General features: G+C 40.9%; 1 protein-coding gene across 1 annotated transcript; it reads right to left on the reverse strand.

Annotated features, from left to right (window-relative positions):
- Positions 1 to 23,753: 23,753 nt before the first annotated feature.
- LOC126161877 (ER membrane protein complex subunit 2-like) lies at positions 23,754 to 95,957 on the reverse strand. Its single transcript, XM_049918010.1, has 8 exons — positions 95,801 to 95,957; positions 85,203 to 85,316; positions 60,835 to 60,985; positions 40,459 to 40,602; positions 40,168 to 40,324; positions 31,670 to 31,765; positions 25,909 to 26,006; positions 23,754 to 24,332 (listed from the first exon to the last, which is right to left on the reverse strand). Exons 1-8 carry the CDS (start codon positions 95,832 to 95,834, stop codon positions 24,248 to 24,250), a joined length of 879 nt encoding a protein of 292 aa, XP_049773967.1. The 5' UTR covers positions 95,835 to 95,957; the 3' UTR covers positions 23,754 to 24,247.
- Between the last annotated feature and the right edge of the window lie 48,222 nt (positions 95,958 to 144,179).

The raw sequence follows: 144,179 nt of genomic DNA on the forward strand, positions 1-144,179 counted from the left end.
GTGTGGAAAAGCATGCAAATGGTCACTACTTGCGCGCCGACATAAATCACGCTGCCAGCGGGCTGAAATGGTTGCTGCAGACTCCTCCACTAACGAAGTCATTAGTGGGTGTGGAACAAATAGGGAACATCCAGCTGCCTGCACCGCTACTGAAGTCACTAGCAGGTGCAGACCGAATAGGGAATGCCTGGCTCCCCAACAAGCTGTGGTAGACATTCACGGGAATGAACCAGAGAGGAAACGCCCGCGAAATGTAAATGCCTCCACAAATGAGGACACTGGTGCAAACTACAAAGACTTAAGAGATGAGCTCTGCTCTCTCATTAAAACAGTCAGAGTGTTGCTCCAGACTCTTCCCACTGTCACTGTGATGGCAGTGCAGACGGCCCTTGCGGCCAGCCACCAACAGACAACACAGGTACACCATGCCTAATACAGTTTATGGCCTTACCATATGCACATGGAATGCATGCAGCGTATGTCCCCAGGTAGGAGAGTTCCGGCAGTTCCTTTGTGACAAGGCAGTTGACATCTGCCTCATCCATGAAACCTTACAACCTGGCATTCATGCACATCGGATGGCAAATTTAATTTGTTGCTGCACTGATGGTTCTACAGTGGGAGGTGGCACTGCCATCTACATTAAGACCTCGCTGAGACACCAAGTTGTACAGTTCCCACAACTAGCAACACTTGAGGTCACTGCTGTTGTGGTAGAGAAAATGTCAAGTCAGATTACATATATCTCAGTTTATCTGCCACTAGAAACCAGAGATGTTGAAGCATTACTGTCTCTCCGAAGTAAACTTTTTATTGTGGGGGACTTTAATGCAAAACACACTGAGCAGCATTCCTGAGTATCAAATAATGATGGTCACTGTCTACTGTGCATAGTTCGGCAGCACAATGTGGTAGTCTTAGGGCCATATGGCCTGACACACTACCCAAACAATGCACACGGCTGCCCTGATGTTCTCCACATTGTGGTGAGGGGTGTCTGACACCTCACTACTACCACAAGTTGAGTGGCTCCCAAGTCGGACAATCTGGTGGTCACTTCTGACGGACACTGACGGCATGGAGCCACCGCAACGACTTTGGCAGCTAGGGAGGGTAAATTGGGAACAGTTTATAGAGGAGCTACAAGACATTCTGCATCTTGTTTTTTGTTAATAAAACACCCTTATCCACATATTACGACTTATTCAAAATTGATCCATGGAACATGAAAACTAACTAACTTATTTATTTGTTCAAAATACTGTCATCTAAAGCTTGCTCCTGTTTCTTCCAGACCTCCTTAGCTGTAGTTGCACTATTCACACAGGGCCATAGTTTGCGACATTCAGCATATTTTTGTATTGAGAACTCCCTAATTGCATAATTAGTATCAAGAATGTCCAAATTGCATAATTATTATATCTGATGATTTTCTCAATGTGGAATTGATTTTGATTGGAATGCGACATCATTTAGTGTTAAAAATACAGAAACAAAATGGAGAATAACATTAAATATACACAATACCTGAAGTTAACGTTGTTTGCACAAACTCAAAATACAACACATCATAGACTTTTCAGTGACTTTTTAATCAATTGTGCACTGGTAACCGCAAAGACATGAGCAAGCACTCATCTGCTACCATGAAGAAAATTTCATGCAGTTACATGCAACAATAGAAAAACCTCCTTTAACTGTTAATTACAAAAACAGAAAAATTTAACTTTACTAACACCAAAGCTTATATATAACACAGGGTGTTACCTCACAGATACCCTTATTTTGTAAGACTCCAAGAGTGTATGATGATCTGCGTTCTAATGCTCGACATAACATTCCAAAGATTTTTCACTTGACCTCATGATAAACTTTTAGCACCAGGTCACATTTGCTTTGAAGAGGGTTTGCAGAGATAATGTATAAAGAAATGTAATTTGTGTCAATAAAATCATCACCCATTTCACCTCTGCCTGTCACTTACTTTGTGAAGAACACATTATGAACAAATATTTCACTTACAACATGTACATAAATGATGGTAGGCCCTATTTGCAATGTCCTCATTAATCCAAAATTTCTACTAAATCAATATCTGACACAGTAGTTAATCCAGTCTTACATTTGCCCAATGTTTATTGTCATGCTTCTTGATTCTCAACAAGAATGTCATTCATCAATAGCAGTTTTCTTTCCATACCTATATTATTTGAATCAATCACAAAAACATTTGCTTCTCCCAGTTTCTATGATTTACATTTAAACCAGATTATCAGATTTTGAAATTAAATATGGGAGGGGATGGGAGGGGGACGGTGTTACCCTGTTGTACTACAATACAAGTCTTTAAAATTTTTATGTTACATTTGTCCCACATTCACATCTCCTTCAGCTTAGTACCTTTAACACAATACGGTACTTCATCGCATGTTCACTTGCACCTCACCAACAAGGAGGTAATCAGAGATGTGGTTCTTGGTTGTTTGTGAAGCCATGTTACACCTCATATAAGGGGAATTAACATCTAGCAGCATGTATTGGATTCAACATGGCAGGCTGGAGACCTATCACGACTGTGGTTCATCATTTCACAAAATTGCTGCTCATGATGGTGGGGATATTACGACTGTCATGCAAATATGAAATTGGCTGATTCTGGAGGGTCATACTCAACATGATGCAGGCTCTCAATGTCCCCACGTGACTAGCACTCGTGGATCAATATACTGCTTGCTTGCGCATGTCTCATACCTAAAGTTCATGAACAGGCTTGTTTGCAGTAAGACGAGTATCTACAGACAGTACTATGACGTTTGTTGTACCATGAAAAAATGTCAACATGGGAAACATTACTGCATCTACCCTTGATGCTGCAGCAGAGAAAAGTGTGCCAACAGTGGGCACAGGAGTTGTATCATGTCATCTCAGTTTGGTGTTCAGTATCACAATGCACATATCCATGATACTAAGTTCCAAGGGGAACTAACATTGTCAGATTGTATTTATCATGGCCATATAGACCTAGCTGTAGATATAAGGATATGACGTGCCACTGAGAACACACCACCATCACCTCTGGTTCATATAGCCTGTAGTTTGGACAGCACCCATTATATTTCTGACATGTTAAGCCCCACACATGTGTCACCTCTCACCCAATTAAAATATATGGACACAGGTTTCCGAGACACTGGCAAACCACCACTCGCCAACCACTATGACTGATGAACTCTGCCTCACAGCTGAAGCAGCATATGATGAATGTACTCATATCTGTCATCAAATCTCACTTTGACTTGGATCCCAGTCAGGTTAGTGTCCTGGTTGCTACAAGAGGTGGCAGCCCATATAGTAAATTTTGCATCATGTGGAGCTCCAAAGCCCCAATAAATTATACAAGGGTAGAGCTGAAAGTATCATTTTATTATCAACAAATTTAATAGGTAACAAAAGAAAACAAAAATGAACTTACATCTTCAACCCACTTTTCTAGGCGGTCACCAACATTCTCAACACATTTCTCCCATCGTGGTATCAGTTTCAATATGCCCTGTTCGTCTAAGCCTGTTTAGTTGGAGTACAGCCACCTATAAGACTGCTGACTTCACTTCCAAATTTGTCGAAAAATGTTGGCCAGCCAGGAATTTGTTCATGGCACCAAACAGATGAAAGTCCAACAATGCAAGGTCAGGATTGGTTGGATTTAAAGAGGGGGGGAAAGGGGCCAAATTATGAGGTCATTAGTCCCTTCTTCTGAATAAAACAATGCCACAAGCGTGAGAATAAAACAAACGAGACTGACTACTCAGAACAGAATGAAAGGAAAAATCACAAGAATTATGAAGGGCAACAAACATGTAAATGGACAAAAGGGGACAAGAAAACCACATAAATGCATGAAACTGTATGAAGAGATTAAAACAACAAAGCGGATTACCATGGCTGGCTGACCATGAGAATAAACAAGGAGAATCCAGCCACTCTGCAAAACATTGAAACCTCCACCCTAGAAGCACTAGGGTGGAGGATACAGAGAGGCAAAGGACATGCAGTAAAACTTAGATCAAATGAAAAAACCCACCCTCATGAATAAAACTAAATCAGCTGATGAGGCATTGTAGATAAAATTAGTGGCAACAACTCCGGTAACCCAAGACTTCATCGCTGGGCAGTCAAAGTGGGACAGTGCACCAGAATATGGGCCACTGTCAATCGGGCACCACATATGGGTCTTCACGGCGCAGGAGGTAACTGTGGGTCGGCCAAGCATGGCCAATGTGGAGCTGCCAGAGGACAACTGATTCCCTGCGAGAGGCTCGCATGGAAGAGTTCCACACATTCGTAGTCTCCTTAATAACATGCAGTTTGTTGTGTGTACCGTTATGCCATTCCATCTCCCAAAGCCGAAAAACCCTACGGCGTAAGTCAGAATGCAGGTCGGGTTCAGAGATGCCCATCTCCAGAAGCAGTTTCCGCGTAGCCTGTTTGGCCAACCTGTTGGCAAGTTCATTACCTGGGATTCCGATGTGTACTGGGGTCCACACAAACACCACTGAACGATGGGACCGGTACAGGGCATAGATGGACTCCTGGATGGACACTACCAAAAGATGGCAAGGGTAGCAATGGTCCATAGCTTGTAGGCTGCTCAAGGAGTCAGTACACAGAAGAAACGATTCCCTGGGGCATCAACGGATATACTGAAGGGCACGAGAGATGGCCACCAGCTCTGCAGTGAATCCACTGCAGCCATCGGGCAAGGAATGCTGTTCAAAATGGCCTCTGTGGACGTAGGCGAAGCCAAAATGGTCATCAGCCATCAAGCCATGGTGTAAACCACTTCAGAGCCCCAGAACACGTCAAGAATCGAGAGGAAGTGACAACGGAGAGCGACAGAAGTAACTGAGTCCTTAGGGACATGTGAAAGCTCCAGACAAATCTGCAGCCTAGATATACACCATGGAGGTGTATGCGGATGGACCTGGATGGGGGGTGGTAAAGGGAAGGACTCCAGTTCAGACAGAAGGGATTGCACACGAACTGCAATCGTTAGCCCTGACCTAGGCTGCTGATGCGGGTGATAAACTGCCATGGGAGGAAAAATGAGATGGTAATTTGGATGCTCAGGAGAGCTACAAATGTGTGCAACGTAAATGGTGAGCAGTTGTGCACATCCGATCTGCAATGGAGAGAATCTGGCCTCCACCAGGACACTGGTCACCGGACTTGTTTTAAAAGCTCCCGTCAGTAGGAAAACTCCACAGTGGTGCACTGGGTCAAGTAAACGCAATGCTGAGGGCACTCCTGAACCATAAATCAGACTCCCATAGTCAAGGCGGGATTGAACAATGGCTTTGTAGAGCTGCAGCAGACTAGAGCGATCCTGTTGGTGTTGCTCAGGCAGTGGAGGGCATTGAGGTGCTGCCAGCACTTCCGCTTAAGCTGATGAAGGTGAGGTAGCCAAGTCAATTGGGCATTGAAAACCAGTTGTAAGAATTGATATGTCTCCACTACAGTGAATGGATTGTCATGAAGGTAATGTTCTGGTTTCGGATGAACGGTACAATGCCGACAGAAGTGCACAACACACGACTTAGCGGCCGAAAACTGGAAGCTGTGGGGGAGAACCCATGACTGCACCTTGTGGATGGCTCCCTGTAGGCGCCACACAGCAACACCAGTGCTGGTCAAGCAGTACAAAATGCAGAAGTCGTCTGCATACAGAGAGGGTGAGACGGACAGCCCCACAGCTGCTGCTAGACTGTTAATGGCCACTAAAAATGGAGATACACTCAATGCAGAGCCCTGCGGGACCCCATTCTCCTGGATATGGGAGTACTATGGCAGGCGCCAACTTGGACATGGAAAGTATGGAGCTTCTGGATAAAAAATGGGAGCAGGCCTCAGAGACCCCACCCGTATAATGTGGCAAGGATATGATGTCACCAGGTGGGGTCATATGCTTTGCATAGAGCAAAAAAGACGGCAACAAGGTGTTGGCGTCTGGAAAAGGCTGTTCGGATGGCAGACTCAAGGCACACAAGATCTACATGTACATGGTTACTCTGCAATTCACACTTAAGTGCCTGGCAGAGGGTGCATCGAACCATTTTCATACTACTTATTTACCATGCCACTCTCGAATGGCGCATGGGAAAAAGGAACATCTAAATCTTTCCGATCGAGCTCAGATATCTATTATTTTATTATGATGATCATCTCTCCCTACGTAGGTGGGTGTCAACAAAATATTTATGCATGCGGAAGAGAAACTTTGTGACTGAAATTTCATAAATAGATCTCGCAGTAAAGAAAACTGCCTTTGTTTCAGTGACTGCCACCCCAACTCACGTATCATATCAGTGACACACTCACCCCTATTGCGCGATAACACAAAACAAGCTGCCCTTCTTTGCACTTTTTCAATGTCCTTCATCAATCCTGCAGGGTAAGGATCCCTTACCACGCAGCAATATTCCAGCAGAGGACAGACAAGTGTAATGTAGGCTGTCTCTTTAGTGGGTTTGTCACATCTTCTAAGTGTTCTGCCAACAAAGCACAGTATTTGTTTTGTCTTCCCCACAATATTATCTATGTGGTCTTTCCAACTTAAGTAGCTCGTAATTGTAATTCGTAGGTATTTAGTCAAATTGACAGCCCTTAGATTTGTGCGATTTCTCATATACCAAAAATTTATCAGATTTCTTTTAGTAGCCATGTGGATGACCTCACACTTTTCTTTGTTTAGTGCCAACTGCCACTTTTCGCACCATACAGAAGATTATCAGTGGTAGAGTGGCCCTGGCAGAAGCCACCCTGACATGGAGCCAATAGGCCATGTGACTCCAGGACCCAACCCAACTGCCGACACACCATACATTCCAGCAGCTTACAAACATTGTTGGTGAGGCCGATAGGCCAATAGCTGTCCACATCAAGCGGGTTTTTGCCAGGTTAGAGCACTGGAACGATGGTGCTCTCCCACCATTGCGATGGAAAGACACCATCACACCAGATCTGGTTGAGGATGACGAGGAGATGGCGCTTGTAGTCAGACGAGAGATGTTTAATCATCTGACTGTGGATCCAATCCAGGCCAGGAGCTGTGTCGGGGCAATGTGCAAGTGCGCTGAGGAGCTCCCACTCCATAAATGGGGTGTTTTAGGGTTCACTGTGATGGGTAGTGAACGAGAGGACTTTCCTTTCCATTTGCCGCTTGTGGGTGTGAAAGGCTGGGGGGGGGGGGGGGGGGGGGAGGGGGTAGTTCTCCAAAACAGAGGCTCGAGCATAGTGCTCGGCAAAGTGCTCGGCAATTGCATTTGCGTCAGTACATAGCATGCTGTTGATGGTAATGCCGGGGACACCTGTTGGGGTCTAGTACCCAAAAAGATGTCTGACCTTGGTCCAGACTTGGGAAGGTGATGCATGGCACCCAATGGTCGACACATACCTCTCCCAACACTCCTGTTTCCATCATTTTACAAGCTGGCATACACGGGCACGGAGACGCTTAAAGACTCTAGGGATGAGTGTTACTTATGTTGCTGTAGAGCTCCCCGACGCTCTGTAATTGCCTCAGCAATTTCCGGCAACCACAAAGGGACTGTCTTTTGCTGGGGGCACCCTAAAGAGCGAGGGATTGCGTTTTCTATGCAGAAACGACTGTGGTAGTCATCTGCTCAACCATCACATTGATGTTACCATGTGGAGCAGAGTCAACCGTGACCTCAGAGGTGAAAGTTTCCCAGTCCGCCTTGTTTAAAGCCCGTCTGGGCAGGCGTCCATGGGCCTGACGCTGGGGCAGTGACAGGAAGATGGGGAAGTGGTCACTACCACACAGGTTGTCATGTGCTCTCCAGTGGATAGATGGGAGAAGTCCTGGGCTGCAAATTGATAAATCAATGACCGAGTAACTACCTTGAGCCACACTGAAATGTGTGGCGGCCCCAGTATTTAAGAGGCAGAGGTCGATCTCATACAGTAAAGTTTCGACATCTTTGGCTTGGCCAGTAAGCACAGTGTCTCCCCACACTTCTGTGCAGATGCACAAATGGTGCCCGAACTCTTACAGGAATCGGCAAAAAGCCGCAAGTAATGAGTGTAATGTGCAGGGGCACTACGAATATAGTGCAGGACAATAAGTTGGGAATGTGGGTCTCACGGGAGGTGAGCCAGAGATAAGTCCCTACCCGCACTATCCTGTGTGTCCTCGGTGGCTCAGATGGATAGTGTGTCTGCCATGTAAGCAGGAGATCCCGGGTTCGACTCCCGGTTGGGGCACAAATTTTCAACTGTCCCTGTTGACTTATATCAACACCTGTAAGCAGCTAGGGGTATTCATTTCATTGTAAGGTTTAGGGAGTTGATCAGTCAGTGCAACTAATACATTCAGGGCTACTGCATCATCTGGAGGAAGATATACACTGCAGACAGTTATTTCCTGTGTTGTCCGTATTCTGACAGCCACAGCTTCAAGAGGGGTTTGAAGGGGCACAGGTTCACTACAGACTGAGTTTAGGACATAAATGCAAACTCCACCTGACACTCGATCATAGTCGCTAGGGTGCCTGTAATATCCCTTATAGCCATGGAGGGCAGCTCTCATCATTGCCGGGAAGAAGGTTTCCTGGAGGGCAAGGCAGAAAGCAGGTGTAAAGCTTAACAGCTGCCGTAGCTCAGCCAGACAGTGGAAAAAAGTGCTGCAATTTCACTGGAGGATGACATCATTGTGAGACTGGGAAGGCACGGAACATTCAATGAGGCAGTTTACACCTTACGGTCACCTGCTGCCACCGATTTTTTGCCTGAGCAGTCTATATCCATTGTGTCTGAGGATATGGCAAGATCAAGGTCCTCAGCAGACGCCAGAATCTCCACCCCATCCTCAGCCGCAGAGCTTGTAGGTAGCATTGGTGTTGGTGCCACAGCAAGTTCCTTGTTCCTAGGGGTCTTCTTTTTCGTGTTCTTGTGCTGTTCCTTGGGTTTCCCTGGCTGGGAGGACTTCATTGAATCAGTCTCCGGGACTGAGAACGTGGGTGAAGCCCTATGACCATCTGCTTTTGGGCTCTTCAGCCACGGACAGGTGTCATCTTTCGCACTAGCAGAATCCTGGGAATGGAGTGACTCAAGGGACCACTTCTTAGCGAGAGGAGCCGAAGAAGCACTACACTTCTCTGGCTCAGCAGTGGGAACTGAAATCCCCCGATGATTGGAGAAGGCGGGGGGGGGGGGGGGGGGGGGGGCAGGTGTAGTCTCCCAGTTCTGAGAGGTGACAGGAATTCAACGAACTGATGAGGTGAGAACTGTTCTTGTAGCGGCGGCGTATGAGGAGGTCATAGCCACAGAATGTAGGGTCTCAAATTTCCTCTTAGCCTCAGTGTAGGTCAGTCGGTCCAGGGTCTTATATTCCATGATCATTCTGTAAAATCCTGCAGTTTGGCGAGCAAGGTGAATGATGCTCTCCGCAGTTGACACAGATGGGAGGCGGGGGCATGGAGTATTGAGATACGATGGATGTCCTTAATCTCGACAGGTGGAGCTGGAATTACAGTGGGAAGACATATGGCCGAACTTACAGCACTTAAAACACTGCATTGGGGGAGTGATATATGGCTTGACATCACAGTGGTAGATCATCACCTTGACCTTCTTGGGCAATGTGTCACCCCCGAAGGCCAAGATGAAGGCACCGGTGGCAACGTGGTTATCCCTCGGACCATGATGGACACGCCAGGCGAAATGAACACCTCGCTGCTCTAAATTGGCGTGCAGCTCATTGTCAAGACAGCAAAAGAAGGTCCCTGTGGAATATAATACCCTGGACCATATTTACGCTCTTATGAGGCTTGATGGTAACAGAAACATCCCCCACCTTGCCACAAAGGAGTAACGCCCATGACTGGGCAGATGATGCTGTTTTTATCTAAACTGACCCAGAACGCATTTTGGACAAGCATTCCACCTCCTCCAAACTTGTCCTCCAAATGCTTCACAAAAAACTACGCTTCATGAACATGAAAGATTACCCATCAAATCTTGTACACATGAGGTACCGAGGTGAATAAGCTTCACTGCCATCCTTAGTCCGGCGTTCCTCCCATGATGTGGCCAGGGAGGAGAATGATTTGGGGTCATATTTCTTAGCATTTAAGTTGGACTTTGCCTGCTTAGAAACTGCTGGTGGCAGACCACCAGCAACAGATGACGTACTACGCTTCATGGCGTGTCATCTGTCCTGATGCCACCCACTCCGACCAGGGACCTCCTCACAGGCGCCACCCAGCCGCAGCAAAGACCACCTGGCACGATGGCCATTGCCGAAGTCCTGATGCCCCAGGGTGACAGGCATCTATTCCTTGGCATACATGGGGAGTTAATGGCACAAACATCAGCAGAGCGATCTCTGTGTTGTCAGGGGGCTACAGCCAACAGGGTACATGGCAGCCCCACCACAACGGACTGGCTCCTGTCCTGGATATGAGGTACAAAGAAGTCCATGGTCATTGTTGGCACCGAAAGTGACATTGCATAGTGCATGGCGGAAAACACACCCAGGAAGGTGTCCTCACCCAAAAGATGGAGAATGGGCAGGATTGCAATGCGACGAGGAGAAATTTGACTAAAGATCTCAATGCACGATGGACACTATGCACCACGTAAGGCACGCTTCCCCAGTTGGCTCGCTCTTCAGGAAAATTTTGAAAAATGGGGGTAAAACCCAACAGGGGACCATCACATAAAGACCAAAACGTGTGCAAGTCCTTTTAGTCGCCTCTTACGACAGGCAGGAATACCTTGGGCCTGTTCTTACCCCTGGACCTGCACGGGGGCTGCAAGGTCAGGTTGTGTGTTGGATGCTGGAGCACCTCTCACCTATATTTGGTGATTTTCTAATGAACAGGAGTAGCAACTTGCGGGCGAGCATTTCATGAAGAAATTTCACACTCTCAGCATTAACAGTGTGGCATTTGACACAAAGGACACAGTGCAACTTAACATTCAAAGTGGTCCACTGTTCAACGAGGTCCACCAATAACACACCATGCATGTCCCAGAACACTGTCACAAGCAGTTTCCTAGCAGATTGATCCACTTTGAATTTCTTTTTGCAGTGAGAACTGCCAAGTTTCTACTCCATATAGATCTGCTCAGTTTTGGGCATGTGATGGTACAGCCTCAACTCATTACGAGTGACAATTACTTTCAGAAAGTCACATTGTGTGGCGTGATCCAAGCTTATCACCATTTGCTGAGCCTTGGGGATATTTGTCAGGTTCTTAGGCACCCAGCAAGCATTAACTCTACACAATTTCAACATGTCATCAACAATAACGTGCACTACATCAAAAGAATCATTGCACTGTGGCAATAAGGTTTGTAGTTCCACACACTGGTCATTCAAAATTGGTGCCTCAATGGATCCGACATTCTGCGGGGTTGCAGCTGTTACCGGCCACCTGAAACATTCTGTGGGGTTGCAGCTGTTACTGGCCACCCGAAGTGTGGCGAATTACTAAGGTTCACACAGCCCTCTTGGAAGAATTCACATCACCTGGAGACATTGCTACAGTCCATACAGTCATCCCTGTCAATGCCATGCAAATCCCTGTGAATTTCACTCAGTTTATGCCCTTTGGTCCACAAGTAATTAACACCACTTCACTTCTCTTCACAAGTTGATGACAGTAACATGCACATCATGTTTATTTCGTAGTTCAGACTTCTCTCAATAGAGCTGCAAAGGAAAACAAAATACCCTCTGTAGTGCAAACTTCAAACTACATAATCATGAAATTTCAACATTTCAGCTGCAAATCATTGCAGGTTACCTTCGGAGCTTCCCTCGTACATGTAGTTTTCCTACTCACTGTAAGCATAATTTTGTTATTTGCTACCTTTCCTGGCCAGGAGTGCATATTATTCTCTTATGCTATGCAAATGCTGTTTTATCTAAAACTTCCAACAACGCAATTATCTAACTTCATGCACACCATTATCAGCTGTCAAGATTCACATAAAGTCAGAGTTGTGTGGACTTTACATGCCGAGTACAAATATTCTGATAAATTGTAACAGGAGTGGCTAATGAGTCATTCTTTTACATAGTTTTCGAATAACTCTGTACCTTCAATTTCCTGTCTGTCATCTACCAGTAACCTGCAATACAAGTTTTCAGAAGATTAAAGATCAATTTCATAACTGTGAATCACTTTTAAGTCTGTTCCATTATTCTACGGGCTTTGTCTGGTATGTTTGCACTTTTTATAGGCCTGTCTCATCATCAGCAAATGTTGCAATTTCCAATCTCACAGTTATATCATCTTTCAAATGAAATTTTCACTCTGCAGCAGAGTGTGCACTGATATGAAACTTCCCGGCAGATTAAAACTGTGTGCGAGATGGAGACTCTAACTCGGGACTTTGCCTTTCACGGGCTAGTACTCTGCCAACTGAGCTACCCAAGTGCGGCTCATGACCTGTCCTCACAGCTTTACTTCCACCAGTACCTCGTCTTATACCTCCAAACGTCACAGAAGATCTCCTATGAAACTTGCAGAACTAACACTCTTGGAAGAAAGGATATTGCAGTGGAATGGCTTTGCCACAGCCAGGAAGTTTCATATCAGCACATGCTCCACTACAGTTTTACTACAAAACAAAGATTACAATCAAGATAAAAGTTATTAATAAGAGTACTAGGGTGACAGATTGCTCATGAAGTTGTTGGTTTAGCTTCATTATCTGAAGCCTTTTTAAATAATTCATTTGGTGTAGTCCTGAGAGAGGATTTGTTTCAACAGTTCACTCAATTAGCCAACAGAGCAAGGGGACCTACAGTTTCTGTTGACTCCTCACGTTGTTGAGAGTTGAAGACTAGGTTAAAATGAAGACTAAAAAATCCCTGGTCCAATATATATACACACGCACGCTCATGCTCACAAATTAAGTATAACTGCAGAATGTGGTGCCACACAACGTGGCACTACATGAAACTGGTGCTAATAGCATAGGCACATAGGGAACACACACGACACAGATTGTAAGTCCATGGTATTGGAGATAAGTTGAGAAAACCATCCCGAAACACATGTGCTACAAAACGCTACTGTTTCCTACGCATATACCCCGACATCAGTACGGGATATGATGACCATGCACACATACACAGGCCACACATGTTGGCATACTCTGGATCAGGTGGTCGAGCAGCTGCTGGGGTATAGCCTCCCATTCTTGCACCACTGCCTGTCGGAGCACCTTAAGTGTCCTAGGGGTTTGAAGACTTGCAGTGATACGTCGACTGAGAGCATCCCAGACGTGCTTGATGGGGTTTAGGTCTGGAGAACAGGCAGGCCACTCCATTTGCCTAATATCTTCTGTTTCAAGGTACTACTCCACAATGGCAGCTCCGTGAGGCCGTGCATTATCATCCATTAGGAGGAAGGTGGGACCCACTGCACCCCTGAAAAGATGGACATACTGGTGCAAAATGATGTCCCGATACAATTGACCTGTTACAGTTCCTCTGTCAAAGACATGCAGGAGTGTACATGCACCAATCATAATCCCATACCACTCCATCAAACCACGACCCCCATACAGGTCCCTTTCATGGACATTAATAGGTTGGTATCTGGTTCGTGGTTCACTCCAGATGAAAACCCGGTGAGAATCACTGTTCAGACTATACCTGGACTCGTCCGTGATTATAACCTGGGACCACTTTTCCAATGACCATGTCCTGTGTTCTCGATGCCAGGCTTTACGGGCTCTCCTGTGACCAGGGGTCAGTGAAATGCACCTTGCAGGTCTCCGGGCGAATAAACCATGTCTGTTCAGTCGTCTGTAGACTGTGTGTCTGGATACAACTGTTCCAGTGGCTGTGGTAAGGTTCCGAGAAAGGCTACCTGCAGTACTCCGTGGCTGTCTGCGGGCACTGATTGTGAGATATTGGTCTTCTTGTGGTGTTATACACTGTGGATGTCCCGTACTATAGTGCCTGGACACGTTTCCTGTCTGCTGGAATCCTTGCCATAATCTTGAGATCACACTTTATGACACACAGAGGGCCCGTGCTACGACCTGCTGTGTTTGACGAGCCCTCTTAGTATACTACCCCTCATAACGTTATCAATGTGTGTTCTTTGAGCCATTTTCAACACATAATCACCATTAGCACATCTGAAAACATCTGTACTGTACTCTGACATGCACCAACACACCTCTGCATATCTGGACTGCTGCCAGAGCCACCGCGCGACAACTGCGGGTCAAATGCACCGCATGGTCGTACCCCGAGGTGATTTAAACCCGCAAACTGCCCACCAGAGTGTTGTTTCACTATTTATCAGCATTATCCTTAATTTATGAGCATGAGTGTATTTTGCCAAGGGACCGTAGACCATAGTATATGACATGAGTTTGAACTTGATGCCTCACGTTCTAACAGTCACAGTCCCACAACTATTTGCAAGTTAAACATTCATTAGTTTCAGTGGTCTTCTTAGAAAGAAGTGCTCGCCAAAGTATTCCATACAGAGCAAGAAATATGCCACGCTGAATTGTTACTACGACCAGAAAGTTCACAACTCATAACACTTTAACTGTTTAATTTAGAAACAATGAACTTTCATTAAAATATTTGTAACTCCAGTTGCTTCAGTCACAAGGTATTTGAACCACAGTTAACTCACTATTTCTTCATTTTTCACAGTATTTTTACAGAGCTATCTAACATGGTGTTATCTGTAGGCCGGTTAGCAAGGGACTATCTCGCACTACTCTACTCACTGCCCACTCTACTATATTTGTGCAGGAACAGCTTAATTCTGATTTGCTTTTTATCTAAACGACCAATTAGAATGTTCCTTCCAAATCAACCTCTCAGCAAAACTTGCCTTATCCAATCAATAATCTGATAGTAATTAACATCATTAAAACTTCAGTTTCTAGTATATTGTTTAATCAAAATAAGCGCAGTACGAATTATTCTCCAAATTCATAAATAAATTTATTCTGCCTCTAACTTTCATTCTGGCTACTTTTATACAAAAGCAAGCACACACTGACATATGTCACCTGAATCGTGGTTGCACCATAACTTTCTCACAGTCTATTTGTAAAAGTTTTTATGAAAAATGACATTACGTGTTAATGTATGTCCCACATACACTCTCTCAATCATTTTCACGCACTCACACAACAAAATATAATATAATAATAATTTTGACCGATTTTTGTATTACGTAATGCACAGTGACTACAGTGTTAAAAAAGAAAATCCTAATTTATTAATTTTTATTCAATGGTAATTTTGTAATGGCTTCAAATGATAATGAATCTGTATTTGTTCCTAACATGGTTTTAAAAAACAAGCGTTGGTTTTAGGCCTATTAGGTAATTTTCTTTATCTCCGGTACTATAATAAATAAAAATCTGAAATTTTGACAGCATCATTCCATTAATAACAAAAGGCTGTGTACCAATTTTGAACAATATTGGATAATAACTAATATGGATTATTTAGATTCGTAGAGGGTATGAATCTTCATACTGACTGACTGTTTGCTATGCAGTTCTTATGGCAGGCAGTGGCAGCTGCGCTGTGAGTAAAGAGACAAAAAGCTTAGCCATCCTGTAGCTACTGTAACAAACGGCTGTGTGCCTTACTGCAATGAATGTCATCTAGTAATAACTTGCTATGTTACAACCTGCTTAGCAAGGTGATCTACCTTTGGAATGCAATACAGCAGCAGTTCTGCGTGGTATAGATTCGACATGTCCTTGGAAGGTTTCTGGAGGAATGTGGCACCAGACATCCATGCTCAGGTCAAACAATTTCTGTAAATTGTGGTCCAGTGATTTGTGAGCATGGAACCTGTGCTGGATAGGGCCAAGACATCAACATGTGTTCACTATCATGCTCCTCAAACCACTGTAGCACAATTCTAGCCTTGTGATAGATAGTTATTCTGGTGGAAGACACCTTGGCCATTAGCAAAGACATCAAACTTGAAACGATGTACAGTTCACAACAATGTTTCACAGCTGTCATGGAGCTTTCGATTACTACCAAAATCTCGTGGAAGCCCAGGTGAATGTCCACCATAGCATAATACTGCCCCCATTGTCCTGTGCCAATAGCCTGATGCACGTTTCGAGCAGCTATCCATTTGAGCAGCCATTCGCCTGGATGATGGCGTATCCAAATATGGTTACCGACCTAATGTATTAAGAGATGTAATTCATCTGACCTGGTGACACCAATTTATTCACTGTCAAATCTTGATGATCCTGTGCCTTTGTAATCATAATATTGGGTCAACATGGGAAGCCCTATTTTAAACAATGTGTGCTGAACAGTATGCTCTGAAACACTTGTGGCTGCACCAGCAATGCACTCGGTTGTCAGATCTGCCACAAATCACTGCCTGTCCTGCTTTGCTTCCATGTTTTGTGATGAACTGTGTACATCCAACACTTTGCTGCCTACTCATAGTGTTACCAGCCTTCAACCACATTCTAAACATGCTCACAACAGCAGCACACAAACAGCTGACCAGCTTTGTCATTTCCAAGATACTTGCACTCAAGTCCACTTCTAAATCATACAAGCTTACTGGCAGATGACACCTGGAATAATAGACAATGATTCCTTGAACTACTGTTATGGACTTCAAGTTTTTACCTGGGTTGCCTTTCAGCCATAAGCAATGAGCAAATAAATTAGGATTACAATTTTCTTGATATTTTTTCATTTACTGCTTTTACATAGCACAGGTAAATTGTTTATGATACGAATGGTTGTGATGAGCTACTTGCCACATACTGGAAATCTATAGTTTTTCTTGGTCTTCTAAATGGTCAATAAAGATAATTTATTTCAAAATAAAATTTATTCTCTTGTGTACAATAATTAAAATTACTTACTGACTGGCAGTTCCCAGTGGCCAGTAGTACTGTTGCCAGAGTGCAGCCAATCACACTTCACAAGATGCTGCGCATACCAACAAAACGGCCAACACAGAGATCTTATGGCACTCAAGATAGAACTGCAATTGCTTGCCAGTTGGTCCCTACCACTTGACTTGATGAAGCATCAATTACAAAGTAATTTTAATTGGAGTATAGACTGTTTTTGAAAGCAAATTAATATTCCTAGACAAAATGTCAAGCAATAGCCACACAATAAATAAAAGGTGGATAAATTTTTCTTAATAAAATCTTACAAAAATGTTTACTTTCTTGGCATTGATTAAATCTTCTCCCATAGCCAACTAAGTAACCAAGCACTGAAGCAACATTTCAGGAAGTTTAACAACAATAATGGATAGAATATATTTGTTCTCAGAAAGTAGGGATATACTTGGTGTGACTTGCTGATCTTTCAAAGTACCGCTGCGCAGTTACGTGTGTCCTCTACATGTGGCGCTGTCTGCCAGCCATGCAGCAGCAGCAGCAGCAGCAGCAGCAGCAGCAGCAGCGCCACCTAAGCGGCCAGCCAGCCAGCGGCCGCTAGACTCGGACTCAGTTCTGATTCGACTGTTAAAGTGTACACATGTCTTACTTTGTTTACTTGATCTGTGACTTACATGTATTATGTCGTCCTTGAAATATATTTGTTCGACTTTAAGTTATAACAAGTGGTGATGAGGTAGTGAATTTTTCTTTTTCATCATTGACCCACAGGTTTCCATGGCTACTTTACAGCAACTATTGCAAGGTCTCATACAACAGCAAACGCTTCTCACAAATGCGATTCGTGATTTCGTCGCGGCATCCAATGCAGGGCGTCTCTCGTCGTTCTCTCTCCCTCCTTACGACGAGACAGTGGAAGACTGGTCAGATTACGAAAAACATCTTCGACAGCACTTCTTGGCATTTCATGTCACGGACGACCAAACATGCAAGTCTCTGTTCCTTTCATGGATTTCACCTCAAATGTATCGGTTGTTGTCGTAATTGGCTCCTTTGAAAGATCCTGCTTCTTTGTCCTTTGCTGATATGTGCTCACTTCTGTCCGTATATTTTCAAAAGCACAAGCATGTGGTAGCCTCTCGTGTTGCCTTTTATCATTGTCGAAAACAACCGAATCAATCCTATTGCGCTTGGGCTGCTGAACTTCACGGCCTCAGTCGGAACTGTCAATTTTTTACTGACGTTCACAAAGAATCCTACGCCGATTCCATGGTACGGGATGCTATTATCCGGTCAGCGCCCGACAAAGAAGTTAGGCAACGTGCCCTTCAGTTGGCAAATCCGACTCTAGATGAAGTCTTATCCATCGCTCAGTCTTTTGAAACTTCTTGCGCTGCTGGAGGGCAAATAGAGGCATGGGTGACATTGTGGACGTAGAACCTCTGTGCGCTGTTGACGAAATGTGCGGCGTGTCCCCGCCGGCCGACGCGGCCACAGTACGCTCCCAACCGCAGCCTCAGCCTAACTGTACACAGACCTCTAAGAAACTGCAGCAAACCCCACGGCAACTTCCTTCATGTGCGCGGTGTTTTACGAAAACATTCACGAGAGTATTGTCCCCAACATTGGGCCGTGTGTCACAAATGCAAAAAGAAGGGTCCATTTGCAAATCCGACCGCGTACCTGATGTTCATGAACATGACGCTGATTCTGTGTTGTCTGTCAATTGTCCTTCTTCCCTTTCAGGGAAGTTATTCCTCACTGTCCAAATACCTGGTCGGGATGTTTGCATGCAGGTGGATACTGGTTCTGCTGCCACTATCATCAATCCTCAGACGTATCTACAGTTGGGTTCTCCAATCCTGTCACCTGTCACTAGGCAATTACGGACTTATAATAAACAGAAGATTTCTCTCTTGGGACAATTTGATGATGAGGTATCTTACAAATATGTCGTTCGCACTGTTTCCATATTTGTGGTTGACCATAGTAACGCGGAGAATCTATTTGGTTTTGATGCCTTTTGCATTTTTGGGTTCTTCATAGATGACTCTGTCAATATCGCCTCTGATGCTATTTCTTATGCTCAATTGGATTCCTTGTTGATGACATTTTGTCCCTTTTTTCTTCTGGGTTACGCCGTGCAAATGACTTTGAAGCTCATATCACACTCAAACCCACTGCTCGGCCTAAGTTTTTACGGGCTCGGCTCATTCCTGTGGCCCTTTGTGATCGAGTCAAACGGAAGCTGGATCGTCTCACTGCTTCATGGGTATTGCTTCCTGTCACTTCCAATGAGTGGTCCTCTCCTGTCATTGTCGTTGCTAAGCCCAATGGTGATATTCATCTCTGTGGCGATTTCAAAGCCACTGTAAATGCTCAATGCCTCATCGACACTTACCCTATGCCTCGACCTGAAGAATTGTTCACTAAACTTGCTGGAGGCCAGTATTTTTCTAAACTTGGCTGTGAAAAGCTTATCAACAACTTCCTCTCGACACTGCTTCCCGGCAGTTTCTGGTCCTTAACACGCCTTTCGGCCTCTATCAATACCAACGATTGCCATTCGGGGTTGCCAGCGCCCCTGCTCTCTTTCAGCGATTCTTGGAACAATTATTGCTCACTGTCCCTGTGTGTATAAATTACATGGACGACATTGTTGTCACTGGCTCCACCACTGAAGAACATCTTCAGAATCTCCGCACACCTTTTCATGTCTTACGACTGCCGGTCTTAAGTGTAATCTTCAGAAATCAAAATTTTTTCAGGCATCTATCACGTACTTGGGGGTTTCAACTCTCTCGGGATGGTATTCGTCCGCTTCAGCAAACTGTCGCTGCGATTGATGCCCTTCCTCGCCCTACATCTGTTAAGGAACTGCAGGCCTTCTTGGGGAAAATAGCATACTATCACAGGTTTTTTACCGTCGGCTGCTTCTGTGGCTCAGCCGTTGCATCGCCTGTTGCACAAAAACGTGCCTTTTCACTGGTCCGCGTCATGCGATACAGCTTTCCGGAAATTGAAGACTATGCTAAAACAGGGCCCGTGCCTGGCTCCTTATCAACCTAGCCAACATCTTGTTCTTGTCACGGACGCCTCTCAATACGGGATCGGCGCAGTCCTTGCGCACCGTTTTTCTGATGGTTCTGAACAACCCATTGCTTATGCCTCAAAAACGCTCACAGATGCCCAACGAAAGTATTCTCAAATTGAAAAACAAACTTTGGCCATTATTTATGCTCTTCATAAGTTTGGTGTATTTCTCTATAGATCCAAATTTCATCTTGTTACGGATCACAAACCACTTGTTTCCTTGTTTCATCCATCAACGTCACTTCCCGACAAGGCTGCACACCGCCTCCAGTGTTGGGCTCTTTACTTGTCTCGTTTCAATTATGAGATTCATTTCTGGCCGATGGCTCAACATGTGAATGCTGATGCACTGTCTCGCTTTCCCATGGGTCCTGATCTGGCATTCGATAGGGACAAACTTTTGTGTTTTCCACCTGCATGTTTGCCGAGCAGCGGGTTGTGGACGGGTCCCCCATCACCGGGGACCGGCTGGCGGCTGCTACGGGTTCTGATCCTACCCTCTCCCGGGTTTTAGACTGTATTCAGAAGGATTGGCCAGATCGTCCATCAGATAAGACTTCTGATCCATTGCAGAACTACTACGCTTTGTGTTACCGCCTCACCGCTAGGGATGGTGTTATCCTCCTTTCCACCAAAAATGCTTCGCCGCGTTTTGTGATACCTGCGTTTTTGCGTGCTTCGGTCTTGCGCCTCCTTCACAAAGGGCACTGGGGTCTCTCTCGCACAAAATCTCTGGCGAGCCGTCATGTGTACTGCCCCGGCATCGACTCTGAAATCGCACACATGGTCGCTGCCTGCAGCCCTTGTGCGTCACAGGCCACCGCCCCAAAGTCATCTTTGTCATCGTGGCCTTCGCCTGAGAAGCCCTGGGAGCGTATTCATGCTGACTTCGCGCGACCTTTTTTAGGCACTTATTGGCTTCTCGTTATTGATGCCTACTCTAACTTTCCTTTCATTGTCCGTTGCATGTCGCCTACCACCGCGGCAACCACAAATGCTCTAGCTCCCATTTTCCCTTTCGAAGGCCTTCCCTCTACTCTTGTTACTGATAATGGTCCGCAATTTGCCTCTTTCAATTTTGCAGATTTTTGTGCCCGTCACGGCGTCATGTACGTCATGGCCCCTCCATTCCATGCACAGTCAAAATGCCGGCACGGTAGCTCAGCGTGTTCGGTTGGAGGGGTAGCTGCCCTCTGTAATAAAAAAACTGAGAGGCTGAACGTCTGGTCCTCACATTTAAGGATCAGATGAGAAAACTCCTGACTTCTTCTGCTGCTGATGATGCGTTTCTCCAATTTCTAGCTTCTTACCGTTTCACCCCCATGGGCGACCACAGCCCAGCTGAGCTCTTACATGGCCGACAGCCCCACACGCTACTTCATCATCTGTGGCCTGCCACCTAACAGCCACAGGTGCCTTCACTTGGCCGGTTCACTGATGGCGACCTTGTATGGGTACGGGGACATGGCAGGCGACCAAAATGGAGTCCTGGCTGCATCTTACGACACTGTGGCCGACGCCTGTATGAAATCAGATGGACATGGGTGTTGCAGTGCGTCATTCGAACCAGCTTCGGCCTAGTGTGCTGGCAACACCTGTTCCAGATGCCGCTACACCACCTTCGGCTCTACCTGACACTCAGGATCCCGGAATCTCTCATTACTCACAACGCAGTCCTCTCACCATCATCTCGGTGCCAGCACAAGAACTGATGCCAACAGGACACGTGCCCATGAAGGAACCAGATGACCACCATCTGTCGGAACAACTCTACTCGCCTCCTCCTCCTACGGACGCTGACACATCGCCCATGTCTCCTGTTATAAGAACCGGACTTGCCACAACGGGCAGATTGATGCACGGGGCCCCAGCAGATACGACCCCCACGTCTCCTATCATTTCGACCTGTTATCATCGGGGACACTTCCGTCCATACGGGAAGCCTCCACCTCGAGACTTTACGGCCAGTCAAACTACACCTACGGATGTTAGGAATCTACAGGCCACCTCCATCAAGACATGTGCAAAAAATTCAAAGCGGGGAAAAGTGTTGTGACTCGCCAGTCTTTCAAAGTGCCACCGCGCAGTTACGCGCATCCTCTACATGCGGTGCTGTCTGCCAGCCATGCAGTAGCAGCGCCACCTAAGCGGCCAGCCAGCCAGAGGCCGCTAGACTCGGACTCAGTTCTGATTTGACTGTTAAAGTGAACACACATCTTACTTTGTTTACTTGATCTGTGACTTTCATGTATTGTGTCGTCCTTGAAATATATTTGTTCAACTTGAAGTTATAACAATACTCTTTCCATTATGGCTGTTATTCCATCCTGGACTTTCTGCTGTGTGATTTCAAAAAGTTTCCTACTCATTATCTTCAGCTGAAGATGTATCAATACTGCACTTGAAAATTATGAGTAGGTAACATGTGGGAACAATACTTGAAGATGACACTCACTAGATTGACAATGTAAGAGTCGTCAATCAAATATTCACTGTATTAACAGGTAAGCATATGCCTGAGGCAGTACTGACCCTATCACTTATGGGATAGACTGAAGAACAGCAAACGAAGATTTCCAGCATTTATACATTTAGAGAAAGCTTTTGACAATGGTGACTGGAATATACTCTTTGAAATTCTGAACATAGCAGAAATAAATTACTGGCAGCTAAACACTGTTATTATGACTTGACAGACATGAAAGGGAAGCAATAGTTGAGAAGGAAGTGAGATGGTGTTTTAGGCTATTGCCAATGTTATACAATCTATACACTGAACGAACTATGCAGAAAACCAATGAAAAATTTGGAAAGTGAATTTAAGTTAAGGAGAATATGAAGTCTGAGGTTTGCAAATGATGTAATTCTGTCAGACAGAGCAAGTGACTTGGAAGTACAGCTGAATGGAATAGAAGGTGTACTGAAAAGAAGTTATAATATAGAAACTACAACAGTAGTAAAACATGGGTAATGGAATGTAATCTAATTACATCAGACAATGCTGAGCCAACTGGAGTAGGAAATGAGACACTAAAAGTGGTACAAGAGTTTTGTTGTTTGGTCAGGAAAATAACTGATGATTGCCAAGGTAAAGAGGACGTAAAATGCACATTGGCAATAACAAGAAAATCATTTCTAAAAAAGGGAAATTTGTAAACATCGCATATAAATTTAAATGGGAACAAGTCTTCCTAAATGTATTTGTCTAGATTATGCTCTTGCACAGAAGTGAAATGTGGACAATAAGTCATTTAGACATAAAGAGAAGACCAGTTGATAGGGCACATCCTGAAGCACCCTGGGATTGTCAATATGATAATGGGAGAGAGAGACATATATATATATATATATATATATATATATATAGAGAGAGAGAGAGAGAGAGCATGTGAGTGTGTGTGTGTGTGTGTGTGTGTGTGTGTGTGTGTGGAGAGAGACCAAGATTTGACTATTGTAAGCAAGTTTACATGGATGTAGGTTGCAGTAGTTATGCAGACATAAACAGGCTGGCTTCCTCAAGGTAGACTAGCATGGAGAGCTGCATCAAAGTGTTCTTTAGAATGAAGCCCCCCCCCCCCCCCCCCCCCACACACACACACACACGCGTGCACACCAAAACTGATATGTTAGGAGCATGAAAAATTATATATACTTTAAAGAGGCAATTAGCAAAAGAACACAAATGTAATAAGACAAGTTCAAAACACTGTAGAGTGTGGCAATAATCTCTGGAAAACTTCAAATAAGAGAAAGTCAAAGAACTGTATATTTACTAAATTATACATTTGAGACTACCAATGATTCCTTCAGTCAATTACAATAGAAAAACTGCATTTGTGATGGTAGGGCATTTCCACAAACTACAATTAAACAGTGTAAACTAATTGAATAGTCAAAGATACTCACATAAATAATAAGAACTATGGAAACTATTACTCAAATGACAAATGGTAGTAGCTCAGTATATAGCTTCCGAGATTACAAGAGCAATGCAGCACATAATAATAGAAAATGATTTTAATTTTGCAAAAGATCAAGATTCCACAACTGCAACATTGTTTATAGTTTCCATCACTGCATATACAATGAATCATTCACTATTAACTTAAAAAATTATACACATTTATTAACAATTTCAAAGTTCACAAATAACAGTGTGTAAAGACATCATTTTTAAACTACTATAGACCTTACAACAATAAACTTAAGTAAAAGTAAAGCACTGAACTTTCAAATTTTATGATGTTCCAGAAATTTGCAATGAACTAACAAGGGATTCCAGGGATGCTACCTGTTTTTTATTCCTACTCTGCCTCTCATACCTGTAACATAAAAAAGTGCTAAAGATTAGAGAGGGATATATCCCAACATGTACAATACATTCTGACATAAAATCAGCTGTTCTTTCACTTAACAAAGTGTCTTGAAGAGTAATTAAAATGAATCTAGAATTGAAGTTTTAACTGGTAATACTGTTAATTTGTACAACAAAGATGATTTTTAGTGGCAATGCAGAATCCCAGGGGGGGGGGGGGGGGGGGGGGGGAATCACAGCACAGTGCAAAGAATTTAAATGCTATGGAAGTGAAGTATCAGAGGCATGGTCATTGTCAGCTGGATTTATTAACACTGTGAGTCTAATGTTTACAATAAAAATTATGAATTTAATTGCTAGTTATTACTTAAGGTTCTTGCCAAAGTATGGTCAAAGTCAGTACTTAATGTTCCATCAAAATCAGAGTCTTTAAACGCAGAGCGCCAGCACAGACAAGAAATTAGAATGCAATCAGACATGGCTTTGTGTAACAAATGTAATTGGCATTCACCTACTGTGATTTAGAAAAATTTAAATCAAGAATGATCATTGGGGTTTGTACCCTGTACTAGAACACAAGAATTTTTACTGAGAATGAATGTAACAATTGGATGATGTTTATTAACATTCAACAATGGTTGTAAGACAGAAAGAAAAACCTATTCATAGAGAGTTTTCAGTACATGAACTGTTTGTTAGAAACATGGTTCTACTAATGGAAATATTTATTCAAAATGATTAATGGAAAATCTCATATAAAGATGTGAAACAAATACTAACAAAGAGAGAGAGGGGCTGGCCAGTACTTACCTCAGCTCAGTACAGCTGATAGATAACACAAAACAACAGAAAATTTACATTCCTACCTTTCGGAACTTTGTTCCTTCATCAGGGAGGAGAGAGGGGAAAAAAGGGAACCCATGGGTTGTGAGTAACTAAATCCACTTTCTCTTCTTCCCTTTTTCCCCTCTCTCCTCCCTGATGAAGGAACAAAGTTCCGAAAGCTAGGAATGTAAATTTTCTGTTCTGTTTTGTGTTATCTATTGGCTGTACTCAGCTGAGGTAAGTACTGGCCAGCCCCTCTATCTCTTTGTTAGTATTTGAAATATTTATTCACCCATTTTCAGCCTAAATATTAATTTCAATGGCTGTCTTGAATAAAATTTAAAATTAATCACAATATTTTTTTCAAAGTTGAAGAATGTTACAGCTAGTACTTTAGAAAGTTTGAGGATATAGGGGCTAAGAGGGCAGGGGTTCTTATTAGCTGATTAATCACTTCTAAGAACTGTTCAACAGCCAAGTAGTTGTATAAATTTTGGACTTGTATAATTGTTAAATGGAATGCAATTCTCTTGCATCATATGATTTGATTGAATACTACAATATGTGGAGAGACTCAGCACATTGCTTTGCACATACAATCATTTCTTTGTAGCATTATAACTTATACACTGACTCAATTTCATTCCTTTGGTAATCGCCTCATGGTGTTTAATTTGAGTAAACAATACAGTAACTCTAATAATATTTAAGGTCAATGTGACATATTTTTCATTCACCACTTATTAAAATGACCATACCTGAGAGCAATTTCATGGAGAGCCCACTTTGCTAATTTCTGTGCTTCCTTCTTCTTTGTTGATGTGCATTTAGGTGACAAACCGATGTTGGTTGCTGCCTAAAAGAAAAAATTTCTTTTTAATAGTAAATGGAAACTCAGTTATTACTTAAAACCGATAGTATTTCATAAATCAAACAATGGAAAATCCAGGATGGAATGTAACAATACCAGAGAAGGAAAGTTGCTACTCACCATATAGCGGAGATGCTGAGTCGTGATAGGCACAACAAAAAGATTCACACAATTATAGCTTTCGGCCATTAAGGCCTTTGTCAACAGTAGACACACACACACACACACACACACACACACACACACACACACACACACGTGTGTGTGTGTGTGTGTGTGTGTGTGTGTGTGTGTCTACTGTTGACAAAGGCCTTAATGGCCGAAAGCTATAATTGTGTGAATCTTTGGTAATCGCCTCATGGCGCGCCCACACACACACACACACACACACACACACACACACACATCTGCAGTCTCAGAGAGCTGCAACCACACTGCAGTAGTGTACACACACACACATCTGCAGTCTCAGAGAGCTGCAACCACACTGCAGTAGTGTATGTGTGTCTATTGTTGACAAAGGCCTTAATGGCCGAAAGCTATAATTGTGAATTTTGTTGGTGTGCCTATCGTGACTCAGCATCTCCACTATATGATGAGTAGCAACTTTCCTTCTCTGGTATCAGTATTTCATAAAGTCATTTCAAATGTAGGTTTCTCAGAAGGTGCTAGAATGACTTACTTTGGTTACTTAAAGTCTCTCATTGCTTATGGCCTAGTTTTATGGGGCAAAACTAATAGAAAAGGGCTACTCGAATATTGTCATATAGCTCCACAGGGACTCACTGTAAAATCCCTATTTAATAAGTTATGCACACTCACAGTGCCATTGTTGCATCTATTCAAACGTGTGTTGATGAAAAATTGTTGGAGACCTGCAAACTAATAGCAATTACCATTGTTATAACACACGTAACTGTGGATCCTTCCATGTCAAGTGATCGAGAACAACTCGTACTCGGATACGTAAGCTATTTTGATATCATTCTTTATAGCGCACTGCCAACATACATAAAAAGATTGAAGGAGGAAGCAGCTTTTAGAGCAGAGTTAGAAACATTTCTTGTTGATAAGTGTCTCTACAGTGTAAGTAAATATGTTAGCTTACAGACATATTAGTCCCTAACTTGTTGAATACTTTTAACAGCTACCTATGATGTGTGTGTGTGTGTGTCTGCGTCAGAATGTTTGACATGCTAGTATTCTCTATTCTTTACTTCAGATTAAGTGCGGTTCACCTCTTCCGAGAATGAAATCAGTTGCATGAACAGCTGTGATACTTGAAGTGTTGGCAGGTGTTCATGTGTTTACATTTTCCTGAAGTGCAAATATGCAAATATATGAGTTTATAGCTTTCAGAAGTTTAATATAAAATAGTTCAATGTATTAGTTGTACCACAGATTGTATTGCTTGTGCCTGATACGAGGGCTATCCACAATGTACATTATGTTTTGGAATTAAAAATAAATAAAGTATTGGAAATTTTTTTTATTATATACAGATGAAAGCCACACTTAAATACTACTTTTCTACATAGTTGCCATTTAAATTAAGGCACTTATTGTAGCGATGGACGAGCTTGGAAATTCCTTTGTTGTAAAATTCGGCCGCCTGCGCCTTCAACCACGTGGTTACCTCTTCTTGAAGCCGTGCGTCGTCATCAAAACACTGCATAGCCAACCACTTCTTCATTGCTGGGAATAAGTGGAAGTCGCTCGGTGCCAGGTTGGGACTGTACGGCGGATGAGGAAACAACTCCAACTTAAAAGATTCGAGAACTTCACGAGTGGCATTTGCCGTGTGGGCCCGGGCATTGTCTTGAATCAGCAAGATCTTTGAGCCCAACTTTCCCCTGCGCTTGTTTTGTATTGCTCTTCTGAGGTTGTGCAGAGTTTGGCAATACCTTTAAGAGTTTATTGTAGTGCCTCTTTCCAGGAAATCCACAAAAATCACACCTTTTCTGTCCCTCAAGACAGTCGCCACGTGGTTGAAGGCGCAGGCGGCCGAATTTTACGACGAAGGAATTTCCAAGCTCGTCCATCGCTACAGTAAGTGCCTTAATTTAAATGGCAACTATGTAGAAAAGTAGTATTTAAGTGTGGCTTTCATCTGTATATAATAAAAAAATTCAAATACTTTATTTATTTTTAATTCCAAAATGTAATGTACTTTGTGGATAGCCCTCGTATATTCTCCTTGTACACCAGGTACATGTGGTTTAATTTCCAAATCATATACAGAACCAGGAACCTAAGGCTGTGTTAATGGAATGGACTCACATTCAAGGGGAGTGTTTCCAATCTGGCTGCCCTGACTTATGTTTTCCATGGTTTCCCAAGTTGCTAAGGTGAATGCCAAGGTGGTTCCCCTGTAAGACACCAGGTGATTTCCTGCCCTATCCTTGCCTAATCCTATCCTACTCTGTGTGCATATTTTTTCTGTAATGCATCTGATATGTCCTATACTGTTCTGTTAAACGGTCAAAAGGACAAATAAATAAATATATTTAGCTTCATTAAGAAAATATAACATTTGACAATGTGTAGTTGCCACAAATGGGTATTAAGTAAAATGTGTGAAGTTTCATGATGTACAGGTGCCTCTACTGTGAGCAATACTAAATTTCCAGTAAAGAATGCACAGGTATTAAAAAGCCATCAACTTTTTAATCATTCTGCTAAACAAAAAAGCTGTGCTGTTGTCTTAATGGTGGGGATATTATGAAGATATCTTTTGTTCTGATGTAAAAAGAAACTATACAAGAATTATGTCTCACCACTGTTTTGTTCTAATGTCCCTTCTTTTTTGAACCTATTAGTAGTTTACCAGACCAAAAGTAGTCCAATTTATTAAAAATTAAACATGTACTTGATATTTCCTCAAGAAACACATGATTAAAAATTTGTGTTTTACCTTCTATAACATTTCAGTCAACTTTGTTGTTTTAATATAATACCAGACACGTCTGTACCCTCCTTGTCCCAACAATGTGTGGGCACTTAACTTATGAAGTAGGAAATGGAATAATTTATACTGACAATAGTGTGATATCACTGGCAGCTTGGCTATCTGATGTGATTATTTTTTACTCCTGTCCACCCTCCTATCCACCAGTACACTCACTCACTCACTCACTCACTGACTCACTCATTCATTCACACATCTGTTCAGTACATCCCACTTTAAGACAGCTTTTAGAATTTGGGAAGAAGCAAAGTTCTACATTATGATAGAGACCTCATGGACTGGACTTCTTCATTTTTCTTCATATTTATAGGATCTGAAGGTTGTAGCCAGGCATCATGTGGGCATTTGCTACACGTTACAGTTTTCACCAGTGGGACACAATGTAGTGCTTTTATTCAAAGAGGCTTACAGCTGGTAAAAATGGAAAATAATGTAGACTGTTTTTTAATCTCCCATGGACAACAGATGATGATCATTTTTTGTTTAATGGAAATGGATCACAATTGTGAACTGTACCACATCATCTTGGAAACTACTGACTCATAGGGAAGCTAACAAGAAAAAAATTATAGTATTCTGATAAATAACATTTTTTGTAATGAAGTACAGTCCTCTATCTTTCCATGCAAGTTATATCATGCACTTGGCAATAGTTTTTGAGTTATTGATCTTTCAAGTGTTGTTTTACTTTTGGATCATCTGGCATTTTTTTGTTTATGAAAGGCAGGTATTGTGTGACAGATCCATTATATGAAGTGCATTATGAAAGCACATGTAGTTATAAAAGAGAGCACTGACAATGAAACAACAGAGCTGTCACTGATGTAAACACTCTTCTAAGAAGATTTTTGTGAAATGAACAGGCTTCCCACACGAAATACTACTACTACTACTACTACTACTAATAATAATAATAATAATAATAATAACAATAATAATAGCAACTACTATGTGCAGCAGTTACAGGAACATAACAAAAGAATCATGAATAACTAAAGCCTAATTTAATTTATGAGCAACTACTGGCTAAATAATAATAACAATAATAATAATAATACCTGGTGAAGTAGTTACAGGAACATAAAAAAAAAAAAATCATGAATAATTAAAGCCTAATTTAATCTACAAATAGCTACTGGTCCTGAAAAACAAACCACGTACACACTAAAATTAAATTGAGCTTTACACACACACACACACACACACACACACACACACACACACACACACACACACACACACACCTGTGCTAGGCCAAGAGTTACAGAAGAACAACCTGTAATATAAGATTGACTGGCACCCACCAGAACTATACCATGTTTCCCACCTCTAGGCAGACTAAATATATTCAGGTCATCCTGTCTGCTGGACACATACAGCAGTGTAGGGGATGTATCACATACAGTAATTTCATGCTGCAATGAAAATGTAGTTACTTTATAACTGACAAGACTATAGTGATAAAGACTGTCTTCTCCATTAGACAAATTTGCAAATTATTAGTGGATGTGTCAGTCTTAATTGAAGCAACCTTTGGGGTACGAGGTAGTCATGCTAATTAATAAGCAGAGATGGGTGCTAACCATATAATGTGCTGGGTTTCACAGCTGACACAGTCCATCAATTCTTTTTTTTTAACTACTTAAAAACTGAAGGTTGCCAAATGAGCAATAGAAGATGAACATAACCAGAAGAGATAGAAAAACAAACAGGTTGATAAGAGAAAAGGCAGGAGTGGGAGACATGTTAGTGATTTATGAAACTGAAATGGGCTGCTCATATAGTAAGATGAAGTGTTGGGAGATGGAGAATCTATGTTGGATTCCCCGTGATAAAGAAAATGTATCATGAACAACCTATTGGAAGATGGACTGAGGACAAACAAGAAGGGTGGATTTAGGTGTCAAAAGATGATGGATGGAGAAACCTGTGTGAGGTCAGGTCTATACCCAGTAATCGATGATAAATGGTTGATCAAGAAAAAGATGAAGAAGAAGATGTGATGATAACTCTGAATTGATTTTTAAGCCTTAGTTTACAGCTGTTATTCTAGTGCAAAACATGCTGTAAGGATGACACTATCCATACAACTGACAGATGCATGCAAGAAATCTGACGGGGTTAATAAATAAAAACAAAAAGCGAGTAAGATTCTTGTCAAATTATTTACTGATGGATTTTCCAGACATTCTGAGTTTTGCAGTAACAAAAGGAAAATTTTAGACCACGAATGAACATGTGCAACAACAAATAAACATCTTTTTACCTACACTTTTTTTTTTTTTTTTTTTTTTTTTTTTTTTTTTTTTTTTTTTTTACGCATCATACCTGAGACCTCAGATTGTTTCAACTTTTGATCATTCAGAAACTGGTTTTATCCCTTTCCTTTAATGTAACCATTTTTAATCAAATGTTTCTTTTCCCAGAGAGATAAGATGTATTGCAGCATACAATAACTTATTTGCAGTTTGTAATCTATACAGATACTGACAGCATATGCAAAGGAGGCAGAACTCACTGTCTAAATCAGAAATTAGAGTAGCAATCAATACTTTGTTATAAATTGTGTAAGCAAACTGTTAACTACAATTAATTCTAACTTTTACTGTTTCCAACTGCTCGAAGAGCACACAAAGAAGAGAAAGTAAGACATAAATATAGATAAAACAGTTTAACTTACCAAAAATAATCCATACAAAGCTCTCATGTTATTTGGATTCAACTTGATGGCTTCACAGTAATGTGCACGAGCAAGTTCCATGTTTTCAAATCCTCCCTGAAAGAACAATAGAAATAACCTGTTTCTAGCAATTCTCAAAACAGCACTTCATAACTGTTTGCAACAAATCTCAAAACAGGTGTTGGCTATGACAAAATAATTATAATACAATGGATTATTTGCAGCAGTTGGCTTGTTTGGGGGAAGAGACCAGACAGCATGGTCATTGGTCTCATTGGTTTTAGGGAAAGATGCGGAAGGAAGTCGGCCGTGCGCTTTTATAGGAACCATCCATTTGCAGCAGTCCTTGCATAATTTATGAAGCGGACAATATATACAGGGTGATTCACAATGCTACGCAAATATTTTAATATGTTATTCTACAAGTAAAACTAAAGAAAAGAAGTTCATATAAACATAGGTCCTCAAATGTATAGTTACGGAGTTACAGCTAATGAAAGATTTTGCCTGAAGTTCAGCAACTTAATTAACATGAAGCCATCACAAAACTGTAAGAGGTTAAAATAAAGCACGATTTCCATTTATTTTGTTGTTATTGGTCTGATGACTCTAATAAAACATGTCCCAGATGTGTATCTGCAGTAGCTTTCCAGAACTTCCAGAGAAGCAAAGATTATTATATAAGTAGATTTGTTTACTTTCCATTAAGAATGTAGGAACATTTATGTCATTGTTGGCAACAGTTAGTGAGTTGTTTCAGTCATTTTCCAACCCTGAAAGGAGTCCGTTTACTGTATTGTTCAGTGAAAGAACATAATACCAACAGCGTATTTAAGTGAAACCACATAGTAACTATTGTAGTTTGTAGATTGTTATTAGATTCACCAGATATAACACCAAAATAAATGGAAATCGTGCTTTACTTTAACATTGTACAGTTTTATGATGTTTATATGAACTTTTTTCTTTAGTTTTACATGTAGAATAACATATTACAGTTTATGCATATCTTTGTGAATCACCCTGTATTTCTACACGGTAACTGGCTTGGGTTTAATCAAACTTCTGCCTGGTGTCAAAACACTGTAGAAGCGCTGGGAGGTTTACAAGCACCCCCCAAGGTAATAAGATTGGGAAGTCATTCAAATAATGGTGGGAGGCTATTATCGAGCTTCTTGTATGAAACTTTAGTGCAGCCTATTACATTTAAATTTACAAATATTGTGAAAATATATCCTTATTGGGAGAACTTTAGTGATGTGTAGATCATGTATAAAGGAGACCGTGAATAGGATGCTAGTGCAATCCATTCTTGAGTACTGCTTGAGCATTTGGGATACCCACCAGGTCACATTAATGGAAGATATTGAAAATTCAGAAGTGTGCTGCTACATTTGTTACAGGTAGGCTATTCTACTGCCACCAATGTACATTTCGTGTAAGGACCATGAACATAAGATGAGAGATATTGGGTTGCATAAGGAGGCTTATGAATGGCTGTTTTTCTATCACTATTTGTGAATGGAACAGGAAAGGAAATATCAGTAGCGGTATGTCGTACCCTCCGCCATGCACAGAACGGTGGCTTGCAGATTATGTACACAGATTTAGATATAATATACATTAACAATAAAATGCAAGACCTTGATTGTAAGTGACAAGTGAAAAACTTCATGTTGGGCTGGCATTTGTGTCTCTCCATATAATATATACAAATAATATACAAATTCAACAATAATCTATTAGAAGAATTACTACAGATTTGAAATAAATCAAAGTAAGTAAGTTTGTTTCAGAAATAAGTTATTACACGGACAATTAGTCCAGCTTTATTGCCAGTAAGCAAAAGGAAGGTTCCACATTCTGGACACAGACGAGTTAATCATGGTTGACCGACTGCCATGTCATCCTCTGCCAATGGTGCCATCGGATGTTGTACAGAGGGGTGTGTGGTCAGCACAACACACTCCTGGTCATTGCTGGGTTTTTTGACTACAGAACTGCTACTATTCAGTTGAGTAGCTTCTCAGTTACCCTCACAAGGCCGAGGGCTTGCCATACCAATCCTCCCACTGATGAAAAATCCCTTGAGTTCTGGGAGTCAAAGCCAGGTCCTCTGCATGGCAGTCAGCAGTGCTGACCACTCAGCTATGCCATTATATGAAATTAAATGCTGGGTGCAGAGACTGTCTGTTGTTGATGATAGTTTCTACTAGTTGCTACTAGACAATATAATGTAAAATTAAAGTAGTTTAGCTACAGACATTACTACATTTATTACTGTATTACAGCAAGAACACAGCCAAGTTAAATGTCTTTGCCAAAGTCAACAAAAGAAAAGTACAAAATAAAAGTGGTATGGATTATATACGGGTGCTGACAGAGTTGTAGACAGCAACAATGGAAATTCCTGGATGGATAATACATAAAACAAAAGAAAGGCAACTGTTTACATACAGCTGACTGATGCATGACACAAAGACACACACAGCAGAAACAGTATTTTACTTGACTGTGAGCTCTTGTTTTTTCTCTAGCAGAAGTAAGCACACGCACATACGCACACACACACAGATGCACAAGCCTGTGACTACAGACAGAAAGACTGATCCTTGGGGCCATGGGCATGTGCGTTTCGGTATCTTTGTGGTTGTGTGTGTGAATGTGCATACTTTAAATAGTTAACTAGAGAAAGATAAAGAGCTCACTAGCTACTAAAATGCTGTTTCTGTTGCATGTTTCTATGCACCGCACATCAGTGAGACGTAGGTGAAGAGTTTTAGATAGTATATACAAAAGGGATCAAACTGTATAATATGAGGAAAAAGAGATTTGTTCTAACACAATTATCTAGTTTTTTCTTACAAGACCATGTCAAATCAAACACACCTATTTTACTTCACAATTTTAGATTTTGCTAAAATTTAGTATAATTATAGTGGGTGCTGAGACTAAGAAAAAGTCTACATTTCAATTTTTTATCTCAAACCATTCCTGAAATATCGCTATGTAAACTTTTCAAAAACCAGCCAAAGATGAGTGAACAGACTTTTTTTAAATTGCCCTAGGAGCTGCTCTAATTGAGATATAGAACTGGGAAAGGTGTCATTTTGCATGCTTTTTCCAGGGATATACAACAAAACATAGCTTCTAATTAATAATCTTTTTCAAAATACTAATTAATATTTTGATTTAATTTTTTTTACAAAAAGTACATAATTGAAAACTTTCAAAATATTTCCACAGCTACTTCATACTGTTATAAATCACATGGCAAGATATAAATGTGGGATGATGATGGGTTCATTGTTAAAAAAAATTATTCCGGACTCTTGTTTTTCACTAACAGCCGTAGTCTGACCAAACTGACCTCTAACAAACAGGAATTTCATTAAAATATACTGAAAGGTAAGTAAATAAAAAAACTATTGGAAATATCAAAACATCACCTTATTAAAACAAAACTAATCAGCATATTTTATAATTGATTGCATATTTTAATTTCACACAACTTAACTAACAATATATTAACTGATGAAACAAAAAAGTTTGAGCATTTAACTACAAACTGAAATGAAAAAGTACAAGTATTTACATTATAGTTCTGGTCCATGATGTTTGAATGAAACTATTAAAAACATTAAATACATAATGCTTGTTTTTGAGTAATAGCTAAATTTAACACAAAAGGTAGTAACAGTAATTTTGAAAAAAACTTTCTATAAAATATAAATTACCAGTAACAATAACCTGAGACAAAAATTAAGTTCTGAGTTGAAAGCAGTTTCCCAATAAATTGTCTTGGAACTTCACAGATTACATTTTAATAAAGCCGAATGGGTTTGGTTTACACCACTTTCATTAAGAATGTATGTTCTCCCTGTCAGAGTAAACGGATTTACTTTTGTGAGAACATCCACAACTGACACCAATAGGACATCTGCATGTGCAGGGTAGGAGAATAACTTAGTTGGTCCACATGAATGAAGGAAAGTTATTTTCACTTCATCAAGTTCTTTGTATTTTTCTAAAATGTACCCAAGACACCAGTTTCTGCCACATACAGTGGTGAAATAGCCTGATACATCTTGTAACTTCAGTTTGTCTGGTGATGTAGTTACTTCCCTCTCCCAATCTGCATATCGCCTGAAAAGTATTTGAGTATTAACTTTGATGTAGTGTTGGGAATTAAAGCATGAAATTGCTGTGTTCCTTTGATTGTCAATGCCCCTTCAAGCCGACTTTTTAATAATATTTCTGAAGCAGCATAGTCTTCTTGAGTGGAATACGCAAAATCAACATTTGTGATATCATCTACTGCCAACTCAAATAGATCTCGTGGAGTTTGGATCTGATTTTGGTACGGCCTTTGCAGACTTGCACGAGCTGCCAGTCTCTTACCTGAATCCCCTACTCCATCACAAGGCCCTTTCCCATGTGCTGTGGCTGAAAAGTGCCATTCAGCTTTTATGTTGAAGCCTTCTTAATGAAGGCAAAGGTTCAGGAAGTTGTTCTTATTTTTGTACTGAGCAGCAGAACTGTCAGAATAATAGTATATCCTTTTTGGAAGCTTTTGGAATTTATTTGATAGATAGGAAATAAGCTGCTTTTGAAAGGTGTAAACCTCAACTGTATTGTGCTCCAGGCACTCAGAAACAATGACAAAGCTCAATGTCCAATTTTGTCTTCCTGTTTGTAATATATAACAAAAGGATGAATGGTAATCTGTTGTCTTGTCCAGCGGTAACTCTGAGCTTCATCCTGCAGAACTATACAAAAATTTTCTGAAAAATCACATATGACAACAAATTCAGATTCCGTAAGGTTTTCTCTTGTGGAGTTAAGGAATGTTCATTGTTGCTTGGCAATGAAGTCATGCCGAATCAAAGTAGGCATCTTACTACAAAATAAATCTATGAATTCTTCTGAAGTTTTCTGAACACTTTCAGATTACAGTGGTCAATCCACTGTCAGAAAAGAACTCGTTCAATTAAGTTTTAATCAAAAGAATCTTGTAAAATTTTATGTATGACAGTTTCTCCTGGGCAGTAGTCACAGTTTCCCAAGTTGCAATCAACTTATGATGGGTTGTGTGTTTGCAATGCACTGCTTATAATTGTTTAAGCTGCTGCTGTTTGTTACTATATTTAGTTTGGAATTTTCTATCATTAATTTTATGTTTTGGCGAGTTGTGCACACACAGACAGTGTGTGTGCGCCACTCCAGCCAGCAAATACACAATGTTTCGGTCTCAACTCAGCAAATTTAGAGAAACTTGTCTTTAAAATGTTTGTAAGCTTATCTAAGGTTACACTAAATAAGTCATTTTGATATTTTTGTTTAACTTCCACTTGTTTCTGTAACAAAGAACTTTATGAAGTTTCTTTAATACCTGGCATTGCCCAGCTAACTTCACCATTTTCATAAAATGAATGTACAGTTTTGACAGTTTCTGTTGGTAAATACTTTCCTGGTTTTGGGTTTGGACCTTCCATGAATCCTTTTTCTTTCAAAAAGTTTCTGGATTTCTGAACAATGTAATTAGGAGCATTAAATTCCCTCATTATTTACCTGACACTCCACTTTTCAGGTAAAATTGTAAGAATCATTAGTTTTTTTGCTCTACTTATGGAATTATTAAAGTTTGTTTTGAGATTTTCAAGAACGGATTAATCAGTATCAGTATCTGAGGATGACGTTTCAGCAGCAACAAAAAGTTTACATGTCACTGATGAGGAGATTTTTTTCACTTTTGATTTGGCGTAACACATAGATGTTACTTTTTTCTTATCAACTGGGGACTCACCTAGTTCTCGAAGTGATGTGTTAAGTGTTTGAACAACCACTGAAGTTGCAGTGAAGTCAGGATCTTGGTCTGAGATGATTATCTCTGATCCAGAAGAATCTTCTTCAACACTTTTATCACTGATGGGCTCTGGTGTATTTTTCAATGTGGTTACATCTTTCCTACATTTATCACAAATCCTGCCACCACCAGGTAATTGTGGAAATAATTTGGGCATCCATGCTGTGACATTTCTCAGTTTTTTTCCTGTCTCTAGTAAAATGATTTGACTTCTTCAGTGGATTACAACACTGCACTCTTACAACACTGCACTCCTGCACTCTTACAACACCGCACTTTTTACTTGGTTCCATATTGATACAAAAACCACTTATAAACTCTCCTTCAATTTATAGATTTACTTGTAAATGAACTATTAAATATACTAGATACAAATTGGTCAACACAGAGGTAACAATTGATTTGCACTAAAACCACAGTGCACAATAATGCTGTAGGCACATTAAGCCTTAGAAGGTAACAGCCTTATATCCTCTCAACAATGGCTCCAGTCTCTGAATGATTGTACAGATATCAAGCACGGTGCTTGTTTCAACTTGTTCACAGCCTGCTGCATACATGGACAGAAACACAAGTATGCTCAGCCTTCATACAGTGGCTAAAGTCTGTGCTAATGAAATGTGTATTTTTGGACCAGAAGTATTACATCAATAGTCTACTCACAAGTTTTTCACACCTTATTTAAACCTTAGCTATAGGTCCCACACTCAACATTTTGTTTTGCCAGTTAATAGACTATTAGTTTAAACTGTAAGAAACTAAAAATATTAGCAACCAATGATAGAAAATGTTGTATAGTTTTGTTTCAAGAAGGTGATATTCTGATATTTCTAGTACTTTTTTACTTACCTTTCAGTATATTTTAATGAAATTCCTGTTTGTTAAAGGTCAGTTTGGTCAAACTACGGCTGTTAGTGAAAAACAAGAGTCCGGAATAATTTTTTTAACAATGAACGCATCATTGTATTGTATGTTAAGTGGGGACCTATAAACATCAAAGAGGCTCTATCCCCGCAGCAGACGCAGTGGTCCACAACCCCACGACGACTACCGCAGTCCACTTCACCCCTCCGCCGCCCCACGCCGAACCCAGGGTCATTGTGCGGTTCGGACCCCAGTGGACCCCCCAGGGAACGTCTCACACCAGACATGTGTAACCCCTATGTTTGCATGGTAGAGTAAGGGTGGTGTACGCGTACGTCAAGAACTTGTTTGCGCAGCAATCGCCGACATAGTGTAACTGAGGCGGAATAAGGGGAACCAGCCCGCATTCGCCGGGGCAGATGGAAAACCACCTAAAAACCATCCACAGACTGGCCCTGGTTCACCGGCCCTCGACACAAATCCGCCGGGCGGATTCGTGCTGGGGACCATGCGCTCCTTCCCGCCCGGAAGGCCGTGCGTTAGACCGCATGGCCAACCAGGCGGGCAAGAACCCATCATTATCCCACATTTATATTTCACCATGTAATTTACAACAGTATGAAGTAGTCATGGAAATAATTTGAAAATGTTCAATTATGTACTTTTTGTAAAAAAATTAAATCAAAATATTAATTAGTATTTTGAAAAAGGTTATTAATAAGAAGCTATGTTTTGTTGCATATCACTGGAAAGAGCATGAAAAATGCTGCAAAATGACACCTTTCCCAGCTCTTTAGCTCAATTAGGGCAGCTCCTAGGGCAATTTTAAAAAAGTCCGTTCACACATTTTTAGCAAGTTTTTGAAAAGTTTACATGACCATATTTCAGGAATGGTTTGAGGTAAAAAACTGAAATTTGGTGTTTTTCTTAGTTTCAGCACCCACTATAATTATACCAACTTTCAGCAAAATCTAAGAGGGTGAGGTCAAATTTTTATTTAAAGTGTTCTGATTTGACTTTGAATGACCCACATGCTAAAGTAAGAAAAAATTTCACTCAGACAGTGAGGCTAATGTAGACCGGTGACCCGTCAGTGATGCCAGCATCATCAATTGTGAGACTGCCAGAAAGAGAACTGGTAATGTCTCTGACACTATATTTCATCCTTTAAATTACAGACAAACGCAAGCCATTTACTGACTTTAAATTGTTCAGTTGTAGAACGTCCTCAATAAGATTTTGATTATTATGAATATTTATTGCAAAAAAAAGCCCAAATTTTATACACTTACACTTTTTATATACTCATGCATTTTATATCACAATATTGTGAAAAGGAAATTTGCTACTCACCATATAGCGGAGATGCTGAGTGTAGTTTCAGTTGCCTGAAACTGCAGTCGTGTGTGCGAGTTGCATTTGAGAGAGAGAGAGAGAGAGAGAGAGAGAGAGTACTGTTGACAAAGGCCAACGGCAGAAAGCTTTAATTGTGAGAGTCTTTTTGTTGTGCCTATCTGCGACTCAGCATCTCTGCTCTATGGTGAGTAGCAACTTTCCTTTTCATAATATTGTTACATTCCATCCTGGATTTTCCATTGTTTGGTACACATTTTACATACTTGTTCATCTCAAACACAGTATCACTGTGTAAGTAAATAAAATGAGGCAACAGAATATTAATGAATATATATTCCCTGCTTCAAAAATATTGCTTGGGTCAATGTAATTATTTAATGGTGTATGTGACAAAAATAGACAAAACACTAACCTGTGTATACTTTATTTCAGCATAACGCTGATGTATTAAATGAGAATGTGGATTGTGCAGTAACAATTCTTCCATACAGAAAGCCGCACGAGCTAAATCTTGTTCCATTAGGTAGAGCTCACAAAGCTCTTGCCAGCCTTCTTGGTCACTCATAAACCTGTACAAATTTTTGAAATTGTGTCTTTCACCAGAACAGTAATGAAAATCATCTTCATATGAAATTGCATCTCTTTTCTAAGCATATTTTAACACTGAAAAGTAGATCCACAAGTGTGAACACCAAGAACTCACTTTTTCAGGTAGTCTGTCAACTCTTTAATAGCTTCGGGAATTTTGCCCCTTGCTTTAAAAATTGCTACACGCCTTTTTCGAGGTGCTGCATTAGTTTCATCTCTTTTGATTATTGAATCCAACAACTCTAGTGCTTCATCATACCTGAAAAATAATACTATTTTATATCTACATACATGAAGTCTTAACTTATTAAATGGCTGGTAATAACAACACATTCTGAAACATATCACACATTGACTACCTTGGCCAAATGATTGAACTGCTTCCAGACAGCACGTTAAACGTTTGAAATATTATCTCATTTTTGGTCCACCTAAATAAAAAAAAATTGCAAGGAGTCTCGTGTGATTGCTTAACAACTCACAAAATTTCTGGAAGTTTTGGTAGGAAACGCTTACACCATTTTGAAGAATCATCACTGCTGGTGAATCTTGTGTCTATTGTTATGATACTAAAACGGAACGACAGAGTACAGCACGAGTCCAAAAGGGTCAGTTTTGCCCAAAAGAAGCATGCGTCTAGAAATCAGTCACTAATGCTTTCAAGATCACACTGTTTGATTATCGTTGCATGGTATACGCACAAGTTCCCTGTGGTTGGACAGTAACTGCACAGTACTAGAAGAATGTCATTCAACAACTGATGAAAGATCATATCCTAAAGAAATGGACGGAACCCCACAGAAAGTGGAATTTGCATCAAGACAACATATGGCCTCGTTTTGCAGCAGCTGTTATGACTATTAGGTAAGAAGAGCACTTGTACAGCCCCTCCCCCTCCTCCTGCCCCCAGCGCACCCATCCTTATAACCCTGAAGTTGCTATATGTGATTTTTCTGTATCCTACTGCAAAAAATGACCTCACGGGATGTCAACTAGACTCCAAAAATCAGACAGTGAAGACTTTACAGGCAATTTTGAAGTGATTATGAAGAAATTGATTTGAGGATGTCTTCCAAACATGGCTGAGAACACAGGACAAGTAATTTGCTCTTACTGGTAACTATATTTAAGGGGAAAATTTTGATTTTGATTGATTATTTGGTAAAAAAGTTTTTTTCAGTTTCAGTCTCAATCTTTGCTGAATGACCTTAGTAATATATTACCAAGCCAAACTATCAGGAACAACAGTACTGATCTGCCAGCAGAATAATATATACGGGAATCAACTCTTGGCCTTTTGAGTCCTATTTCAAGCAGATTTGATTGTTGGCTAGCTTACTTTGAATCATACACACTCTTATGTAAGAAATGTATCTGGACACTTTCTGAGTACATCTCTGGTGGTGACATACATTTCAGTGTTAATACCCCCTAAAAAAAGATATGTACTGCATCCATCATATCCACATCTAGGTTGTACTTAGCATCCGAAGCCAAACAGGTAATGAACTGAAGAGTACCTTAAAAGTGGTGAGTAGACTTCCTCATAATCAGCAGCTTTTCTTTGAACACATCCTTCGACCACTAATCTTGCCTTATGTAAAATTATTTCTCCTTCCTCATTTGTCCTCGTTTCAAATGTCCACTTAAAAAGTAAAATACTTTTTCCTTCAGGAAGGAGTCATATTCTTCATACATCACTATCTTCCACTGATCATCCTTAGCAGATGATAAAACTTCAACAGTTTGAAGTTTAATTCAAACATGGAACTGAACAAAATAAACTGATGTCATCCTCCTGTTTCTCTCTGTATTGAATAATCTCTTTCCATGGGTGCAAGCCGTAATCTTGTGTCAGTTATCCATTGATCTTCTCCCATAAAGTATGTAGGCATCAGCATCATTGTCATAGTCATCATCATCATCATCATCTGATCGACATTCATCGTCATTGCTCCTACTTGTGACGAATCACCTTTAGAATCACACATATCCTCTTAGGATTTCTGCTGTTTAATTTGTTCAGATGGTACAATGCTTCTCTCAAATACACAACGCAAGTACATTTTATCGCAGTTTACGGCATTTTCTAAAAATTCCACATTTCTACTCTTAATGAAAATGTTAAGTATCAAGATAAACTAGCAGACAAAATCCTTTGGTAGACTCACAATGGCCAACAAATACAAACTTTCTGGACCTTAAATCCCTTTTTTGACATTTTTGCTTTGGAATTATCTCCTAACTTCTCAGCCAAAAATTCGTATATGTGACAAATCATATTTCCTGCCTGCTCATACCTCCAAAGGTGTCTTTCCATTAATCACTCTGGCAGATGATCTTTAATAATCTAAGAAGCTGTCACTGCTGCTGCCGCCCACAATTGCATAGATAAACCTTCATCAATTAATATAAACTCTGATCTTTGCAGTAGTGTACTGTTCACGCACTCTGCAAGCCCATTCTATTGAGGAGTGTATGGTGTAGTCACATGATACTTAGTACAATTTTTGTTCATGAATTTTTTGAAATTGTTGTTACAGTACTCCTTACCATTATCTGTGTGAATTTTTTTTATTTTCTTCTCAAGTTCATTCTCCACTAGGTGTTTGTAAGCCTTGAAAGCTTCTAGAAAATGCACATATATAATTCGGGAATAATCATCTGTGAGAGTAATGAAATATTTCATGCCTCCCAATGATGCAGTTTCCATGGAACCAAATAAGTCAGTGTGAATTAACTATAATGGCTTGGAAGCTCTTGAACCATCATTATTGAATGGCAGTCTGACTTCCTCCATTTCGAGATGTCATTCATGTGACAAGTTCTTTACTACCGGCTGGAGACATACTTACACCCTTGGTACAATCTGGTACTTTATTTACATCTGTAAATGTCCAATGTGCCGATGCCATAGGATAACAGCATTTAAATTTTGAGAAGTCAGGTTAGCAATCACTTCTCTGAGTGTGTTTAGTAAATAAAAATTATCTGTCAATGTCATGGAGAACACAAATATTCCCTCCCTGTTGTGTATATTACTTGGGTCTATTTTTTGACCCCTACACAAACTGATAGCAGATTAGCAGCAAGTTTTGCTAAATATACTATAGGGTGGCTACAATGAAACTTCCTTAACTTGAGCCAGTGTAAATGGAAAACTATTTACCATATGGGTATCCAATTTTATAATAATGATGTGTAGACTGCGCTGCAGTATTTGCTTTGCTAGTAATGTGTCATGACTTGCCATTAGGCACCAGTACTGGTATGGCAATGTAAGTTGAAACCCAAGCATCAGTGTGCATTAAAGTTGGCGACAGTCAACATGAGTCTGAACAATGTGAGCAGGGCTTTATGCGTAAAGCTGTATTATGAAAACAGCTGTAACAGCACTGCGGCTCTTCATGAGTATCAACGCTTTAAAGGAATATGGACAGGTTCTCTTTCTGCATTGGGGTTGAAAAACACGATTTGGAAGTTCGAATTAACTAGCTACTTGGGAATTGCTACTGGGAGAGGCTAACAGCCAATTGCACCACAAATTGTTGAATTTACTGTTGCCATAGCTGAGAATGCTGGATGCAATGCACGATCTTCATGCAGTGATATGACACCTGAACATTCCATGGTCCTCCATTTAATACGTGCAGCAAACAATTGTGAAATGGTTTCTGTACAAACTTTCACACTATCATGGATACAAATGGTCATCACACTGAGCAAGATTTGTAAACTGGAACATAAAGACAGTACACAATTAACAAATGTTACTATCTCATGTGGAAATTAAAACTTATTTCTTTTATGGTTTCATTATTTCTCTTCCACATGTCTTACAAATGTTCCACAAGATCCTTAGCCCTACAATCACTCATTTCACATCGGGGTTGTCTCAAGTAGCAGAAGTTAGCTGTAACCACCCGGTAAATCACTTACCCAAATTCTTCCACGATTTAGCATCAAACTGACAGTTCTCAAATTTTCTACATAAAGCAGTGTCTTGCTGGCAAAAGTTATGATAGGTATCAGTGGGCTTTGTACATTATACACTCAGTCACATTGATCTGTCATATGCATTGAAGCACCTGAGTCCACATACCGTATGTCTGGACCCATTGAATATGAAGAAGCTGTAAAACCTGTGAAAAATTTTATCTTCTTCAGATTTACTTATTTTTTCCTTCTAAGTTACACAATTCTGTCCATCAATGTACCCATAAATGTTGCAATGAGAGCACAGTAACTGCCTGCTGCCTTTCACTGCATTTTGCTTGTGTGCCTGTTTTGCTTATACATGCCTTTTCCTGTGCAGAAGGATAATCTCCCTGGACTGATTATTTTTTTTTATAAAAGCTTTGTTTTTATAAGGTAATTTTGTTCAAGCCTATTTATCTCTGAACTATTGCAACTTACATCCTTCTGAACCTGCTTACTGAATTAATCTCTCAATGCCCTCTACAATTTTTGCCCCACCAACACTTCCCTCCACTACTAAATTGATGATCCCTGCATGTCTCAGAATGTGTCAGATTGAGCCACAAATTTCTTTTCACTCCAATTCCATTCAGTATCTTCTCATTAGGTACACACACACCTAATCTCCAGCATTCTTCTGAAGCATCACAATTTCAAAGTTTCAATTCTCTTCTTGTCTAAACTATTTATCATCCTTGTTTCACTTCCATATATGACTTCACTCCATACAAATACATTCAGAAAAAGATTTCCTAACACTTAAACCTACATTTGACATTAACAAGTTTCTTTTCTTCAGAAAAGCTTTTCTTGCCATTGCCAGTCTACATTTTACATCCTCTCTGCTTCAGCCATCATTTTCAGTTATTTTGCTGCCGCAATAACAAAATTCACCTACTACTTTAAATGCCTCATTTCCTAATCTAATTCCTTATGAATCACCTGATTTAATTAAACTACGTTCCATAACCCTTGTTTAGCTTTTTTTGGTGTTCATTTTATATCCTCCTCTCAAGACAACGTCCATTCCATTCAACTGCTCTTCCGAGTCACACCCATACACTATCGGAATATCAACAGTAAACCTCCCCAGGATGCACAAAACTTCTCTCGTAGCATCTGAAACTCGAATTTGTGCAATATTTTCAAAATTTTCTCACACGAACAAAACAGTCCTGCGATGAAATGCACCACCTTTTGCTGAATCTTCTTTCTTTCTCTCTTTTATTTATCTAGCTTGGTATGGTCCCAAACTGATGAGCAATACAAACTGGTCGAAAAAATATTTGATAAGCTACTTTCACCATGGATGTATTACATTCATTACGATGCTCCCAATGAATTTTAACTTGGTACATATTTTCCCACAGTTTGTTTTAAGTGGTCATTTCACTTTAGGTCAACCTGGACGGTTACTCCTACGTATTTCACAGTAATTCCTGTTTCCAGTTATTTATTGCCATTAGTGTAACTAAACAGCAGTTGACCTCTTCGTCCATTCTGCTACTTTGTTATGTTTATCAAATGACTTCTTTTTATATAAACAATACTCCTGCCAATTTTTGGTGCTTTAGCAGAATTGGTCAGACACTTTAAAACCCCTTTTCAATGAATCTCTGGAAACTGTATTATTTTTTCCTTAAATATCGAGTTAGCTCCAATATGGTAATGAAGTGCCACATAATAGAAATTTCGAAGTTTTGAAGCAACATAGTTAGGTCTATTTGACCGTAAACATACACAACTTGACACTAGCAAATCCTAATCTACACTTAAGTACCAAAATAATGGTTATACACATGTGTATTCAAATACAGAGATATGTAAACAGGCAGAATGTGGCACTGCAGTTAGCAACGCCTATGTAAGACAAGTGTCTGGTACAATTGTTATATCAGTTACTGCTGCTACAATTGCAGATTATCAAGATTTAAGTGAGTTTGAATGTGGTGTTATAGTTGGTGGACGAGCAATGGGACACAGCATTTCCGAGGCAGTGAGGAAGTGGAGATTTTCCCATATGACCATTTCACGAATGTACTGTGAATATCAGGAATCTGGTAAAACATCAACTCTCCAACACTGCTGCGGTTGGAAAAAGATCCTCCAAGAACAGGACCAATGACTGGATAGAATCCTTCAACATGACAGAAGTGGAACCCTTCCACAAATTGCTGCAGATTTCAATGATGGGCCATCAGCAAGTTTCAGCGTGCAGACCATTCAACAAAACATCATCAATATGGACTTTTGAAGATGTAGGCCCACTCGTGTACCCATGATGACTGCACAACACAAAGCTTTATGCTTCACCTGGGCCGTCAATGCTGACATCGGACTGCTGATGACTGGAAACATGTTGCCTGGTTGGACGAGTCTCGTTTCAAACTGTATCGAGCAGATGGACGTGTACGGGTGTGGAAACAATCTTATGAATCCATGGACCCTGCATGTCAGCAGGGGACTGGTCAATCTGGTGGAGGCTCTGTAATGGTGTGGAGCATGTGCAGTAGGTTGATATGGGACCCCTCATACTTCTACATAAGACTCTGACATGTACATAAGCATCCTGTCTGATCACCTGCCTCCATTGTGCATTCTGACAGACTTGGGCAATTCCAACAGGACAATGCAACATCCCACACATCCAGAATTGCTACAGAGTGGCTCCAGGAACACTCTTCTGAGTCTGAACACTTCTGCTGGCCACCAAACTCCCCAACATCAATGTTATTGAGCATATCTGGGATATCTTGCAATGTGTTGTTCAGAAGAGATCTCCATCTAGATTTACGGACAGCCCTGCAGGATACATGGTGTCAATTCCCTCCAGCACTACTTCAGACATTAGTTAAGTCTATGCACTTCTGCATGTATGCGAGGACCCTACACGATATTAGGCAGGGGTACCAGTTTCTTTGGATCTTCAGTGTGTATACACGGGCATGCTGAAAAGTAATGCCTCTGACTTTATTTTACTAACATTCTACATCTTTATTCTTCATGTTTACATATTTATATCTCAGTATAAGGTAATTGGATGAAAAAAAAATCTACTCACCAAGCAGCAGCAAGAAAATGCACATATATATAAAAAAAGATTTTACTTACGCAAGCTTTTGGAGCCAGTGGCTCCTCCTTCCAGCAGAAGGGTGAAGGGGAAGGAAGATGGGTGAAGGGAAAGGAACTGGTGAGCTTTAGGAAAAATGATAGTTTGGAAAAGTCACCCAGAACCCCACGTCAGTGGAGACTTACTGGATGGGATGAGAAGCTCTCCAGTTCTTCTTTCTTCACCCTCTTCCTACCTCTCCACCTTTCTGCCAGAAGTGAGCTACTGGCTCCAGTAGCTTGCATAAGTAAAAGCATTTTTAAATGTGTGTTCTCCTGCTGCTATATGGTGAGTAGATTTTTTTATCTAACCAGTTACATTACATTTTGACTAGTTTCATTGTTATATTTATATCTCAACATAGTCACAATGGTGATGAAAACATTTATCTCGACAAAGTTTGTTGATACCGTCAATATAGAATGTTTGACTTTGTTAACAGAGCCACAATCTCATCCCTGTTTGCAACACTTCATGATTATCAAAGTGAAGTCCTCGATGACATTCTTTAAGTTTTGGAAATCATATGGAGCAAAGTCGGGACTATGTAGGATGATCGATGATAGTGAACCCAATGCTTTCGTCTGTTGCAGATGTTGCAGTGCTCTGTGTGGTCTGGCATTGTCACTGTACACACCTTTCATTCTTCATTCTCTGCAGTTAAAAACTCTAGTACAGCCTGCTGTTTCTCACCACCAGACAGAGGTACATTACACACAGGCACATTACATGCTACAATTCAGAGTGTTCTAACAGCAGAAGGTCACAATTTGCATCAACAAAATGGGAAAACTCGACTGAGTAGTGTGCATGACATGTAATACTACAAACAATATTGAGAACAGAGTAAAAAATTTGGAGGCATTACTTTTCAGTATTCCTTCATATTAACTGACGATCCAACCTGGTTTCGCACTGGTAGCTCTAAGTATTATGGCTATATGATCAGTCTGGAATAGTGATAATTAGACAACGGATTTTAGGTAAAAACCTATTTTGTTCCTCATTAAATAAAGGCAATAAAAGTTGTACATACACCAATTATGCCAATTTATGATCAAAAACGCTAGTTTTATAGCACCTAAAAACACCTAATTTCAGGTTAGTACCTTATTGTACCTAAACTTTAAAAATCCAATTAAATAAAATCTTTTATGACTAACATTCTCTCATTGTCTTCCCAGCTAAGAATGACACAAATATTTTATCGAAAATTGTAATCTTACAGTACCTAAAATAGCTAATTTCATGTTAGAACCTGACAGTACCTAATTTTTAAAAATCCAGTCAAATAAAATTTGTAGGACTAAAGTTACTCTGCTGGTAAACCGGCTACTTCGAAAACAGTAATTGAATGACAACTGGTTTGTTTGCATGCGTGAATGCCAATTGTGAGTCAGATGACTGCATACGCCAGGCTGTAACAGCCCACCCTGCTCTGCACAGCATTGTTGCTCACTGTACACCTTCAAATGGGCCAGCAGTGCACTGAGGATCTTTCTGATATGCCTCCAGTGCCTTCCTGCACTGTCAGAACAGCCTATTGAAAACACCTGCACCATTCAGTCGGTCAGCGTGCTGCTTGTGTGTGGTGTAATATTTCACAGCTACTGGATTTTTAAAAATCAGATAGTCAGGTTCTAACATGAAATTAGGTATTTTTAGGATTTTTAAAAATAAGGTAGTCAGGTTCTAACATGAAATTAGTTATTTTAGGTACTGTAAAATTACAATTTTCGGTAAAATATTTGAGAGTCAAGCATGCCGAAAATAGCCAGCTCCAAATCATCTCTGATTCGTCATTGGTTACAAGAATTTCCTGATTTCTCTACAGATGAAAGAGTTACTCGCTGCAATGTGTGCAACAAAGATGTAAGTAAAATGTTAATCTTTTATCTGCTATGTCCACTCAGAGAACAGTGCTGCCACTGTTTTTCCTGAGTTAACTTTGACCAGACACATGCAAATGCAGAAATATTGTTTCTAAACCTTGATGTACATTAGTTCTGCTAAGTAGATCTTGTATGTAAATTCTTCCACAAAGTATTTCTCATTTCTTTTTGTTTTTCTGCACGTTCTGAACAGAGGTCGCATTTGAGTCAGCATGTTGCGGGGATTAAACACCGGGTAAATTTAAAAAATAAATCAAACTTGACACAAAGTTTGTAACTAAACTAAATGCAACAAAAACAAATTTCACATTGATCTTTGTTGAGCCATTGTTGGAGCAAACATATCATTCAATGCAGATGAAAATAGCCCAATTCAAAAGCTTTCTAGAGAAATACTGTCACTGCAGCATTCCATCAGAATCCCCACTGAGAAGTAACTATTTAGATACTTTATATGAAAATACATTGAGCAGGAAAAGGGAAGATATATGCAATTCATACATGTGGATCTCTGTCAATGACACAATTGACAGACAATGTCAATAGGTGGCTAATTTGGTTGTTGGAAAGTCAGGTCCAGACACTTGCTCTGTATCTCATCTGATCTGCAGCAAGGGGCTATAAATGATTAACCAGGAAGCAAATGCTCACTTTGTTAATGAAGTTCTGAAATTACTTTTCCATGACATTCTAGATGAAAATAAAGTACTTGATAAAGTACTTGCAAACTACACTGATGCACCCACACATGACTGCTGCTGTTAAATTGTTGAAAGTATTTTACCCAGCCTTGCTCCATATTACATGTCTTGCCCATGCCATGAATTCTGTAGATGAGATGATACATCTTGAATTTCCACATTTAAATAAGCTAGTTTCAACCATCAAAAAGTTTTTTATTAAATCACCTACAAGACTCCAGTTATTTTGAGAGGAACTTCCCAACGTACCACTTTCACCAGAACCCACACTTACTCGCTGGGGAATGTGGCTACATGTCATTGAATATTACAGTGAGCATTTGGAAGACATTAAAAACATTGTTCTTAAATTGCAGGAGGAGGCAGTGAACATTACTTCAGCTAAAGATCTTCTAAAGGACCCAACAATTTCCAACGCCACCGCATACCTAAAATCTCATTATGCATTTTTGGTCCCTGTTATTAAAGCTCTAGAGTGTTAAGGAAAACCAGTTCCCACACAACTGAGACTGATAGAAGAGGTGACAGAAAAAAATCAACTTGGTCCCAGGTTCTATTGGTATGAAAGTTAGTAAAAAACTACAGACAGTGCTACAAAAAAACCCAGGACTGACTACCCTCTGCACAATGGCTGACATCCTATCAGGTAAATCAACAGAACATGAGTGTGCAGTCCCGTTTTGCCTAATACCCTCATTTAAATATGCCCCGGTAACATCTGTTGTTGTTGAATGCTGATTCTCAGCATATAAGATGCTATTAACAGACAAGAGATACAGCTTCTCTACAGAAAATCTGGAGAAAGTGTTAGTAATTCAATGTGACTGTAATTATGGACATGGACAATAATATAATGTGGATTTTTGTCAATCTATTTATCTTTCTACACAATACAATGTCAGATTTTGGTCATTTATTTTCTGATTTTTATAACCCATTTTTGTAAGTGATAGAACCTATTTTAGTACCTAATTTAAGATTTTTAGAACCTAAAAGTCCAAGGTCTAGTGATAATGTTACATACAAAAACCTCCCCCCCCCCCAATGAACCATAGACCTTGCCGTTGGTGGGGAGGCTTGCGTGCCTCAGCGATACAGATAGCTGTACCGTAGGTGCAACCACAACGGAGGGGTATCTGTTAGGAGGCCAGACAAATGTATGGTTCCTGAAGAGGGACAGCAGCCTTTTCAGTATTTGCAGGTGCAACAGTCTGGATGATTAACTGATCTGGCCTTGTAACACTAACCAAAACGGCCTTGCTGTGCTGGTACTGCGAAAGGCTGAAAGCAAGGGGAAACTGCAGCCGTAATTTTTCCCGAGGGCATGCAGCTTTACTGTATGGATAAATGATGATGGCGTCCTCTTGGGTAAAATATTCCGGATGTAAAATAGCCCCCCATTCGGATCTCCAGGCGGGGACTACTCAGGAGGACATTGTTATCAGGAGAAAGAAAACTGGTGTTCTACGGATCGGAGCGTGGAATGTCGGATCCCTTAATCAGGCAGGTAGGTTAGAAAATTTAAAAAGGGAAATGGATAGGTTAAAGCAGGATATAGTGAAGTTTGGTGGCAGGAGGAACAAGACTTTTGGTCAGGTGAATACAGGGTTATAAATACAAAATCAAATAAGGGTAATGCAGGAGTAGGTTTAATAATGAATAGGAAAATAGGAATGCGGGTAAGCTACTACAAACAGCACAGCGAATGCATTGTTGTGGCCAAGATAGACACGAAGCCCACGCCTACGACAGTAGTACAAGTCTATATGCCAACTAGCTCTGCAGATGACGAAGAAATTGAAGAAATGTATGATGAGATAAAAGAAATTATTCAGATACTGAAGGGAGACAAAAATTTAATAGTCATGGGTGACTGGAATTCGATAGTAGGAAAAGGAAGAGAAGGAAACGTAGTAGGTGAATATGGACTGGGGGTAAGAAATGAAAGAGGAAGCCGCCTGGTGGAATTTTGCACACAGCACAACTTAATCATAGCTAACACTTGGTTCAAGAATCATAAAAGAAGGTTGTATGTATGGAAGAAGCCTGGAGATACTGACAGGTTTCAGATACATTATATAATGGTAAGACAGATTTAGGAACCAGGTTTTAAATTGTAAGACATTTCCAGGGGCAGATGTGGACTCTGACCACAATCTATTGGTTATGAACTGTAGATTAAAACTGAAGAAACTGCAAAAAGGTGGGAATTTAAGGAGATGGGACCTGGATAAACTGAAAGAACCAGAGGTTGTACAGAGTTTCAGGGAGAGCATAAGGGAACATTTAACAGGAATGGGGGAAAGAAATACAGTAGAAGAAGAATGGGTAGCTTTGAGGTATGAAATAGTGAAGGCAGGAGAGGATCAAGTAGGTAAAAAGACGAGGGGGAGTAGAAATCCTTGGGTAACAGAATAGATACTGAATTTAATTGACGAAAGAGGAAAACACAAAAATACAGTAAATTAAGCAGGCAAAAAGGAATACAAACGTCTCAAAAATGAGATTGATGGGAAGTGCAAAATGGCTAAGCAGGGATGGCTAGAGGACAAATGTAAGGGTGTAGAGGCTTATCTCACGAGGTGTAAGATAGATACTGCATACAGGAAAATTAAAGAGACCTTTGGAGAAAAGAGAACCACTTGCATGAATATCAAGAGCTCAGATGGAAACCCAGTTCTAAGCAAAGAAGGGAAAGCAGAAAGGTGGAAGGAATATATAGAGGGTCTATACAGGGGCGATGTTCTTGTAGACAATATTATGGAAATGGAAGAGGATGTAGATGAAGATGAAATGGGAGATATGACACTGCGTGAAGGGTTTGACAGAACACTGAAAGACCTAAGTCAAAATAAGGCCCCTGGAGTAGAAAACACTCCATTAGAACTACTGACAGCCTTGGGAGAGCCAGTCCTGACAAAACTCTACCTTCTGGTGATCAAAATGTATGAGACAGGCGAAATACCCTCAGACTTCAAGAAGAATATAATAATTCCATTCCCAAAGAAAGCAGGCGTTGACAGATGTGAAAACTGCCGAACTGTCAGTTTAATAAGTCACGGCTGCAAAATACTGACGCAAATTCTTTACAGACAAATGGAAAAACTGGTAGAAGCCGACCTCGGCGAAGATCAGTTTGGATTCCGCAGAAATGTTGAAACACGTGAGGCAATACTGACCCTACGACTTATCTTAGAAGCTAGATTAAGAAAAGGCAAACCTATGTTTCTAGCATTTGTAGACTTAGAGAAAGCTTTTGACAATGTTGACTGGAATACTCCTCTTTCAAACTCTGAAGGTGGCAGGAGTAAAATACAGGGAGAGAAAGGCTATTTACAATTTGTACAGAAACCAGATGGCAGGTATAAGAGTCGAGGGACATGAAAGGGAAGCAGTGGTTGGGAAGGGAGTGAGACAGGGTTGTAGCCTCTCCCCAATATTATTCAATCTGTATATTGAGCAAGCAGTGAAGGAAACAAAAGAAAAATTCGGAGTAGGTTTTAAAATCCGTGGAGAAGAAATAAAAACTTTACGGTTCGCCGATGACATTGTAATTATGTCAGAGATAGCAAAGGACTTGGAAGAGCAGTTGAACGGAATGGACAGTGTCTCGAAAGGAGGATATACGATGAACATCAACAAAAGCAAAATGAGGATAATGGAATGTAGTCGAATTAAATCAGGTGATGCTGAGGGAGTTAGATCAGGAAATGAGATGCTTAAAGTAGTAAAGGAGTTTTGCTATTTGGGGAGCAAAATAACTGATGATGGTCGAAGTAGAGAGGATATAAAATGTAGACTGGCAATGGTAAGGAAAGAGTTTCTGAAGAAGAGAAATTTGTTAACATCGAGTATAGATTTAAGTGTCAGGAAGTCGTTTCTGAAAGTATTTGTATGGAGTACAGCCATGTATGGAAGCAAAACATGGACGATAAATAGTTTGGACAAAAAGAGAATAGAAGCTTTCGAAATGTGGTGCTACAGACGAATGCTGAAGATTAGATGGGTAAATCATATAACTAATGAGGAGGTACTGAATAGAATTGGGGAGAAGAGGAGTTTGTGGGACAACTTGACGAGAAGAAGGGACCAGTTGCTAGGACATGTTCTGAGGCATCAAGGGATCACCAATTTAGTACTGGAGGGCAGCGTGGAGTGTAAAAATCGTAGAGGGAGACCAAGAGATGAATACACTAAGCAGATTCAGAAGGATGTAGGCTGCAGTACGTACTGGGAGATGATGAAGCTTGCACAGGATAGAGTAGCATGGAGAGCTGCATCAAACCAGTCTGAGGACTGAAGACCAACCACCACCACCACCACCACCACCACCACCAACAACAACAACAACAAAAACCTTCCTCATGCATTAGTTTATCTATTAGTGAAAATTGTATCACAATCTCCACAGTAGTTCCTGAGATTGGCCTACAGATACAAACAGAAAAATACAGCAGGAGTTCAGTTTATAATTTGTATACATGCCACAAACTTTCATTAACTTAATACTTTTTTATTTCAAAGCCTCAGGCAAAAACACCAATTGGCATCTCAGTTGAAAGACAGCATCAAGAATAAAAAAGAAATTGCTGTATTCAAAAGCTGTTTTATTCAGCTACTGGTACAGAAACACAATTACATAAATAGGGAAATCCTTAAATATTATCCTTTATTTCTTAAATAAAAAGAAAACAAGTGTACTTTACTTTTTGCTGCCAGCATAACATATTGAGAAAAGTTATTACTGACACTGGGTAGAACCAGCTTGTCCACACTAAATGAGGGAACACCGTTTCTCAGCTGCAGAAACTTAATCCAGCTGAATCATCATCCATCAACAGGGTCTTCCCTCCTCCCTCCCACAACTCTGCTTGGTTCTTTATTTAATCACATTTAACTGATGTGGAAAAGACAGGCTATTATCATCACAACAAAGTCCTGATATGTCACACGTGCTGCAATATTTACGGCAGCATTCAGAGAAATCATCATTTCCTTCTACAGAAACTGATACTGACCCACAGTCTGCAGGGTTCAACACAGTCCATTTGGTTACAGCATTTTAGGCAGCAGCAAACATTTGCATAATCTATAAAACATTCGTTTTCATGACATCCTTTCTTTTGAGGAATGAAGTTGACCGCTGCACAACAGCCATTCTGTATTTAGTTTCCACAGGATGAATTATGCCCAGGTCTAGAGGCTTCAGCTGTTTTGTACAGTTAGCAGGAAGATACACATCAACATTCCTGAGAAATGACATTATGTTTGGTTGTGCAGGACATCTGTCAGTCATAAGAATGATATTCCTTCCTGCTGCACCCATCTCGGCATCTAAATTCCTAAGAAACTTCATACAAATTCCAGCAGTTCTCCAGAGACACACAGTAGTTTTCTCATATTTTTAATAAATTAGAGGAGACCCCACTTCTGCCAAGACTGAAATTATTTCTCATAACCTTAGCAGTTGTAGCAAAATATTCATACTCCAATGTTCAATAACTTCTAAGTCCACTCTCTCTGTACAGTCTTTTGGTTGCCTGTCTTCTACACCTCAACTTGGGCCATCATTAAAAGTTTTGACCTGCTTTTAGGAAAGAACTGAAGCAATTCATCTGCAATCACACAAGTTGCAACTCTCTCTTCTGTTACCCATTGTCTCTTCTTCACCACAAATATTGCATGGAATGACAGAATCGAGAGAACTGAGGCTCAAACTGTATGTAGCCTACCCACTTCCAGTTCAGATAATTGTACAGATGCTGACTGGAACAGGTAATTGTCCAATTAAACTGTATGCCCCTTTAAGCAACAAAGCATGAAAGTTCTCCCTTTTTAATGCAGAAGGGTGATGACTTTCAAGATTCAAAAGTGCTTGCTTATTTTTCACTGTATACTGCACAAAGAAAACAATGCCAAATTGTATTTCTTTGTCGCATTGAAGAGTTTAACGTGCCGATTGTGTTCAACGTCACAAACAATTTTCAGCTGTACTGAGTCTTAAACTTTCTTCAGTGTAAAATTCAATATTCAGATAAGAAACACAATGTGATCAATTGGTGCACTAGTATCTATTTGTAACATTTTCTGTGACATATCACGTGACTCACACGAGGAAATTGGCAGTTGTTCAAAATTATCAATCAAATATTATGACCTACCTACTGGAATGAGAGTCAACTTTTTTCCTTCAGGAATTTAATGCAACTGATTTGAAAAGATTGGGAATTTTGTTGTAACTGGGTTTATGTTTCCAAACTATTTAGTATTTGTTCCTTAAAGCAACTTTTGCTAAACAATTTCAGTAACGATGTTCTTATGGCAATTTTGGCAGGGCTGTACCATTATGCTGAGCCCTGCAAAGTGACGTGAGTCAAGTCATCATCATCATCATTTAAGACTGATTATGCCTTTCAGCGTTCAGTCTGGAGCATAGCCCCCCTTATACAGTTCCTCCATGATCCCCTATTCAGTGCTAACATTGGTGCCTCTTCTGATGTTAAACCTATTACTTCAAAATCATTCTTAACCGAATCCAGGTACCTTCTCCTCGGTCTGCCCCGACTCCTCCTACCCTCTACTGCTGAATCCATGAGTCTCTTGGGTAACCTTGCTTCTCCCATGCGTGTAACATGACCCCACCATCTAAGCCTGTTCGCCCTGACTGCTTCCTTGGTACTGACTTCCTTCTTGCAGAAGAGAGTAGATCGTAGCTGAGCGCTCACTGCATTAGCTTTGCTACACCTCGCTTCCAGTTCTTTCACTATGTTGCCATCCTGTGAGAATATGCATCCTAAGGACTTGAAACCATCCACCTGTTCTAACTTTGTTCCTCCTATTTGGCACTCAATCCGTTTATATTTCTTTCCCACTGACATTACTTTCGTTTTGGAGATGCTAATCTTCATACCATAGTCCTTACATTTCTGATCTAGCTCTGAAATATTACTTTGCAAACTTTCAATCGAATCTGCCATCACAACTAAGTCATCCGCATACGCAAGACTGCTTATTTTGTGTTCACATATCTTAATCTCACCCAGCCAGTCTATTGTTTTCAACATATGATCCATAAATAATATGAACAACAGTGGAGACAGGTTGCAGCCTTGTCTTACCCCTGAAACTACTCTGAACCATGAACTCAATTTACCGTCAACTCTAACTGCTGCCTGACTATCCATGTAAAGACCTTTAATTGCTTGCAAAAGTTTGCCTCCTATTCCATAACCTCATAGAACAGACAACAACTTCCTCCTAGGAACCCGGTCATATGCCTTTTCTAGATCTATAAAGCATACATACAATTCCCTGTTCCACTCATAACACTTCTCCATTATTTGCCGTAAGCTAAAGATCTGGTCCTGACAACCTCTAAGAGGCCTAAACCCACACTGATTTTCATCCAATTGGTCCTCAACTAATACTCGCACTTTCCTTTCAACAATACCTGAGAAGATTTTACCCACAACACTGATTAAAGAGATACCTCTGTAGTTGTTACAATCTTTTCTGTTTCCATGTTTAAAGATTGGTGGGATTACTGCTTTTGTCCAGTCTGATGGAACCTGTCCTGACTCCCAGGCCATTTCAATTATCCTGTGTAGCCATTTAAGACCTGACATTCCACTGTATTTGATGAGTTCTGACTTAATTTCATCCACCCCAGCCGCTTTATTGCACTGCAATCTATTGACCATTTTCTCCACTTCCTCAAATGTGATTCTATTTCCATCGTCATTCCTATCCCATTCTACCTCGAAATCTGAAACATTACTGATCGTATTTTCACCTACATTGAGCAACTCTTCAAAATTTTCCCTCCATCTGCCCAAGGCATCCACAGGATTCACCAGCAGTTTTCCTGACCTGTCCAAAATACTTGTCATTTCCTTCTTACCTCCCTTTCGAAGACTGCTAATTACACTCCAGAATGGTTTTCCAGCAGCTTGACCCATAGTCTCCAACCTGTTTCCAAAGTCTTCCCAAGATTTCTTCTTGGATGCTGCAAATATCTGTTTGGCTTTGTTTCTTTCTTCAACATAACTTTCTCTGTCTACCTGAGTTCTAGTATGTAGCCATTTTTGATACGCCTTCTTTTTCCTTTTACAGGCTGCCTTGACTGTGTCATTCCACCAAGCTGTTTGCTTCATCCTACTTTTACACACTACTGTTCCAAGACATTCTTTAGCCACTTCTAGTACTGCATCCCTGTACCTTGTCCATTCCTTTTCCAATGACTGTAATTGACTACATTCAACTAACTGGTACCTTTCTGAGATCGCTGTTATGTACTTGTGCCTGATTTCCTTATCCTGAAGTTTCTCCACTCTTATCCTCCTACATATGGACCTGACCTCCTGCACTTTCAGCCTCACAATCCCAATTTCACTGCAGATTAAATAATGATCAGTGTCATCAAAGAATCCCCTGAATACACGTGTGTCCCTCACAGCCTTCCTGAATTCCTGATCTGTTGTTATATAGTCAATGACAGATCTGGTTCCCCTGCCTTCCCATGGTATACCGGTGAATGTTCTTATGTTTAAAAAAGGAGTTTGTGATTACTAAGCCCATACTGGCACAGAAATCCAAGAGTTGTTTCCCGTTCCTGTTGGCCTCCATATCCTCTCCAAATTTACCCATAACCTTTTCATACCCTTCTGTTCGATTTCCAATCCTGGCGTTAAAATCACCCATGAGCAGAACACTGTCCTTGTCCTTTACTCTAACAACTACATCACTGAGTGCCTCATAAAAACTATCCATCTTATCTTGATCTGTCCCTTCACAATGCGAATATACTGACACAATCCTAATTTTCTTGCAAGACACTGTCAAATCTATCCACATCAAGTATTTGCGTATAAAAAACTCTAAATGATTACAGCATCAATTAATCTTTAGAATAATACAGAATGGCGCAGAGAAATGAGAAAATCTGAAATAATCAGAGAAAATGAAGGGAACTTCAAAACTTTACCTGATGCCGAAATGTGTGTGCTATACGAGTGAAATTTAATTATGCTTCGCTTTTTAAAAATTGCACTATTTAAGTGTCGTCCTTTTGCCGGACACATTCATTAAGTCGATTCTGAAGTTTTTGCACAGTGCAGCACAATGTGTTCTCCAGGATGCTGGCAATGTTCTTTTCAACTTGAATCTTGAGCTAGGCAAGTTTTCTTGGTCTAATCTGGTACACTACACTCTCCAACAGTCCCCATAATAAGTAGTCACAGACTGAAAAGTCTGGTGATCGACGTGGTCACCTGATGTTAGCATTCCTTGAAATCTTGTAATCCCCAAACAAACATTTCAATATACTTGGGGAGTGTGTGAGATAGTTCCATCCTGTGGAAACCAGATGTGCTGAATGTCACGATTTGGGAGAGAATGGAGCCTTGGTCCAAAAATGCCTCTCTCATGCTGGCACATCAAAGAGAGATGTCACACAGTGAAGCAGCCTCCATCTTCAGAGAAGTAAGGGCCTGTCATCCCACGACAACACAGCACATTGTACAGTACCTAAAGCACTGTGTGATATCCATAAATTTTGAATAAAGTTAGCATTCTCACTTATTTTAGCCAAGAGGATTTCACAAAACTGTATGTGTAGGATCAGCTGTGGTCATCAGTCTCTAGGGGCTTACACACTACTCACTCTAACTTACGCTAAGGACAACACACACCAATGCCCGAGAGAGGACTTGAACCCCCCGTGGGGGGAGCCGCGCAAACCGTGTCAAGGCACCTCAGGCTGCACGGCTACCCCACACAGCTATATGGGTGAAATTGAACGTTACGGAGTATTCTTTGCACATTCCGATGTCCAAGTCACAAGGACGAAGCAATTTTTCACACTGAATGACGAGGATCCTTCCCACTGCAGCCTGCAAAGTATAAATGTTTTCTGGGGTATGTACTGACAATACACCTCCCCTAGGCCACTTTTTCAAAGTCCAATCAGTTTCTTTAGAACTACAGACCCAGGTGTTGGTTGTTTGGTTGTGTGCGAAGAAGGAACTTGACCACGGGTTGAGGGGAGAGGGCGATGGGGTTTGAGATCTCATAATGATGCTGAAACACACTTCGTATAGCTGTCACATTGTCACCAATTTTTGTGCACACTCACTGTGACTACACTCCTCTGCAACTAAATGTCCATTACTACTTGATAGTATGGCATCTCCCTCCTTCCCCCCCTCCTCCCTCCACAACCACCCATTCTTATTGAATATACAGGGCTTCCAACATCAGCTTCAAATGCTCTTGGTTCTCTGCAACACCCTGTACAAATACAGACCTTTTAAGAAATTACTACATGCATAATGTTTGCCAAATCCCATAACTATTTATGATGACTTGTCCATATCATTGTAAAAATGATCGAAACATAAATATGTAAGATAATTGTAGTAGCTCTTGTCTGCTTTAATACTGGCAACGTGTTTTCGACAGCCTCCATTTCCAATCCTAATATTGGCATCAGCACGGAGCAAGAGCTATGTGTGCTGTCTCCCTCTCCTCCCCCCCCCCCCCCCCCCAACATTTTGTACAGAAAGTGTATGATAATACATAACATGCACTAAAATTACTGTATGAAACCCCCCCCCCCCCCTCTCTCTCTCTCTCTCTCTCTCTCTCTCTCTCTCTCTCTCTCTCTCTCTCTCACACACACACACACACACACACACACACACAATGCCCGTATCCTCTTATTGATTGAGCAAACAGATCATAAATTGGAGTAAACACAGTATTATTTTATATTTTATAATCAATTTAAAAATGGTCATAACATTTAAATGTACCGTTCCATTGCTTCCAACTGAAGAACTCTAAGACGTCGGACTCTTAAGCTAGTAGGAAATTCTGTAGAAAGTGTGTGCACACATCTGTCTGCGACATCCAGTCTGTTACAGTCCAAGGCTGCAACACAGACCTGCTCAAGGACCAGCAACCCTATTTAAAAAAAGAGTCAGGACAATGAAAATAATATTTTTGGAAAAAAACAAAATGAAAATTGATTTTATTGCATGATAAAAAATAAAGTATGTGTAGAAATAGTTTATCAAGATTATGTAATATTTCATACAATAAGAAACACTGTTCACTTGCACCTATAATTTAGGAAACACTGAAAAGTAAGGGAAGTTGTTTTTGTCACCACTAACATGCACCAACCACGATGTTTCTGGCATCTAAGCTGAAATGTGCACCTCTTCCCTCATTTTCAATATTTGTCACTTCAAGATTACAGATTGTAGATTTCCTGTTACGAAACAGCAAAAATTGCAGAGATGGCTTGTGTAAAGAAATTTGAATGAGATTCATTTCTAGTTTTGTAATTTCAATTGCAGTTTTAAAACATAATGTTACCAGATATACAAGAATGCTGAGAGTTGAATAATTTGCCACTTATAGCTGACTCAAGTTCCTACAATGTCAATGGTTATACACTTACAGAATGTATGTATGGTAAGTCTCCCCTGACCCACAGTTCTGGGTGACTTTCCTGAAATCTACCCCTTTTTCGAGACCTCTCCAATCCTTTTCTTTCACCCCTCTTCCTTCCCCTTCAACCCTTCTGCCTGAAGAAGGAGCCACTGGCCCCAAAAGCTTGCCAGTTACAACCGTCTTCCGTGTGAGTTCTGCCGCCGCTTGATGAGTAGATTTTTTATATATCCATTAAATAATTTACAGCTTATAGCTAGTGAAAAGATGGCATCCAAGCTTTCTTGAAAAAGCTAAGGTGGCCTGGACTGTCATTAGTACTCTATTGAAAATTGTGTAGATATTAAAGATAATTTTAAAGAGGACATTGGAAACAAACTGCATGCTACAAAAAGTATAAGTGTTTATTCACAGTTGTAATACTTGTACATATGTATTATTAATCTTTGAAAGTTGTCCGTTGTTAGTGTAGAAACTTCTTGAGTTGACTTCAGAGGGGTGTTGCTTGTGCTTAATGGTACTACCGATATTTGAAATGTTTTAAATAAATTTTCTGTTTTAAAATGCACTTCATGTTTTATTAACGCAGTAGCAGGGATGCATAGTTGGTAATGTTTCCACGAATTGTGACAATTTTAGTTGATTTTAATGGTAATTTGACATTAGAGAATTGAAAATAATCACTCAATGGTTGACGAAAGACAGCAAATTGATAAACAGACTGGTGAAGCAAATTGGGGAACCTGGAGGATTATAATGAGAACTGTTTTAGACTGTAGGAAGGAAGATTTAGAGTTTAACATCCCGTTGATAGCAGGTTATTAGGCATTGAGCACAACCTCAGATTTGAAAGGATAGAGAAGGAAATCTGCTATGTCCCTTTCAGAGGGATCATCCTGGTATTTACCTGGAGTGATTTAGGGCAATTGCAAAAAACAGAAATCGGGATGGTCAGATGTCCTGAATACAAGTCCAGTATGCTGATCTCTGCACCACCTCTTACAGTCTATCTTGAGACTGTGACAAAATCTCTGACATTGTATATGGTGATATGATTAAGCTGCAAGTAAGTGTGCAAAATTATGAAGCTGATCTTGCTAAAAGGATTGATATCAACGTAAAATGAAGGAAACAGCTAATTCTATCCCTTGACACCAAGCCTTTATACTTTGTATTTGGGAATTCAAAGCTGCCAAACAGATTCGGGATAAGCTACATAGGATTATGATGTTTGCACAGCAGAAAACATTGATCTGCTTAGACACTAATTTTGTAACATTGTGTGGTTGTATACGAGGCCACCTAGCCAAGTTTGATTAAGTAAAAACTGACTTTATTGGACAAAATGATCAATGGCAGAGACCTTTGTGCACAATTTTTGCTAAAAGAGTTCCATTATATTTCTGTTACATGGCATGATTTACTTACTGAAGAGAAAACATGGAATATATTATTAAAAAAAGGAGTTTACATTATAAACTGAACATAACAGATCGTGATGATGAAAATGTTGCAAAGAGGTTGAAAATGAAAATTTAACAAATAATGGTGAAAGTGCATCAAACTTCATCTGAAGCAGATGTATCAAAAAGTCTCATTACAAAAAGAGATAAGATAGAAAATGCTTTTCATGTGACAAAGCGGGTCACTAATCAGAACAGTGTATAAATGTTCGGTTTGTCTTAAATGTAAGAAAAACAACCACTGATCAAATGAGTGTACTAGCACAGAGAGTAACATCAGTGGGAAGTTTAAGAAGTTCTTGCCACACAAATACTTCAAAAATTGGATGAGAGACAATTTTTCTGTAGATACAAACAAACTAGATTGTGACAAGTGGAACAATGACAGCAGTGTTTGCTGTTTTTAAGGATAATTTTTCCACTTTCCGGATGATGTACCCTTTGCGACACAAAGATAAAGGTAAAGAAAAATTAGCACTGTTTATTAAAATAATAAATGACTGAGGCTGAAATTACTGTTAGAGAATTACAGACAGACAGTGGCAACAAGTTCCATAATAAAGATGTACATAAGCTTGCTCATTCAACTGGACTGAAACATTCAATTACTGCATCATATACTCTTCAGCAGAACAGAGTTGGTGAGTGGGAAGATAGAATCTTTTGTGAGATGGCATGTTCTTGGCTCTGTTCTGCTGAATATCTATCAGAATCATTGCGGGGTGAGGCAATTTTGGCCCCAACATACACTTTGAATCAAATTGGTCAAACGAAAATTAAGGATACAACTCCAACTGAAATATTTTTGATGAAAGATGATCTTTTGATAATGTGGTATTTGGAATAGAATGCTATGCTTGGATTCCTACAAGAAACTGGAAATGCTTTGATGCTTGACACTTAATCTTTGAAAGTATATGAGGTTGGTTATGATAATTGTGTGTCTATGCAGAGACGTAAAACTCAACTGCAAACAAATTGCAAAAACCACTTACTGGAGAGATTAAAAAGGTTGTCGATCTGCCTCCACAGTTGAGGCTCATTGCTGCTGACTACCAAGCAGAGGGCATGTGTTCGGTTATCAGTACTGCCATGGATTTGGAGGTACATTCAGCCTTGTGAGGACAACTGAGGAGGTACTTAACAAATAGCAGTGGATTCCTGCCACAAAGACTGGCAATAGCCAGGAGAGCAGTGTGTTGACCTAAATTTTTCCATACTGGAGGATGATTGGTTGGTACTGACAATGTAGATGAAAAGGAAGATGCTGCAGAAACTGACTGCAATAATGCTGACTTTAAAGAGGGTGATCAACGGAATTGTATAAATGACACTGAGGGACAAGTTGACAAAAACTTGTAAGCAACAAATGAAGGCAAAGGAAGCCACAATTCTTCTTCTTCTTCTTCTTCTTCTTTTCTTCCTAGGCTTCAGTACCCCTCAATCTACCCTGAGGTGGTTGCTCCATCTTTTTCTTGGATGGCCAATATTTCTTTTTCCAGCTGGTAATCTATCTCTTACGATTTTCACACTCTCCTGTTCATCGATCCTATCTATGTGCACGTTCCATTCACACTTTCTCTTATGTACCCACTCATTAATGGAGTCCACTTTACATCCATTTCCAATGCTTTCTTCTCCCCCCCCCCCCCCCCACCCTCCCAGCTCACAGTGTCATCCCTGTAATTCTTAGCAGATTTTCTATCCTGTGGGTCAAAAAGTTTTTTTTGTTTCCAGTCTTGTCTGAGCTGTGTATGTCATAATTTGTCTCACTATTGTTTTGTATATTCTTGCCTTTGCATCTTTTCCTTTATGCTTGTTTTTCCAAACAGTATCATTTAAACACCCTGCCACTTTATTTGCTTTTGCTACTTGTTCTCTAACTTACTTTTTGACAATTCCACTGCTGGACAGATCAATACCAAGATACTGAAATATTAATCACTTGTTGAAACTTTCAGATTGCATCTAATTTGTCCCACTGAAGTGGTCATACATAAAGTATTTTGAGTGGATATGACCATATTTAGGTTTCTGGCTGCCACAATAAATAAATGTTTAAGTTTCTGCAGGTTATATTCGCTGTTTGCCAGCAGAACTGCATCACTATAACAAATGTTTTTTATTTCTTCATCCCCCATTCTATAACCACTACCACCCAATACCTTCCTTTATCACCTTGTCCATGACTACATTAAAAAGTAGCGGGCTCAAAGAGTCATCTTGCCTAATCCCACTATTAACAGCTATGCAGCTAGCTACCCTGGAACCAATTTTCACTTGGCTGTATTTTTTGGTATAAATGTCTTCAATTGTTTTTACTTATTTGGAAGAAAAACCCCATTTGTAGAGCAGGTTTACCGCATCTGTTAACTGAATCCTATCAAAAGCCTTTTTTTAAATCAATAAAACAAAGATAAGCTTGTCTATTGTATACAATGGACTTCTCTATAAACTGTCTAAGAATGAATACTGGATCTACGCATGAACTATGGGATCTAAAACCACACTGCTCCTCTGCAAGGATTGTAATACTTTTCATTTATTTTCCTTTTGTTATGAGTTTAAGGACTGAACTCAGTAGATTTATCCTTCTGTAGCTGGATGGCTCTATCTTATATTTTTTTGTACATCAACAGGATTGTAATACTAGTTTCCCATCGATCTCTGTTAACCAAATTGGTTAATTGTTCAGTTAGTGGACACCCTCCATATTTTAGTAATTCATTGGGGATCCTATCTTTCCCTGCAGACTTCCTACTTTTTAACAGAGTTAAAGCTTCTTGTGCCTCTGCATGTGAAACAGTTACATCATCATTTACTTGTATACTGATCTCTCTTCATTTTCCTGTGATTTTTTACCTTTACACAACTCCGTTAAATATTTAACCCATTATTCCTCATTCATTCAAAATTTTATTTAATTCTTCCCTCTGCTGACACATCATTCTCCAAATTTGTTTCTGCAATTCATAGAGGTCACAACTTATGTGAATGACAGAATTTGTAGAGACCATCATGTTACTATGACGATTCAGCCCATCAACCAACCAAGAATAATGCTTCTTTGTGAGACATCAAGGAGTTACTAAAAGCAGTGCAGTGAGAAAATTCTAAATAACTGGAAGAAAGCAGTGAAAGAAGAAATGAATATTCTGAAGAAAAATACGACACTGGAACTAGTTTACAAGGCTAAAACTAAAAGGTGATTGAAAATCAACAGGATTCTGCTATAAAATTAAATGAAAACAATGAAGTGGTTCAATATAAGACTCGACTGGTGACAAACAGATATAGTCAATGTTTTGGAATTTATTACTTTTACACATTTAGCCCTGTAACAGGATCTGAGACAAGAGGCCCCTGAATGTTGCTATTTAACATGATTGGTGTGTAAGTCAATTTAATGTAGGAACACCATTTCTCAACAGTATTTCGAAGGAAGAAATTTGTATGTATGAACCAGAGGACTTGGATGGTGGGTCACCTCTTTTAGTAACAATGAACTCTATTGAGAAACATTTGGAAGTCTGATGTATTTAGCACAAGGTACAGGACCGGATTTATAATATGCTGTTAATACTGAACCAAGAGTTCAATACTCACCAACACAAGAACATTTTACATTGCTCAAAGGAATATTCAGGTCTTTTAAATCAACAGTTACAGATGGCACAAATTTTGAGAAGGATGAAGTCTGCAATATTAAAGCTTACAGCAGTGTGTTGATCTTTGTACAATGAAGGAAGAACATGTAGCTGTATGTGATGCTTGCAAATCTTGTGTGTGTTTAGATCAACTTCTAAATGAAGTTACAACTGTTGCGAGTCCTCAGTTTCTATTTTGCAAATAGACAACCAAAGTGTATCAAATTTACTAAATGATCTGGGTTTTATGAATGATCATAACATGCAGAGACAACATCTCATTATATCTGCCCAGTAGTTAGTGAGAAGAAAGACGATGAAGGAACTTGTTAGTATAGTGTCTAGAAGTTTATTAGTTGTTATTACAAAAACTTCTTGAGTGCACTTCAGAGTTGTGTTGGTTGCACTTTGATAGTTTTGACAAGTTCCTGCAGTATTGTCATACTTTTGTGGCATTTTAAAAAATGTTCTGATTTAAAACTGCATTTGACATTCTATCAACGATAATCTAGTATCACTGATTAAGTAGTTTACACCTTCTTGTTTTTTGGGAATGGGACAAACACTGCTACACTGCAAATTCCTATAGTAAGCAACTTACCAATAAATACACATGGTACACAAGCTCCTGGAAAAGAAAGTATGATTTTCAGTGTCTCTTAGAAGGAATGAAGGCTAGACCTTAATGTCTCACTGATACTGAGGTCATTAGAGACAGGGCACTTGCCTGGATGAGAGAAGGAATTGGGTGTTGATTTGTTAAAGCGAACCATTCCACAGATTGCTTGGCTATAGTCGAGATGACATAAGCAGATCCCTGACGGATGCAAAGGGCTAGGCACAGCAGCTTTGCATGCCTACCTCAACCAATCATGTAATGTGATTTTGTAAACCTCTCTATGGAAACACCTCAGTGTTGTTGCAACTCTATACAAGGCTCTTGTCTCACCTACAGCTGTTTGTGCTTAGCAGCTGAAAACTGGAAATACTGCTGCTAGCTGTCAGGGATCTTATGCTGCCTCTATAGAAATTTAGTGTAGTCAGAATCAATGCACTAATAACTGAATAGAATGCATGCAAAATTAACAAAAGTCATGGGATGCAGGAAACATTACGCAACTGCAATACTAAAAGAGAGAATTGTGTATTTTATTGGAAGTGATCTTGAGTCATGGATAGGAGAGGTAAAGACATGTATCTGAAGATACCACTGATAAGAAAGTCAGCTGTCTTTTTTTGTCATCAATCTTCTGACTGGTTTGATGTGGCCCACCATGAATTCCTCTCCTGTGCTAACCTCTTCATCCCAGAGTAGCACTTGCAACCTACGTTCTCAATTATTTGCTGGATGTATTCCAATCTCTGTCTTCCTCTACAGTTTTTGCCCTCTACAGCTCCCTCTAGTACCATGGAAGTCATTCCCTCATGTCTTAACAGATGTCCTATCATCCTTTCCCTTCTCCATATCAGTGTTTTCCACATGTTCCCTTCCTCTCCTATTCTGCACAGAACCTTCTCTTTCCTTACCTAATTTTCAACATTCATCTGTAGCACCACATTTCAAATGCTTCGATTCTCTTCAGTTCGTTTTCCCACAGTCCATGTTTCACTACCATACAATGCTGTACTCTAGATGTACAATCTCAGAAATTTCTGCCTCAAATTAAGGCCAATATTTGATATTAGTAGACTTCACTTGGCCATAAATGCCCTTTCTGCCATTGCTAGTCTGCTTTTGATGTCCTCCGTGCTCCATCCATCATTGGTTATTTTACTGCCTATGTAGCAGAATTCCTTAACTTCATCTAATTCGTGACCATCAATCCTGATGTTACATTTCTTGCTCTTCTCATTTCTATTACTACTCATTACCTTTATCTTTCTTCAATTTACTCTCAATCCATACTCTGTACTCATTAGACTGTTCATTCCATTCAGCAGATCATGTAATTCTTCTTCACTTTCACTCAAGATAGCAAAGTCATCAGCAAACTGTACCACTGATATCCTTTCATCTTGAATTTTAATTCCACTCCTGAACCTTTCTTTTATTTCCATCATTGCTTCCTCTATGTACAGATTGAACAGTATGGGTGAAAGGCTACATCCTTGTCTTACACCCTTTTTAATACAAGCACTTCGTTCTTGGTCATCCACTCTTATTATTCCCTCTTGGCTGTTGTACGTATTGTATATGGCCCCTCTCTCCCTATAGCTTACCCCTACTTTTTCCAGAATTTCAAACATCTTGCACCATTTTACGTTGCTGAGTGCTTTTTCCAGGTCGACAAATCCTATGAACGTGTCTTGATTTTTCTTTAGTCTTGCTTCCATTATTAACTGCAATGTCAGAATTGCCTCTATCGCGACTTTACCTTTTCTAAAGCCAAACTGATCGTCATCTAGCACATCCTCAATTTTCTTTTCCATTCTTCTGTATATTATTCTTATAAGCAACTTGGATGCATAAGCTGTTAAGCTGATTGTATGATAATTCTCACACTTGTCAGCTTCTGCCATCTTCGAAATTTTATGAATGATGCTTTTCCGAAAGTCAGATGGTATGTCGCCAGACTCGTACACTCTACACACCAATGTGAAAAGTCGTTTTGGTGCACTTCCCCCAATGATTTTAGAAATTCTGATGTAATGTTATCTATCCCTTCTGCCTTATTTCCTCTTAAGTCCTCCAAAGGTCTTTTAAATTCTGTTTCTAATACTGGATCTCCTATCACTTCTAAATCGACACCTGTTTCTTCTTCAATCAACATTGGACAAATCTTCCCCCACATAGAGGATTTCAATGTATTTTTTTCCACCTACACGCTCTCTCTTCTGCATTTAACAGAGGAATTCCTGTTGCACTCTTAATGTTATCACCCTCACTTTCAATGTCACTGAAGGTTGTTTTGACTTTCCTGTATGCTGAGTCTGTCCTTCTGACAATCATTTCTTTTTCAATGTGTTCACATATTTTCCTACAGCCATTTCGTCTTAGCTTTCCTGCACTTCATTTCTCAGTGACTTGTATTTCTGTATTCCTGAGTTTCCCGAAACATATTTGTACTTCCTCCTTTCATCAATCTGCTGCGCTAGTATTAGTCTTCGTCATAAGAAGATGGAATTTTGTTAAAATTCAGCAAAGGCGCAGTTGGGCGATGAAGTCTGGGGCCGCTGGCAGTGTGTGGTAATAATTGGCAGCCAGAAGGCCAGGCAGAGTAAACATGGCATGGAGCTGCAGCAGCATATTGCACATACAATTTGTTTGTGTGAAGAAACAGCAAGGCAGGGAACTGCAACATTGCTTGAAGTTATTGCGATGTATGAGGCGGGGCACTAGGCCAGAGCCAGGAGGGCGATGTGTAAGTGGCTGACATATGGGAATTTACCCCTGCCATAGTTTCTGTCTCTCTCTGACACTACGTCAGAAGTGAGGGGAAAAGCAGTATAAATAGTCAGGCACTTTTAGCTAGAGACGAGTGTGTGCCAGGTCAATTGAGAGTTGGGATGGACCTGTGCTGGCTTACACTTATAGGGGCCAGTCTGGCAGCAATGTTGTAAATATTCTGTGTAACCTGTACTTTATTTCTATGTACTTGTTCAGGCTGTATTCCGCCTCCGGGGAAACAACACCGGGGTGGGACGGAACAGCAGCTGGGTACTTGGAGATTGCACGGTCTGCCTGAAGGACGGCAGTAATAGCAGTCTGCAACGGGTCCAGGATGGGCCATGTTCGCTTCCCACCTAACACACTGGGGTCCGGGCGAGGCGTACGCTGCGGGAGGCGCTGCAGCGCTGAAACAGCATCAGGGATGGCGGCGGGTGTTGCCATCCGGCAAGTACTATTAGCAGCAAGTTTTGGCACTGCATCCAGGAGGGCACGAGTTAGAGTCCGGTCCTGTCCTGGGAGAAATGGCGGCTGAGGGCCAACCACCATGGTCGGACAGAGCAGGCCAAACAGGGCAGAGGGCGGCGGGCACCAGGGACTGTAACAGTCTCCGGAATTGTGAGAAATTATGCGGTCCAACACCTGTCGCATTGGTGAGCGTTGACCAGGCGAGTGCGGCCATCTCCCAGCTGAGCGGCCTTGATGGCAGAGCAGTGGCATCAGCATACCAGGAGTTGCCGAGCTGGCTGGACTCACAGGACAACACTGCGGTTGGCACGCCGACACTACACTGCGCCCATCGTAGTACTGTAAATTATGTGAATAAAGGATACTTCCGAATACCGCTGTATGGCTCTGCACTGCCCCTTGACACTACTGAACTTGCTCAGCCTCCTGACGAAATATGGCATGGTGGGTCCTGGCTTCAGCTCGGCCATCTGGAGTCCCGGGTTCGATCATCGACACCCCGCAACAGTGGTGTCAGAAGTGGTGCCGGTTACAATGTTGGTACCGGATTTCTACTCCCACATCTTATGCCGAGCAAGTAGTGTTGGGGTGTGCCTGTGTAGAGGGGTAGTTAAGGTGTTTGGTTGCATTTGTGATGGGTGGTCGTACACTTCTTGTTACGTCTTGTCGTTTGGGAGGTGTTCGTCCGTACCATTACAGGGAGCAAAACAGGAATGTCACCTGCACATGAGCACGATGGGGATGGGTGAGTGATGTTTGATTTATTGTCATTCTTTTGTGTTTTAAGAGGTTAAGTGTCAACTAGGGTCCACGTTTTGAAGGTGTCTTTTGTAAGGCCGGAGGAGCCTGTAGATTTATCTGAATTCAGAAGGAATGGGGGACATGGCGACATAGCACCTAAGTGATGTAATATTTGTAACCTGTCAAGTCATGTATTACCATGTACAAAGTGGGTGCCAAAGAGTTGTTTTATTTGTAGCAGATTTGGACACTTGGTACGTAATTGTTCAGAATGTAGATGGACAAAGATTCGCCGCAAGAACTAAGTTTCAAGAGTAGCAGAGTGGAATTAATACTAACAGTAGAGCTATAAACAAGAATGGTAGAAACAAGACAAACAGCAGAGGCTGTGGCAGCGGAAGTTGTAGATGCTGTAACTGAGTAATTCAGGTATTGTCGGAGGCAAAGATAAGGGACAAAGAAAAATATGAAGGATTAGCGGGTTGATTTGAGGCACTGCAAGTAGGGGAAGGGACATTGGGTGAAAGTAAATTACAAGTCGTGGAGTGCCATAGACCGTTTGACCCGGCAATCATGACATTGATTAACCCCTTTTCAGGTAAAACAACGAAGGATATGTCGGTATTCCTTAATGACATTATCACAATGGCTGAGACCAATAGGTGGTCGGATGTTGTAAAGTTGAGAGTGGCAAAGTTACACTTGATAGAGGATGCCAAGTCGTAGATACTGTACCGTGAAACTTTGAACAATGTGGGGACGTTTGCAGAGCTTGAGGCTGGGTTACGCCAGAGGTTTTGAAGGGACCAGACTACTAGGGTCATTGGTCCCTTTTTCCACGAACTTTAAACACCCACAAAGAATGAGAACAAACAATGGTGATGACAAAGAGATGACATAGGACAAGAAAGACACAGACAGAGACCAGAAAAAAGGAATTAAAATCACACCGAGTGTGACAGTGGTTGGTCGACCATAGAAGCAAAAAAGGAAAAGCTAACCACCAAGAAACGCACTAAAAACCCCAGTCTAAAATCGTAGGCCAAAGGCCAGACAACACAAAAAAAGGACAAACACTTAGATCAAGCGATAAAAACCCCTTGCACAAATAAAACTCAAAACTAAATCTGCCATCGCAATGTCATCTGATAAAAGTGCAGGAAGCGTATCAGGCAGCGCAAACGTCTGCCTGCGTGGAGTTAAAAGCAGGCAGTCCAACAAGATGTGGACCACCGTCAAAGCTGACCCACAGCGACATAAAGGTGGGTCCTCGCGGCGCAATAAATAGCTGTGTGTCAAGCAGGTGTGGCCAATGCGCAGCCAGCACAGGACAACAGAGTCTTTACGAAAGACCCGCAAGGAGGAGCGCCACGCACCGGTAGCCTCCTTGATGGCTCGAAGTTTGTTGGGTGAAGGAAGGGTGTGCCATTCTTCACCACAGGTGTGAAGTACCTTCTGCCGCAAAACTGACCTCAGGTCACTATCTGAAAGGCCAATCTCCAAGGTTGGTGCACCGACAGCCTGTTTGGCCAGCGTGTCAACACATTCATTTCCTGGGATGCCGAAATGACCCGGGGTCCACACAAAGACCACAGAGCGGCCGCAATGGGCAAGAGTATGGAGGGTCTCCTGGATAGCCATCACCAGACGAGAGTGAGGGAAACACAGGTCGATAGCTCGTAAACCACTCAGGGAGTCACTACAGATAACGAAGGACTCACCTGAGCAGGAGTGGATATACTCTAGGGTGCGAGAGATGGCAACCAGCTCTGCAGTGAAAACACTGCAGCCAGCCGGCAATGAGTGTTGTTCATAATGATCCCCTAGGGTAAGAGCATAACCGACACAACCAGCAACCATCGAACCATCAGTATAGACAACATCAGAGCCTTGAAACGCGGCAACGAGTGAAAGAAAGCGGTGGCACAGGGCCTTAGGAGGGACTGTGTCCTTCGGGCCCTGTGCCAAATTGGTCTGAAGGCATGGGCGGGGCACACACCACGGGCCCAGAAAAGAGATGGAAGAGGGAAAACCTCAAGCCCAGAGAGAAGAGCTCTGACGCGAACCACCATCGTACACCCTAGCCGGGGCCACCATTCTGGAAGACTGACGACCGACTGAGGGAACAGGAGATGATAATTGGGATACCCAGGCAAGCTACAAACGAGTGTAGCATATGTGGCCAGTAATCGTTGGCAGAACCGCAGTAGAGGGACATCTGCCTCCACAAGTATGCTGTTGACAGGGCTTGTCCGGATCCCGCTGTGAAGGATGGGGTTCAGTAACTGCAAAGCAAAAGGTGATGCCAAATCGTAAGGCAGGCTCCCATAATCTAGACGGGACTGAATTAACGCCTTGTACAGCCGTAGAAGGGTACATCTATCGGCACACCAGCTGATGTGACTCAAGCAACGAAGAGCGTTAAGATGCCGCCAACATGTCTGTTTAAGCTGCTGAATATGAGGGAGCCAAGTCAACTGGGTATCAAAAACCAATCCCAAAAACTGATGCGTCTCCACCACAGCAAGAGGTTCGCTGACAAGATAAAGCCATGGCTCAGGGTGAACAGTGCGTTGCTGGCAGAAATGCATAATGCATAACGCAGGTCTTGGCAGCTGAAAACTGGAAGCCATGCGCTACAGCCCAAGACTGCACCTTGCAGATAGCACTCTGCAGCTGCCGTTCAGCAGCTGCAATGCCAGTGGAGCTAAAGTATAGGCAGAAGCCATCAGCATACAAGGAAGCTGAGACAGACGTTCCCACCATTGCAGCGAGCCCATTAATTGCAATTAAAGTGAGGCAGACACTTAAGACAGATCCTTGCGGTACCCCATTCTCCTGAACTCAGGAGGTCGCGACTTGCACATGGAAGGAACGATGCGACAGAAAATTTTGTATGAAAATCAGGAGCAGACCCCGAAGACCCCAACCATGAAGTGTAGAGAGGATGTGATGTCGCCATGTCGTATCGTTTGCCTTCCGCATGTCAAAAAAGACGGCGACCAGAAGCTGACGGTGGGCAAAGGCTGTACGAATGGCAGACTCCAGGCACACCAGATTATCGGCGGCAGAGCGGCCGTTATGGAACTCACCCTGAGACGGAGCCAGAAGGCCCCAAGACTCAAGCAGCCTACTCAACCTCCAGCTCACCAAGCGTTTGAGCAACTTGCAAAGAACGTTGGTGAGGCTAATGGGGCGGTAGCTGTCCAAATCCAGTGGGTTCTTGCCAGGTTTCAACACGGGTATTACGATGCTTTCCCGCCAATGCGATGGGAAGTCACCCTCAACTTAGATATGGTTGTAAAGGTTTAGGAGGCGTTGCTGGCAGTCCACCGAGAGGTGTTTGAGCATCTGGCAGTGGATGCAATCTGGCCCGAGAGCTGTATCAGGGCAAGCGGCTAGGGCACTTTGGAATTCCCACTCACTGAATGGAGTATTGTACGATTCAGGGTGGCGTGTGTGAAATGAAAGGATCCAACATTCCCACCACTCTTTCAGGGAGCGCAAGGCCAGTGGGTAATTCGCAGAAGCGAAACTCTGAGCAAAATGCTCTGCTAAGTGGTTTGCAATTGTGTCGGAGTCACTACAGACTGCTCCATTCAGTGAAAGCACAGGTACGCTGACGGGGGTCCGATAGCCATAGTGTCGAGTACTCTTGGCCCAAACCTGTGATGGAGAGGTACAGAGGCCAATGGTGGGAACATACCTTTCCCAGCACTCCTGCTTGTGTTGGCGAATGAGGCGGTGGGCTTGCGCACAGAGCCGTTTAAAGGCGATGAGGTGTTCCAATGAGGGATGCTGCTTGTGACGCTGGAGTGCCCGCCTGCGATCTTTAATCGCCTCAGCGATATCGGGTGACTACCAAGGCACAGTCCTCCGCAGAGGGGACCCAGAAGAACAGGGAATGGCAGATTCTGTGGCAGCAATGATGCAGGTGGTGACCGAGTAAACCAAGGAATCAATGGCGTCATTGGAAAGAGGCTCAATAGTAGCAATGGAGGTGAAGAAGTCCCAGTCAGCCTTATTCATCTATCTACATCTACATCCATACTCCGCAAGCCATCTGACGGTGTGTGGCGGAGCCCATCTGCATGGACGACAAGAAGAATGACACTGTGGAAGTGACAAAGATCGGAATGTGGTCATTACCACACAAGTCGTCATGCACACTCCATTGGACAGATGGTAATAGGCTAGGGCTGCAGATCGAAAGGTCAATGGCTGAGTACGTGCCATGCGCCACACTGAAACGTGTGAGGGCACCATTATTTAAAAGAGAAAGGTCGAGCTGTGCCAATACTTGCTCAACGATGCTGCCTCGGCCTGTTGCCACTGATCCACCCCACAGAGGGTTATGGGCATTGAAGTCGCCCAGTAATAGAAAAGGTGGCGGCAATTGGGCTATCAGTGCAGCCAGGACATGCTGCGGGACATCACCGTCCGGTGGAAGATAGAGATTGCATACAGTAACAGGCCTGAGGCGTCCACACTCTAACAGCGACAGCCTCTAAAGGTGTTTGTAGAGGGACGGACGCGCTGTAAAGGGAGTGAAGAATGTAGATGCAGACCCCACCAGATACCCTCTCATAAGCTGCCCGGTTCCTATAATAACCCTGATAGCCAAGGAGGGCGGAAGTCAGCATCGCCGGAAACCATGTTTCTTGAAGAGCAATGCAGAGGAAAGGGTGAAGGCTGAGAAGTTGTCAGAGGTCAGCAAGATGGCGGAAAAAACCGCTGCAGTTCCACTGGAGGATGACATTGTCCATGGCCGAGAAAGGCGTGAAGGGACTGGGGAGGGAGATTACGCCAATGGGTCACCTGCTGCCACTGATTGAGTACCTGTGCGAGTGACATCCATTGTGTCAGAGTCCGGCGAGATCTAGGTCCTCAGCGGACGCCAGAATCTCTACCTCGCTCTCAGACACAGAGCTTGTAGGTTGCGATGGGGTGGGTGTCACCTCAAGTTCCTTCGTCTTAGAGGTCTTCTTCTTGGACTTTTCCCACTGCTCCTTGGGTTTCACTGCCTGGGAGGGCTTCACCGATTCGGTCTCCGGGACGGAAGGAGGATTGCGAAGCCCTACAACCAGCTGCTTGTGGGCACTTATGCCACTGCCGGGCATCATCCTTCCCACTTGTGGAAACCTGGGAAGGGAGGGACCCAAGGGACCCCTTGCTTGTGGGAGGAGCCGATGAATTTTGACTCTTCTCTGATGGGTGGGGGGGGGGGGGGGGGTGTTGCTCCTGAGGTAGGTGGTGAGGGAGCAACAGGGTGGGTAGTGCCCACCATGGGCAAGAGGGCATGTGGAGTTGTACGGCTTGGTGAGCCGACTGGAATTCGCTGAACTGATGGGGCTATGACAGTTGTCATAGTGGTGGCATATGAGGAAGTCATTCGCAAAGGATGGAGTCGTTCATATTTCCTCTTAGCCTCAGTATAGGTCAGTCTGTCCAGGGTCTTGTATTCCATGATTTTCCACTCTTTCATTAAGATCCTGCAGTCTGGCAAGCAAGATGAATGATGCTCTCCGCAGTTGACACAGTTGGGAGGCAGGGCACATGGAGTATTGGGATGTGGTGGGCGTCCGCAATTTCGACATGTGAGGCTGAAAGTACAGCAGGAAGACATATGGCCAAACTTCCAGCATTTAAAGCACTGCATCGGGGGAGGGATATAGGGCTTGACATAACAGCGGTAGACCATCACCTTGACCTTTTCCGGTAATGTATCACCCTCGAAGGCCAAGATGAAGGCACCGGTAGCAATCTGATCATCCTGCGGGCCCCGATGAATGCACCAGACGAAATGAACACCTCAACGCTCTAAATTGGCGTGCAGCTCATCATCAGACTGCAAAAGAAGGTCCCTATGGAAAATAATACCCTGGACCACATTTAAACTCTTATGGGGTGTGATGGTAACTGAAACATCCCCCAACTTGTCACAAGCAACTATCCTTCGTGACTACGCAGAGGATGCCGTTTTTATCAATACTTACCCAGAGCGCATTTTGGACAAGCCCTCTACCTCCCCAAACATGTCCTGTAAATGCTCTATGAAGAATTGAGGCTTTGTTGACATGAAAGACTCCCCATCAGCTCTCGTACAAACTAGGAACCAGGGCGAATAAGTGTCACTGCCATCCTGAGCCTTATGTTCTTCCCACGGTGTGGCCAGGGAGGGGAACGATTTGGGATCGTACTTCTGAGCGTTGAATTGAGCCTGAGAATGCTTAGAGACTGCTGGCGGCTGGCCACCAGCAAGAGATGATGTACCACGCTTCATTGCGGGTCATCTGCCCTGATGCCACCCACTCCGACCAAGGGCCTTCCCCACGGGCGCTGCCCAGACTCAGCAAGGGCCACCTGGCAGGATGGCCATTGCTGGGAGTCCCGATGCCCCAGGGAGATAGGCATCTATTCCTCGGCATACATGGGGAGTTAACGGCGCAGGCATCAGCAGAGCGACCCCTGTGTTGTCAGGGTCAACAGGGTACATGGCGCCCCCACCACAACGGACTGGCTACCATGCTGGATATTAGGTGCAACGAAGTCCATGGTTGTTGTCTCCGCAAAAAGCGGCACTGCACAGTGCATGGTGGAAATCGCACCCAGGAATGTATCCCTGCCCAAGTGATGGAGAACAAGTGGGACGGCAATGCCACAACGAGAAAGGTCTCAATGCATGATGGGTACAATGGACCATGTAAGGCGTCCTTCCCCAATTGACTCGCTCTTCGGAAGAATTTGGAAATATGGAGGTCAAACCCGAGAGGGGGACCATCACATATAGGCCGAAACATTTGAGACTCCTTTTAGTTGCCTCTTATGACAGGCAGGAATACTGTGGGCCTATTATAACTCCCCGAACCTGCAGGGGAGAACAGAATAGTACCAGGTTTTCCCAGGAAAAATTAAGTGCGTTAGTTATGAGAAGAAATCAGACTGTGAAAGTTTTCTCAGGCAGGATTCGAAAGCTAAATGCACAAACATTCAAACTGTCACCAAATGGGGAGACGAATAAAATGCTGTTACAAGAGGACGACAACAGGGCATTAGACGTGTTTTTGCGGGTAGTTCCACCAGAGATGTCACGTCGGGTGAGAATGGAGAATCCCAGTGGCCTTGCGGCGGCTCTAAGGATTGCCGCATACTTAGAGGATGTAGATTATGCGACAAAGCAAAGACCTGGTTAGCAGGAGAAGGCTTGAGCCACCATGTTGTAGGTTACGTGGGGTGGTGGATAATAAAGTGGAGTCATTGGGTACGACGGTGCTTCAATTTGTGATCACAAGAACTAAGTTTAGTGAGCAGGTAGAGGTGTTACCATGTGGGGGCGAGGGGTATTCGGTGATTCTCGGGCTGGACTTCCTAAACAAACATCGTGCGAAGATAGATCTTTGGCAACAAACAGTGGAACTCAGTGGAACAATGTTTTGCAAGGGGGAAACGGTTGCAAATGGACGAATGTCACAAGGTGCACTTAACGCAAAGGTGACGCCAGCTACACTGCGAATAGATTCATTAAAGGTCAATCAGCAGGATAACATACCGGCAGGTACAGGGAAGGTAATCTGGGTTTCGATAAATACGGACTTACCAAAGGAGGCATTGTACATTGTGGAGCCATTCTCGAGTTATGAGGAGTTGGATAATGCGCACTGTTTTGTGCAAAGGAGTTTAGCTCACGCAAGTCATGTGGAAGGAGATTATAGGGTTCCTGTAAGTATGGATAACTTTGGGAGAGTGGATTTTAGCTTCTCGAAAGGGCTGTAACTGGCCACATTGGGGGTTTTTGATGAAGATGACCTCTATAGGGAGGATTTAGATATGAGCCATAAGCAAAACTTCGATGCAGCGCAATTGAGGGGAAAATTACAGCATTTCAGGGAGATGACAGGGTTGCATTGGAGGAATTGTTATTGAAATTTAGCGATTTATTCGGAGTGGTTTACCGGCAACACTGATTACGAAGCATCACATACCAACAGAGGATAATACACCAGTGTTTAGGAAACCATACAGGGTAGCATATCATATGCAATTGCTACTAGAGGAGTTTATAGAACGACAACTATGGGATGGAATCATAGAGCATAGCGATCGTCCATATTCAAGCAATGTAGTTCTCATACCTAAGAAGTCAGCGGATGGTACAAGGAAATATAGGTTTTGTTGTGATTATAGGTTTCTGAATGCAAAAACCATTTTGGACGCATATCTGATTCTGAATATCACAGACATATTGGATAATATGGGACAATGTAAGTATTTTACGATGATAGATTTATGGAGTGGATACCACCAGTTGGAAGTAACGCCAGACGATAGGGCAAAGACAGGTTTTACTGTTCCTGTGGGACACTATCAGTATATATGTATGTTGTTTGGGTTGAAGAATGCACCGGCCACTTTTCAGCAATTATTAGATGGTATTTTAAGGGGATTGAAACCAAAGACATGTATGGTTTACCTAGATGACATTATAGTATTTTCAAAGGATACACCAGAACATGTATCACGTCTAAGAGAAGTTGACATTAAGTTTAGAAAAATGTAATTTTGCACAGACACAAGTCAAATATTTAGGTCATGTAATCAGTGAACAAGGGGTTCAAACTGATCCTCGGTTAACAGAAGCAGTTCAAAATTTTCTGACACCACATACAACGAAGCAATTACAACAGTGTATTGGGTTACGTTCATATTATCATAAATTTGTAAATTATTTTGTGAAAATAGCTGAGCCGTTAACAAAGCTTTTAAAGAAAGCTGTTAAATTTCAATGGAGAGAGGAATGCTAGTAAGCTTTTGATGAATTAAAAATGAGATTTGTTTCTGGTCAGGTGTCGATGTTTCCGAATTTTGAAGAAGACTTCATATTATTGTGTGACACTTCATATGGCGCAGTAGGATGTGTTCTGAGGCAAATGGTAAAGGGACAGGAGCATCCAGTGGCGTATGCTTCCAGACAGTTAAATAGGGCAGAGCGGATGCATTCCACAATGGAAAAGGAGATGTTGGCTGTAATATATGGAGTAACCTATTTTTGTTGTTACCTTTATGGTAGAAAGTTTAAGGTCGTGACAGATCATGAGGCATTGAGATGATTACTGGGACTCAAGGATCCTTCTAGTCGGTTAACACTCTGGGCTCTAAAATTGAGTGAGTTTGACTTTGAAGTAATTCATAAGCCAGGGAAGAAACAAGGGAATGCAGATGTATTAAGTCGCAAGTTAGACGCATTAGAGGTAATGGGTAAGAGAGTCACGGAATGGCAAAGGGCACAATCAGAGGAAGAGGAGTACCAGGGTTTTAGAACTCAACCACATTTCATTGTGGAGGGAAATTTGTCGTGTAGAGTTACCAGGTGTGGACCACGGGTAGTGGTACCAACAAATTTGAGAGAGGAAGTCTTAAAGCAGGCCCATGATCATGTGCTTTCAGGACATGGGGGTCATCGAGCAACGGAAAGGCAAGTAGCAGAATGATTTTGGTGTCGCACTTGGAGAAGGGATGTGGAACAATTGTGTATCGTGTGCGCAGTGAGCGGATGTGATGTGCACAAGAATTCCATTGCAATGGTTACCAGAGGCTTCGAAACCTTTCGAAGTTATCAGGCTAGATGTCTACGGGCCATATAACAAAACGCCAACAGGGAATCATTACGTTTTAACTATAATTGATCACTTTCTGTGGTTTCTAGCCATGGTCACAATACCAGACCAACAGGCAAATACGGTAGCACAAGCTTTAGTCAATAGCTGGTTATTGAAGTTCAGGGTGCCTGATATCATAATTACGTATCAGGAAAAGAAAATTGATGTCTGAATTAATGACACAGTTGTGTCGGTTATTGAGAATTAAAAAATTATGGACCAGTCCATTTCATCTGGCAGCGAATGGGAGAATCTTCCATACATGGTATCGAGTTATAACACCAAAATGCATTTGGGGGTCGGAATGTCACTGTTCGAGGTGGTCTATGGAAGAAAGATGCCATCACTGTTTGACGTTCTATGTCCGAATTCGATAGCTAAAGGGGACGCATTGAGGAAATTTGCACAAACAATACAGGAAGTCTGAAAGAGGGTACAGAAGGCCAATATGAAGGCGTTGGAAAGGCAGGAAGAACAGAATAAGCGGTTGGGACCTTTACCATAGTACAGGGTAGGTCAATGGGTACTGATCACAAATCCATATACACTTAAGGAAAATTCTTGACGAAGTACCAGGGACCATACCAGGTCATGGAGATGACTTCGCCTGTAAATGGTGAAGTGCAGCTGCCAACAAAAACCTCCGTTATCCACGTAAGTAGAGTAAAGCCTTTTAAAGGAATGGAGGACAGATTACCTCAATTACAAGGAAGTGACCCAACTGCAGAGGCTACGCAAAGCAAACAGAAATAGTTGCATTTTTTTGTTTGTTGTTTTAGTTTTGTCATTGTATGGGGGAGACTATTTTCAGAAAATTCGATAGGAGCTGAGTACACTATCAGGAATTTTTGAAGATGTCATAAGATGCTGTACTGACTTGTAGTGGGAAGGGGTTCTGGAGATATTGCAAATACAGAATCTGACACATTTAAACTCAACGTTAAATCCAGAGTTTTTGGAAACATTGCATTCCTTTATTGATGCACAGGAAGGATCTATCACGGTTAATAAAGTACTGGAACACATTCGAACGTTACAACAGTATCGCACCGACAGAATAATGAAAGTAAGCATTTCAGCCACAGGGTGTGCCATTTTTCTATTTTTATTGAGTATAGCTTTGTGGAAGGTGTGGAAACGTGCACCAGTAGAGGAGGTACCAACACATCAGTTGCCTACGGCATTGGTAACCAGTGTAAAAAGTGTATAGGGGTAGGATTAATGTTTTTACATTCTCATTAGTTTTAGTCTGTAGCATATAAGTTTTGTGAACAAGGTAAGTTTATGCAGTCACAGGCCATGCCTGTTATATTTCAATTCGAGACGAACCTTACTGAAAGGAGGGAGGAGTGCTGTGCTAGTATTAGTCTAGTCATAAGAAAGGGGAATTTTGTTAAAATTAAGCAAAGACGTGGTTGGGCAATGAAGTCTGGGGCCGCTGGCAGTGTGTGGTAATAATCGGCAGTCAATAGGCCTGGCAGAGTAAACATGGCACGAAGCTGCAGCAGCGTATTGCACATACAATTTGTTTGGTGTGAAGCAACAGCAAGGCAGGAAACTGCAGTGTTGCTTGAAGTTATTGCGATGTATGAGGCAGGGCACTAGGCCAGAGCCAGGAGGGCGATGTGTAAGTGGCTGACATATGGGAATTTACCCCTGCCATAGTTTCTGTCTCTATCTATGACACTACGTCAGAAGTGAGGGGAAAAGCAGTATAAATAGTCAGGCACTTTTAGCTAGAGATGAGTGTGTGCCAGGTCAGCTGAGAGTCGGGATGGACCTCTGCTGGTCTACGCTTATAGGGGACAGTCTGGCAGCAATGTTGTAAATATTCTGTGTAACCTGTACTTTATTTCTATGTACTTGTTCAGGCTGTATTCCGCCTCTGGGGAAACAACACAGGTGTGGGACGGAACAGCAGCTGGGTACTTGGAGACTGCATGGTCTACCTGAAGGACGGCAGTGATAGCAGTCTGCAATGGGTCCAGGACGGGCCACGTTCGCTTTCCACCTAACATACTGGGGTTCGGGCGAGGCGTATGCTGCGGGAGGAGCTGCAGCGCTGAAAGTGTCAGGGACGGCAGCGGGTGTTGCCATCCGGCAAACACCTTTAGCGGCAAGCATCCGGGAGGGTGCGGGTTCGAGTCCAGTACTGTCCTGGGAGCAATGGCAGCTTAGGGCCATGGGTGACCAGTACATCCACCTTCGTCCCATGGTAAGACAGAACAGGCCAAACGGGGCGCAAGGCGGCGGGGACCAGAGACTGTAACAGTCTCCGGAATTGCGGGCAACTACACACACAAGACACGACACATTGGCGAGCGGCAACGTGGCAAGTGCGGTCGACTCCCAGCTGAGCGGCCTTGATGATGGAGCAGCGGCATCAGCATACCAGGAGTTGCTGAGCCGGCTGGACTCGTGGGACAACGCTGCGGGCAGCATGCTGATACTATGCTGCAGCCGTCGTAGTACTGTAAATTACGTGAATAAAGGAATACTTCCAAATACCACTGTATCACTCTGCACTACCCCTTGGCGCTAATGAACTTGCTTGCCCTCCTGACGAAATACAGAGCGGTGGGTCCTGGCTTCAGCTCGGCCTCTGGAGTCCTGGGTTCCACCATCAACACCCCGCAACAGATCAATTGAAGTATTTCTTCTGTTACCCATGGTTTCTTCGTAGTTACCTCCTTTGTAGCTATGTTTTCCTTTCCAATGTCTGTGATGGCCCTTTTCAGAGATGTCTATTCCTCTTCAATTGTACTGCATACTGAGCTATTCCTTACTGCCGTATCTATAGCCTTAGAGAACTTCAACCATATCTTTTCATTCCTTAGTACATCAACATCCCACTTTTTTCTGACTAATGTCTTAACTTCAGCCTACTCTTTATCACTAATATATTGTGATCTGAGTCTATATCTGCTCCTGGGTACATCTTACAATTCAGTATCTGATTTCAGAATTTCTGTCTGACCACGATGTAATTTAACTGAAATCTTCCCATATCACCCGGTCTTTTCCAAGTATACCTTCTCCTCTTGTGATTCTTGAACAGAGTATTCGCTATTACTATCTGAAACTTGTTACAGAACTCAATTAGTCATTCTCCTCACCCATTCTTTGTCCCAAGCCCATGTTCTCCTGTAACCTTTTCTTCTACTCCTTTCCCCACAACTGCATTCCAGTCTCCCATAACTATTAGATTTTCATATCCCTTTACGTACCGTATTACCCTTTGAATATCCTCATACACTTTTTCTATCTCTTCATCTTCAGCTTGCGATGTTGGCATGTAAACCTGAACTATTGTTGTCAGTGTTTGCTGTTGATTCTGATAAGAACAATCCTGTGACTGATCTGTTCACAATAACACACTCTCTGCCCTAACTTCCTATTCATAACGAATCCTACTCCCATATTAACAGAATCTTCCGTCGGTTCTTGGTAGAACAACATTATAATAATAAATGAAAAGCACCAGTTTGCTTTTGTTCTACAATATATAGAACAAAAGCAAACTGGTGCTTTTCATTTATTAATCCTACTCCCTTTATACCATTTCCTGCTGCTGTTGATATTACCCTATACTCATCTGACCAGAAATCATTGTCTTCTTCCCACTTCACTTCACTGACCCCAACTATATCTAGACTGAGCCTTAGCTTTTCCCTTTTCAGATTTTCTAGTTTCCCTACCAAGTTCAAGCTTCTGACATTCCATGCCCCGAGTCGTAGAATGTTATCCTTTTGTTAATTATTCCATCTTTTTCTCATAGTAACCTCCCCTTTGGCAGTCCCCTCCCAGAGATCTGAATGGGAGACTATTCCAGAATCTTTTGCCAATGGAGAAATCATCATGACACTTCTTCAATTACAGGCCACATGTCCTGTGGATACATGTTCAATGCCTTTAATGCAGTGATTTCAATTGCCTTCTGCAACCTCACGCCGTCGATCATTGCTGATTCTCCCGCCTTTAGGGGCAGTTTCCCACCCCTAGGACAAGAGAGTGCCCTGAAACACTGTCCGCTCCTCCACCCTCTTTGACACGGCCGTTCACAGAATGAGAGTGACTTCTTATGCTGGAAGTCTTTGGCCGCCAATGCTGATTATTAATCAAAATTTAAGCAGCAGCGGGATTCAAACCTGGGACCGAAAATGTTTTGATTATGAATCGAAGATGCTACCCCAAGACAATGGGTGGATACAATTTTACTGGCTAACTGCAAGAGTATTAAATGAGTATAAAGCATGATAAAATTTAATGTTATGCAGCTAATTATGTGGAAGTTACAAATTATGTTATATTAAATGAAACTTTATGTGGTTAGAATTACTTTAACTCTCAGCTAGAACTCACTTTCGTCACCTAGTTTATGAACTTTCTTCATCAGAACAGTTTCCCACAAATCAACTATCTCACGACTGTTCCTCTCATTCTCTTCCCTCCACTTCCGAAACAAGTCACGAACCTCTGAAACATAACACAAATAAAGGTTAACAAAAGCAACTGCTTTTTTAAAATTTGTAAACAACCTAGGCACCAGAAAAACTCATTACGACAAGGTAAATAGTGTGCACAAAATCACAAAACAAGCAAATAATGTATTGGAATGAAAGACAGAGTCTGCACAGCTAAGCACTGAAAAATTAAATCGCTACGAGAAAGAAGAGGGAATGTGTCTCATTAACAGTTTAATTCATACACCACCGCAATTCAGGGTTATGTTTCAAAGAGGAATAAAATCAAACAAAATGTCTTTAGGGAAAAAAGTGTAGAGTGTGGCTGGAACCATTTCCCTACAAGTTCCTCCACTTTCACTCATAGCAGAACTAACTTTCTTTCAGCATTCTTTATGATCCTAAGAGATTAGTCTCATGGCCAAGGGCTCAAACTTAACCAAAAGTGAAGGGGCTTCATTGCAAGCTTATCCATATGTTCCCAATGTGTTCCACACCATGGGATTGGGTATTATAATAAATAAAATCTCTTGGAAGCACTTTCTTGAGTGATTTTTGTTTTTTAATGTGCTGTGGTCCATGCGCAAGGATATTAAATGTAGTCTGGCAATGGCAAGGGAAGTGTTTCTGGATAAGAGACTTTTTAACATCAAATACAGAGTTAAGTGGTAGGAAGTCTTTCCTGAAGATATTTGTCTTGAGTGTAGCCTTGTATGGAAGGGAAAAACAGATGATAAACATTTCAGGGACGACTGGGCTAGAAGCTTTTTCAATGTGGTGCTGCAGAAGAATGCTGAAGACTAGATAGGCAGATCATGTAACTAACGAGGAGGTACTAAATAGAACTGGGGAGTAAAGAAATCTGTGGCATAACTTGATTAAAAGTAGTGATTGGTTGATAGGACACATTCTGAGACATCAAGGGATCACTGATTTAGTACAGGAGAGAAGAGGGAGGGGGCTTAAATGGTACAGGCTTTCACAGGACAAACTAGTGTGGAGGGCTGTATCAAACCAGTGTTTGGACTGAAGACCACAACCACAACATAGACAGACAGCGCATGCAAATTTATGTGATACCATGGCACATTTTTTGCAGAGCATCAGAAGTGATCTCTTCACAACAACGAAAAAAGCTAAATGTAACATTCATGCATTCTTGGCAGTCACCTTTATTTTATTGTGGTCTAACCATTCCATGTTCACCCACAAAGTGCCTGGATCAAACTAAATGATACATTGCATGAAAACACCAGCTGTAATGAACAGACATTTTCACTATCTGTACGGTGACACAGCATAGGGCAATACCACATACATAGAACTTACCAGTTGGCATTTAGTGCTCAGTACACCAAGGTGGTGCATTCCTTTCAACATTTTGAGTTGTAAAGAAATGAGCAAATTGTCAATGTGTGATCTATTGTGCAGTTTCTGCCATGATGATCTCAGTGAGTAAGTTGTTTATGGTTCATCTGTTATTCTCTGCCATACGGACAATGTATCAATTGAGAACAGAGGGCCACGAAAGGTAGCAGGTCATGTGTACAACTGTCCCTTGTAAATACCACTGGGTCAGACATTTTCTGCAAACTAGAATAATTTTATCACACACCAAACTGACTAATCCAGAATGGCTGCCGCATGCTATGATGCATCTTCATGCTGCCAGCTGGAAATAGGTCCTGTCCCATTGGCAGATCTCTATCAGGGGAAAAGTAAAGATTGTTGTCATGGGCATCTGAACCCTAATTTTAACACATGTAAAATGCAGACTAGTACTGCATGAATCCTGCTGGAGCAAATACAGAGAAAATCTGAAGAAATGAACCTAAGTAGTGCCACTGAGAGCAATAAACATACTACTGGTCACATTTTTTGGTAAGGATTTTTGTGACCTACAAAATCAATTTCCCCTCCATTTCTTGACTAAATTCTGTGTCATATACACTCAGTACATCCTTTCAAAATATGTGCTGAGTCATGAAGTCACACAAGGAGAAAAGTGTACCATGTGTACTCCAAGCAATACATTATCTGATATTTACATATTCAGACCTCCACATTTGTCTTAGGATGGTCAAAGGAAGCAGGATGGCCCACTCTTATACAAATTTACACACAACTCAGTATAGCTTTCCTCGAATCTACCTAAATTAGATATTTATATAATTTAGGAGTAAAAAAAGCCCATCCACCAAATAGAAGAAGTTTGATGCATCAAAAGGCGCACACAAAAAGAGAAAGAAAACTTCCTAGCTTCAAGAATCAATCATATCTCGTATTACAAGAGAAGTACACATACGAAATACACATGCACACACGTCTGTGCATCTACGTAGTGCCGCCTGGACACAAAATGTCATGATTGCAGTTTGTCTGGTGGATGGGGTGGAAGTTTGTGTCGGAGGGAGGCAGGGAGGGAGGGTTGAAGAGGTGTTGAGACTGGTTGCTAGAGGCTTGGAGGGAAACATCAGTTTCCTGGCTAGGGATGTGGGAGGGAGGGGTGGCAAGTGTACAAGCTAGGCATGTGATGCACAGATACTGGAGGTGGTGGGGAATGGCACACAATGTATGTGACATGGAGACATTAAGTGGGAGGTGGCGAGAGGACACAGAAAAGGGAAACTGTTGGGAGGACAGTGTGGGGATAGTTGGTTAATGGAGACTGAGGCCAGGAAGGTTATGGAAACATTGCAAGGATAACTCCCTTCTGTGTAGTTCACATAGATGGTTCCCCAGGTTGGGAAGCAGCCATTGAAATCAAGCCTGTTGCATTCAACTGCATGAGGAGCTACTGGGTGGTCAACTCTGTTTTTGGCCACAGTCTGGTGGTGGTCACTCATTCCAGTGGACACCTGTTTGGTTGTCATGCCGACATAAAACACTGCACAGTGATTGCAGAAGATTTGCCATATGACATGTCCACAATGACATGGCTGCATTAACAGGTAGCTTTGCCTCTGACTAACCACTGTATTTCATCTCCAAATCAACCCACCTCTCCACACAGATTGCTCTTGGCAGAATTTTACACTTTTCCTCTTTCTCATGTGCAATTAAATATCCTCACATCTCAGAACCCTCCCAATGTCCTCAAGGAAATTTCTTGCATCCCTTTCATTCCCTAAAATCACACTCTGTTATCAAGTTCCTTTAAGACCATCTAATGCTTTCATTCATCCAAGTCCTGCATCATTTCCTGTTTTCCTAGCAATATCCTAGACAAATGGACCACTGCTCCATTTACCTGCGTCAGTTCAGAAAAGTATCCCTTTTCTCATCAAAACCCAGTCCCTCATCCTGTTCCTTAAATGCTGCCTAAGCCATGGAGCCCTCAACTCACCTCTCCCAAAAATGCTAACCATAAGAAATCCATTTTCTGGATCCCATCCCTCCTTCTTAATAACTTCACCTTTTCAGATTCCCCCAGTCCCTATTCACAACAAATATGATACTACAGAAGCATACCACCGTGGCACAGATATCTCAGTACCACCACTGCTCCCTCTGCAATATACTTTATTACACAATCCTAACTACCTACACCACATCTTCAAAATTGAAACCATTATCCTCCAAGAGTATTTCAGACAACACCTTCATAAACTGTCCAACCTGTTGACATTCCCGCCTTGGAGCACTGTTATCCATCAACACTTCTCCTACTCACAGTGAACTGCTTGTTAAACCCTCACAGGATCCATAACCTGCTTAGCTGACCTTTTAAATTTGTCTCATCCTCCACTGTAGCTGGCTATTGTGCTCCCACTGAGAGAATTTCCACTTTTATAGACCAACAGCTTCAACCAACTGCCATAAACCTAGCCTCGCACATCAAGATACTAACTATTTCCTTTACCAATGCTCCACCATCCCCACCCTTTTACCTCCTGAATCCCTACTTGTTACTACTGCCCTTGCCACCATCAAATACTACATCTCCTAACATCCTACACGCTCTAAAGCCAATACCTCATTTCTCATACTCATTATCAACCACATCCTAAATACAACTGCTTCTCCTATTGGGGGGCGGGGGAGATCAATAAAGGAAATCCATGGCACAGCCATGTGTACCCACATGCCACCCCCCTATACCAACCTGTAGGGATAGCAGTAGACCGTAATTGGCTCATGCCTGACAGCTAGTGATCAGCTGACTGCGAAACATCAGCTGAATTCATGTGAGAGCCACAAGGAATGCTGGCAATTGACTGATCTTTGCTAAGGTGCAGAGTTTCCATGCAGTGAACTTTAATTTGCTTATTTCTTTTTTACTTTTGCTTGTTTGCTGATGTGCTAGTGGAGACTGTATGGTTAATATTGATTGCAATTAATTAATTTATTTTTCTTTTAATGTATGGGATGTATGCCACACTACATGTCATTAGAAATAAAGTATTGAGTTTAATTTGCATACAGTTGTCCTCTGTACATGGACACCATATTGATTGCTGGTCTCACACTTCAAACTGATGCCAGTGACAAACCTTTCTATGGGCCATATACAAAAAGCCTTCTTAGCCTCCCAAAACCCCAACCCTTGTCTGTTTCAGGTTTATTAATGATATCGTCATGATCTGGACTCAGGGCCAAGACACCCCTATCCTGATTCCTCCTCAACCTCAACTCCTCCTCCCCCGCCCACTTCACCTGGTCATCCTCAACTCATTGCACCACCTTGTTGGATATTGACGTCCACATCTCTAATGGCTCCATTCACCTTCGTTCATATTAAACCTACTAACCATCAATAGTGCCAGAATTTTCAATCTGACGTCCCTTCCACACCAAAATTCCCTACCCCATATAACATCGGCACCTGTGGCTAGCATATCTAGCAATGGGAACTCCCTTGCATAGTATGCTGAACTTCACGAGAGCCTTCACAGACAGGTATTAACCACCAAACCTAGACCACAAACAGATTTCCTGTGCCATATGCTAACACAGCTGCAATGCTCTCAATCAGGCCCAAGAATCAGCTACGAAGGAGCATTCCCTCTCATCACCCAGTACTACCCTGGACTGGAACAACTCAACCATAACCTTCATCAGGGTTGTGATTCTCTATCATTGTACTCTGAAATGAGGGACATTCTACCTAAGATCCCACTTGTCCCTCCTAAAGCGGTATTCTGTCATGCACCCACCCTACAGAACACCCTAGTTCATCCCTATGCCACTCCCAATCCCCTTCCCACAGGGATCATATCCCGGTGGAAGACCCAGGTGCAAATCCACCCAACCAGCACTTCCTATTCCAATCCTGTCACAGGCTCCTCCCACCCCTTAACAGGCCAGGCCACCTGTGAAAGCAGCTGTTTCATTCACCAACTCTGCAGCAAGCACTCCGGAGCTTATGTCATTATGACAACCAAACAGCCACCCAGCAAAACAAATGATCATTGCCAAACTGCGGCAAAAAATGAAGTTGACCATCCAGTGGCACAAAATGCTTAATTCCAATCACTGCTTCACAACCTGGTCCACACAGGTTCTTCTTTCCATCACCAGCTTTTCTGAATCACACAGATAGTAATTATCTTTGCAACATATCCTTTGCTCCCATAACCTTCCTCTCTGTCAATCCACTGTCCTCACACACTCCACCCAATAGTTCCCTATTCATCTGTCCTATCATCCATCCTAATTCACATCACCTTCACCTTGTGCCTTTCACCACCAGCTCTGGCACCCATGCATTAAATGCCTATGCCATAAACATGCCACCACTCCCTGCCACATTTCTCACCAGCAAACCAGCTGTATCTCTCTGAGCCACTAGCTATCCACCCCCAACCCTTCTTCCTGCCTTTCCCGCCCTCTGCCCACCCACCTGACAAAATCCCCAGGACACCCTTCCACTTGCTGAACTACAATCACGGCACTGTGAGTCCAGCTGGGACTATGTAGGGGCACAGACAAGTGTTTTTTGTATGCCATATGTATTTGTGCTGTAGTTCCAGGTAGGAATGATCCTGAAAGCTAGCAATGTTTATTTCTTTTTCCGTGTGCCTGTTGACGACACAATCTTTCTACTATTCAGTGAGTAGTCTCCTTCACTCCTAAATTACACGGTCCACTCACATTAATGTGACCACTGGCTACGTTCAATGTCAACATGTAATAACCACTCACAGATGGCAAGTGGCAGCACTAGCAGTGGCGAGTAGACAAAGCGTGTTATGGTGACCTGAAAACAGTGGAGTTGCCGTAACGCAGAAATGGAGTGATTTATTTGGCGTCTGAAAGGGCATGAACACTGGCTTTCACACCAAGAGTGGAAGCATTTCCGAAATGGCAATTTGCAAATTGTTCACCTGGTGCTGTGGTTAAAGTATATCATGCATGGAAAAATGGCACTATCCAAAATAGCTGTCAAGATGACTGTGGTGCATCATAGACCACAAAAGACAGGGGTGAATATCAGTTGCAGAAATGTATATGAGCAGGCAGGCGTGCAACTGTTGAGCAACTGACCGCCAAATGAACCAAGCAGCTCCCAACAGTGTTTCCTCAACAACCGTTCAGTGAATGTTGCTGCATATGGGCCTCTGCAGCAAGTGCCTGGTTCTTGCAGCCACACCAACTGCTGGTCATCAGTGACGAAGACTGAAATTTGTGTGCCAATAACACAACTGGACACCCATTGTGTGGCAATAGGTAACCTCTTCAGATGAATCACATTTTATGCTCCATCGGAAAGCTAGCCATTCACCTCTAGGGCATGAAATGTCAAAGCACACACCCTGTAACAACTGCTGGGAAGGTCCAAGCTACAGGAGGGAGTGTTATGGTCTGGGGAATGTTTTCGTGGCATCCCCTGGGTGATCTTGTCATTCTGGAAGGTACAGTGGATCAACACCTGTGCATCTACCCTTGAGGACCATGTCCAACCCTACATGCAGTATCTTTCCCCGGCACAATGCCATCTACCATCAGAACAATGGAACATGTTATGCAGCTCACAGTGTGTGTGCATGTTTTGAAGAACACCAGGAGAATTTACTGTACTCCCCTAGCCACCAAACTCCCCAGATTTAAACCCAATCAAATATATTCAGAATCGTCACAATCAGGCTGTTAGTGCCATGCATCAACTGGTCATGGTACTGGAGACAGCATGCCTCCCCATCCCTGTTAGTAACTTCCATAACCTCACTGTCACACTTAGTGCCCATTAGTGCTGCCCAAGGTAGTATTTCAGGCTTCTGACTGGTGGTCACATTAATGAGACTGGACAGTGGACACTATGTGATCAAAAGTATCCGGACACCCCCAAAAACATACATTTTTCACATTAAGTATGGAGTAGCTGGCAGCTACAGCCACGTACTCCATATCAGCGACCTCAGTAGTCACTAGACATCGTGAGAGAGCAGAATGGGGTGCTCTGCAGAACTCTCGTACTTCAAACGTGGTCAGGTGATGGGGTGTCACTTGGGTCATATGTCTGTACACGAGATTTCCACACTCCTAAACATCCCTAGGTCCACTGCTTCCGATGTGATAGCGAAGTGAAAACATGAAGGGACATGTACAGCACAAAAGCGTACAGGTCAACCTACTCTGTTGACTGACAGAGACTGCCAACAGTTGAAGAGGGTCGTAATGTGTAATAGGCAGTCGTCTATCCAGACGATCACACAGAAATTCCAAACTGCGCCAGGATCCACTGCAAGTACTATGACAGTTAGGCAGAAGGTGAGAAAACTTGGATTTCATGGTCGAGCAGCTGCTCATAAGCCACACATCACGCCGGTAAATGCCAAACAATGCCTCACCTGGTGTAAGGAGCATAAACATTGGACCATGAACAGTGGGAAAACATTGTGTGGAGTGATGAATCACGGTGCACAATGTGGCAATCCGATGGCAGGGTGTGGGTATGGCGAACGCCCGGTGAACGTCATCTGCCAGCATGTGTAGCGCCAACAACAAAATTCGGAGGCAGTGATGTTATGGTGTGGTCGTGTTTTACACGGAGGGGGCTTGTACCCCTTGTTATTTTGCATAACACTATCACAGCACAGGCCTACATTGATGTTTTAATCACCTTCTTGCTTCCCACTGTTGAAGGCAATGCGAGGATGACGACTGCATCTTTCGACATGATTAAGCACCTGTTGATAATGCACGGCCTGTGGCAGAGTGGTTACACAACAATAACATCCCTGTAATGGACTGGCCTGGACTGAGTCCTGACCTGAATCCTATAGAACACCTTTGGGATGTTTTGGAATGTCAACTCCACGCCAAGCCTCACCGACCGACATCGATACCTCTTCTCAGTGCAGCACTCCAAGAAGAGTTGGCTGTCATTCCCCAAGAAACCTGCATCTGATTGAACGTATGCCTACGAGAGTGGAAGCCGTCATCAAGTCTAAGGGTGGGCTAACAAGATATTGAATTCCAGGATTACCTTTGGAGGGCGCTATGAACTTTTATGTCATTTTCTGCCAGGTGTCTGGATTCTTCTGATCACATAGTGTACTTACATTCTGCCACAACTTTCCTACTACATTTAAAATAAATACTTCCACTATCTACCTTCTTGCATAAGTACACGAACATAACTATACCATCTATGCTCTGTTTAGTGACCTCAAATGCCCAAATGAACATGTCTATATACTGCCTCTCCTCTGTTTACTGACCTCAAAGGCCCCAATGAAAATGTCACTGTGTTGGCCCAGAACCTCAATTGACTTTCATTGCCAATACTACGAATTTCTGTTGTCTAGGAACAAAACAATGCCATTCCCTTAACAAGTTGATCTCTAGATTCTGGGACTGATTATTCCAGTTAGATATTCTACAAGTACCAATGTGTAGCCTACTGTAAACAAAACTATAACCTTATGATTGAGTGACGTCGCACAGTAGTTGAGGCAATGGACTAGCTAGCATTAAGGAGGAATGGGGTTCAAATCACCATCTGGTCATCTACATTTATGTATTCCGTAGTTTAGTCGTATGGATATTAGGTCGGCATTGGAATAAATGACAATTATTCACAGTAACAGAAGTGACTCCCCTGTTAATTTTAGCTCTATGTAATAAGCATAAATAGTTAATTACTGACACAGTCTCTAACAACTCATTTCTTTATTAATGTATTCAGTCTGGAGGTGACTGGCGATAATACAACCAGACTAACTCCATGTAATATGTTCACTGGGCAAGAGCTTTTTCACGTTGACTCATCTTAGCAATTTACTACCATTGCAAAGGCCAGACCTTTAAATTAAATCTAGTAAAATATTTTTCATAATTTGTATTAAAATCCCTGGGTCGACAGAAGCGTCCGATCCCACGCGTCTGCTTTGTCCCGTGACGTAAGGGTGTTGTCGTGTGTGACGTCATGAAGGCGTGGAGTTTGGTTTGAGTGTGGCTGTCTCCAGTTCTGTTTTATCTTATTTTATTTACTTTTCTGATCTGTTCGTTCTATCTCGTGAGATTTTTTTTTTTAAAGACAAAAAACACTAATCAGCTACTGAAGCATCTTTATCTTCTATGGGTTGCAGGGGTTACGACCCCTGGGGAGGTGGGTGGGTATTCATGCATGGCTGTCTTCACTTACACGTTGTATCTACGCAAGGCGTCTAAATTTGTTTATATTTAGTTTGCCCCCCACCCAAAACACCCCATTTCCAGCGCTTGTCCCGTTAGTGTCATTAGGCTTCTTGTGGAAAGTGTGTGTGTTTTTTGTTTCCGCCATATTTGTGACGTCATGGGTCAAAGCAGACGGGTGGGATCGGATGCTTCCGTATTTCCAAATCCCTGAATAGCACAAAAAGCGATACTCACACCTTTCGCATATGTGCATAACAAACTTAATAACACTTTTTGATAACACAAACAAGCTTGCTGAAGAAGTACTGAAGATTTAACAGTTCCAACGTTAATATTAATATTTCACAATACATTATTATAATCACTCTGGAAGTAAATGCTAAGATGTAAAAGCTTGTGCAGTAATGAAGCACAAGGCAAAGTCCTATCAACTTGAGACTAAATCAAAATGTCATAAATGTTTGTGGTGGAGGTGTACTCAAACGACTTTACTGAAGTCGCATTTTGCTAATTTATCATTGGCGATATGTCATTTATTACTGTGTATACGTGTAACTAACACACCTGCATGCAGTTAAGATACACACACAGTAATAGGGCGAATATAATACTGTTTACTGGTGACAAGAGAAATTAATTCTTCATGAAGACTGGCTTACTCCACTGTCTTCACCAAAAATGCATTTCAAAAACAAATAAACACGATGTTAAATAAGCCTAACGAGGTCTGACACTCGACCACATGATCTAGTGCCTGGCCAACTGAACACAATACCGACTAATACAATGGCAAGTAAAATTAATTCTTAATGATAATGGATTCCTCCGCCCGCTCTCTTGTAAAACTATGCCTAATGCCTGTGAAACGCGACAATAAACCTAACACCCATGCATCTGTAATTTGCGATTTCTTACCAGACCAACTAAGTTTTCCGGAATTCCAAGACATGTTTATTAATTTGTTCCTGTCTGCTTATTTCAAAACAGCCCACATCATAGATGGACAGAGAATTCAACACTAAAGATGTACCACTTTTAGTATTTGTATATACTATATTTTTAAGCAAAGTCCTTCCAAAGTGTAGAGTAGAAACAATATATGAATTGTAAAAACACAAACTCCAAACGAAATTTACAAAAAATTGAAATACCCCCGGAGGAACACCAAAACAACGCCAAATTATAAGAAGTGCAAGGCTCATTCATAGCGCACAAATATCTAAATTAAGACTCTATGGGCTCATCTCGGGGAAACAGGGAACGTCATTAGTGCTCGTAGTGGCCTGTCAGTGAAATTCGAAAACACGAAACTACAGTGCGAAAAGCCCTTTGCGAAATGTAACTATTGGATGACAATATTTCTCAAAAGTGGGCCTGATAATCTGGTAGTAAAGTGTGTACCTAGAAACGTTTTTGTGACCTTGCGATGCAATATATTCGAGAAATCTCAATCAAAAACTATGTTTAGCTTCTCGTAGCTGGGGTTCACAGCCATGTAAAATGTTGTAAATGACAAACTCGTCGTCTTTTGACTGTAAAACAATTTATTTGTAAAACTCAATGCTCCAGTTTTGACAGTGTGGCGATGAGCAAGTGTTAATAATTGCCCTTTGTCACGTGCAAAATCTGGTTTGGTATGACATACAAGCTGGTTTCATTCCAATGTGATCCTTATTATGACCTTGTTGTATTACCCTCTTTCAGTTACATTGTAAATGTGTTGCTCATATACTGGTAAATTTTTGCTCGCATCCGTAATATTTGGTGGGGAAAATGATTTCGTATTTGTTTTTGCTTCCTATGAAACAGAAGCCGGTTTTGTAGCATGGTATTCTGTGGACTGGAGTCGTGTCTATTTGTAAATGATTACGGATCCGTACATGAAATCTCGTTTTAATTGCATTGCAAGTATATTACTCTTATTCTAAATAATTTTTGTTTGCATCCGTTTTCGTACTTTCTCGCATTTACCTCCGAAATTTTCATTGTAGAGGATGATTCTAATACATCGGTTTCTGTTAAAATATATCGCTTGGAATAGCTGTTAATAACGTATTTGCGTTACTACTGTTGCGTTTGTAACTTTTGCAAAGAAGAATTCAAACCATTGTGAGATGCATGGCATTCAGTGACATCAGCAATACTAGTCAAAACAGAACTACATACTCATTGCGTTTACACGCGACGCATCTTCCGAAAGACAAAAGAGGAATTGCAGAAACCTTTCTCACTGTTGTGTTTACATATTAGAGTGCGGTCATAGTGGCACCGACATCGATGAATTTCACCGACAGCCAGGTTCGGCGGAAGACAGCCGATGTTTCGGGGTGAATTATAAACTCAAACAGTAATTTGTTGAAATGAGAAGGGTGGCGTATCTTATGCTTAAAGTTACTGTAACGGATCTTTTTGTGTTTTGGTAGGTGGCCATTAGTTGTCTAGAAATTATTATTACTGCTTACTGACGTTTTTATGCCAGTAAGGAGGGTGATTCTGTTATGTGAAGTGGTTTGCAAATGTGGTGTTATGTGCGTTCACATTTCAGTGGTTTACATTCGGAGTATCTTATTCTAAGCTTTGTTTATCTTTCACACGTATCCTTAATGATAGCCCTTGAAAGTTAATTACTGTGTGCCTACACAATTGCAAATAAATTCAACAATACATAGGGTTTATAACCTTGCTGTTCAAGGTCATCACTAATCATCTTGGGTACGTAAAGCTGAAGACTCGTATGTGAAACACCTTCAGATAATGGAAGCTAACTTAGAGTGTTTGTGGAGGTGTGATAAGAGTTAGAAAATCCGATACTCACATTAAAGATGCAGTTCTGTCTCAAGTAATGCTAAGTATTTGACATTTCAAAGTATCTGTTTGAAATGTTTGATATGTTCGATGCTATTTATAGTGTCCTAAATACTAACTTAAAAGCTAATATCTTCACTCTTGCACCCTAAATACTACGAAATGTTAAATTTATACTGTGCCGAATTTTGAAACTATGCCTTGTGTAAATGCACTAAAAAGACACTGTGATGTTATAATTTCCTTTATGAAAAGCTACATTCAACTTGAAATAATATTGCCACCAGCAACCTTGTTACTTCATTTCTCAAATACACTGAACAAGTGTTTAAAGAGCAGTGCGCAAGTGTTTAAAGAGCACTAAAACTTCTCATTCTGGAATCTGATCAAATCTATCTTTTCTTAATTAAATAATTCTTCCTTACTCTCACCTTTTATCCTTGTATCATATAATGGAAACGACATCTACTTGCACCATGTAACTTAAGTAACCTATATGTGCTCATAACCTCAGTGGCAAAATAATTATTATCCTACGACTGTTGCAAATTAAACCATACTCGGATAACATGTCTGGGAGAGAGCCTTAATGTGGTTTATCATTGAAACTGCATATTTTCTTAATATACACGTATAAATATGAAATACTTCAAGAATGGCATTTTAGATTCAAAGGTAGCGGCTCCTTCTCAAGCTAATCGGTGGCAGGAGAAGGAAAATGTCACGAAGTTAAAGCATTTTTAACATTTATAGCATGGCGTTTTCCTCTTCATCTCCTGTTCATAAAACTTGTTGCGTATTTCCAATCACTGATGACAGAGTGTACTGTGCTCGCCACGTTCTTTTCGAGTCAGGTATAGTTTGTTTACATGCATTCGGTATCTTTTTTAATAGAAAACGCTGCATTACAGCAGTCATCTCCAAGCACAGAAGCATCGTGATAACCGTATCGTCCATGAAGGTTAAAATCTAATCCACTTCATACATAGAATAGATTCTAACCTAATCTGACCTCCTCGATCCCGTCAAAAACCGACGAATGAGATCGAATGCATAGTGACCAAGCTATTGGGAAACCTTTGGCGAGCACTATCAGTGCCACCACAGTCTAACGGAAAGTAATCAGAAACTGCCAGTTCATCTTCGCCATAGCAGTTATAATCCCATTAGTACGCAGTATCAGTTATCTTTATTACACCAGAACATTCCGGGACTCAGAAATAAAGTTGATGAACTACTCATTTGTATTGATGAAATGAATTCATCTAACCAAATTGACATAATCTGCCCCTCCAAGCATCAAGTGACCACTGATATAGATGGGCTAGACATTTCAGGATTTAAGCTAGCATCCTACTTCTGCAGAGTAGATATGGATGGAGGAGGAGTTGCCACATTTATTAAAAACTGCTATAAATTTAAGAACATTGACATTAATAAATTCTGTTTGGAGCAGCATCTAGAAGCATGTGCAACAGAAGTAGAGTTCCATAACAGGTCCTATATAATAGTAACTATTTACCGAGTACCTGCACGAAAGTATAATCTATTCATAAATCATCTAGAAGCTCTTTTGGGTCATTTAACAGGAAGAAACAGAGAAATTTTGATTGCTGGTGACTTTAATACAAATTTTCTAATGCAATCTTCCAGTAAACATTTACTGCAGTTAGTAATGTTGTATTTCAGTCTAACTCACACTGTAAACTTTCCAACTAGGATCACTAAATCCTCAAGGGCAGCCATTGATAATATTTTTATATACAAATCAAAGGAACAAAATAATATCATAAAACCTGTAACTAATGGATTATCAGATCTTGACATACAGCTCCTTGTTTTAGATGTAAATTCTAAACAGATTATCAAGACTGCTAAATCTGAGTACAGGAGAGTAGTCAATCAACCAAAAATTTAGTGTTTTAGAAAACTGCTCAAAGATATGATCTGGAAAGACACGAATGAAAAATATAAAACAATCATGAACAATGTGAGTACCATGTTTGAAAACTGTTTTCCTTTAAAAGTTACTCGAATTAAACAGAAGTCTATAATAAAATCAGGATTACACAAGGAATAAAGATTTCATGTAAGACAAAAAGGAAAATGCGTCTGTCGACAAAGAATAGCTCCAATGCTGATGATCTAGCTAAATACAAGGAATACTGTAAAATACTAAACAAAGTAACTCAGACGTCCAAACAAATGCACTATGAGAAGAAGATAGCAATGTCAGGGAACAAAATAAAAACAATATGGGTTATAGTGAAAGAGGAGACTGGTAGAACCAGAAAGGAACAGGAGCAAATAGCATTAAGGGTAGGTGACACATTAGTAACTGATGGGCATAGTGTGGCAAATCTATTTAACAAGTACTTTATATCCGTTACTGATAGAATGGGATTGTCAGGATCAGTAAATAATGCCCTTGAATATCTGAAACTAGCTTTTACAAATAGACTCAGGTAAATGAATGTCACTCACTTCACCAAAATTCCATAATAAAATCTTTAAAAGCAAAGCATTCTAGTGGTTACGATGAAATATCAACAAAGTTAATTAAGGCATGTTCTTGTGGGTTTAGTACATTTGTCAGTTACTTGCATAACCAGCTAATTATAACTGGGACATTTCCTGACTGGCTAAAATATGCAGATGTTAAGCCTCTATTCAAGAAAGAGGATAAAGAGATACCATCAAACTACAGACCGATTTCAATTTTGCCAGCATTCTCAAAAATTTTAGAAAAAGTAATGTACAGGCAGCTTCTCAACCATCTGACCACAAATAACATATTATCAAGAACACAGTTTGGATTTCTGAAGGGCTCTGGTATCGAGAAGGCTATTTACACCTACAGTGAAAATGTTCTTAATTCATTAAATAACAAATTACAAGCAGCAGGTATTTTCTGTGATTTGTCAAAAGCATTTCATTGTGTGAACCGCAACATCCTTTTAAATAAATTAGAATTCTGTGGTGTCACGGGCAGTGCTGCAAAGTGTTTCAAGTCATACCTCCCTAACAGGAAGTATGAAGAAGAGCAGATAGAAGAGGTTGACAGTCTTAAATTCCTGGGACCACAACTTGATAATAAATTCAGTTTGGAGGAACACACCACACAACTGCAGAAACGCCTTAACAAACCTGTATTTGCAATTCGAGTGTTAGCAGACATAGGTGACATAAAAATGAAAAAGCTTGCATACTTTGCCTACTTTCATTCCATAATGTCATATGGTATAATATTTTGGGGTAACTCCAAGTCAAACAAAAGTTTTCAGAGTCCAAAAGTGTGTAATATGTATTATTTGTGGAGTAAATTCACGGACGTACTGTAGAAACCTCTTCAAAGAACTGGGTATACTAACTACTGCCTCTCAGTATATTTACTCCTTAATGAAATTTGTTCTAAATAATATATCTCTTTTCCCAACAAACAGCTCAGTTCATACATACAATACCAGGAACAAAAATGACCTGCACAAGGACTTAAAAGCACTTACTTTAGTTCAAAAAGGGGCCAATAATTTGCCAGCAGACATAAAAAATTTAGTTACAAATAAAGATCAGTTTAAAAGGAGCCTGAAAGACTTACTAGTGGTCAACTCGTTCTACTCCATTGACGAATTTTTTAATAGAGACAAATGATGTATTGTTTATACTCATACTATTAGTACTGTTATTTCAGCTAAAAGATGATGTATATACTCATACTATTAGTATTATTATTTCAGCTTAAAAAAAATTGACATGTTCCACATCCACGAGGATCTCCTCAGCACGAATCTATGGAACGAAAAACTAATCTAATCAAATCTAATCTAACATAACAGTCGCGACACTTCGCCTCGATTTTGTTGCCTACCGCGCCAGCAGCGCTCCAAGCAGCCAGTAATTTAAACTGTGAGTTCGGCGCGATCGTGAAAGCGAATAGTGGTTGTTTATATTGATTTCTACAATGGTTTTTACAAGCGGGAGCGTTTGTAGCATAATAAATTGCAGCAACAACGGGAAAAAGACACCACAGCTATCTTTGTTTAGGTTTCCTAAGGATCCTGACAGGTATATACCATCATGTTACTAAACTGTATCGTCAGGATTCACTTGCAAACTACTTTTGTATTAATTATTAATGTTTCGTTTTGGGAGCAAAAAATGTCTAGTTAATAGCAGACGAGAAGACCCTATGAAAAAAGACCCAGTTTAGCTGTATAATAATATTAGATTCGACAGTCCAACTATAGCTGTAAAACAGTCCTATGACACAGAAGCAGCCAGTTCAGCTCTCCGAGTATCAGTGCCAGATTCGTGTGAATCGTCAACACAGACCTGCTTTGTCGATGAAGTGGTTAGATTAAGTGCAGTTATTCACAAAAACGTAATGTTTGGGTTGTATTTCATTCACTTCTGTTGTTAGTCATATAATTTTCCTTGCTTCCTTCGCGTGATGACATTATTTTGTTAGCACTTTGTTCACTGACAGATTGCTTGAAAATTATTCAAATATTTGGTTTTGCGTGAAATGTAATGTAATCAGCTCAGTATAGTGTTTTCAACATGTTCCACCCACTATTTGGCAGTTGCTTGTCCCACTTAGAATAATATAAAGGTGAAGGTCGTACTTGTGGCAACAGGCGACAATGACAAACACAGTAGGCCTACAGAACGATAAATGAGCTATCGATCGCTTTTACATGTAGAGGTACATGTCTGTGCATCTTACGTGTGAATCTGTGTGTTTATATTCTTTTGATATCAACGAGGTAAGCTGCAATTCCATCCAACGTCACAAGTGTTTCATCACGAATGTGTTGTAGCTTTCCACTCTATTCATGGTATTTGTCCATACTTGCGCTTATTTTAGAATCGTTTTTAGAAACAGATGTGCCTTCTGATACTACAAAACCTTTGGAGGCAAGAAAATAACTCAAATATTTCGTAAATTACGTAGGAAATGGATGCAAAACAAACAGGCAGCTCGGCAACTCCTCGGACTGTACGGAGCATGAAGGCACCTCAACAGCTACCTTGACAACTAGACAGACAGAAGCCAGGTTCGGTAGTAGATCGAGAAATGCAAGATCGCCTAAGAACAGGAACACTTTTAATGCCTGGATCCAGAACTTGTGTAAGTGAACCAACTCAGTGCATTTCAAAGGAAAATAATCAGAGTGACCAGTTAAAACTACCATTAAGGCTCATGCACCTAAACATACACTACCTTAGAAATAAGCTTAATATATTACAGGTTTTTGTAAATGAACAGTCACCTCATATAGTAGTGCTAACTGATCATGGATTAAAATCTGATGAAATTATTTACTGTAAACTAGAGGGCTACTCCTTAGCAAATAGTTATTGTAGACAGCAACATAAGGGTGGTGGTGTGGCAGATTGCATTAGTGAGAATCTCGAGTACAAGAAAATAAACTATCTAGACCAGTACAACAAAGAAGGCTTGATTGAAGTAACAGGCATTGAAGTCCACACCAAAGAGTGTAGAGAGGTTATGAGAAAACATAAAGTTATTGGGATTTATCATCCACCTAAGGCTGATGTAGTTAGCTTCATAGACATATTTAGTAGAGTAGTGGGACATTGTGGTCCCAGTGACCTAACTATACTTCGTGATCTGAATATTGAGGCAAAATCTTCCAGTTTGTGTAATATGAGGTTAATAGATACTCTTAACCCATATAATCTCATAAATGTAGTAAATAGTGACACCAGGTAACAAAGTCCACATCTAGCAGAATTGATTACGTTACACTATGTAAACATATTAAAGACAGTGTTAGGTGCTGGAATATGGATTTTCACTACTCTGACCACGAATGCCAGCTTATAGAGTATGTAACACAAGCATCCCAAAAATGAAAAATGTTATCGAAAATAAAAGAATCCTAAAAGAGGGTAAGATTCTTGCCCTAAGAAATAAATTAGCTATAGAGGATTGGGATCTGGTTTACCAGACTGAAGGATCTGAAAACAAATGGGCCAAATTCTATGATACTATGCTAAGACATTTTGGCAGATGCTGCCCTGTTAAGAAAATACAAAGAGTGTTCACCCATAACCAAAGTGCAAAAACCAACAGACTGCACTTCCAGCAAATATGATAAAACCCAGGCAAAACATCCAGGACCTGGATGTGTTACACAAGTCAACAAACCTGCAGGTTTTTAAGGCCAAGTACAACAAAGCCAAGAAAATCTTTAAGAAAGAGCTTTCAAATCTAAGAAAACAGATATACAGCAGTGAAATAGCTCAATCAGACAATATAGCCAAGACCTCATGGAGAATTGTAAATCAATTTCGCAAAACCACACCGAAGCAAGAAACTGAAATTGTAAATATAAGACATGAAGGAAACACAATTAAAGATCCTAATAAAGTCTGCAATGTTTTCAATAAATACTTTATATCTGCAGCTGCTAGTCCAGTTAATAACACAATTGTGAGTAGTGAGGTAAAGCTCTGCCCCTTTGAAGAGCCACCTTTTGAATTCAAACAAGTAAGTGAAAAAGAAATAGGCAGGATAATAAATAACCTAAAGAATAAGTTCTCATCTGGATGGGATGGTTTGAGTAGTATCGTGATTAAAAAATGTAATAAGGAATTAGTTAAAATAATCACCCACCTGGTAAACTGCAGTATTAGAGAACATATATTACTAATGTATTGAAATGGAGCACAGTTAAACCAGTGCATCAAAAAGGATCCAAGGAAGAAGTTTCAAATTTCAGGCCCATATCATTAATACCTGTCTTCAGCAAAGTATTTGAAGTTGTGCTGCTGATGCAACTTAGTGACTATTTCTTGAAAAATAAGTTCCTAACAGAGACACAACATGGATTCCGAAAAGATCATAGTACTATCACAGCAATTACGGAATTTCTTCACAAAACGTATGGTGCCCTTGATCAAGGAATGCAAACAGCTGGCATATTTCTAGACCTTACTAAAGCCTTTGACTCGGTAAACCATGAGTTACTTTTAAGTAAACTTGAGTCATACAATGTAAATGCTGCATCCATGCAATTTCTGGCTACATATTTATTTAACCACAAGCAGTGTACAAAGCTGACTTACAAAATCAATAATCAGATCATTAATTTCCAGTCCAAATATGAGACAGTCACTCAAGGTGTACCCCAGGGCTCAATTTTGGGCCCTTTCCTTTTCCTAGTGTACATAAATGGTATAGAGCAACCTTTCAACTTCCAATTGGTAACATATGCAGACGATACCTCACTTTTATTTCTTGGTAAACAAAATGATGAGTTAACATTGGTAGCAACTGAGGGACTATGTCAAATAACTACTTATTTCCAAGATCAAGGTTTGAAAGTTAATATCAGTAAATCTCAGTTATTCCCATTTAAACTTACAAACTCACACCAAACCTCTATGAGTAACATAGGTGGAATTGAAGTAGTGGACACAGAAGGCTGTAGATTTCTAGGTATTCACCTAGATGAAAATCTAAGATGGGTAAACCATATCAAATTTTTATGCAATAAAATCAGCAGTTCATTACATCTAATCAGCCAGTTATCAAAAGTAGTCCCACATCAGACATTAAAAACAATTTATTATGGAACCATTTTTGCACAGATTAATTACAGGATAGAGATATGGGGTTGTGCTGCTGACATACATATGAACAGAATATTAACCCTACAGAAAAGAGCAATCAGAATTATCCATGGATTAGGGTATAGAGATTCATGCAGGGAAATCTTTGTTCATCATAAATACCTCACAGTCTACTCACTGTATCTTTACAAATTAATTATATTTTTTGTGACACATCAAAACAAAGCAACAAAGTGCTCTGATATGCATGCCTATAATACAAGAAATAAAGACTGCTACTATAGACAAAGAACAAAATTAAAAATAACAGACCATAGTCCATGCATTAGTGGTCAAATATGGTACAACAGATTACGGAGCTCTAAAAGGTGCCACAAAGGGAACTTATTCAAAGTGAAACTGAAATATTTCTTGATTGACAAGTGTTTATATTCTTTAAGTGAATAATAATATTAAACTAAAATAAATTATTATATATATATATATATATATATATAGTTGTATAAAATCTGAATATTTGTAATAGGTACGATGTAACACCCAATATTGTGCCTTATTAGGTACAATGGTACATTTGTAGCGTGTATATGTAATCACATATGTATATATGACTGTACTTAACTAGTAAAAAAATGCTATGACGTTTGCAAAAGACACCAGTTGGTGTCTCCATGCAAAAAAATAAAATAAATAAAAATAAATAGATAAACATTGTGCTTACGATGCGTCTGATGTTCACTTTGCTCGCCACTTGGAGCTCTAGTATCTCTCCATCTGTCAAACGCTAACAACTTTTATAGCAGTGAATGTCGTGACTGTTATGTTAGACTGTGGTGCCACTGTGAACTCAGCCTTAAGGTCTGAAGTGGATTTGCTAGCTCAGTTAAATATGGCGTCTGGAAAACAGCTGATCAATTTTGTAATTCAGTCAGCGCAATCGTTATATCTCTTCACTTAAGTATTATGGGTAAAGAGCTTAAAGCACAGTCCAATAATTCTCCTTCACAGGACAGTAAATCCATTTAACCGAACATTCTGAAAACAAGACCTTACTTGACAAACGATGCATGTTTCAAAACTGGTTCTGTTTATATGGGAGCGAAAATTGATTGCGCAATTGGAAAACAGGCAACTATACTCTGTCCATCATAAGAATAAACCTGATGTAAACATTAGGCCACGTTTTCTTCCGCTTTTGCTTGAATCTCATTGTGTTTCGTTTCATGTGGAACGAAATATAAGTTGTGACCAGTACAGTCAAGTACAATCATAAGGATACCTTTTATGCTGTATTACCCGATAATGTGCGGGTAACGGCTTTACCAGCGCCGTTAAACTTGGACAGCACTGGCCAACGAATGGTCCAGCTAATCGGCTATGATGTGAGCTGTTGCTGTTTAGACGTAAAAAGAGATGGGAACAGAAACAATATAGCTTCAAATGTCATTTAATATTTGAAGAGAATGAAATTACAATCGGGAAAACTCCAGCACTACGAGCGCTTCTTAGGTGTCCAGATGGAAAGCATAAAATGCTCCCATTCTTATTTGACATTATATTACAATCACAAACAAGAGTGATGAAAATTCCTAACTTAAACACATTTTTCTGAGTGAGCCATGTGTGATGCGAAAGTGTACTGCAGGTATTTCACGTTACTGTTGAGCACTGAAGCCACTGAACGTATTAATTATAGTCAGTAGGCTGGTAATCTTTTAGCTCTTTCCTTATCCGAATCCGAGAAATACATTTCAGTACTGGTACTGTCATTTGCTACATTGATAACGAGTCGATCAACAACAGAATCCACGAAGTCACCCAAGTGCCGAATTTTCTCCTCTTCTTTTATGACATGTCACTCTATATCCCGCCAGCGTTCGGCTGTTACATGAAAAGCTGCATGCGTTAGATCCAGTACATCTGGCAGCTTAACAGTCTTGTTATTTCTCAGGGCCAAATCCCTTAACTTGGCACCAGATCAGTTCTGTTGTGTTCATAATGTAATGGTACAGTGGAAAATGTAAACATGCAGCATTTGTATGGTGTGGTCGATGTTGTGAGAATGATTGTTTTTCATGTTTCTACAACATGTCAGTGGTATAAAACAATGGACATAGTCTAAATAATGAGTACTTAGTTTTTCAATTTTCACCTAAAACAATTAGGTTTTCCTAATTTAAGCAACCTTTGTTAACAGTCTTTTATAAAATATCGATAATTGAGAATTTATATTTGAAATGATAACAGGAATTTTGCGTGCAATATGCAATTAAAAACAAGAAGATGTGCATTATTAATAAAAAACGAAGTATGTTACAATTATGAAATGTAGGTAATTCAAATTGAACGAGAAAGAAATTGATTCAACTGTATCTAATATAGTCCCTCATAAAGATTCAAAGCTGACTACCTGTATATATGACAAACATTAAGAGCAACCTATTTTTCGGCACTTTTTAATCGTTTTCCACACGCGTGTTTCACTAAGGAACAGGAAGCAGCCTCAGCCATTTTCATACTGTGTATTAACAGCGCCAGAATCAGAGTGGAGCAGTGCAGAGGCTATGACTATATACGATTTTTGAAATAAAAACTACATAACCAAAGCGTAATTAAGAAAAACTTTGATAGCTGTTAATACATTTGAATGCCTTAAAGATTCATTTAAGGAACTTTATTAGTAATATATCTAATACATAAGTAGGGCCTACTTCCAACAGTGTAACAACACCAGTATACGTGTGCTAGGGCTTCTGACCAATCATCGCGTTTGTGTTTGTTTACGGATCAGAATCGATTTTGAAGTGTTTACATGACCACCCAGAGGTGGTACTGTGAAATCGGTTTAGAAAATCCGGTTTTGGGAGCCCATGTAAACGGGGCAACACATTTTCTGAAAATATACAATAAAGTCTAGTTTTGCGGTGTATTGACAGTCACCCTTTTATATGGGACTCCCGATGCTGTACTTTGTAAACCGATACTACTGCTTCTGGGTGGTCATGCAAACAGTTCAAAATGGGCTCTGTAAATCCGCTTCTAGTTTCCGGTTTTCCAATTCCGCAATCGATTTTCGCTGCCACGTAAACGCACCCGGTTTTGAAACGTTCTTAGGTTGTCAAGCTACGTCTTGTTTTCGGAATATTCGGGTAATGTGCAGAGAACAAGAAGCAGAAATATTAGACTGACCAATCATCGCGTTTGTGTTTGTTTACATGAGGTTTATTCTTATGATGAACGGATCAGAATCGATTTTGAAGTTTTTACATGACCACCCAGAGGCGGTACTGTGAAATCGGCTTAGAAAATTCGGTTTTGGGAGCCCATGTAAACGGGGTAACACATTTTGTGAAAATATACAATAAAGTCTAGTTTTGCAGTGTATTGACAGTCACCCTTTTATATGGGACTCCCAAAGCTTTGCTTTGTAAACCGATACTACTACTTCTGGGTGGTCATGCAAACAGTTCAAAATGGGCTCTGTAAATCCGCTTCTAGTTGCCGGTTTTCCAATTCCGCTATCGGTTTTCGCTGGCACGTAAACGCACCCGGTTTTGAAACGTTCTTGGGTTGTCGAGCTACGTCTTGTTTCTGGAATATTCGGGTAATGTGCAGAGAACGAGAAGCAGAAATATTAGACTGAGCATGAAGCTGTCTATCTGTAATATCTGTGATATCAGCAACTGGATCAGCGTTTTCCAGATGCCATATTTAACTGGAATAGGAAATCCGCTTCCGGCCTTATCATGTAAACACGACGGTGAAAAACGGTTTCCGCAATTCGGTTTTCGTCTTGTGGAACACGTATTGCACATAAATGCAGTGAGTGATGATGGTGAACAATCAAAAAACATAGATTCAATATAACACACTTTTATTATCGAAAGCAGCATACACTTCAGAGGCATTTGAACTCATAGTCACAACTGTACCAAAAAAAATTGCTCTGAGAACTATGGGACTTAACTTCTCAGGTCATCACTCCCCTAGAACTTAGAACTACTGAAACCTAACTAACCTAAGGACATCATACACATCCATGCCCGAGGCAGGATTCGAACCTGCGAGCGTAGCGGTCGCGCGGTTCCAGACTGTAGCGCCTAGAACTGCTCAGCCACCCCAGCCGGCACAACTGTACCTTCACACCGGAAACCAACTCCAGCAAACTTGGATGATAACTGTTTTCAACTCATATACTGCTGCATAACTGTTTTCAACTCATAGTTTGACTAAGTTTTCAACTGTTGCCAATAATTGTTTTTAATCGCTAGTTTGAAGAACTATCTGAGGGAAGTTTTGTCAAGTGTTCTATAGTTCATGGTTAGTGAGCAAGGATATGGATAATCTGAGTAATTTGCGCATAGGCACTGCTGTATTGTCTGCTTTGTTTGTTTCTTGTGTTTATACAATGGAGAGACTGCCGAGTACTAACTTTGCAAAGTCCTTGAGTATATTCACAATTACTTAGCATATTGTAGGCAACGTTTCACTAATTTTAACCATTGATTTTCGACGAGAGTAAATTAAACTTGTATAACTGTCACCTGTTGCCAAATAGCGAAGGTTTACAATAAGTTGTTCTACTGGTGATACTGCAGCTCTAAGATCTGTGTCTTTCTGTTGAATATGTGTTCTTGCCACATGTCATTCTCAAAATTTTTGAAATCTCGCCTGTCTTCAACATAGAGTTCGTCCAATACAGAATTGTGAGGTCCATGGGTTTATCTTTGTAAAAAAAAATCTTTCTGGACCATGTCTTTTTTTGATTGATTTTTCGTGATGCATCTTCACAGTCAGAATCCATTTTCTTTTCTGTAATAGTACTACTACTACTACTACTAATAATAATAATAATAAGAAACGTCGAATGTGTGTGTTTACAGGAGCTTGAAACAGTTGTCAACATTTAGCAACAGTTGGCAATAATTGTAAGATTGCTGGACTCACAACAGTTACGAGATCGCCACCTGACAACAGTTGTGTAGTTTTGTTTGTTGGAGTTGGTTTTCATTGTGAAGCTCCCTCAACATGAGCTAACATCAGAGAGTTTTGTGCAAGGTCCTGGTCAACGGGAGTGTCTCATGCCAGTAATACACCTGGCTGCACTGATGTTTCAGACTAGATACTGACAGTTTGTGACCATACCCACCTGGCTTCACAGAACACCTGGCTCCGTGTGTTCTACCAGTCTGAAAGCAGCTGGTAAGACGTATGTTACAATTGCCTACTTCCATATCGCTTGCTTATTCTCACTTCACTTGCTTCCTTTGTTATTTTTGTTTCTGTTGTTTTATATTTGCTGCTGGAATTTACTTATTTTTTACATATATTATGCTGTTAAAGAGATGAAAACAGTAATCAGGTTCAAAAGAATGTAGGGTGCAGTAGTTATTCGGAGACGCTGACGCTTTCATGGGTTAGAGTAGTGCGGAGAGCTGCATCAAACCAATCTCTGGACTTTAGATAGCAACAAAAACAACAACAACAACACTGTTATGATGATGACTGTCACTGTTTAATAGTCTGCTATTCATTGCCCATTAAGTTAGTTTTAAAATACGGGCATCTCTATAATTTAAATACATGGTAAAGGTAGAACACCCAAACACTTAAATGGGGGTTAGAGGAGTTTCTACATTTAGACCCTTTATGATCCTAATGGCATTTTTTTGCATTCCAGTGACCCTTTTTTGTCTTAACGGCTACCAATTTACCCCATAATATGACCCCATTTTTAAGGTGGGAAAGAAAGTAGGCATAACAGGTACTCTTAATTCTTTTTTCTTTTCTTGTCATGTCATGTGACATTTATATTTTAAAGAACACTGAAGCTGATGCTATTTACATTCTCCACCACAAACTCGATGACAGAATTTAAGTATGTCCAGTCAGACAGCTAGTCATACATCTAGATCTCAAATTGATGTGGTAAATCGGTAAACATACACTCACTACATACAGGACAAGCTATTAAAAGATTTTTTATCATTCACAAATTAAAAAGCATTGTAAGTGAAAAACAGTTGCTTATATGCTACCCTATCTTCTGTCAACATTTTCTTTGTATTAGTCTCTGTGGAAACTCTACTGTACACTAACAGTACTCCTGTGGAAAAAAGAGCTGTAAAAGGAGTATTTAATATTGTACTTCGCTGAATTATATAGGCACCTTTCTCAGTGATTTCAGCATTAATTGTATTATCAGTGTATACTAAAAAGACGCCTTATTCCAAAGGTGAACAAAGTTGGGTGAGTCATTATCACAAAGATGTAATGTATAAAGACATGACCATTGAATTGCCTTTACCTAGTGATACAGACACCCAGGAAATTATGAGAGTTTTATGTATTTTCGTCTATTTTATGGGAATAGAGTAATAATTATACTTAAAATGTCTGTACAAATGTATTTAAAGTAATCCCCAATTTTCCAGTGGCATATGGTATGGTCTCGTTGCATTAATTTCGTGGGAAAAGCTTCAGTACCACAATACCTTTCTCAATAATTAATGCACTATTATAATTTACTGGACCGTGTACGTTACAACAAATGTTGACTATTGTTTAATCTTGAGTACACTTCTAAAACTGGGTCAGGTACAAAAATAGCAGTCATATATTTTTTTCTGTCAACTGAAAGTTCTTTATGCACAACTAAAATGTAATTTGCACCATATTTTTCCCATTAATAACAGTCAGCCATTTTAATATACTCGCTAATTTCGTTAGTGCATATAGATAAGGGAGGGATCAAAATGAGGAAAAGGACACGGATTTTGTAGCTATGAAGATATAAGCATATTCCAGTCAAGCACAGAGTTCTGTGTCAGCTGTTCATGTGTCGTTGCAGCCAGGCATGTACAGCAGCTGGTCATGTGATGCTTGTTTTTGGTTCAAAAGGTGAATGTAGTCAGGTGCTTTACTGGCGAGAGACACTACTCCGCTCTACCACTATAGAGTATACAGTGCATAACCTACTGCACATGTTCTCAACAGAAAACTGCGATAGTCACATGATTTTGGGATGACACTGCTTTTCTGCAGTTTATGGTAATGGCGAAACTTGAATATTATACATATATTTACAAACGTTTCTGCATTTTTGAGTTTTAGTAACAGTTATGGTCCATTGTTGTCGTTGCTACGATACTAAAGAAAATTATGTGAAAGGAGGACCAGTTACTTTTCGTAGGTATGTACAACCAAAATTTATACATGAAAGTTTGATTAATTTCCTCCAATTTATGCAGATTCTCAAACCCTTGTGTGTCTAAGCATTTCTGCATAAGACATTTCCTATATGGTGCCATTGTAATGTAATTAATTAACACATACTGACAATATGAAACAGTGCAATAGAAAATCTGAAAAAAATGTTGGTTGGTTCTTCTTTTATTACTCCAAAATCCTAGTATTGATCTTGCATTTTAATTTTTTGCTCATAGTTTGTTTTGTAGATATTTTACTGGCCTATAAAAAGCAAAACGGCAAATAAAGAAAAATTGAAAATAATAATGGACTAGCAGATGGTGCAAATCGCTTACCATATTTACTGTAGGTAACAATTTTACAGTTCCAAATATGGTATCATATTTTGGGGTAACTCCACAAACTGAGAAAAAATTTTTGGAGTACAGAAGCATATAATAGGAGTAATGTGTAGTGTAAATCCAAGGACATCATGTTGAAACCTATTCAAAGAACTGGGCTTACTAACCACAGCTTCTCAGTATATTTATTCGTCAATGAAGTAAATAATACATCTCTTTTTCCAAGTAACTGCTTAGTACACAGTATCAATTATAGGAATAAGAACAATATATATAAAGATTCAAAATCACTTACTCTTGCCCCGAAAGGAGTCCAGTTTTCAGAAACACATATTTTCAATACGTTACCAGCAACCATTAAGAGTTTAGTTTCAGACAAGGCACAATTTAAACATAATTTAAAAGAATTTTTGGTGGTCAACTCCTTCAATTCCATCCATGAATTTCTCAACAAGTGCAGTTGATCATTTTAATGAAAATTTATCATACTTTAATTTTTGACAAAACTTGGTTGTAACAACCAAGTAACTACCTACTGTGTGAATGATGGATGTGTGGAAAGCAGATGTAAGTCTTAAGTCTGTAAATAGTGGAAGTTTCATTTTATATCTTGTACATAATTTGACTGTTCTTACCTGAGATCATTGAAATGAATAATTTACTTTAATTTTTGACAATACTTAGTTGTAATAGCCAAGTAACTAGCTACTGTGTGAATGATGTATTTAATGAAACCAAATGTATGTATTAAACCTGTAAATATTAGAAGTTTAATTTTAATTCATGTACATAATTTTACTGTTTATTGACTGACGATCATTAAAATTAATGAAACTCAAGTTTTTCTAATCACATTTTTGTAATGTGTTTATCTGACATGTTCCACACCCAGGAGGATCCCCTCTTTTGTGGGTCTATGGAATGAATAATTAATCTAATGTAATCTAACCTAATCTGTGTTGTTTTTTCGTAAATCTTCAGCGCCATCTATAGTGACTAAGCCATGTCTGTACGACATCCTTTCTTCCAGGAGTGCTAGCTCTACAAGGTTCACAGAAGAGCTTCTGTGAAGTTTGGAAGGTAGGAGACGAGGTACTGGCAGAATTGAACTCATGATGACAGGTCGTGTATTGTGCTTGGGTAGCTCAGCCGCTAGAGCACTTGCCTGTGAAAGGCAAGTCTTGTTCTGGCAAACAATTTTAATCTGCCAGGAAGCTTACAAATCTGTTAAGTAATTCAGCACACAAATGGAGGCGAGAGAGTTTGCAATTTACACAGAGTACAAACTACTCATCTATGCCTTCAGGCAAAACAATAAAAGCTCGCCACAACAGTGCAATCAGTTGGGATTTATTGTTCAATTTAACACTGACATATGCCACACATCAGAAATTAACAATACAGAAGACTGCCTATCCCATGCAAATATTATAACAGACGTAGTGGATTTTACTCAGCTCACCAAAGCACAATAGTCATACCAGGAACTTCAGGGTCTGCTGAAAGACACTTCCTCCAACCTTCAGCTGAAATTGATTGACATTCCTGCCACAGATATTAAGCTATCAAGCGAGAACTCTAATGGGAGATCACGTCCATTTCTATATTTCTCATTCCATTGACACGCTTTTGAGAGCCTGCACAACTTATGTCGCTTTGGGATCAGGCCAACAGTTAAACTGATCGCTAGCCATTTTGCATGGCTCAGTATATAGGAAGATTATAGAATGTAGACTCGCGTATGTGCCCAGTACCAGCATAGCAAAGTATCTTGCCATGTACACGCACCTCTCTGAGATTTCCCAGACACAACTGCAAGATTTGCACATGTACATATTGTTGTTGAAGGACCATTACCTCCATCCAAAGGCCAATGATACCTATCAACAGCAATCGATAGCTATACCTGCTGCCCAGAAGCCGTACCAATAGACGATATTTCAGTGAAACACTAGCCACCATATTTGTTTTGTACTGGATGTACCTGATTAGTTGTCCACCACACGTCAAAACAGATCAGGGCCGATAATTCAAATCTTAACTATTCACCCAGCTGAGCAAATTCTGCAGTGCCATACATCACAAGACGACAAGCTGTCATCCAGCAAGCAATCGAATGATTGAAGGCTGCCACCACTTGTTAAAAGCCACACTAAAGCGTCATGAGTCAAACTAGACTACTACTTTACCGTTGGTCTTGCTTGGCCTGCGAAACACTTGCAAACCTGACATGAATTTTTCACTGGCTGAGCTAGTTTACGTAGAAGTACTGTAACTTCCTGATGAGGTCAGTGATCCACGTGCAATCTCGATGGAGGGCACAAATCAAACAAACTTCATTTCTCAATTGAGAGAGTGGATGACACAAATGCAACCACATCCAGTATTGAGGCATTAACATCACAAAACCGTAATGGCTCAAACACCAACAGTAAGGACCACAGCCCAGCAACCGAAATCAAGGCACAATTACCGGCCAAGGCCCCATCAGTTCAGCATCATCAGCAGTCACAGTTTCCACAACGAATGCTTCTGTGTCAGGGATGGCACACGGACTCCCATCACATGACTGACCAACCTACCTATGACGCCACACCAGGCCACCGAACCTGCTCCAGATTCTCGATGCAATCTCGATACAGGGGGCCTTCAGCAGCTGCCAGCATGGGGAAACAGGATTTGAACCAACAGGACCATCCTGTCAGTAATTCGTCACAACTGGGCCATCAGGTGATGCAAAGCCTCTGTCAGTTGTTGCTGCATCTATGACACTGACTCTGTCAGGCTGCAAACCAATGAATGCTGCCTGAGTGTCCAACCTGGACACAGGGACGCTGCCTTGCTGCTGCACCCAACTCACATCCATCAACCATCATCTGCCAGCATGCTGTGTTAGTCGGGTAACAAATACTGTCCACGGAAAACGCCTGCGTTAGCACGCCTATACTGGTGTGCTGGGGTCAAGGATCACCTCCTGTCATTCACAGTCTGTCTGTTTCCAATGTGCTGAACCATGTCTATTCGTGTTCATCAGTAAAGTGTTTTATCAACTGCCTTCTTCAGCCACCCCACCGCCCACCTCCAGCAGAGAACCACTCGTCCATTCCTACCCTGCAGTAAAGCCCTGTTACTATATTGGTGTCAGGATACCTGGTGGAGCTGGGAATGGTTGTCCAAAGGAGCCCTGAAAGAGAAGGAGGTGCAACAGCACTGTCGTTCAGCTTAACTTTCCAAGTAAGTGCCTGTCTCGTTGTGTTTGTTCTCTCATTTCTATTTTGGGCATACTTTACACCTGTGGTGGAACCTCTGAACGAAATGACTGTCCCTCAGAAAGCAACAACCCAGGAGACAATTCAGCATTTGGATCAAATGGCTCTGAGCACTATGTGACTTAACTTCTGAGGTCATCAGTCGCATAGAACTTAGAACTAATTAAACCTAACTAACCTAAGGACATTACACACATCCATGCCCGAGGCAGGATTCGAACCTGCGACCGTAGCGGTCGCGCGGCTCCAGACTGTAGCACCTAGAACCGCACGGCCACTCCGGCCGGCAATTCAGCATTTAATAAATGAGATAGCTAAGGTCTGAGTTGACAGTGAAGTTTTGTGTAGAGAAGTGAATCGTTTGGAGGTTGAAGGAAGGGAAGGACCACCTTTGGGCACGGCTTCACCTAGCCCTTAATGCTGGTACAGCGTCATTGGCGGCACCGTTTTCTTGTAAATCTTTGGATGGATTTTTTTTAAATTCATGGATAGTTTGCATACAGCTGTAAAATTAGGGAACTGGAGTGATGAACTATTCGTAATTGTAGCTCATTTATGGGATTCCTGTACATATGAAGAGTACAGGAAAGTAACGTGCTTTGTCCACTTTTTTATCAAAAATGAATTATGTACGCCATGATATGTAGGATTCTGCATTGTTTAATAGTATGAATAGTCCACATTCTATAGCCAGTTTTACATTAGGCATGCAGGGAAAGAACATACTAATGTCTCACGCCACAGGGAATAAATGTGCTTTGTCGAACGTTCTGTATGAATTTTTAGATTCCTTGTGGGTTGGCAAACAATGTTTAAGCAAGAAACAAAGAATTTTTCTTTATTGTGCATTGTTGGTATTAGAGGGAACCATTACTTTATTTTGAGACATTGTGTTTAGTAATGCAGTTGTTGTAAGTGATTCTTCTCAGGTTTAACAGTTTATTGTTTACTGTAAATGATGAGTACTTCAGCTGAATCTCAAGGACAGAGACCCTTAGATTGTAACAATTTTAGGAAAAGGAAAGTATGAGGATGAATGAGCACAGTCATGAAGAAATTAAGGGTTCAGTCAAACGAAGTAAGAAGACTACAACTGCAAGTTAAAGTGCTTTGAGACAGTAAGTGCCAAAGTAAGATCAAATATTATACGAAAATTTAGTGATATGGTAGACTGGAATGAACAGCCACTGTATCTGACTGGGCTCATTACAACACTTCCATTTCTCAGAAGGTGATCGATCAAGGAATAATAAAGCTGAAGCATGGCTTCAAGAGTGTAAGTTCAACTACAGAATAATGTAAAAGGCGACGAAATCGTACATGAAATCCTTATATGCAGAAAAGCCTTCACAGCAGTACATGGAGTAACAAGGAGATGACTATTGACAGTTCAGAAATTTTTGAAGATGCACAAGTCTCTTCTTGCTGGAAGGGGTAAGCATGGAAAGACCACAGAAAATTAAGGAAACAGTGCGAATGGCAGTTCATGATCAAATTAATTCATTTAAGGGTAGATCAAGCCATTACAGCAATGACAGGACCTGTAAGTTGTATCTTGCAGAAGAACTTTTTATGAAAAAAATTGCATGAAATGCTCCAGGTAAAATACTCAAATTCTGACATTTCACATAAAATGCAGATAACAACATTCAACACAGTATTCAACATAACTTTGGGGTACTCAAGTAATGATACATGCTTAATATGCAATAAATACTCTGCTAAGATGAAAGTGCTGAATGAAACATTATCTGCAGATTTAGGCAGTGACATCAAGAAACAAGTCTTCAAACATTTCAACAAGATCACCATTGACCAGGAAGCACACAAAGTGAAAGCTGAAAATTTTATACAAGAAAGAGTAATGCTCATTTAAGAAGCCAAAATTCACAAAAAATAAGAAGTAATCTGCACAGACTAACAAAAAATGTGTGCTTACCAAACATAAGTAGTAATTATGTCTATTACAAAAGGCAGTTGACTGTTTACTCTTTCAATATTCATCAACTTTCAAATGCAACATCAGTATTTTACACTTACACTGAAGGTTCTGGAACAAGAGGGGACAATTCAGTTGTTTTCTTTTTAAATGGCTTTGTGACATAATTATTGCACAAGACAGTGAAACATCTAAGAAGTTCTTTGTGATTTGTGTTTACACCACAAGAATTACACTGCAGCAAAGTATCTTAATTATTTTGAAGAAGAAATTAATTATCTTGAAGAAGAAATATTTGAGGAGATGTCCTTTCCTAAAAAGGCCGATTCGAGAGGTAGCCATCACAAAAAAAAAATCCACACCTCATTCACAAAGAAACTTATACTGAAGCTCGGATATTATTGGCGGGGAGAGTTTCATGGTGACTTCAAGAGCAGCAGTCTGGATAATATCAATCCCCAGCTTAGAGAGGTAAAACATAGAAATATAATAAAACATCCTTTTAGAATAACTTTATATACTGCTGATAATAATAATAATAATAATAACAATAACAGTAATTTGTCTTCATGAGTCTTGTGAAAACATCAAAAGAAAAGTGTCAGTACCTCCAGGTTTTAAAGGAGGACTGCAGACAAGAAGCTGGGGTGTTTTACACAAACCTTTTACACAAGCTGAGAACTGCATGTCTGGACAAAGTGACATTATACTTTATTCTTTTAGCATTTTATCACAAGAAATTAAAATAGCAAAGAGAAACTGCTTATTGAGAAGTATGTGTCTTGTTTCAAACATTGTTTTTCATTACAGAATAATCTGACACATAATATTTAACAAACAATACAATTTTACTTGCAGTATCTTCTATTTCGGTGTATAAAATTAGCACGTTTTCTTCTTGCAACACATGACATTACTTTAAATATTATGCCAGTAAAACCACAATTTAAATATTTAAGGAACCAATTAATATTAAATTTACTGTATATACCATGTCCTTCCAACCGACTTTTATATCTATTAATTTTGTCCTTTAGTATTCATGAAATTCGGTTTCTAACTTTCAAGTTGCTCTTCTGAACCATTTGCTAATGTGGACGAAGCATGTTCTTTTCCTGTGATCGTTCTTTTCTTGTGCTCTTCATATGTGATGTGCAATGAGAAACTGTAGGATGCTCAGGCCTTTGCCGACTTTCAGGAAGGGTTAGTGGATTGTTATAGGAATACCTTGTAGTATTATCTTAAACAATGTTTACAACGTGTAACGCAGAAGCAGGGGAGAATCAATAGAGGGTTTTATGGATTGTATCAGGCAAATCAATGTCAATACATATGAATTAACGAATGACGATCTTGCCAATAAAGCCATTTTGCAGGAGGCCGAACAAAGGGCGCTTGATGCGTTTTTGTGGGGCCTGGCGCCCGAAATATCACAGAAGGTGAGCATGGAGTTTCCAAGAACCCTGGACGAGCCAGTGACAACTGCCGTACCTTTGACTGAAATTGGTTCTCTAAAAATTGATACAGTAACTAGATCAAGGGAGAAGCAGGAAGCGTTTAATGCTGAGATCACGTTGAAACATGGCAATGTGCTATGCACGAATGACCACACTTCGGATAAGCAATTGTTTTAAGAACTTCATTCGATCGCTAAGAATATGAGGTGGCTTCAGAAAGAAACACAGATGTATGGGCAATGCAACTAAAGTTCTAGCCTTTTTAATTACGCGAGCAACAATTAGAACGCAGTGGAATGGCAGACATATGGACGTCCAGAGCGGAGGTTGCATGCCGAAGGGTTACGATAAGAGCCAAGTCGGGCGCGATAGGCCAGGCCAGTGACTTGCAAGAACGTGAAGGCGGAAGGACACAGAAAAGTCAAGGTAGCTTAGAAATACGATGCAACATCCACAGGCAGACATCCCTTAGGGACGAAGAAGGTGGACTTGTTCGACCAGAGCTGCCGAAGGGAAAAAAGAGTAATTCGTTTGAAAAAACGTAAATTGGAGCAGAGGACCAGAGTAAAATTTGCAGAAGAGTGTAAATCAAAAGTGTATATGAGCAGAAAGCAATAGGGAAAGTATAAGAGAAAATGTGTCTGTTTTAAGGGAAGAGATGGTGGCTGATGTCGCAAGTGGTTTAGTGGGGGAGAAGGGGCGCACAGCACGCCATTGTGTAGGATTAGCAGTACATATGGTCGGCAGTTGCACTCCCGCAAGATTACAGACTAAGCTTTGTTTTCGGTAAATCTGAATAAGAACATGATAAAGTAATGTTCACGTAGGTGGTGAAGTTATTTTGACCATGAATGAATGTTTATACGTTTGTTTATGTTATACGTTTATACGTGGCAATTATTGAGGCATAGACGCAAATAGTTAACTGAGCAAAGCTTACTGCGTGCAACAACACGACAGTCATTGAACACGGTAAGTCAGCTGCTGCACTCGCTCTTGCTGTTGCAATTCTGTTTTTGTTTTCTGCCAATGATCATTATGACCAACTGGTTATGATTGTGCTTATTTTTATGTGGGGTATCAAGTGTTAAGTAAAGACTGAGTTCCATGGCATCTGGTAATACAAGATCCTGGCCTTGTGCATTAAAAGACGTATTTGCTAAGTCAAGACTCCACAGGGTGCCGAATAATGTATGAGCAGATGAACTGCAGGTAAGGGCAGGTAAGATTACAGGTCGAGAAAGTGTGGTGGCTGATTACACTGCCACTGTGCAGGTAAGTCACAAAGAGGACCTGCCACATGTCCCTGTAAATCTACCGCTTACCGTACGAGACAGCCCAAGGGGTCCAGTACACTATAAGTTAGGGTTTATCATTCCACAGAGGGGATCGTACAAGGTGGTACTTTAGCGTAGAGAATTTTACAAAATGTTGCAATCAGCAAGGAAATGAGTAAACGGAGATGTACCACAGAGTAGTAAGAAGTGCTTCACAGGCATGCTGCAAGCTTGTGAAAGAAATGCTACAAGAGGTGGCCAGTAAAGTGTGAGAGGAACGTAAAAGATGACTAAATAGTCGTTATGGAAATGAATGGTAGATCAGTGTAGGTCAGTGGTAGGTCAGTGTAATTTATGCAAAAGGATGTTATAGTAGGATAATGTACTGTAAGTAATTGCAGCAGCGGAGCAGCTCAGTAGTTTGGCTTGCGTGCTTGGTACGTACAGACAGTACCGGTCGAAAAGGGCTGCATAGTAGCCGTGAATCGTGCGAGTGTTGCGTTGCAAGAAAGCGGGCGCTGCAGTCTGAGAAGCTTTGCTGGGCGCGCCGAACGGTCGCACAAAGACGAACGGCGACAACACGCGGTGGACGACAAAGACCAGCGAACAGCAGACCATGCGAGGGTGGAGCCGGTGCAGAAGTCCACTCAAAGAGGAACGGCGACAACGCCCAGTGGAAGCCAAAGACTAGCAGACCATGCGAGAGTGGAGCCAGTGCAGAAGCACCGCACAAAGAAGACGTCGCTAGCAGACCAACGTGGGGAGCACAGCAACCAGGCAGTACCTCGGGGAAGTCGTTGAAATCTAAGAAACCGAATTTTATACCAACTATTGAACAGCGTTCTAACTTTAGAAAATAGAATGGCTGAGCAGGATAAAAGTATCGTAGCAAAATGGTACAAATGGCTCTGAGCACTATGCGACTTAACTTCTAAGGTCATCAGTCTCCTAGAACTTAGAACTAATTAAACCTAACTAACCTAAGGACATCACACACATCCATGCCCGAGGCAGGATTCGAACCTGCGACCGTAGCGGTCACGCGGTTCCAGACTGAAGCGCCTTTAACCGCACGGCCACACCGGCCGGCTATCGTAGCATGGAAAGCTAAGTGTGATACTGAGGAGGTTGTTAAAATGGATAGTATAACGAGGGAATTAAACAGTACTGAGGTGTTTAGCCCAGGTCTCTATTCAACGAGAATTATATTGGCGTTTGACAGCAAAGTAGGGACCAAACAGACAAAAGAGGAGCCACTAAACTTGAATGATTCAATCTCTGAAGGGGTTGAGGCTACTCAAGGCAGGTCAGAATCAGAAGTACACCAGGTGATTTCGGCAGTGCCAGGGGAGGAGAAAAATGTATTCTAGCTGGCACTTCTTGCATATTTGACACAATTTTGGGAAGAAATCAGTAAAGATATTAGGTAAGGTAATGAACAAATAAGCTCCAGTATTGCGCTGGAAGTGTCGAATTTGCGTGAGGAGGTAAAGAGAGACATCGCTGAGCAGTTCATTCAGTATAAGTTGCAATTGGATCAGCAAGTAGACCTCAAACTACAACAAGTAGTAGATAAAGTGAGTACTGATCTGGATCAAGTGTAGAAGGAATGTGCTAAGGGGGACAAGGAGGGGTTAGACAAAGTAACCAAAGCCTTGGAGGAGCGTGCTACTGCATATCACAACTACTTCACAACTGAGTTAGAAGGTAAGCAAAGGGATTTTGAAACGGAAATAAATACTGAAGTGGGTAATATAAGTGGTAAGATAAGATCTTAACAAGGGACTAGCTTTAAGTTGCTAGTTGAGCATCGTGTGACTCGTTTGAGAAACATCAAGAGGTCCATAATCGGCAGATGGATGCTCGAATATTGCAAAATGAGCAAGCAATCGCTAAACTGACCACACGGGTAGGCCAGGTTTCGTCGAGCAATTCAGCAGAAGCAGCGTTTATTCAGTGTCATATGTTTAGTACCTTTGAGCCACAGGGAACCAGTAATCCTAAAGTATGGGGTAATGCCAGAGTACCGGATGGAATGAGAGCGAAATTCGTATTTAGTGGGTCACTTAATGGGTGATGCATTAAAAGACCCCCTGGCAGCTAAGTGAGTCATATTAATACGATCACAGTTGGGATTTGTCTGACTGAGACGCTAACCAAATGCAATCAGTATCCGACAGTGGTCTTAAACCCACTTAGAGGGGCATATCCATCTGACCGCTTTCTGGCTGGATTCTGGCCCCCAAACTAAGATTTTGCAATTTGTTTGCAATAAATTGTATCAATGGATTTTGAGGTCAATGTGTCTCTAGAATATAACTGCTTTTATCAGAGCTGCATTGCAATATTTAGTAGCACCGAAATTCCTTTCCAAAATCTTAGTTCTACTTATTTGCTAAGTCCAGAATCCACAGGGTGCCAAGTAATGTATGAGCAGCTCAACTGCAGGTAAGGGCAGGTAAGATTACAGGTCGAGAAAGTGCGGAGGCTGATTACGCTGCCACTGTACTGGTAAGTCACAAAGAGGACCTGCCATGCATCCCTGTAAATCTACCACTTGCTGCAAAAGACAGTCCAAGGGATCCAATACATTATAAATTAGGGCTTATCATTCCACAGAGGGGATGGTACAAAGTGGTACACCAGTCTACGGAATGTGTTATAGGTGTGGGGCTCTGGACCACATTCAACTTTCTGTATGAAACCACAAAGTCAGAGGTGCAAGCACTCTCCTCAAAAATGTCCATAAGTGCACAGGTTGGATAATCCACATAACACCCACGCCCGTTGTAGCGTTGCTCTTGGGGAACGAAAATAAAAAGAACTGTTACTTTTTTTTTTAATGTCGAAAAAGTGAATATTTTGGTGGGCCACTTGGCAACAGAATCAGGGATTGATTACACTATTATAATAACATACGTTGAGCATTAAATACCTGAATAAGAGCAGCATATTGATATATATATATATATATATATATATTTGAGATCGTTCGGAAGAAACATTATCATTTCTATACATTTTTATAGTCGCGATGTAGTCATACCCGGATCAACACTAAGGGACCAGAAGATTTATAGACTTTAAAAGAAATGCAACACTACACAATTAAAAAAAAGTTGGTTCAGAAATAATAGGAAAACGATAATGTTCCTTCTGCTTCATGCTGCATTCGGCCCATCAACGTGATCGTATTTCTGATGATGAAGTAACACAAAAATAATTAACATACAGGTAAATAAGGAGATGGAATCATCAAGGTTAATTTACGAAAATAAGCACACTTATCTTTAACACACGTTTTTTAATGCTACGTACCTTTTCAGATTAAATTACAATAGATGACCATTGTGGTTAGATACTTTATACATAACAGTCAAAATGTCCTCTTGACTCTGTCTGTTCGATATCAGTTACAAGAAACTACATGTTTTCTGATTGGAAAAAATAACAATTAGCGTATTCACTCAATACTTTCACATAGAATATAAAATACAGTTACGGAACGCAGCAAGTCCGCGTCCGCCTCTCATGGAATACAAACAGTAAAAGGTGAGGCGCCAAAAGCCTCATTTGTCTTGAAACAACAGAATTCTTTTTTTTTTACACCATTAATCGATACATGTACATAGAGATTTACTGGCACCGCGCAAGAACGGCAAAGATAAAGAATAATAGATTCTGTCACTGCTATGCGATGGTTCATTTCTTTTACTTTACAATTGTTCGATAACTTTAGGCCATCAGGCGTTTACTATTGAGCGTATATTAATGTTTGTGAGGCGAAAATTACTAATATTACACTGCCTCCCATGAGGAGGGAAGGAATACCGAAGGTATTACTTTCATCGTCATGCCCATTGGAATATTTGTAATTTTCGGGCTAACATACAGGTTATTAAAAATTTCATTTTACATTCATTTCATAATAAAATAATTAACGCTTCAATTTGTAATTACTGACGATGGATCATTATGAATTTGTTCTATGTGTCTATCAGTGTTTGCATGGATTCAGTCTTTCTTGATGATTCTTAAAATTAAGGCTATAAGTACACATATTTACAAACTTTATAAGGAAATAGAGTCACACTTCATTTTTCAACGTTGCAAAAGTAATTTGACTATCACAACTGGTACACAACTTTCTGTTTTGACTATATTCATTTTATTGTCATCGTCTTGTCGATTGACTGCCTTGTCCGTTGTCGCACTTAATTATACATTTATTTTCGTCGCACATACACTATTTATGATAGACTTGGATTGTAGAGCGGCCACTGGTGATGGCTTCGACAAGGAAGTCCATATCTTTCACTTCCAGGGCTCGAGTGTGGCTCTCCGAATTATTTCACATATGAAACAGATAAAATATCTTATATTAGAATAGCTTACAAAACTAATTTTATATACATATGGGATGGGATTTAGGAAGGATCGGATCCTTTGACGTATTTTCGTGTGCTTATTTTCATTCGTATCGTGACCTTTCGTTAAAGTTTACATTTCAACAGTGTTCAGAGGTGACCTTGTGACTTGTCTCTGTGTACAATCAGTCATTATACTAATTACGCTAACTTCTCTATCTTAGAGTCTCTCAGAAGGTTTATGATACATACAAAATGCTTTCAGTACTGGGTGTGAATGTTTTTGCTACAGAATGTAGCGCACAGCAACTGTGTTGGCGGTTGAACGTTTACATTATTTCGTCACGTGGTGGCTGTCCGCCTCCACTGTTGCGAGCAATCTTGAAATTCAGTCTGTGCGCGCGCACGTGACCGGAGCTTTCTTGCAGAGCGTTGATTTCGCGCTTGAGGTGCCGTGCGTCGCTTTTGTTCGGCGGATAGTGGCTTTGTGCTTTTTAGATTGCTGGAGGGAGCTTCTGCCACCGAAACTGCCTCATATCACTTCCTGTCCACTATCCAGTTACGGATTCACAGGTAAGTGGTAGCTACCGCTGCAACTGCACGTGTGGAATGACACTGATTATTACACACTGCACACATCAATGAATTTTTTTACACATATGGTGCAGTGGAATACTGCCACTGAAAATCGTCGAACTTTAAAACTTCACTTGCACTGTGGTGAGCGTCTGCGTGAACGGTGTATTAAAAGAAATTCTCGCTTCATAACATCACACGGTGTTTACAAGTTGATTTACATACTAATATTTACAGGAGTTCATTTAAATCGAGAATTAATCTAATTGACCACTTTGAATCAGAACAATTGTTTCTTAATTAGTCTTTTTTTTATTTATGCCTACGGTCACAGGTAGGCTATTATAAGTCCTTTTTCTTTGACCAAATCCATTCCAATCTCCTTTACAAATTAATTTCATTCATAGTAATCTTTATCACGCTTGCTTATTCATTTTGTAGGCCCAATACATTTTTTTTTTAAATTGCTCGTCTTATTTAGTGACTTGTGAGGGGAGCTTCATTTATGTCAAAGTTTCTCTCGTATGTGCTTGTCTTTAAAGAAAGTTCGAGGACAGATTTGAAAATAGCAATTCCGCCTCGGGATTTCGTGTAGAAATACAAACAGTCGTAAAAGAAAAGTGGGCAAAGCGGGCCTACTCACAGATCGTCGACAGAATTTAAATTACTCCTCAACCAGGTCGAAAATTTAATTTACATTGCGCATTACAAAAGCAATATGCGCGTCGCGAACCTACTCATTTTTATATGTAGTGCCTCACTTCCTAAGCACACGTGCATCTTTACAAGTTGATCCTGAGGAGTGGATAGGATCAAGGATCTTAAAGGATTTGCACTTAGGAAAGGGATTCAATAATCACATAATCACAGAGAAAACAATAAATATTGCAGTGCGCACTTAAAATAAAATCTATCACTTCAAGCATGTATATCTAATATGTATCTTGCTGCAGCTTGCTTACTACTCTTTGCATTACGCACTTGGGTATTAATTATCATTTGTATATATAAGCCTCTCACTAGAGTGTTGTTGTTTGCTGCTGTCGCGACCTGTGAAGCTTGGGCGAGATTCTTATTCTATTTGCTGCTAGCTTGTGAATTTGCAGTATCGCTAATGCTCAATAGTACCGTGAAGTTGGCATAATAAATCATGTTACTCATATGTTCTTTTACTCAGCTTGTTTATAGTCTGGACTCATCTTACTTTGCGTTATATAATAAACTTCCTTCTTATTCCATCACGCTTTTACTTAAGGTTAACGTCAGGCCTGTTTTAGAACAATTGCACTGCGTTATCAATCTGTTGATGCTTAATCCTAGGTATCTGTTTACTTCAAAGAGATGTTATTTCATCGCTGGCACAGCACTGTGCTGGAAGTTACAAGTTAAATCTACCGACTGTTTTGCGCTAACAGGTGGTGCCTTATTTACGTCACATTTGAAAATAAGGAATAACCTCATGGAATCGAATCATTTCACATAACTTTCCTCTTTTGTCTGGACGTTTAAGTATTTCCTTTTAAAACAGGTCATTAACTTGTCCTCGATTAAATTTCACTTACTAATACTAAGCACATATAATCATCATTTTCATATTACTATTTAGTGAGAGAAGTGCATTATTCGCTCCTTCCTGCTCATTTTCAAATTACTATGTACCGAGAGAAGTGCATAATTCGCTCCTTCCTCTTTCCTCATTTTAGTACCTCGGGGCTAATTAATACCTCTCGAGTACATCATTTTTCTTACCTACTAACTTATAACTAAAATTGAAAATCGCCTCTAGGACATGTCCTCCTGTTTACATAAAGATTATTCACGTTAATACTTGTCTACAACTTATTCTGTATTTCATTTTCCAGACACGTTGTTTTGATACATAAGGTTTCCTTTTAGCACCGGTTAACGTCCGTAGTCAGTTCATTTCAGTTCAGTTCTTGTTACTCATTGGTTAATCCTGATCTCCAATACCTTAGAATTTTCTTACAGCTTAAATTAACTTAATTCCTGGCGTTATAAAATTTTCTTAAATCATGATGGTGGAACAATCCTTTGATTTTATTCGTGGCAGGGTCAGATAACAAATAGCTACTAATGTGTGGTTTCCTCATTATCACAAAGGGACCTTCATAAATGTGTTGCCACTTACGATTCCTCTTTAACAACAGGGATGGTTTAAAGTGAGTCCTGACTAATACCTTTTCTCCTTCTTTGAAATCTATAACTCTGTTTACCTTCTTATCAAATGCCTTTTTTCGGAGGTTAGCATACGTTGTCAATGATATGAGAGCTTGCCTGATTTTTGCGTCTAGGTCCAATTCGTTGTCTTGTAACTTTGGAAGGGGGTCTATCCATTCATTCCTGCAGCATCCTCTAGGAGGCTCAAAGGTGCTGCTTTTAATTTTCCGCTCGACGCTTACTTTCCTGCTGATTTATATTTCTTAAAGTTTCTTCCGTCTGGAACTGGTGTTGGTTTTGTGGTACGAACTCGGTTGGAAATGGATCTTGTTGTCCTGGCGTATTCGCTTGCGCATAATAAATTTGCGTATTATGCGGGCGTTTAGGCTTCAGACTTCCCAAAGGTCCATTCGCTTGTTGCGTGAAGTGTATATTTTGTGGCTGAAAGGTATTTTGCTGTGGCTTGTGTTGATTGTAACCGTTACTGAAAGGTGTACGTTGGTCTCCACCTTGATTATGCCATTTATTTCTTTTCCACTGACGATTTGCATCGTAAGACTGATCGTTTTGATAATTACCGTTGATCGGTTGCGTGTTTCCATATTGCTGGGGCTGTGTGTTATAATGTGCATTTTCGTACTGAGGTGGTGACGAATTATATATTGGATTGTATCTCTGGCCGTTATTGTACTTATTTTTGTATTTGCTGTTGGAGTACGTCGTGTGTTTATTTTTGAAACCGTTGTGAGGTTGGTACTGGCTGTCGCTGTGACGCGCTTTCGCTCGGCCACCATTGTTGTCTGCATATTCTGTATTGTGCTGGCCGCCTGCACTGAAGTGAGCGTTGCCAACATCAACTCTAGCGTCCTCGTAAATCAGATCTAACGAGTCTAACACAGATAGGAAAGTGTCCGTATCGTCCTCAGACACGTTTACTAACTTTTCTCTGATCGCAATAGGTAGCTTAGTTTTTAGAATCATAATAACGTCTTTGGCGGTGATCGGCGAATCCCAGAACTTGATTTTCGCTAAATATTTTTCAAAATACCTTCTCAAACTACCGCGCTTACTGTTAAACACTTCGGCGTTGTAAACCTCTTTTCTCAGGCGCTGCTGCACACCAGAACTCCAGAATTTAGCTAAAAACATCTGTTCAAACTCTTTGTAACTCTTACAAGAGTCGACCATTTCGGTTCCCCATAAGGCAGCATCGCCTACGATAAATCCACTAACGAATTGAATTCGCTGGCGGTCACTCCAGCTATTCGGGAAAATTCCTGAAAAATTTCGGAGGAACACTATAGGATGAATTTCTCTTTTGTGTGGGTGAAAGGTCGGAAAAATACGATGTTTGATCACGCTTTCCTCCTGCATCAAACTGACGAAAGTGGGTGGGCTGGTACTCTGGTTAACTTGTGCTTCTATAGAACTATGAGTTTGAGCGTTATCAAATGGTGAACGGTAATGTACCTGCTGTTGTTCATTACTTCGTGGTGAATTATTCCAGTCTCCTGACACGGGAGGTGGGGAATTTTCAACTTGACATTTTAGTGTACGAACTTCATCAACTATCTGTTGACGCCATTCAGGTAAATCTTGAGCTAACGTTCGTCTTATCTGGCCTAATTCTGACATCACCGTGTCTCCTGTTTTTCCAGGGGCCGCCAATATTTCAAAGGTCACGTTTTTGACAGTTTCCCTGAGTTCGTTCTTGACCTTGTTTTCTATGAATCCGTCTTTATTTTTAATCCACTCTTGGTAGTGGTCAGACAATGCTTCAGCATGTGCCTTAACAGTATTCTTTATTTGATCCTCTACATTAAGAGTCTCAATCTGTTTAGAAAGATCATCAACAACATTCTCGATCGTGTCTACTGCGGTTTTAACTCCTTTGACCTCATCAGAGATTGCAGTATAATCTGCTTTTAAGGTCGCAGCTTGTTTTTGATATTCCATCACTTTTGAATTTATCTCTCCCTTGGCTGCTTCGATTTTTTCATCTAATCGTTTTGAAATATCCTCTATTTTTGACTCTACTTGTGTGTCAATTTCTAGCCTCATGGTCGTGATCTGACTACTGATTTGGCTTTGGACATTACCCAACAGGGTGTTTAAATCAGATGTTATGTCTGCCTTTAGTTCGGCCTTTACCGAATTTAACCGTGTATTTAGGTCATTTATCTCCGTTTGCAGATCTGTTTTTACTGAATTTATGTCTGTTTTTACTGAATTTATGTCTGTTTTTACCGAATTTATTTCTGTTTTTACCGAATTTATTTCTGTTTTTACCGAATCTATTTCTGTTTTTACTGAATTTATGTCTGCTTTTACTGAGTTACACAGATTTGTAAGGACCTGATTTTTATTATGCCGTCTTTCGGCCTTCTCTTTTTCTTCGCGGGCCTTTTCATCTAATCTTTCCTGTTTTTGGCTTTCGAACTTGCGTTCCATTATTGCTTCGATCATTGCAGCCAAGTCATTTTTTTCAAAAGCGGGAATAGTTTGCACACTAGGACCAGCTTCTAAAACTTCGGTCGAGGCTGTTTCTGCCTCCGCTCGTGTACCTATCGCGCGTGATCGTAATGGATAGTGAGGTCCATTCGCATCACCGCTGTCGTCTGGTTTTGTTTGTGTCAGCAGTTTACCGTCAGCCATGTTCATGAATTATTTGTCAAACGTCAAAATGCTACAGATATTGTTTGTCACTGCCGTCAGTCGTTTGTCTGTGACGTAGTGCTATGGCTTACTGGGACCTAAGATGAAATTTAAACTCTGGGTAACAACTGACATTCATTTACGCCAAGAAGACAAGATGGCTCCTACTATTTACAAACAAATGAAATATCACACGTTTTACCAGTTTTGAGCGTTGTTATCCGCCATATCGTAATTTTTTTATGCACTGACAACAACGGTACACTTTCACTGAATTTAACTACATAAGAATGGACTATGGACAAATTGAAGTAAAGCTGTTTCAAGGCAAGGAAAGACAGGTTTACGTTCTGATCAACTCGAAAGATGCTACGTCACTACGAAAGCTTGGCTACTGCGTATAAAAATTTCACTTACTATGGCTGTCTTGATGGTGATACAGATGAATACTCGCGTTTTTTGGTAATTTCATCAATCGTTATTCTGAATTAATTAAAAGGTTTTCCCACTTCTCTTTCTCGGTTGAATTGCATCCACATGAAAAAAATGAAACAATTATTAGAACAAGCACTGAAAAATTTTTAAACACATACATGAAATGATTTTTGATCAAGTCCCTGTTCGGGCGCCAAGTGTAGCGTTGCTCTTGGGGAACGAAAATAAAAAGAACTGTTACTTTTTTTTTAATGTCGAAAAAGTGAATATTTTGGTGGGCCACTTGGCAACAGAATCAGGGATTGATTACACTATTATAATAACATACGTTGAGCATTAAATACCTGAATAAGAGCAGCATATTGATATATATATATATATATATATATATATATATATATATATATATATATATATATATATTTGAGATCGTTCGGAAGAAACATTATCATTTCTATACATTTTTATAGTCGCGATGTAGTCATACCCGGATCAACACTAAGGGACCAGAAGATTTATAGACTTTAAAAGAAAAGCAACACTACACAATTAAAAAAAAAGTTGGTTCAGAAATAATAGGAAAACGATAATGTTCCTTCTGCTTCATGCTGCATTCGGCCCATCAACGTGATCGTATTTCTGATGATGAAGTAACACAAAAATAATTAACATACAGGTAAATAAGGAGATGGAATCATCAAGGTTAATTTACGAAAATAAGCACACTTATCTTTAACACACGTTTTTTAATGCTACGTACCTTTTCAGATTAAATTACAATAGATGACCATTGTGGTTAGATACTTTATACATAACAGTCAAAATGTCCTCTTGACTCTGTCTGTTCGATATCAGTTACAAGAAACTACATGTTTTCTGATTGGAAAAAATAACAATTAGCGTATTCACTCAATACTTTCACATAGAATATAAAATACAGTTGCGGAACGCAGCAAGTCCGCGTCCGCCTCTCATGGAATACAAACAGTAAAAGGTGAGGCGCCAAAAGCCTCATTTGTCTTGAAACAACAGAATTCTTTTTTTTTTTACACCATTAATCGATACATGTACATAGAGATTTACTGGCACCGCGCAAGAACGGCAAAGATAAAGAATAATAGATTCTGTCACTGCTATGCGATGGTTCATTTCTTTTACTTTACAATTGTTCGATAACTTTAGGCCATCAGGCGTTTACTATTGAGCGTATATTAATGTTTGTGAGGCGAAAATTACTAATATTACACCGTGCTTAAACAGTATAGGAAGTGGTGTGACCACAGTGTAACGCTCCCAGTAGGTTCAACTGTGAGACAACGCACTGCAAAATCAGTGGCAGACATTGCCCATTCAGCTATATAAAAGGAAGGTTGTGCATGTTGTTGTTGATACAGGATTTAAGGTACCCATGGATAGCCAGAGTATACTGAGTGGTGTGAAATAACCCACAACACTGTAAGTTAAGTGGTGTGCTTGGTAAAAGTGTGAATTTTCTTTGTCCCACACTTGCTGGGTGAGGTGGAGAGACTTCCTAATATGTGTGAAACATCTGCTTTCCATGGGCATTAGTATTGGGTCAAAGTGGTTTATAGCACAAAGTACCATTATCCAAGATGGCGGCGATGACGTCATCAACTGACGTCAGTTGATGACATCATCCAAGATGGTGTCTGTGACATCAGTTTATGACATAATCCAAGATGGCGGCCATGACGTCAGCTGATGACGCAAGTACTGTTATTCAAGATCGCGGGAAAGTACCACACCCCCTGCCACGCCCCCTGCCACCCCCTCCCCTGGTGGGAAGTTCAAATTCCATTAGGACAATGCAACCTCTACTAATCTAAGATAATGGCGGGTAAGAAAGGTCACTTGTGTTACCTCCACTAACCTAAGTGATTCGACTGCCACCACATCCTGGGAACTTGCGCCAAGTTTGAATTTTGGTAGGAAGATAGGTCAATTGGGCTACCTCTACTAACCTAAGAAAATGGCACAGAAGAAAGGACACTTGGGCTACCTCCACTAACCTAAGTCATCCGACCGCCACCTCTTCCTAGGGATTGGTGAGAGAAGGACGCAGCCTGCACAGGGCTGGTGAAGAGAGGAAGGACTGCATTTTATTTATTTTGGAACAATTTATTTAGGGATGGAGTATATTTATTACACTGATACAAAACACATGCTCTGACATGCTTGGGGTCACGTAACACAGCCACAGAAATGCAAACCACTAAAAGACTCTGCAAACATGCTTGCTAATTGTCAACTGTCGAAATCATGCACCAGTCTTTATTTAAACAATTTGAGCCACTACCACCATCCGGTGTTTTCGCCATGAGGTCCAGAGCCCAACTGATCTAGTACACAGTACCACTGCCAGAGAGTGCTATCGTCCTTCTCATGTGTTTGAGTGCTTTCTGTCTCCTGCGATTCTAACGGGACATGTCTGACATGCCTAGCCTGCGTCAAGGTCTGGATTCCAACTGACTTAGTACACAGTGCCACCACCAGAGGGCGCTCTCAACCGTGACATAATCCAAGATAATGGGCATGATGTCATCTGATGACACAAATACCGTTATCCAAGATGGCGGCAAACAGTGTGTTCACCACTAGGTTCGGCCCTAGTGCACAGTACTATCACCAGAGAGCGCTATCGTCCATTCCATGATGTAATCCAAGATGACGTTCTGGGTTGGGGAAATGGTGGGAACCAATAGGAACCCTTAATCCAGTCATGTGCTCAGCCAGTAGGATGGTAGTATCTGGTGACATCATTGTAGGAGATATAGCTGAGGCTCAGCAGCTCTGGGAACTCAGTCTTGTCCAGTCAGTCAGCAGCAGCAGCAGAAGAAGAAGAACCGCGAAGCGCCAACAGCAGTCGCACTCCAGCACAGTCATGCAGAACAGGATTAAACGGAAAAGTAAATATCCTTCATCACATCTTTTTCTCTGGTTAGCCTTAGTATTATTATTACTATTATTATTCAAAATTTTCACATCTTGGTCCATGTCTAACGCTTCCTTGTCTTTGTTCTATGGGGTCGAGAGCCAACATGTAAGCTCTGCTGCCACATCCAGACCTGTAGCACCCTGAGCTACCACCTTGTTGAGACCTGCAGCAACAGCCTCCAGAGCATCTGAACCAGTAGCAGCCATGTGAGATTCGGTAGCGCACATAGCCCACTTGATGGAGCAGGACAAGGAGTTGCTGTTGTCCATCCCACTCATCGATCTGTGTGATGAGGACACATGATCTGCCCCCGACACATCAAATGCTGTCGTTGAGGGTGTTAAACAACAAAATGGAGGACAGTACTGGTCACCAACATCTGACCCATCCCAGCAGAACACCCTGTGATGGTAAACCACAGAGTATGTATACTGTTGATAAGAAGGCGCCGAGTGCGCCTATGCTTTTCACCTCCACATAAAATTTAACTCCCAGTGGATCGAAGCATGTGAACATAAGAAGCGCATCATGTCTGGGGGTTGCATGAGAGAATGGAGATTGAAAATGTATCCAACTGTGTTAAAGTGCCAATTTCCGAGTTCGACTGGGATGAAATATGTCATGCAAGGCACTACATCAATCAGCAGCTGATACAGAGTATTATCCAACTCGTTCTCCCCCAGGCATTCGCCTTACTGGTGTGACACTTTCTATTACAACAGTGTAAGATGACTGGGCTTTATGTGTGAAATCGGGTGACAACTGCGTTTATCTAAGACATGCCTCAGTTATGAAGTTATACGATCTGGAACCTTACATATGTCTTGCATTGGACAGACTGAATTGTTGGTTGCCTAGCATAGATTCTGCATACAATGATCTTGTAAACTCCCTATGTGTGGTCCACAGCTCGTGGTCGTGCAGTAGCGTTCTCACTTTCCGCGCTCGGGTTCCCGGGTTCGATTCCCGGCGGGGTCAGGGATTTTCTCTGCCTCTTGATGACTGGGTGTTGTGTGCTGTCCTTAGGTTAGTCAGGTTTAAGTAGTTCTAATTTCTAGGGGACTGATGACCATAGATGTTAAGTCCCCTATGTGTGCATAGTGTACATGTTGATGATCTTAAGCAGCACCTTTGTTCGTGCATGAATGCTGAACCTAAAGAGAAACAGATTAAATGTGTGTGTGAAAAACCTGAGTACTGTCAGGCACCTATTGGCTTGAGGGAGATACGCACAGAGTTTATTGCATGTCAAAAATTTTTACATGGTAAATACTTGGTAAATAAGAAGAAGATACATACAGATTGGAATGATATTCCTGAAATACTACACCCAATGTATGATATTTAAATAAATAATTTATGTATATATAATCTCAAACCGTGTTTGTGTTTTATTTCATACCTCTCTCATTATAATCAAAGTATTACAATTATTAATTTTTTTAATGCTATATGAGTTACTGAGATGATCATTGATCAAGTTACTCTTCATGAGTAAAATAGCTGTTTTCTCTGTGTAGTCAATATAGCTCATTCGGTTAAGTGATGGAATTATAGTGGCTGCACATACTATTATTATCTTTTCAAGTGTATTTTCTATGTAAGTCAACTACTTGTCTGTACCTGGCGTAGTTAGTATCATGGCAGGGTGGGTGAAACATCCTCATCACAAGGACTTTGTTGTCAGTGACTGGTCCTGTGAAGATGCAAAAGAAGACCTCAAGAAGAAGAAACAGAACGGAATTCTCCTTCCTGATAATATATGAGCAATTATTGTAGGTCCATCCAATCGTGGGAAGACTAATGTCCTCATCACTCTGCTATCACATGTAGATGGGGTCCGATTTGAACATGACTGAGTATTCTCACAAACACTGTTTCAACCCAAGTATCAGCTGTTGCAGGAGATATTGCGCGGTGTAGACGGTGTTACATTCACGACATTCAGTGAAAGCGGTGATATCCCTCCACCTGAAAAAGCAAAGCCCAACACTGTCTTCACATTTGTTACTGTGGAAAACCAAGATCAAATTCGAAAATATTTCCGTTTCGGTCGTCATATTGGTGCTGATGTTTTTTATCTAAGCCAAACATACTCCAGAAGCCCCAAACAGTTGGTTAGGGATAACGCAAACCTCATTATAGCCTTCAAACAAGACAACCTGAATTTAAAACACATTTACCAGGCACAAAAATGACGTTTTGTCATTCGTGCACCCAGGTTCGTCATTGAGTACACCATCGCAGGCACTCCTGTATGTGATGCAGTGTCAAGGGTAACCGCAGCCATGGTCTCCGAGCTGATAGTCCATGCTGCTGCAAACGTCGTCGAACAGTTCGTGCAGATGGTTGTTGTCTTGCAAACGTCCCCATCTGTTGACTCAGGGATCGAGACGTGGCTGCACGATCCGTTACAGCCATGCGGATAAGATGCCTGTCATCTCGACTGCTAGTGTTACTAGGCCATTGGGATCCAGCAATCGCGATAGGCTACAATCCGACCTTTATCAAAGTCGGAAACATGATGGTACGCACTTCTCCTCCTTACACGAGGCATCACAACGTTTCACCAGGCAAAGTCGGTCAATTGCAGTTTGTGTATGAGAAATCGGATGGAAAGGTTCCTCATGTTAGCACGTTGTAGGTGTCGGCACCGGCGCCAACCTTGTGCGAATGCTCTGAAAAGCTAATCATTTGTATATCACAGCATCTTCTTCCTGTCGGTTAAATTTCGCGTCTGTAGCACGTCATCTTCATGGTGTGGCAATTTTAATGGCCAGTAGTGTATTTTTACACTCCCACATATGTGCACACACACACACCACGCATCACATACACAACCAATAATTACATTATGATAAAAGTGCCATACTGTTTCATACATAACCCCCCCCCCCCCCCACCACCACCACCACCATTCCATTCACACACTCATTCTCTCTCTATCTCTCAATTAGAGTCCCCCACGCCTACTTTCACTTCAAGTGAATAGTATGAGTATGGGAGGGTTTCCACCCCATTCTCACAAATGACTCTTTTATCGTCATGAGGAGACAATCCGACTTTAGATTGCAGTCCAGTGTACATTTCGTGACCTCGCGATCAAATACCAGTTTCCCAAACGATGTGTGGAGGAGTGCCTTGAACGCTGCGACCATACAGGCACTGCAAATAGATTTCAACCATGAGAGCTCGAGATGTCGCACGTCTAACACCGTTTGCCCGCCTCTGGATGCCCCGTCTATTGTATGAAATGAGTCCATTTTGGACCTCAATCTCACAAACACTACAATTGGTAAATCATTCGCCTCGCCTTTCATGAGACCAATAACCTTCTTGTGGTTAGGAACAATACCGTAAGGAATATCGACCTCATAAGAGGACGTGCCGAATTCTTTACCATGGCACCTAATTACTTCATATGGGTCGCAGTTCTTGATCCAGTAGATAAAGCTGTCTGTATCCATATAAAGCAACTTTGGTTCTACGAAATGAGGTCTCGCAAACTCATAGTGGCAGCGGTACATGTAGAATATGGAGATATCTAGTATATACTTCCCAAATTAATAGGCTTGATAAACTCTACTTAAACTTTCGACATCTCCACAGCAACAAAGTTTTCATTGAAGATGGTGGCATGCTTAAAATTTGGCCTGGCGATACACTTTCTCACACCATAAGGCCCTTCCCATGAGGTTCTGATCAAAATATTGCGTTTATTTCTTACATTCTGCATAGTTTTCCGAAAATGGAATTGTTTATCAATTTATAAAAATCTTTTTCAAAATCTTTACTCACGATCGCCCTCTTTTCGGTACATAGTTCAATATACTCCTTCAACCAGGGGGATTGCTTGAAGGAGATAACCCAGGTTATTGTAATAAGCTTCAGCCCTAATCTGAGGCACTGCTGGAGATTACAATAATGAATAATATACCTCTGCTTATCTCCAACAGTAGCCAACAGTTTAGGGATGGTACTTCCTCGTGGAACTTGTTGCTCTGGACATAACGGCAAGTCGCTTGTCTCTCCATGCAAATTATTAGGATATGTGAGGTCTGCCTCAAGCACATACTCTAAATCAGAATCGGCCACATCCCCATTATTTTTCCACCTAATCCCTTCAATTCGTCTTCAGGCACCCATCGAAACCCACCAACTGGCAGTAGCTGCATCATGGTTTGCCCGTATAAGTTGTCCACATCTAGGTACATAATTTAACTCGAATCAAGGGATGCATTAAACTCGACTCCCACCAACAGGTTATTTGCCTTGGCACGCCTGTGGTTGCATTGACAAAGTCTCCCACGGATCTCGCGCTCAAAAAATAGAACCATTGCAGCATCAGTCAAAAGTTCGATGCTGTGCCCCATTTTTTTGAGAATAGCGTCCCAGGACAACCCAGGTGCTGTGTAATAAAAGGTGGGATCCAGAGAGTAAGTGGCCATACATACACTCTGGAACTTTTCGAAAACATCTGCAAGAAATGCACGTCGATGTCCATGTATAACCTTGCATATTCTCCCAAATTGGGGATGATGAATTCCACCAGACATTCACGGCATGCTCATAATCTGCTGTAGTTACGGCATCGACTGTGAGAGTACTGATAAATGCTGATATGTCGGGAAGCCTGGTTTCATTGAGTTTTTCCATACAATCAACATACTCGTATGGGAAAAATCCTTTCTTAGTCGCAAGTTGGAACTTTTCCTCATCAGGAAATGCATATTGAATGATATGCATATTATTCTGAGGTAAGTTTTAACGAGTTTCTGGAGTGAAGTCAGCATAAAGCGTAAAGAGTCAAGAAAGCTGAGTGTAATTTTTGGCATAATTTGTTTTGAGAAAGAAAAGTACTTCTCAACACTTTCGGGCAGGACACTTGGTTTGTATTGTTTGGGGGAAGAGACCAAACAGCGAGGTCATCGGTCTCATCAGATTAGGGAAGGATGGGGAAGGAAGTCGGCCGTGCCCTTTCAAAGGAACCATCCCGGCATTTGCCTGGAGCGATTTTGGGAAATCACGGAAAACCTAAATCGGGATGGCCGGACGCGGGATTGAACCGTCGTCCTCCCGAATGCGAGTCCAATGTGCTAACCACTGCGCCACCTCGCTCGGTGGGCAGGACACTGACCTGATCATTCTTCATACCGAAATTAGCAAAGTGCTCAACGAGAAAATGAGCGACATACCCACTCAAATTATGAAAAAGGTAGGTATGTGCTATGGTAATTAATACTTCAAATTGCATGCATTATGAGCTGCACTGCAGAACTTTCCCATAAGATGGCAATGATCTAGATGGAGAGTTTCGTTTTTCTATCTAATGGTATCTCACAAACATAACAATTAACCGGCTTTTCATTCAATTCATCATCATCCTTTGGTTTGGTCATGGGAATGTTGGTGCTTTAGAGCTTATCAACTTCACATGAAAGTTTTTCGAGCTCAGTGAGAAGCCAAACTGCAGGATCGTCCCCGTTTTAAGATTTGTAGTGGTTAAGTTTAGAATTATATCCACATACAACTTGGAACGCTGCCGCACAAGGTACGTATTTTTGTGGAGTTGGGTTGTGTGGGGGAAGAGACCAAACTGCAATGTCATCGGTCTCATCGGATTAGGGAAGGACAGGGAAGGAAGTCGGCCATGCCCTTTCAAAGGAACCATCCTGGTATTTTCCTGGAGCGATTTAGGGAAATCACAAAAAACCTAAATCAGGATGGCCGGACATGGGATTGAACCGTTGTTCTCCAGTGTTTTTGTGTGAAGGTTGTAAGTGAGGCTAAGGGGTTCTCTTCACAACGAGTAATAGGAGCCAGCAGCCATTCAAAGTCGACATACGCTACAAAAGGACATTGATGCTGGTGGTGAGCATTTTGAAATTTAATGAAGTTATGTTCCTCTGTGGGCATAATAACACATACCGGGTCGTTGGAAGCACAATCTAATAGATGTATCACTAATAACTCTTCTGATGAAAAATAATTCATGCACCTTACACAAATATGTTTTGGATGATGATTAGTTGATAGTTGGGAGGAAAGGAGTTGGGATATGTCTTTGGTGCAAACATAGTGATAATTATCACCATCAGGGAAGAGCAGCAGGTTTACATGCACCTCTCGCTTACCTGAAAATTTTGAGAAATAGAGGGGGCCGACGATGGTGTGCTTGTCTTGTTCATCTGACTTGCTTTTCTTCTACAGGCCATAAACGTGAACCGATATGCCGGTGTTCTGCGCCTCAAATTTAGGTATGTCCTCGATCTTTAGGGGGTACTTTATACCATCAGCGTTATAAGATGTCTTAATATCACAGACGTTGTAACTGTTCGGACGCTGCGGATCTTTCTTGTAATTTCTCTCACAAGCCAGGATTGACCGTGCAAAACAAGCATTATCATACCGATTTTCAACATTAATGCATGTCTTCTTGTTTGCTATACCTTTAGGGAGGTTAATATAACTGCACCCTCCATTTACCGGATCATAGACATGTATATGGATGTCAAGGTGTGGTATATGGCTGAGATCTTTAGGGGGCCCGCGTACTTCCATCTCGGAAAATCGGGCCATAATAGTGCTCAAGTTGGATTCATGATACCATTCAGCAATGGATGTGCTACGAGAAATAACGCCATTATCACCCCATATATAGTGCAGAGTTGTAGTCTCTGCATGATCTGGATATTTAGGTGGTTGATTCAACTTGTAGAATAGTTCTGCGCTGCATTTGATGGCGTTAAATCTCGGATCGTCTAGGATTTTGAGGAGCTCGGTCTCCAAGACAGGGAGGCATGCTTCTAAAAACCCAATAGTGTCGCAATGCTTCCCTCCCTGATTCTTAATCCTTGTGAATGAGATGCGCCCCTCAAAAGCCCTAGCAACTGCTGAGTATTCTAGATGGGTCATCATACCATTCTCCTGATGTTCTTCACTATCAATAGGATGGGGGAGAGCACTACCGCTAGCCATAGAATAATCAATATTACTATTACTGCTACTACAACTAGGAGAGCATCCCGTCGATGATGGGGCTGGTGAGGGTGAGTCTGTTGTAGGGAGAGGTATGCGCTTTGGTATACACACCTTTAGCTGACAGCAAGGATGTGATGGCCAAGGAGGAGGCGGTGTGGAATCAGATCGCTGCGAGCAGTCTGGTTGCTTTAGCCCTAAACCACTAGCCTGAGGGAGGGCGGCCCATGTACGCCAGAGCGATGCTGTGGCAGTCACGACGGCTGGGACAGGATGCAGGACAGTGGCAGCGTCATCGGCGGGAGCGGCTGTGAGAGTCTTTTTTCCGGTGAGAGCAGCCTGGGCTTGGGGCAGGTACAGGTGGAGCATTGCAGATGATGCTGGCTCTTTTCGGTGGACTTGCCCCACTGTTACTTGCAGAGGCGCTTGCAGTCTCCTGCAACCTCTGACGAACAGCCATCAAAGGGGTGCAAGCCGGCAATGCGTGACGGCGGGGACTTGTCACTTTCGCAACCCCTCGTACGTCTGGGGAGGGTGCAGGAGCGCACACTATGCGCTGAGAAGATGATTATGTAAAGATAGGATGGAGGCAATAATTAGTAAGATCGATATTATGATAGGAATAGAACACATGTTGATATGATAATAATAATAATAATAATAATGGTAATTACCTGATTCACCCTGCCGCCAGGACTGCATCTTCTCCCAAATATCCATGTCGAAGAGTACATCCTGCGTGCAGTTGGGTGTTGTATATCCCCGCTCCTCGGCCATTTCGTGCACCCACTCGGGCACTGGTGAGGAGGATGGACGTGGATCTACAGACTCTGTAACATGAAGCACATGTATTAAGCAAAGGAAGTTCATTAAACAAACATGCTCTAAAACAATAACTGAGCAAGGTTATGCCATCTCCATCAGTTGTCTGTACATATAATCTAAAGTAGGATGCATGGAGAGAATAACAATATAGGAAGATAAATAAATTCGAACTTACGGTTTGAAATGATGATGAAGACTGTTCTTGTTCCCTCATCTTCTACACAGCTTTCGGATTTATTACTCCTGAAATATCTAGCCTGAATGCTGAAACGAAAGGATTGAATATAGTGTAGGAGAGAGAGAGAGAGAGAGAGAGAAATAAAATTTGAACTAGAGGAATGCACAAGAACTGAAACAATGCTCGAAGTGAGGAAGATCGATCACACATAAAAAAAAGACAATGATAACTTACGCTGGGTCTCGGATGAGCGGGCGCGTTTGACCTCGTCGGAACCGTGAGCAAGACTGTTTGCATTCCTTTTCATCTTTGCAGAGACAAAATAAATAGCAAACACACACACACAAATGAATGAACGATGCAATGAACAACGGATGAGTGAGAAAGACTAATGGAAAGCGGTTCCTTATGTATATGTGATGACGTAGTATCACGTGATCTCAGTGTGAACCAATGGGTGCTGAACATTTGGGGGGAGGGGGGGGTGAGCTCACTAACACTCCTATTGACTGAAAGCTGAACTAGCCAGATGCTTCCAGTACTTTGAGGAGACCTGAGTCCATGATAATTTATCGATTTATAGTAAAAGAATTCATACTATGAGTGAAGATGCTGTTTGGAATACACACTGGATGATATTGAACTCAGTCTTTGAATCTGGAGTCATTATGTGTATATTACGAACTCATCTGAGGAGGATGCAGTTAGGTATATTATTGACCAAGGATTTATTGCATCTCGCTCAAAGTATGCGAGCTTGGTGATTTTTTCGAATGTGAATGCTATATACGTATAATTCTAGGTTGCTGGTATTAAGACTAATGTTTTTTACATTTAGACTAGCTTCGTAAATGCTGAAGCAAATCATTTAGAAAGTCTCGAGATGATAAAATGATGAATTTGTTTTAGTATTTAGGAATGGTGTACAGCAGAAAAGATGAAATTGTGGGCTATTTTGTTAAACAGCTAATGGTAGGATGTGAATTTTTATGCAGACAAGGTGAGACATCAAGAAATCGGACGTTAAGTATTTCTGATGCAGTGTACAATTTCAGAGAGTTCGATTTGGTTCTTATTGTAGATAGCAATGTGACTTGAGAACTTTGTTAGATGCGCAATGCATCAGCTACATGTTGCACATGTTCCATTTGAATCATGAGCAGATTTCTATTGCACAATCTGTGACCTCAGTATACTCATGTGGGCTATACACTGTGACATCACTATATGCACATGAGCTACACACGCCGCACAAGTACCATTAGAATCACAAGCAGATTTCTATTGCATAATCTGTGATGTCAGTATGCTTATCACACACATATGTCGCGAGCGGTGGAACAGTTCTTCTATAGTGTCTGCGAGGGTGAGTCATTCTGCAAATAGGTCTTCGCTGGAGTGCAGGTAGAGATGGGAATGACGTCAGCAGTGGTGAACACGCACATGCACGGCCCAGATAACGACTTGGCGCTTATTTAGATAGAGATGTGACGTTCATATGCGTGTGCAGACTATACGCTGCGACGTCACTATGCACGCATGAAGGCTAGGCATGTCAGGCATGTCCTGTTAGAATTGCAGGAGAGAGGAAGCGGTCAAACAGATGAGAGGGACAGTAGTGCACTCTGGCGGTGGTACTGTGTACTAGGTCAGTTGGGCTCTGAACCTCATGGCGAACACACCAGACGGCGGTAGTGGCTCATATTGTTTAAATGAAGGCTGGTGCATGATTTCGACAGTTGATGATTAGCAAGCATGTTTTCAGAGTCTTTTAGTGGTTCGCATGTCTGTAGGCTGTGTGACGTGACCCCAAGCATGTCAGAGTATGTGATTTGTATCAGTGTATTAAATATACTCTATCCCTAAATAAATTGTTCCAAAATAAATAAAGTGCACTCCTTCCTCTCTCCACTAGCCCTGTGCAGGCTGAGTCCTTCTCTCACCAATCCCTAAGGAGAGGTGGTGGTCGGATGACTTAGGTTAGTGGCGGTAGCCCAAGTGTCCTTTCCTCCGCGCCATTTTCTTAGGTTAGTAGAGGTAGCCCAATTGACCTATCTTCCTGCCAAAATTCAAACTTGGCGCAAGTTCCTAGGATGAGGTGGCAGCCGAATCACTTAGGTTAGTGGAGGTAACACAAGTGACCTTTCTTTCCCGCCATTATCTTAGGTTAGTAGAGGTTGCATTATCCTGATGGACGGTTATGAGCAGCACCTCTGGCACAACACAGAATTACCATCGCAAACGATC

This window comes from Schistocerca cancellata, chromosome 1 (assembly GCF_023864275.1).
Source record: "Schistocerca cancellata isolate TAMUIC-IGC-003103 chromosome 1, iqSchCanc2.1, whole genome shotgun sequence".
Classification (NCBI taxonomy): domain Eukaryota; kingdom Metazoa; phylum Arthropoda; class Insecta; order Orthoptera; family Acrididae; genus Schistocerca; species Schistocerca cancellata.

Excerpts from the sequence above, each read along its gene's own strand:
- LOC126161877 (XM_049918010.1), bottom strand. The coding sequence starts at position 95,834 with ATGTCTTGGAATTCCGGAAAACTTAGTTGGTCTG. Across the intron at positions 40,325-40,458 it reads TTGACAGACTACCTGAAAAA|GTTTATGAGTGACCAAGAAG; the intron begins GTGAGTTCTTGG and ends AAATTTGTACAG. Across the intron at positions 31,766-40,167 it reads CTGAAATAAAGTATACACAG|GGAGGATTTGAAAACATGGA; the intron begins GTTAGTGTTTTG and ends TTGTTCTTTCAG.